General features: G+C 40.4%; 8 protein-coding genes across 8 annotated transcripts; 4 read left to right on the plus strand and 4 right to left on the minus strand.

Moving 5' to 3' along the window:
• Positions 1–15,937: 15,937 nt before the first annotated feature.
• Positions 15,938–98,208, minus strand: LOC139449954 (uncharacterized). The gene is made up of 11 exons (XM_071231568.1): positions 98,074–98,208; positions 97,752–97,869; positions 95,987–96,120; positions 95,330–95,479; positions 28,380–28,426; positions 25,473–25,498; positions 24,509–24,607; positions 23,334–23,467; positions 20,374–20,623; positions 18,599–18,851; positions 15,938–16,955 (listed from the first exon to the last, which is right to left on the minus strand). Exons 1-11 carry the CDS (start codon positions 98,128–98,130, stop codon positions 16,850–16,852), a joined length of 1,374 nt encoding a protein of 457 aa, XP_071087669.1. The 5' UTR covers positions 98,131–98,208; the 3' UTR covers positions 15,938–16,849.
• LOC139449582 (uncharacterized) lies at positions 35,171–37,528 on the plus strand. The gene is made up of 2 exons (XM_071231041.1): positions 35,171–37,094; positions 37,335–37,528. Exons 1-2 carry the CDS (start codon positions 35,171–35,173, stop codon positions 37,526–37,528), a joined length of 2,118 nt encoding a protein of 705 aa, XP_071087142.1.
• Positions 47,690–49,852, plus strand: LOC139450224 (probable serine/threonine-protein kinase clkA). The gene has a single exon (XM_071231894.1). The coding sequence runs from the start codon at positions 47,735–47,737 to the stop codon at positions 49,850–49,852; it is 2,118 nt and encodes a 705-aa protein (XP_071087995.1). The 5' UTR covers positions 47,690–47,734.
• On the minus strand, positions 55,445–57,559 carry LOC139449610 (fibroin heavy chain-like). Its single transcript, XM_071231084.1, has one exon. The coding sequence runs from the start codon at positions 57,557–57,559 to the stop codon at positions 55,445–55,447; it is 2,115 nt and encodes a 704-aa protein (XP_071087185.1).
• On the minus strand, positions 65,201–67,396 carry LOC139449581 (probable serine/threonine-protein kinase clkA). Its single transcript, XM_071231040.1, has 2 exons — positions 65,425–67,396; positions 65,201–65,373 (listed from the first exon to the last, which is right to left on the minus strand). The coding sequence occupies exons 1-2, from the start codon at positions 67,394–67,396 to the stop codon at positions 65,201–65,203; spliced, it is 2,145 nt and encodes a 714-aa protein (XP_071087141.1).
• Positions 76,273–79,487, plus strand: LOC139450228 (probable cyclin-dependent serine/threonine-protein kinase DDB_G0292550). The gene is made up of 2 exons (XM_071231903.1): positions 76,273–76,278; positions 77,361–79,487. Exons 1-2 carry the CDS (start codon positions 76,273–76,275, stop codon positions 79,485–79,487), a joined length of 2,133 nt encoding a protein of 710 aa, XP_071088004.1.
• On the minus strand, positions 87,352–90,582 carry LOC139450758 (probable cyclin-dependent serine/threonine-protein kinase DDB_G0292550). Its single transcript, XM_071232579.1, has 2 exons — positions 90,502–90,582; positions 87,352–89,478 (listed from the first exon to the last, which is right to left on the minus strand). The coding sequence occupies exons 1-2, from the start codon at positions 90,505–90,507 to the stop codon at positions 87,352–87,354; spliced, it is 2,133 nt and encodes a 710-aa protein (XP_071088680.1). The 5' UTR covers positions 90,508–90,582.
• An 11,736-nt stretch (positions 98,209–109,944) lies between the features above and the next one.
• On the plus strand, positions 109,945–117,481 carry LOC139450515 (beta-1,3-galactosyltransferase 1-like). Its single transcript, XM_071232247.1, has 2 exons — positions 109,945–110,010; positions 116,119–117,481. The coding sequence occupies exon 2, from the start codon at positions 116,167–116,169 to the stop codon at positions 117,199–117,201; it is 1,035 nt and encodes a 344-aa protein (XP_071088348.1). The 5' UTR covers positions 109,945–110,010; positions 116,119–116,166; the 3' UTR covers positions 117,202–117,481.
• The last annotated feature ends 20,302 nt before the right edge of the window (positions 117,482–137,783 follow it).

Below are 137,783 nucleotides of genomic sequence, written 5' to 3' on the forward strand. Positions count from 1 at the left end.
GCAACCCAGTAGAGCAGGCCGACTGTGGCAGTACAGCACCTTACTGGCTGGGTGCTTACCAGCTTGTGACGGGCAGTAGCTGTCCAATCCCTCCCCGCATTGGTAAGCAACCTTTAGTGCCATGTTCCATGCCAAACAAGATATAATTATTGTCGGTACACTGTTGCCTCCCGTGCTGTGCTGTGTAGTTCCAAGCCTGTGTAGTTCCAAGCCTTGGCAGCTTGTTGTGGAGCTTGAGGATGAGCTGTTTCAGATACAGCAGGTCACCGTCTCCACGTCGCTGATAGATCTAAGGGAAATGTGAACGCCAGTATAACTTCCTATTAGAGGCTACTAGACTGCCTTAGGGACCGATTTGCTGTGGGGGTTTACTCACTTAGTCTTTTCTAGGAATGGGTACAGCTACAAGGAAGCGAACGTTTAACAGGCTCAGCAGTTGTAAATAAAAATTCAGATGCTTTAATACATACCATCTGCAAGAAAAGGCCAGGCATATCTTATTTATCTTCAATAATCTCCCCCTCACCCGAAAATCAAATGATCGCCCCATTAAGAGATCGTACTTCTAGATTTCCTGCCTGGTGCTCAGCAATAACAGGACAAAACAAGGACTGGCTGGCTTGGAATCAGTGTAATGTGTGTAATAGTGGTAACAATGTTAAACTGCGTGATCATAAATGTATCTCAGTGGATTGACACCAATAAACCGTCTATACAATTACATGCAGCCACAGACACACATGAGCGTCACAATATACCAAAATAATCTGGAACACAACGCTAATCCAATTTCCCCTCAAGTTCTGACTGATGAGGATTGGGTGGTCGCACTCGACTATTAATCATGATCTAAAAAGAATACTGCTTGATAACGAAATGAGGCTTAATGAGTATATATTCCCAATTTGTAATATGGACGCCTCAGCATGTTGATAATTATTCATCTTTAAAAAAATGGTCTCCGAATTGTAACACTATTAACATCTCTTTCAAATTTAAAAACTTTTGGGCATATTTTTTAGCTGTTTTATTGAATGTATGTGTACATGTACTTGTAGTAATTCCGAGTCCAAACAATGTTCAAGAACGACATGTCACTTACCTCTACCCCTGCCTCATATATTGACCCATTAACGTAAGTCCTTTGCATGATGTTGATCATTATCTTTAAACTGTCGTCCACCTCCATCTCAACTTCATGGGGAACAGCACTGAAGGTAAAGCAAAGTCTGTTCCATCTCTTGCTTTCGCTCATGGATGATGACTTGTAAAACGAATTGAGATATATCAACTCGAACATGTCCTTGGCATTGTACGAAGCATCCCCCCAGAATTTCTTATAGTCCACCTGCTCTAGTTCCCTCCCATCCTCTCCGTTCCAGTCAACAGGCTCAAACATAAAATCCAGGGAACCTTTACTAAGAACATATTTCCGTTCAGCGGAAGTAAGGTTCCTTTTGGATATATCAAATCTATTCTTGTTGCATATAGTGATGCCAGGAAGTCTGAGCAGTTGTCTGCGCTCTCTTGTAATCTTTGTGGTAAAGTTGTAGCTGTAATACTTGCAGTATAGATTCGCCAACGTTACCAGTAGCAACCCTATCATTGTCAGCACCAACAGAAGCCATAGTATTCTGTAACAGTAATATATATTTTTCAAATTACGAATTGCATAACCTGGTGTGCATACATGTCTAATAGTAGTAGATTACATGGTAAAGTGTTAGAGTCATGAGAACTCCGCATCCACCATTAGCATCAAGTACATGTACTCCTACTCGTGGGATGTTAGCCCACTCAACCTAATAGTGCATGTGCAAGCTCTCGTATGCAGCAAACAAATTCGCCCCATATATGTTTTATTTGGTTCCAATTCTCCATTGACGGTCACCGGTCGACTAGAACATTGTGGTTTTGTACAAATGCTGCTGTTTCAGATTCTGTGTTCAGTCTAGCATTGTTATTAATTGTCATGAAGTTAACATGATTTATTATTCGTTAAGTTGCCTTGCACTTACATCAGGTTTATTTCTTCAAGTGTCAGTAATATCTGCCGACATAATTACCCTGGAAGTGGAAAATGTGTCGACCTATGGTATGCAGTTGGCGGCGAAATGTTGGTGATGGATATACCTCAGCTCTCCACCTGACTCGATGGCAGCATAATTCTTAACTCGTTCCTGAACCAAACCGCACTATCAAGTATCAACTGATGTAACCTAATGAAGAGGTTTTTTTACAGGTGTTGAAACATGGATTCACCCTGGCCCGTGTACCAAGGGTACAGAATCAAGTATTTATACATATGTACATAACTTTTAGTTAAGATGTATTCGTTTGTAGTAAGGTTATAAGACCTTGTTGCCATTTTAACTAATTAGTTTATTACGATATTTACATTATAAAGTAGTATAAGTAATGATGGTTCTGGCTCACTTCCACTGGAGCCAGATTTATATACCTATACTGCTACTACAGAGTGATTTTTTTATGCAAAAATGATGATGCACACAAACGATCGTCATGAGACTAAGTTAAGTTGTAATGAAAAGGGCTATAGCTCACCACTACTTGGAGCCATTTTCGAACCTATCAATGCTTCTATGATATAAATTTTTATAGGTAATGATGCTTCTGGACCACTTCCACTGGAGTAAGATTTATATACCTATAGTGCTACTACGGAGGGAATTTTGATGATGCGATTCAATGATCGTTATGAGACTAAACTAAATTGTAATGAAAATATCCTCTATTATTTTTACTCATATGCATACCATTATTTTGAACAAAGTGATATTCAATATTTTTACTAATTTCTTCATTCATTTAACTCGGAGACCAGACTATATACTCTTTTTTGAAATTGGAAAGAAACAATTATTGATGACCGTATTTGGTTGGTTTGACATCACTGATATAATATATACCCAGTGGTAATTCTCGCCATTTTATAATTTTGTCCCGGAGCATAAATGTTTTTGTTGACATTATTACATTACGTAAGCATTCGTTTAAATGTGATCCAACAACAGGAAACAATCTATTTTTAATCTCCAACCAGTTCTTTGGTTTTGGCACGGAATAATTGAGGCGATTGTTGTCTCCCCTGTTTTATGATCTTTTTTCTCGTCTTCACTAATAGAACTGTTCTTACGAGAATTTGGTGGAATCTCCTGCTTCATTACATTGTATTTGGTAAGTTCTGCCAACACTAAACGAAACTCATCCTCGGATATCTTACAATCAGCCAGTGCTGTTGAAATATGAACATCAATGCTATTCAACTCTGCTTCGGTGAGTATCCGAATATTATCATGTTTTAATGCTTTCCTTTGCAACTAACGAGAAATAAATTTTATTCCTGCCAGTCCTGAGACTCCGGCTGCTTCTTGCATACCAAGTACGATATCGATAGGCACGGCCATTATAGTTGATAATAAACCAACACCGGCTACACCGAGTCCCATGCCAGCTATTACAAGCACAGTGTCAACTCAGTCGACAGCATCCACAGCTCTGCGATACTTTTTATACAATCCAAGTCTCAACTCCCTCTCCTTCTCTATTCGATGTTTTATGTCACTTATTTCATGCATCAGAAATCCATCAACAGTATCCATCTTTTCAGATGCTTCATCGAGCACCGGATATAAACCCATAATGTATATTACTATATCATATAATAGTCTTTAAATGATCTTGCTTAAATGTTTTGAGTGTATACATCAACCTTATTAAATGTGGCATAAATATCTTAGTAAGAGAAATGCTTTCACTTTTATTAACTTGGACCCCCTCAAGAGCTGCAACAGGTGATAATCCCATATAAATAATACTGCAACGTTGACTTTCATGTTTCTTGAGCCATTTAATTGTTAGACCTGGTAATATCTCGAAGGCATCTTCTGGTGCATCTCCAAACAAGACTTCAATCATAAGTGTAGAAAAATCAGGTATAGCATTCAAGTTCTGTTTTATATCATTGAATTCAGTGACCAAATTTAAACCAAAATTTTTAAATTCAGGACGACTCATATAGTATAACATATGCTAATCAATAACATGTTTGATTAGCATATCTTTAGTAGCAATAGATAGGCCTACGTCTAGGATCATCATACCAATATCATAACCATTAAAATCTAGCTTGGGTGGTGGTGCTCTAGTAATCATTTTACCTATACGAGCATAGCCTATAGCTGAGCCACTAACAACTGCTGATAGATACACTGCATTTACCAACGGTTTACCATCTGTAATTGGAGTAGTCATGTTTTATAACATAACATGATGGTTTAACTCTAATTGAACGGTGTCCAATATGTGAACTGGTCGTGTGTTCTCTTCGTCATTAGATTTGCCAGTCTTTATAAACCATACTGCTGCTGTAACAATAACTCCTATTGCATAGGGAGCGTGAGTTTTAATCCGTCCAGCTGGTGTACTGTGTTCAGTGTATGAATTGTGTAGTTGTTTTGCCTTCCTTGCTAAAGCCTCCCTTTTACCTGTTGCTACTTTTGGGCGGTTCTTAGTCACTCTCACAACTTGTGGCGTTTCCTCATTCACTTGTGGTGTTTCCTCATTCACTTGTATTTCCACTTCCATTATTAATAGGTGGGCACTTGTGTTTAAATTGACAATACTTAGCTGTTATTATAGCGGCAGTAAATGGTGCTAAGAACATTCAGAATCTATGGTAAAACTCACTAGTGTTCATTTTACCATATTTTGTTTTTTTTGCTAAGCAGTTGCTAAAATTTGCTAAGCAGCTGCTAAAATTTGCTAAGCAATTGCATAAGCAGCTGGTAGGTCATATTTTATACGAGTTTAGAGTGCTTCGTTTCGGCCAACAGTTTTCAAACTCGCTCAAGCTTGGTAGAAATAACATCATTTTCGCGTAGACATTCCTCAAATGAGTATATGTCTTTGCAATGAAATAGTGCAATCCATGGTCTCTGCTCTCTGAGTTCTTTCAGGACAGAGTTGTATTTTTGAGTAAGTACTCAAACACTATGCTCCATATGTCTTCCGGAGACAGATAGATATGAAAGTATATCTTCTTTTTTTTGTAAGTTCTTTACTCCCACTGCAGTTGTCTATTATGAAAGGGTTGGTTCTCCTTTGTATTTTTCATGACATACTCGTCAACAGTCTTATAAACGATCACCCGGATCAACTTTGTGCACCTCAGGATCCTCCATTACCAAATATTAAAGTTTATAGTTGGGCACAGAATAATAATTTGTGCGACATATATAGAATAAAAGCTGTTTTTCAAACAGTCCATTTGCCCACAGATGATAGTGCAGTACAGTGGAGTTATCTAGGTGAAAGATTATTGATAGATCGCTTGCACGAATCTTCCATTTTGTATATTAAGTTTAGCATTATCTGTATTGTAACACCCTCACTAGCATTCTATATTCTCCGCCCACTATTGCAACCGGGTTAACCGCTGGGCTTTGTCTTATGGAAGGGAGTTTTTAATCTCATCCAACTGTTGATACGCTCGCATGCCTTGACCATATGGTTGATTAAGTACACCCTTGATAGTCAATTCTAATTTTGTAATCTTAGGGTTATAGAATGCCTTGGTATCTCTGGAAAATGGCTTAGAAGGGTCCTCGAACAACATTAAAATACCCTTCAATGATCTAGTGGGAACATTCAGATTGACATTCCACATCATGCCACGTTTATCACTAGTGATCAAGCGATGGCGAAGCACAACATCATACAAAATGATAAACTTCCTGCATACCGGTTATGAATTTGTCTCGCTTATTCAGGTCTGTTACCATAACATATCATAAGTTGTAAAAGAAAGCATTAAAACATGAGAATATTCGTGTGTTTGCTGAAGCAAAGTTAAATAGCATTGAGGATCATATCTCAACAGCACTAGTTGATTGCAAGATATCTGAGAAGGAGTTTCGTTTAGTATTGTCAGAACTCACCAAATACAATGCAATGAAGCAGGAGATTCGATCAAATTCTCGTAAGACCAGTGGCATTAGTGAAGAAGAAAAAAACAGTTTTTAGAACAGGGGAGGCAACAAGCGTGGCAAGCATTCCATACCAAAACCAAAGAACTGGTTGGAGATTAAGAATAAATGTTTTCCTTGATATGCATCTTGTTACATGACGATCATTTGATCGCATCGCATAATTTGCATAATTCGCATAAAAAAGACCCCCATAGAAGCATTGATAGGGTTCGGGCATGGTCTTAGTGGTAGTAGTCCAGAATCCCCATCATCTGTGCTACTAAAGACAGATCTTATACTTGGATCAATCTCCACTAAACAAAGATCTGAGGACATCCCATTTTGGGGCACGTCAGAATGACCTTTCATTGAACCAATCAGAGCGTCGCTTACCAGATCATGAAACTGACAGTCGGAATGTGTTTTCTAATCACGCAACCACGATATATTTAACACGGGTTATTCCGAACGACAGTTTCAGATTTTATGATTATATCCATACTATCTAGGCCATCTATAAGCCATTCCAGATTGTTCTTCTTATCAGTTTTAATATAGTTTTTAATCGAGAATACGTCAAAATATGTTTCGAAGCATAGTCGCCAGTTTGAAACTAGTGTCATAAAGCCCGAGAAAGCTGCCTTCTGATTTGCCAATGTCAATTTCTTGTCAGTCATTTCATTGGTCAGTCAAAATTCGCGAAAGGTCGTTCTGACATGGCCCGTAATGGGATGTCCTCAGATCTTTGTTTAGAGGTAGCGAAAACTAAGATCTGATTTAAATGAGATTGATACTCGGATAGATTTATTGCTGTATTAGTTTCTCATCATGTGAGGATTTGGATGTGAAGATATTTATTCATACTTAAGGTTAGTTGATTATGTATTTTATGATGTTGTGTATATGGATGGTTTCTAATTATTGTAATTATAAATAAGATATATTGTGGAATACATTCTTGATTTGATTTATTAGAAACATAATGTATCTTGTATATATTTATAGTTCTTGATGAACTTACAGTTCAGTGAGTCATTATTATATGTATAAGATAGTATTAAACTCAAAACCTAAATATATAAAAACTAAGTATTATATGTTAAACCTCTCTGTACAGTAATGGAAAGTAAATGAAGTGGTGTTCACACATCAACTCTGACAAAATAAGTCAATAAATAACAACAATTTGACATACTGAAGCAACTCGAGGTGCAAGAAAAGTCAGAGGTGGGTATCAACCGAAGTTTGGAGGGCGAGAATAGGGTGTTTTGTGCATCCCCGAGGCGTGAGACAAATAGACAAGATTCAACCGTGTATGGCGACAGGATACGGGCTACTTCTGTGCAGTTCTGTGCTTCTGTTTGTGGTGATTACAGGATCAAATACAGCAACAGAATCCAAGATCTGCGTCCATCATTAATTCCGCCACCATTCCACAGTTTCCTTCAGGTGAGATCTATGACTTATATTATCGACGAGAAACAATGTTTACATGTCGAAAACAGGACACTCCAATCATGACTCGGATACACCCGCTTGTACCCACGTTGTTACACAGATCCGGCGACATTGAACTAAACCGGTACCCTGAACCCTCTGGTAGTTAACTAGGCGGCCTCAAGAACGCTATAATTAATCAAATCAAGGAATCAGAGGACAGGTTATCTAAAGATATGAGTTCAATTAAGGATGAGATTAGATCCATGAAAAGAGATATATGTGATTTGAAGTCAGATGTCAGTTCAACTAAAGAACGCATGACATACTCCGGTTAGATGAAGATTCACTATTTGAGAAAAGCGAGCTGGTGGAAAGTTATTTTTATGATTTAAAATCCAAGATAGAAAACAAAGAACGCAGAAACAGGAGAAATAATATAATATTTTAAGGAGTCCCTGAATCACAACATGAATCACATATGGCGTGTAAGGAGAAAGTACTGGAAGTACTGAATAGTGCCAGAGTGGTAGAGAAGAAATGTCCCCCACTCAATTCCAAGGATGTAGAACGTGCACATCATTTTTCGACGAAGAACCCAAATAAACCTCGACCTCTTATCATGAAGATGTTACACTGGGACGACAAAATGCGAACTGTGTCAATGAGGAGTGTCCTTAAAGATAAAAGATATGACATCTCTAATTACGTGACTTTGAATCAGAGGCAGGAATTACTAAAATGCAGAACAGATGGTTCTACTACAAAGGAGGGAAGTTACACGCTCGATATCATAGAGGCCAGCAGTAGGGAGACAGAGATACGGGTGTGGCCAGGGCCTGAACACTGATTTTACTGTCCATCAAAAGAACCCATCAAGTGAGAGAAGCGACAGTAATAACATCTTCATTAACTTTCTCTTCTGGAATGTTTCAGGCATCAAATATAAGTTAACAGATAATGACATTGTCAACTATGTCAACAAATTTGATATAATTGGTGTTACCGAAACTTGGAGGGATAATGTAAAGGATGTGAAGGCCACTTTCTCAGACTTTACCCTTTATAGTAAAGATGCTTATAGACTGTCTAAGACAGGCAGACTTTCAGGTGGGATAACAGTACCTGTAAAGAAGCAAACTACAGTAATATATTGAATGGAATGGTGTAAAATAACGGGAAATTATATATATATTTAAGGTGATAATTCCTTGCTCGGCTGTCAGTCTGACCTCCTATATGCATGTGTATATATTCATCCTGAGGGATCTAGCTGGTATAACATTTTATCTTTTGATTGTAAAAATGGCATCACTAAAACAGTTTGTTGGACATTTTATCAGAATTAAGAGATGCTATTGTTAATTATGGTGGAGACTATAATGCCAGAACAGGAACGAAGTCGCATTTTGTAGAAGATGACATTACTGAATATGTCCAAGGGCTGGGGCAAGGTAACTCAAGCTGGGATTTTATGTGCGATTATTTTAGTTTAAATCGTTTCTCAAGTGATAAGAATGTAAACAACTTTGGTAAATGTTAGTTAGAGTTGTGCTCGTTATGCAACATTCATGTCATGAACGGAAGATCAGGAACTGACCCTGAAATTTGGGATTATACATTCATTGGGCAAAATGGGCAAGCGTAAAAGATTATATAATTGCATCTGCGGCAGTGTTTGAGCTTGCCAATGACTTTTCTATCCAATCACGTGCCGAGTCACCTCATCTCCCGCTCACCCTGATGCTAAAAGCTAGTGAAGCCTGCGAAAATGTATATAACACTGGTATCAACCTAGAATTGTTATTTAATGTGATGTTTGAAGAGGGATACTTCGCGGAAACATGGTCTATTGGTATTTTAATTCCGCTTCATAAAGCAGGTGTTTCAACAACTACAGAGAGATAACTCTCTTGTGTATCTTCAGTAAAATGTTTACTTTTATTATTAACAAGAGACTTGTGTGTTGGGCCAATACAATGGACAAAATTTCGGAATTGCAGGGTGGAATCAACCGCTCATAATGTCTTTATATTGCAATCCCTGATACAGCGCTATATCAACAAAAAAAGGGGGAGGTTTTAGGGATTATTTGTTGACTTCTCCAAAGCATTTGATTCTATACACAGGTGTAAACTATGGAGATTATTTACTGCACATGGACTCAGTTCCAAATTGTTGAAGTTATTATGTAGTATATATGAATATGTTTGAATGCAAATTTGGCGTCCGCCAAGGATGTATAATAAGTCCGTTTTCATTTTCATTTTCATTTTTCATAAATGAATTAGTATCGGAAATCCATAACAATTGTCCAAACGGCATTCAATTACATCCAGATGTTGTTCAACTCTTTCTTTTTTTATTTGCAGAGGATTTTAGCAAATTGATGTCTTAGAAAATTACTTTGATAAATGGAAACTAACTGTTAATAGAGTCAAAACCAAAACTATTGTATTCAAAAATGGTTGCAAACATGCCAAAAATGAAAAATGGTCCTTTAAAGGTGAAAGTTTGAATGTGACTACACACTATAAATAGTTGGGTGTTTATTTCAGTAACAATCTGAATTAGCCTATTCATGTTAGCGAAGCATCAGTTTAGGCCAAAATGGTTTTATTTGGTATAATAAAGAATATACATATCCTTGGTGATATAAGTTACAAGTCATTCTTTAAGATCTTTGATGTTAAAATTAACCCAACCTTACTTTAAGGTGCCGAAATATGGGGATTAAAACAATTTAATGATATCCATAAGGTCCACTTATTTGCATGTAAAAAAATCTAGGTGTAAAACCCAACACATCTAGCGCAATGGTTTATGGAGAATGTGGTAGATTTCCTCTATTCATATATTCACAGCTGAAAGTCATAAAGTACTGGCTGAAACTCCTTAAAATGAATTCATCGAAATACCCTAAGAAATGTTATAATATGATGGTGTTGTACGATACGAATGGAAAGACTAACTGAGCAACTTATTATCCCCCGCCCCAACGAAGTGGCGGGGGATGTAGAAATGGGTTCCGTCCGTGTGTGTGTGTGTGTGTGTGTGTGTGCGTGCGTGTTCGTGTGCGTGTGCGTGTGCGTGTGTGTGTGCGTGTGCGTGTGTGTGTGTGCGTGTGTGCGTCCCGAAATCGTTTCCGGAGCATAACTCAGAAACCGTTAAATATTTCTCTACGAAACTTTGCATGTCTATCAGACTCATGCTGAACTGGTGCCTTTTGCTATTTAGGAATTTTTATAAATTTTTATTTTTTATTTTTTTATTTTCCATGGCAACAAGTTGGACTTAGGTTCTATAAGGGTGCTGTTCGTTTCCGGAGCGTAACTCAAAAACCGTTAAATAATTTCTTACAAAACTTTGCAAGTTTACCAGACACACACTGAACTGGGAGATGAGACTATGGACCTATCTTTTGATTGTCTGGTGTGCGTGCGTGCGTGCGTGCGTGCGTGCGTGTGTGTGTGTGTGTGTGTGTGTGTGCGTCCCGATAAATAATTTCTTACATAACTTTGCATGTTTACCAGACACACACTGAACAGGTGCCTTTTGCTATTTAGGAATTTTATAAATTTTTATTTTTTACGTTTCCATTGCAACAAGTTGGACTTAGGTTCTTTAGGGTAGAGTTTGTTTCCGGAGCATAACTCAAAAACTATTCAATACCCACAAAAACTGTGCATGTTTACCAGACACATACTGGACTGGTGCCTCTTGCTATTTAGGAATTTTAGAAAAATTTATTTTCACTTTTCCATGGCAATAAGTTGGATTTAGGTTCTACAGGGGTGGTGTTCGTTTCCAGAGTGTAACTCAAAAACCGTTAAATACTTTCTTACAAAACTTTGCATGTCTACCAGGCACATACTAAACTGATGCCTTTTGATATATAGCACTTTTAGAAAATTTTATTGTTTATGTTTCCATGACAACAAGTTGGATTTAAGTTTAAATATAGGATTGGTTTACTTAAGTAGTATAACAAATAAACTGTTAAATATTTCCTTGCCAAACATTGCATGTCTATATATAAAGCGCATACTGAACTAGTGCCATTTGATATTAAGGAGTTTTAGAAATGTTTATTTTAGAATTTCCATTGCAGCTATTTTGACATGGGCTACGAGAAATGTTGGGTCAGTTACCTGGTTTGGGACCATAACGTGTTAAAATGGGCGGGGGATATAGATGACCTTGTCAACTATACGCTTGTTCAATAGTGGTTTTAGAAATATTTGGTATGATCAATTTGTACAATCTGAAAGTATATTTACCAATTCTTTTCTACAGAGGTTAAAAAATAATTATCTGAAATCGTGGTCATTTTCGTTGACATTATCGAATAATTTTTTATTTTATAGAATGCTGAACACTGAACAGTATCTCGTTTATGTAAATATAAAGAAATACCGCAATTCATTGGCAAGATTTCGATGTTCATCCCATGAATTATGCATCGAGAGTGGGAGATACACGAAAACTCCAAGGTCAGAACGATTATGTAAAATGTGTAATAGGCAAGATGTAGAGGATGAATATCACTTTTTACTTGTATGTCCATTGTACTCCACTGTGAGAAAAAATATATTCCTGTATACTACTTTAACGATCCAAATATTGTGAAATTCCGACAGTTGTTAAACAGTCTAGATAAATTGATAATGCAAAACTTAGCCATGTACATATTTCACGCGTTGTTATATAGAACCAAATCTGTAAATAATTGTCAAATTTGTTAGCAACATCTCTGTCACATGTACTATAGGCCTCTTAAGTACTTGAATAAAGATTGATTGATAATTTACCGGTATCACCCCTCGCCATTTTTTTCTGATATTTGCGAGATACGTTTCTGATAGTTTATAAGAGGGGATATCTCCCACGTTCACTGTACGAATTACAATAATTTGGTATTGTTAATCCAACATTTACAAACGTTTTACATGTCCATAAATGTATTTATTATTTTAGTTCAAAGTCCCATATTTTTACTCCATACACAATAGGCCGTATCTGCATTTCAAACTGTTTAAAATTCATATTAGGTGGTGTAGGTTCTAGGTTATAAGAACCTGAAATACACTTTTCAAAAAGAGAAACGCACAGGTAGATTTAGAAAATTTATTGTACCTAATATAGTCGATATATTTAATTTAATATCATAGATACAAATATTAAATTAAATATATCGACTTTATTAGGTACACTAAATTTACTAAAAATCTACCTTGGCGTTTCTTTTTTTAAGAGTATATATATATATGTACACATCGTTATTACCTTGTGGACACGTATGTCAGTAACACCAGTTAGGAATAAAGTACCTCACCTCACAATGACATGGCGCTTGTGACAAGGGATATATTTACAGCCTTGGAGGCTTGTATCCCGTAGAAAGTCCCGCCATAACTCCTTCCACTGAGAAAAGACTTCTTCTCTCAGTGTCATACCATCCTTCAGAGTGTCTACCGGCTCCACCTTCATCCTGCCAGTCTGCAGAGCGCCGTGTGCGGAGGATATGGGTCAAATATTGCAAATACTTTCCTAGTTTCCTGTCACCATTACAAATATGTACATTCAAACTGCGCGGATCTGATGTAAATACTATTGTTCACTGAAAGAAGTCGATAACAGCCATTTCAACACTTGAAAAGGATTATGTTAAAGGGGTAATGTTTGCGTCCAATATAATGTCTGGTAGTGTGATTGCATTGCTAACAGTGTCGGAGTATAATGGTCCCCTAAAAGGTAAAGCTGTAAGTTCATACCAGATATCAGGTTTTCAAAGTAATTTGAAAACGTGAAAAAATACCTGTCAATACAAAGATACATGTCCAAAAAATAAAATAGGGTGTCAACTTGCCGTCCGACTAACAGGGCATTATAATGATGTGGTTATGCTCTATTCGTCAAACTTGATAATCGTAAATGTTTCGGTGACACTAGCGATCGTTAGTGGCATTTCATATGACAGAAAACATTGACCAAGTCATGTTGTGATTAAAAGGTTGTCATCGATCGCTTCTTCCCAAAACGAGGCTTAATCTGAGCACTTCTTTTGATGCATGGATTTATTCACACATACATCTAAAACGGTTGTTATAATTCTGTTGTCCTGCACATACCGGCAATTACATTGTGTCGTAATGTATTTTCCATCCTTTGGATATTGCACGATGGCTGACTTTTAGTTATGATATATGAATATGTCATTTATATTAGAATATGTAATTCAATGAAGAATACATAAGTAAAAACATATATAGACAGCAATATCATCATGACATATTCATATTCTATTTTGTTTAAACAAGCAGTTAGTAATGCAGACACAAATTATTTAGCAGAGACATGTATTATTACAAAGTAGACGCAATTTATGGATAACAACTTCTTTCTTTACTGTAAAGGCGACGTTTTGGTATAGATCCTCATACCGTTGCTTGTTTACTCAGATACACGACTTCAACCTCCACCTGTGCAGTGTCGTTCTTACTGCTGGCGGACTGTTCCCAGGTGACTTTGTAATAATGTGGAGTGGCGACAATGCCAACAACCCGAGCTGCAACGACTGTTTCACATGTGTGAGGTGAACAAGTGTTTCACGTGTGTGAGGTGAGAGAGGTTAAATGGTGTTTAACGTCGCGTTCAAGATTATTGCACTCATATAGCGACGTGCATGCACGTGTTTGTCTGTGTGTGGCTGCTTGTACTCGTCCGATAATCAAGATCTATATGTGATAAAACGGGTCTTACATCGCAAAGTGCAGCAAATCACGTGAGCACATTGATTAAAAACATGAAAACATTAGGAAAATATCTGTTGACAACGAGTTGGCGGTGCACATGCTTTGCAAATCCTGCAATCGACCGAAATTACGAACCGGATTTCGATTTCATTGCACTATTTTGATTGGACTATGGACTCGTTAGTCCAGCCAAAATATAACTCCATAATACCAGCGAAGTTCGGCAAGGTGCAAAATGGACCCTGGTCTGTGTGACCTCCGTGTTTGCTGACACGGTGAAGGCGATGTGCCTGGTCCGTGTGACCTCCGTGTTTGCTGTCGCGGTGAAGACGATGTGCCTGGTCCGTGTGACCTCCGTGTTTGCTGTCGCGGTGAAGACGATGTGCCTGGTCCGTGTGACCTCCGTGTTTGCTGACGCGGTGAAGACGATGTGCCTGGTCCGTGTGACGTCCGTGTTTGCTGACGCGGTGAAGGCGATGTACCTGGTCCGTGTGACCTCCGTGTTTGCTGACGCGGTGTAGACGATGAGCCCGGTCCGTGTGACCTCCGTGTTTGCTGACGCAGTGAAGACGATGTTCCTGGTCCGTGTGACCTCCGTGTTTGCTGACGCGGTGAAGGCGATGTGCCTGGTCCGTGTGACCTCCGTGTTTGCTGACGCGGTGAATGCAGTGTGCTTTGCCTACCTCGTGCATTTTTACGAGGTGGAGGCGGAATGGGACGGGGGTCATGGACGTTGGTGTAGGGGAGAAACAATTCGGATCTCCCGGTCCACATTCCGCCAACATTTGTAAGAAGTTTCCGCCGTTTCTCATCCTCTTTCTTTCTAGCTTTGCAGAGGGGAATGGGCTTTTTGTATTGAAAAATAGGTTCAAACTGGACATTGACAATAGACATTACGGTAATCAGTGAAACAAAACATATAAGCTATGTGACTCGTCACCAGTTGTGCAATCGGACGATTCAAATGATATCTAGCCCTCTCTCAAGTGTGTGTACACCTGCACTTGTAACTCAGCATGACCCCTTGTGCTTAATGTGAGTCATTGTGTGTGCAACAGGATCGATACGTGAACACTAGGGAATGCATAACCAATTATATGATAAATAGTCTTATCGTGATTGCCGTTCCACGGAATCTTGCATGTCCTTTTACTGCACAGTTCTTGGTAAATTGAACAGGAAAACAGCGTCAGGCATTAAAAAACAAACATTTACTTTCTATGCGACTGGTGTGATTGGCGGGTGCTACCGATAGGGCAGGACGTGCTTCACCTTTTCGAGAAAACACATATAGAATTACTGCGAAAGTGTCTATCCTTTGACAATATACGCTCTTTCCTGAAATATTTTATTGTGTGATTGAATGTTATTAATGCCGCAGCCAGCACTATTCCAGCTAAACCAGTAGTACGGCTGTCTATAAACCAGTCTGAGGTAGGCACCCCTGTGGTTGATAGCATGAACAACAATCTACACGGCCAGGGTGTAACTGTTCGGATTAAAGAGGTTACATTATTTTGTGATTGAATAACAATGAAATGGAGACTGATCATATAACGGATAGTGCTATTGGTGCGACATACCTGTTCGTGAAGCTCAAATTAAACGTAAGACAGCGTTTCGTCCTACCAGAGGAATACCGCCACTCACACAAATAGTGTAAAAAAGAGTTTGCTTTTGTCTGGCATAGCACAGCAGCAGTCTGCCTCTAAACAACCAGACAAAAGGCCGATTTAAGAAGGTTTGGATAAGAGTTCTTTATTTATACTTGACAACGAGATCGGCCGATTTTCACTGTGGAGGTTTCTGTGAATACAGTACAAAACAATGACAACGAGTAAGACAACCACTAATGGGGCCTTTACACTGGATGGCGACCTTTGTGCCTCCCGTGTGCGACCATAAACTTTGCTAGGTCGTCGTTGGGGGCTCAAAGGAGGCAAAATGGTTGCCTAGGTCGTTCCAAGGTGGTACACAGGAGGTTCAGATATTGCCATTGACGCCATGGTCGCCGTGAACTTTTGAACATGTTCAAAACAGCCGCTCAAAGGTCGCCGAGGAGGTTTGTTGCTCAAAGGTGGCTCAAAGAAGGCAGAAGGGGAGCTCAAGCATTGCCGTTGTTGCAGAATGAAGGCACAGTGGTCGCCCAATGGTCGCCAGGTAATAGATGCGTTCTGTTGCAAATTTTCCCATCAATTTGGGCGATGCTTCTGCCTCCTGTGTGCCTTCTTTGGGCGACCAATAGCGTGCATTGAACGATGACTATGGAGACCGCCGTGCCTCCATTCGGTGACCACGGCAACCCTTGAGGCACCATGGCTATGCTTCTGCCTCTTTCCTGCCTCCTTTGACGTACCTCTAGTGCCTCCTCAGCCTGCCTATTTAAATAGAGGGCTTGTTGTACCTGCAGTGTTTCATTGTGGTTGCAGACGCTGAACAACTCGAGTCAAGAAAGCCTCAAGACTCAATAGACACAAGACATCATGGCTGGAGCAGTTGCATAGAAACAATGATTTTAAATGGCCTGGCCAGTTTTTGATCGCTCAAAGGTGGCACAAAGGTCGCAGCCCTGTGTAAAAGGGTCTTAACAATACCCACGTAGTCGACATGCTGTTGACGACGTATGTATATAAAAATGTCACATCCAGTGTGCTGGTAATATTCGAATCAAGATCTCGCGTGGCTGTTGAGGTATTCAGAGACTGCTGTGGCGTAGTAGAGAGGGTTGATGAAGAAACATTTCTTCTCTTTGATGGTTGTGAGATCATCGAGCCTGGGGAACAATGACAGCAATTCAAAGTTTCAGAACAAATGTAGAGCTATGTACAGTAGGCGACCAGTGGAAAAAACTATGTTACATTAATCTGACATTTGTAATGACACAAGGAAGAGAATATAGATGTCAACTTCTTTATTATGTGGAACAAAACGTTTCGGAGTATATGCTTACTCCTTCACATATTCGGAAACGTTGTGTCCCGCATAATAAAGAGGTTGACATCCATATATTCTCTTCCTTATGTGAATCATTTCTAAATGTCTTTCAGAGATGTGTAATGACGGTTAAATATACGCATTTGACGGGGGGATATGCTAACACCGTCCACGTCATTCTGCCAATGCTACCATACCAGAAACCTACTTATGGTTCCCTTCATCCCATTGGCTGACTTTCCAAGAAAATGTTATTATGACATGTCTCCATAGTACTGTCTGTGATCTAAAAGGGGACACTGTTCACAGATATATTCCTTAGATGCCAGTGGTAAGTACCTCCGTCAGCGTGGGTTTTTTCCTCATATCAAAAGAGACCACCGAGACTAACGTGCTGTCAAAATCGGAATGAAACCATCACATCATTCTGATTCATAGCTACATAGATTAATAAAAAAACGATATACCTAAACCACCGCGAGTTACCTCCCATATACTGCATGTCATTCTCACTTATAAATCTCATTTTTTGCAGTGTGCAGTCAACGCTGAATAGTATTGGGCGGGAATATTTGTTAGATATTACTTTGACTCCAAACATACAAATTCTTTCACCGAATGGAGGAGACAAACAATTGTTTTCTTTTCAAATAACAAATTTCAAGTGATTCCGTGGTATTTGTTGAGCCAAGCAATTGTTTTTGCGTGTATATTTACATAAACCGAACATATAGGCCACGCCCACTAAAGGATATTGTTTCCTGATTCGCTGATTATAAAATAGGCGGGGCTTGTGTGGTATTATTGTGATGAACGATGTCACTGGTTCCGTTGAGTTGTCCCCAGCCTTTAGAGTGTTAAAGATTAAAAAGCAATTTGTGAAGTTCTTATTGTTGACTTACTTATTTAAGAAATGACTTCAATATGGGTTTTTTCCTTTACGGAGGTATAAACGTAAAACTATTCATCAGTTTTGCTAAATACACTGTGTTGATACGGGGTAGAATAAATCTCCAGAATACTATTGCTTGTGCACAATCCAAACGTCAACGACAGAGAATGATCAGTCTCGATTATCTGATTCCATCAGGCAAATATTTTAGTGATGGAAATTATATGAATAGGAAATTGAAAATCAGTGAACCAGGTATTTGGGAAAATGTCCTGCTCTAAAGATAGTATCAACCACTCATACAATGTTTATTAAAAACTTAGTGCAAGTGAGGTGTGAAACTTCATGTATAGGTAACAGTATTGGATAGCATCGCATGATATTGATAAGTCGATCAGACTCGGTCAGACTCGGTGGCTTGTTTGATTGCGTGTCAGTACACACTAACTTCGTGTGAAGATGCTCATATGTTTAACCATTTGTTAGTTATCCCGGACTCTCACAAGGGGCCGTCGGATAGGCTAGCCTACATGAAGATGGGATATCGTTCACTGTGGCGTAAAACAAAAGAATCCGCACCCCATGCTTACCTTTGTGCGTGGATCATCTTGATGACAGCAGTGACTTCGTTGCGCTTCTCCACTACCACACCAGGCAGGTAACACAGGGAGTTCGCTTGCCCGTTAATCGCCACCGGTGCCAGGACGTGGTCGTTGACCCTTAGTCTCCGGAATGGTGTCAGGCCTCCGAACATGTGGATCGCGTCGACCACGCTTTCTGTATTGTTGAGCCAGGTGATGACGTATTTGGTCAAACTCCCACTAACCAACTCTTTTACTATGCCTGAGTGAAAAGAAATGTTAGCAATTGTTTAATTGTGTGTGGTTGCTTGGAGTGGAGTGGTGTCTGTGTGTGTGTGTGTGTGTGGGGGGGGGGGGGGGGGGGGGGGCTGATCATGGGTGATGTCTCATGATGATTTAAGATATATATGATAAATTGAACATGAATGATATCATACATTCAAAGCGATAGGTGTAAAAAATAAACCATAAACATATTCTTAAATTTAAAAGTTTCAAGTTTCTGATGATATGGACAACATAGATTTACTGTATAATCAGTCTTTTCATTTAAACGGCAACATAATGAAAATGATATAAATGGATCACTGAAAATCATTCATTACAATGAAAATCATTACACCAGGTGTTCGCGAAACGAGTAACCATGTCCTGCTCTAAGGGCAGCATCCGCCGCTCACACAATTTGGATAACAGAAGTACTCCAGCGATACGAATGCAGCCTGTAAACTTGTTTGTTTGTTTGTTGTTTAACGCCGCACTCAGCAATATTCTAGCCATATGACGGCGGTCTGTAAATAATCGAGTCTGGACCAGATGATCTAGAGATTGACATCATGCGCATCGATCCATACGATGACATGTATCAACCATGTCAGGAAGCCTGACCACCCGATCCCGTTAGTCGCCTCTTACAATAAGCATAGTCGCCTTTCAAGGCCAGCATGGGTTGCTCTTCACGGGTCTCACACACTTACTCATAAACTAAATGCATACAAGGCATCATGAAATACTATATAGAAATACTAACTGACTAAAGTCAGTTTAATCTTACACATCTTATACCTATAGAAAATTGCGTCATCACTTTTAGAATAAAACATAGTGCCTTTGTCACAACAAGCGTAGAGATATAAACCGTATTTTACGGCAAGCATGGGTTGCTGAAGACCTATTCTTCCCCGGATCTTAACGGGTCGCAGCCTGTAAACAGCCGAAACAAACTTCATCCGATAATCTTGTGACTCGACAGTGCGTTTACTGATTTTGTTGTAACAGAAAACAATATGTTCATTTTTAATGACTCTGGTACGTACAAATGCAAACCTACGTACAGTGTAGCAAAAATACCAAAACGATTAAACGAACCACTTTCGATGTGTTTGTTCATTCATCTGATGAGTGAGTGAGTGAGTATGGTTTTACACCGCTTTTAGCAATATTCCAGCAATATCACGGCGGGGGACACCAGAAATGGGCTTCAAACATTGTACCCATGTCGGGAATCGAACCCGGGTCTTCTGCGTGACGAGCGAACGCTTTAACCACTAGGCTACCCGACCGCCCCTCATCTGATGAAGGAATAAACATATACATGTACTCTGAAACGTTGTGTTCCTCGTAATAAACAGGTTAATATGCATGTATTCTCTCTCTTATCAGAGAATATATCAATACATCGAAACGCTTTTTATAAAATATATAGCCATTTAGAAAATTTCATATGAAAGAATTGAAAAAAAGGATACCTACACATGTCCATTTACACGAACTAACCGTATTACCTATGTGATATTCTCCGTTCTTGTGTTTAGCCAAAACGTCCATTTGTTCCCATTTCTTCGCTAAAGTATTGAGTACTTTCTCGTCATAGACACCCTTTTTCCAAGCTAAACAAGCGATGTAATCTTGTTCCTGGGACACCATCACAGGCTTGGTCATGCCGGGCAGGCGCACTCTCCATGTCTTGTCCTGGATCTCCAACACCGTTGCAGGACAGTAGCTGTTGGGGTACATCGGGTGCATCACGAGCACCTGCATGGAGAAAGCGGTCTTAATACATTGGCACCTGCACGGAGAAAATGCTCTTAATACATTTGCACCTGCACGGAGAAAGTAGTCTTAATACATGTTCACCTGCACGGAGAAAATGCTTTTAATACATTTGCACCTGCACGGAGAAAGTGGTCTTAATACATTTGCACCTGCACGGAGAAAGTGATCTTAATACATTAGCACCTTCACGGAGAAAGTGCTCTTAATACATTTGCACCTGCACGGAGAAAGTGGTCTTAATACATTTGCACCTGCATGGAGAAAGTAGTCTTAATACATTTGCACCTGCACGGAGAAAGTAGTCTTAATACTTTAGCACCTGCACGGAGAAAATGGTCTTAATAAATTGGCACCTGCATGGAGAAAGTGGTCTTAATACATTAGCACCTGCATGGAGAAAGTAGTCTTAATACATGTTCACCTGCACGGAGAAAGTGGTCTTAATACATCTGTACCTGCACAGAGAAAGTGGTCTTAATACATTAGCAACTGCACGGAAAAAATGCTTTAATTACATTAGCACCTGCACGGAGAAAGTGCTCTTAATACATTTGCACCTGCACGGAGGAAATGGTCTTAATATATTATCACCTGCACGGAGAAAGTGGTCTTAATATATTAGCACCTGCACGGAGAAAGTGGCCTTAATACATTTGCACCTGCACGGAGAAGGTGGTCTTAATACATTTGCACCTGCAAGGAGAATATGGTCTCAATACATTTGCACCTGCACGGAGAAAGTGGTTTCAATACATGTGCACCTGCACGGAGAAAGTGGTCTGAATACATGTGCACCTCCACGGAGAGAAAGTGGTCTTAATACATCTATACCTGGATGGATACTGTGCTCTAGACAGTGGCAGTTGTCTTAATAAATGTTCATCTAGACGAAGAATATACATGTAGTAATATACATGTAGTATCATTTAGAGTGGTCTTAATAAAATTATATTATTACCTAGACAGACACCTGCGGCAGATACAGTACAAATTTCATATACCACGCTGGGAAGTGACGAATTTAGTGCGAATTCATTGATACCGTTAATATACACATACGAAATGCAGGTGACCGAACTTAAACAGGCACATCCGATAGTAATGCAAGTAAAGTGTTTTCGTAATCTGCAAGCTGTCAGGATTTACGTGAACGGTTCGCCAGCAGCACAGACGAAGACATCACAGTAAATAAGGCAGGCAAGTCAACTGGTCCCTCGTGGTGTATGATGTGACGTTTCCTGTCTGCGAGCCTATGTACCCCTCGAGACCTCAACGACTAATGACATATTATAATTAGGTTGAGACAGTCGTCTTAACATATCATCAACTAGAGAGACGAGTGGTATTAATATATTTATCATCTAGACGGAGTAAGTGGTTTTAAAATATTATCAACTAGGGAGACGAGTGGTATTACTATATGATCGCCAAAACTAAGAAAGTGGCCGAAATATATTATTAACTGGATAGAAAGAGTGGTGTTAATATATTATCATCTAGACGGAGACACTTGCTTCAGTGCATTTATTTAGCATCAAGCCGGGGATCTAAATACATTACAACCATGACGGAACCGAAGATCTTTATGACTTAGTCAACGATAATTGAAACAATTAATTGCTTCACTTAATTTTCGGTTTGGCTGCAAAATATGGTAACAGTATAACAACGCCACATAAAAGTCACAACGTACTCTTAGGACAACATCAACGTTCAGAAGTGCACAACGTGGTTTTAGGACAACATCAGCGTTCAGAAGTGCACAACGTGGTTTTCGGACAACATCAGCGTTCAGAAGTGCACAACGTGGTTTTCGGACAACATCAGCGTTCAGAAGTGCACAACGTGGTTTTAGAGAACAACATCAGCGTTCAGAAGTGCACAACGTACTCTTAGGACAACATCAGCGTTCAGAAGTGCACAACGTGGTTTTAGGACAACATCAGCGTTCAGAAGTGCACAACGTGGTTTTCGGACAACATCAGCGTTCAGAAATGCACAACGTGGTTTTAGGACAACATCAGCGTTCAGAAGTGCACAACGTGGTTTTAGGACAGCATCAGCGTTCAGAAGTGCACGACGTGGTTTTCGGACAACACCACCGAGGTACACATCGTAGTCTTACTTCGGAAAACATTAACGCTCGGAAGTACACAACGAGGTCTTTCTTACGACAACATTAGTGCTCAGAAATACACAACGAGGGCTTTCTTAGGACAACATTAGTGCTCAGATGTACACAACGAGGTCTTTCTTACGAGAACATTAGTGCTCAGAAATACACAACGAGGGCTTTCTTAGGACAACATTAGTGCTCAGAAGTACACAACGAGGTCTTTCTTAGGACAACATTAGTGTTCAGAAGGACACAACGAAGTCTTTCTTAGGACAGCAGTAGTGCTCAGAAGTACACAACGAGGTCTTTCTTAGGACAACATTAGTGTTCAGAAGTACAAAACGAGGTCTTTCTTAGGACAGCATTAGTGCTCAGAAGTACACAACGAGGTCATTCTTAGGACAACATTAACACCTGGACAAGCCACGCAGTGATCTTCGTACAACATCAGCAATAGACAATAAGATGTTACAACAGCATCACACGCTAGACGTTTAATCGATGTACCTTGGCCATATGGACATCGCAATTAGTCAAGGCCGCGTTATTTGGGGAGAGACAATACATGCTCACCTTGCTGCGCTTCGTGATTGCATCAACGTGCCGGTCTGATTCACAGATTATGTCCTCCCGCCAGACCTTCTCCTGGAAGCCGTTACAGTCGGTGATGATGTAGCTGAAGTCACCGCAGTCCAAGGACACTTTGCCTAGTATATAGGTAAAGGTTACATGTGGAAAAGGGGCAGGCGAATGAGGGAGGGTATACATGATAAATACCTGATCGTTTTATATATACATATCTTCGGTTTCTTTGTACACCAGCTAAACATCGTGCAAGATCAAGTAGTAATTTATCAAAGTAGTTCTTCCATGGGAATTTCGGGTAGAAACTGGTCCCCAGCACCCACCCGTCCATGTGGTATGATGAGACTTATGGATCTGGAGGTCAGACTGGATGACGTGTTTGATAGCGTGCCAACGTTCGCAGACCGCTTTGTGCCCATAAAATGAAACATATGCAGCGAGGTGAGATAAAGCTATCTTGTTCCCTTGTGGTTGCTGTAACATTGTAGCTACTGATTTTTTTGTTTCTTGCTTGAAGCTGTACTCAGCAATATTCTTGAAAGCTTCGTGACGGCGGCCTGTAAATAATCGAGCCAGGGCTAGACAAACCAGTGATTGATATCATGAGCAACGTCCCACGCCGTCGGGACAAGTCACCGAGCCTAACCAACCGATCCATTTAATCGCCTTTCACGTCCACCATCGAATGCTGGGTACCTATTCTATCCCAGGATCCCCACGTTAGGGAGATGGGTTGGGCGCTACTTGCTGTGAGATGGTAATATGTTAAGGTATCTGCTCTACCTGCGGTACGGTCGTAATATGTTCACGTACCTGCACTACCTGATGTAAGATGGCAAAATATTAACGCACCCATGTAATCTGCGGTAAGATGACAAAATGTTAACCTACCTGTGCTACCTGCTGTAAAGTGACAAAATGTTAACCTACCTGTGCTATTTTGTGTAATATTGTAAAATCTTGACTTAACTACGATACCTGCTGTAAGATGGTAAACAGTTAACGTACCTGTGCGACCTCTATCAGATGATAAACATGTTAACGTACCTGCGATACCTGCTGTGAGATGGTAAAATGTTAAAGTGCCTGCTACCGACTGTCAGATGATAGCATGAAAAAAGTACCTGCGCTACCTGCTGAAGGATTGTGTGATTTTAATGTACCTGAATAGTACCATCCATCATCCAGGCTCTTGAATAGAACGTCCTCGCCAATCTTCGCGGTGGGTAACAGTCGCCTCAGCCGTATCAGGAGAAGTTCATCTTAAAAACGCGCAACGTCAAGTATACACAATGAGGGCTTGACTTTCATCAATACTTTGTACTTCGAACAGAACAATGGGACTCATACGTTCAAATCCAAGGTTCGTTATAGACGATTACCTGTAGCGGAGATTCTCTCAGTTAGACAAAGTGAAAAGGAAGTGAAAAGAACAGCGTACGCTTTTTGTGCTATAAAGATTACGTCAGCGACAAAATATTATATATATTATAAGTAATGTCCTGTCAATTAAATGGGCAAGTTTCTTTTTATATGTTATTCGTTGTCAGTGTTGTCGTAGCGCAGTTTCAACATTTAACACATAAATATCCACATCAACATTACATAAGAACTGCTGTTTAAGACACATGTACCATTTGTACACGGGAGAGTGTTGGAGGTAAATTTCACTTTATGCACATGCATGTATATGTAACAATTATTGTGAATTAATAAAATGTATATTCCTAGGAAATATACAAACTATATATATCCCTATATCTATTTTATATACAAAAAGCTGCTGGATATAGCAAATTATTATAACAGGCTCTGTTAAAAAGGATATATACCCATATCTTATGACAAACCGTAAAATTTGTACAGTGGGCCTGTGGTCTACAAGTTCCACCAATACGCTTATTATCTACACTTATAGTCTATTTGAATGCACTGGGTGAATTATCTATGAAAAATATTAAATTCACAAAGCCCATGTCCAAGACGAATTCGCAGGATGTTTAACGATCCTTTGCCACAGTCAGAATAATAAAGAACTTATTGTTGTAACTGACAACCCTTGACATACCACCAGGGAGAATCTCTAATCTTCCTGGGTTATAGCTTATGGTCGAAGGAGTGACCTACCTTTTGAGATTTCGCCCTGCTTCTTCCTGAAATTAAGTTATTGTGAACTATAAATCTAAATATGCTTTCAATCACGACTACTTCACATGGATTTAAGTTGCAAGTCAAGGGCCCAGATAACTTTCAATGTACAAAGGGATAACAAGGGGAAATAATTTATCTTATCTTAATACACTGTATATTATAGTAAACGCCATGTCACCCTATCATTATACACTGTATAATATAGTAAACGCCATTTCACCCTATCATTATACACTGTATACTATAGTAAACGCCATGTCACACTATCATTATACACTGTATACTATAGTAAACGCCATGTCACACTATCATTATACACTGTATACTATGGTAAACGCCATGTCACCCTATCATTATACACTGTATACTATAGTAAACGCCATGTCACACTATCATTATACACTGTATACTATAGTAAACGCCATGTCACACTATCATTATACACTGTATACTATAGTAAACGCCATGTCACACTATCATTATACACTGTATACTATAGTAAACGCCATGTCACCCTATCATTATCCTAAACATTATACTGTTCAATGCTATACCATTCAGTGAATGTGCTTAATATTAGTTTGTTAAACTTCGTATCACATATGTCATTCCTAAACTTTTTAATTATAGATTTAATAAATCCCGTACCATTACATATGTGAAGTGGATAACCACGCGCCACAACACTACTATCTTAAACAGTATGTTGTTAAATCTCATGTCACTAAACCATTATTCTATTTTACTGTACACTGTAAAATCTCATGTCACTAAACTACTATTCTAAAATGAAAACTGTTAAACCCCTACGTCTCTTATTTCTATTCTAAACATTAAACTGTTTAATCTCATGTCACTAATCTAATTTATTGCGTTGGAGTCATCAATTTTTTAATAAACATACAGCTGTATTTTACATCGCATAATAACATCACGTGCACACTATCTGAAATCATCAGCTGGTTATTGCATCTGTACACAACGTTTACTCTGCTGTCAGGCGGATAATCTTCTCCTGAGAGACACTACAAACTTTCACAAAACTCCTGAGAGGTATAGACAAAATAAGTATGCATCTTAAAACTCGCTGGAACATATTTGAGCTTTTGCAATACACTCGTTGAAATAAATACGATATCTAACATACTGTTAAGTCATCTATACATTCAAAACCATATACTGTTAATTTCCATGTCACTAAAATACTATCCTAAACTGTAAACTGTTAAACTCTGCGCCAGTCAGTCATTATCCGAAACACTATACTGAAACATCCCATGCCACTACACTACTACCCTAAACTGTATACTGTTAAACTGTGTACTAGTCAATCATTATCCCAAACACTATACTGAAACATCCCATACCACTACACAACTATCCTAAACTGTATACTGTTAAACTCTGTTCCAGTCAATCATTATCTGAAACATCCCATACAACTACACTACTATCCTAAACTGTATAATGTTAAACTCTGTTCCAGGAAATCATTATCCGAAACATCCCATACCACTACACAACTATCCTAAACTGTATACTTTTAAACCTCAGCCCTCTCAATCCAAAGCATAGAAATGTTTAACATTTGTCTTCTTAATTCGATCAATCATTCTACTAAAGAGAGACCGAATGTTTAATATTCTCGGGGAACTGGGGTTTCTTTCTAAAAAGACAACTCAGAAAGAGATAACCCAGAAAACTTGGGAATAATAGGTTGTTAAAAAAAATTAATTGGACATGCTGGATGTCTTAAAAAAAGGGGTTGTAAAAAACAGTTAACTTATTTGCATACGTTTCAAGCAAGGAACGAAAAGGCCAAAATCTCAGGTCCCAGTAGAATATTTAATGGTCGGTCCACAATAGATATCATCTATAAGTATATATGGAGAAACAACAGTTTGTGATAAACAGTATTCAGTGTCTTGTCGGTATATTACCATATACATTCAGCAACCTGAATAAATGGCAGCCTCTGCACCAAGCAGCACGACAAAAGGGATCATTTCGATTTTGTAATCGTAAATTTCCCTCATGTCGAGCAATATGTATAGCAGAAACTATTTCTACTAGGGATTACCAGCGATTGTAAACCCTGACATGAGGCGACATACCGCCGTCATGTACTGGAATGTTGCTGAGTGCAGCGTACGTAAAACAACAAACTGAACCCGAACTACAATATATAAGAACCGTTTAAAGGGCAAGTTCACACGGAAATGAACCTTTTTTTCTTGTACTTTTTCCACATTAAAAGTGTTAACATAGAAGTGTCATAGACAAAAATATAAAAACATCATATTTAATTCACATATTTTTTGCACTAAAACAATTTATATTTTTCACATTTACAAAGTGTTCTATTTCCATAACAAAAACACCATGGCTTATGTCCCTTGCAATATGACGTCATTGGTGCCAATTGATAAACATTATGACGTCATCATGCTTTGTTAGAGCCGCTTCACGTGGTGTAGGTACAGTTTTGTGATTCTAGCATCTCAGATGCCATCCAGAATTGTGTTATGCTGAGTCACCACTGCGCCGGAGTGTGTCGTAGACCATGTTGTTTTACCGCAAACTGGTCCTTGATATCTTTTGCGTTGAGATTAGACAGGGACCCAGTTGAATTGGCACCAATTACGTCATAATCTAAGGGGGATAACTCAGGCCTATTTCGCTCGTAAAACGAAGGCCTCATAACGGCATATCACTTTCACACTGTTGTGAGCTTCCTACTTTCACTGTGAAAAAAATGAGTGTATATTTTCAAACACAGATACTAACTAATTCTAAAATTGCGTTTTGTTTAGAAAAAGAAAGAAAGTGATTTTTGCGTGTACACTTCCCCTTTAACAACCGAAATTGTATAAATCTACGTACTCTTCATGCCCTGGCCATGGATACAAGTCAATCCGTTTGACCTCTCTCTGAAATAAATAAAACAAAACATTGACTATAATTTAACCAATTTCTCCATATTTTACAAAAGAATATTTTTACGGGGAAAACGCAAACAAAATGTTTTTTTTATTTTTTTCTATCAGACGCTTTGACATTCGAATTCTGAATCTCAAATGTCTCATGCCACACAACAGACAAGATTCATTAAGATATACGCTGCTGTGAAAATTGACCACAAAAGGTCAATAAAGTTTATAACCCTCTTTTCATGGGGGATGAAGCTTCAAGCCACATGCTAATCAAGGGGGTGAATTCGAAATTTGAACCACTTAATAACCGTAGTAATAACTTGACGCAAATGAACCACGACATGCGTGGAGAAACCGGCTTTCTTCTCCCTAGGGTAAGGAGGGTCTAACGGTTTCATTAGTGCCCCGGGCACCTGTCGGGCACACGTATACAATACACACAGTAAACTGCAATAGGTCGTTTACATTTGCAACAATAACGAGGAAATTATTTGAATATAATTCAACTATCTTACAGTCATGTATTCTGAATAAAGGACTTGAAGAGGTAATATCCCATGGTAGCAATGAGTAATAAAAAAATTATGTTCAGTAAAAAAAAACATATATGCAGTACATAGAAAGAACATAGTTGTTGTAGCGCACGAACAGTTTTAATGAGATAAAAGTGACTGGTAGTAAGCTAGAGTGTGCGTGTATGTTTTTATCCAAATGATGTATTACATTATATGCAACCAAAAACTAAATAACGAAAAAAATCAAACACAGCGAAACGAACACCATTGGTCCGGAGACTTTGTATTATAATTAACGGGACATTACCGTGTTCCCATGGTTCGTTATTCTGGTTTGCTTAGCTCGAATCGGAACAGTCCGAATTAACAGAGTGCATAAAATTAACATTATATGGACGATAGTCTTCAAAGTTCGCATTTTTACATCCGACACATGATCTTATTATATTCGGTTAATATGTCATATATAGTTAATGAGACAAAAAAGACTGGCGATTTGTGTGTGATTTTAACCAAATGAAGAGTGGCGAGGAGCTAAAGTATTATTTATGTGTCTGAAAGTACGCAGCTTCTATCAAACAAAAAGTACCTCGATGGACGTATATTTTCAGAAAGAGGTTTGTTCTTTTCATCATGTCTATCAAAACGAAACATTGACATTAATCATAAATTGTTAATTTCAAATGCGCCATCAAGACATTTACGGGTGACGTAGAATCCAAAGTCCAAATAATATAAAGCAGCTTTATGTATAAAGTAGATCTTCAACCTTCTGTAATACCTACATTCACAATACTGTAACATGGAATTCAAGTGTCATATTCTGTACAGTTCGGATTAAAGAGGTTTATGTTTTCATAGTCAGTCATGAGGTAACATTCAACATGTAGCATCCTTGTCTACCTCTGTTAATAATGTTTCTTGTTGTTGCACTATTTTGTGAGCATACTCGTGTGAACATAGATGAATACTAAGCCATAACACCAACAAAAAAACAAATTGAAAAAGACTTTTTTTTGGTCTTCATCTTCAGCAATGGGCGATTGGTTACTTCATCACAGTCTTTATGTAACAATGCATTGCCAACACATGCATATTTATGTCTTATATCGCCAAGCCTCTTCATTACAGTATTATTAATAATTTATGTCCATCGTATTTATATGACACGTTACCACCCAAAGTATTAACTATAAGTAGATATGAGATACGTAATAAGAACAATATGAATAAGCCACATGCACGAACAGCTACATACCAGCAATCATTTAACACCTTCTTCAATCTAACTATGGAATGAATTACCCCCTGAATACAGAAGTGCAACATCATTGTCAAATTTTAAACAGATGATTAAAACAACTATTGCAGCTCCACCATACTTCTCATCTGGCAACCGAAGAGCTTACAGTTTACATACACGTCCAATACACTCTTGCTGTTCCCTAAACGTAGATCTCTACAAAGTAAATTTATCTGATACTTTGCCCGGCTCTTGTGGAAAACCATGTGAAAACAACATACACTTCTTTCTTGAATGTCCCAGTTACACTATTCCCAGAAATATCATGTTGGCTAACATTATAACAGCTGGAACTACATGTACAATACAAAATCTTTTTATACGGTGATGTATCTCTAGCGGAAGGTCACAATAATCTCATTTTCAACAACGTTCCAAAATGAATACTGTCGACTAACCGATTCGAGTTAATCGTTTTCATTAATATAGAATATCGCTCTGCGACCACTTATTATTAATTACGACATTAGTGTATAAACTGCATGCATATATATGAATACAGGGGTATGTCGGCCTCTGTAAGCATAATGCATATGGGTATGTATATGGCTGTATGTTAATATATGTGTGTAAATTTGTTTATGTGTTATATGTATGTGTGAATATGTGGGTGTATGTATGTGCATGTGCTTGTGTATATGTGTGTGTGTGTTTATATATATATGGATACATATGTATGTGTGTACATGTATGTATATGTGTAGGTATGTACTGTGTGTACAGCTGTATGTGTGCATGTTTTTAGATGTATATGTGTATGTATGTGTAATTATATATGTAGGCTTGCATGTGTGTTTGTGCTTATGTATTTTTGTATGTATGTATATATACAAGTAAAATGTGTTCATATGTTCGTGAATGTTCTTGTTGCAAACATTATGTTAAAAAAACATGTTTATGTTTTTCAGGTGAATATATTTCTCTTTGTAACTTTGTAATATAATAATAATTTATAATAATATATTACAAAGTTACAAAGAGAAATATATTCACCTGAAGTAACATAAACATGTTTTTTTTAACATAATGTTTGCAAGGAGAACATTAACGAACATATGAACATATGAACACATTTTACTTGTATATCATCAGTGTCTGTACATATACATTAGGGAAAGGGCCACCTACATGTAAGTTGGATAACTTTTGCCCAATCCCGTTGACCATATATGTCAATAAAATATGTTTAAAACAAACAAACAATTAATTATTCTGGAGACAACATTGTATTTTGTTGTAAAAGGATGGTTGTTTTGCTTTACATAACATCGTGTAACATATCATCATCAAGAAAAATAGGAATAATGCAAATTAGAAAGAGGCAACTAGAAGACCATTATTTGTTGTTGTAGTGACTCTAAGTTACGAAATAGTTATTGCTTATACCATCTGGTCAGGGAAAAATATAACTAGTTTTGTATTCAAACACAGTTCCACCGCGCCATCACGATGCATAGGCCGAATAGTTATTACATAAATTGCTGGTTAGATTAATAAGAACCGATACACCATGATGCGTCATAGTCAGAGAAGAAAACAACTTTCATCAAAATACATTTTAAAGAAAAATGATGTTGCCAGTTTTTTCCAAGAACGTTTGTGGCGGTCATCTTGGATTTCAATATCGGTCATATTTTAAAATATAACTGTCTTTGATATTGTGACACATGGGCTTCATACATATCAAACGAAAGCTCCTTTTTGGCCGATATTTTCTTACATTAACTTCTTTCATATAATATAAGTATAACATTTATCAACGACGGATGTCTACTTCAAAAAAAGCCTTACAAATATGACGACATTTACGACAAAATGTACGACATATACGAATCATATATAAAAATTATGCATATGAAAACTTTCAAAGCAATATTTGTTATTTTACGGCATATACATATTATGTTTCTAATACTGCTATGAACACGTACACGAAATATATGTGTAAAAACGCGTTCAACGTTTATTAAGAGTGACATTGCGGGTATGTTGAGTTTTGATTGAGTGGTTTCAATGCCACGTCCTTCAGTAAAGCGTTGTTGCTTTAATCGTAATTAAATATTTTCTCCTTAAAACTCAGTATAAAGAAATATACAGGCCTCCGATCCCCTGCTAACGCCCATTCCCTGCTGGGTGTGAGGTAACTATATTATCAGACTCAACCACTTTCATGGAAGCTGATTTCATGACGGGGCAGCCATTGTCTCTTTAACGACACCGGTGATGGCATGGCGCCTCGTTAAGCTACAGTTAAACTTTACGACATTAACTGGCCGGGTATATAAGCCTGGCAACACAGAGACCAGGCACATCATCTCAGACAACATGAAGGTAAGAGAAACATGCCTAAATCACTTTTATCAATATCCTCTCTTTGCTTAGTATATGCTCAGGTGATTCTGGTGATATACATTGGTGATTCACGAATATTTGTCAGAAGAATATAGTCTTATACCGTGGTTTTTAGCAATATACAGTTGTATTACGTTCACACTTTCCTTATTATTTCACCAATGTTGAGAAAGGAAAGAAAATATTTCTGGTTCCAGTCTCGTATGCCTCATTTCCAGGTTTTAATACTCAAGGTGGGTAACTTTAGAAAGACTACTATGTAACGGCCATCATGATTGATGAAACTATAAATCATAATATGCATTTTTCTTTAACTTGTCATGTAAGGGATAGTCACGATCCGATAAATAAGTCATAAGCATGTAAGTGCCAGGCGAATTCTGCAAATCCGCGATCGCTGAAAGTTTTGCAGAAAATGTAACTTCCCGTAGAATTGCAGTACAATCGCGGAATTTGCCTTTTTTATCGATCAATACTCTGTTTCATTATTTTCAAGCTTTTGAATAGAATTTGGCAATCGAATGATGCCCAAACATTTAATATGCGATTCAAACATACACAATCTGAATCCTACAATAAAACAAAATTTGAAATAAATAATTCTCACTTTTAACGTTCTTGCGGTATTGTGACAACATAAACTATGATTATATGTAGCAATAACTATCAGCGGCACTATTCATATCTATTTGCATAATTATATGTGTAAATCCTGTATAAATGTTTAACCTAGTAATTACCAACCAATTTACCCGATTGTTACATTGGAAGGTGTTTACATACACTACTCAAAGAAGTCAAAGAAGACCCGATTCTTCCATATGCATAGCATGACAGATTAACTATAGCACTATGAACGAATCACGTGTTCTATAACAGTCTCTTCTTTGAAGTAGAATAGATACACCTGGAAAGCACCACTAACTACATACTTCAATATAAAACTGACGACATACATGTTTATGCTTACATAATTATCTAACGATATGTTTTGTTAGTGTTCCGTTACAATAGATGTTTGACAACCCTTTTATTTGCTGCTTGTGTCGCTTTGCATCATTTGACTGAACTAAAGTCTTAGAAATTGCACTTGAGAAACTGGCGACATATTTGTCTTCTTTCGCTAATGTTTCAGTATAAGTGATATGAGACATTTATCTTGTGAGACATGAAGATATTCCCAATGATAAATGGCAGTGTCGGAATTTATGATAATAGAGAAGGGCTGGTGATTTGTAGGTGTATAATAATTGTATATAATGATATGCTATTTCTCAGTGAAACTTTCATTAAGTCACGCTTAAAGAGAATGATCTCACAACTCTCTATCTTAACAACCTCGGTAAGAGATCTACAAACATATTGCACACTAGATTGAGACACAATAGTAGCACACTAAATTCCGACCTGTTTCGTGTTAATTTATCTGATACTATTTCCTGTAAATCCGAAGCTCCTTGTGAAAATTCATTCCAATTCTTCTTCGAATGTACCTTATATGATGATTTTAGGGAGACATTACTGACAGCTATCATTAATCTTTGAGGACAAAAAACTCTACATAGTATTCTTTTGGTGATCCAAACTTAGATGTATTCCTGAATACAAAAATATTCTTGTCTGTACACAAATTTATGGAAACGACAAACAGATTCATTAGCTAGCATATTATTGTTTCCAAACTGTTAATCATTAATATTGTTAAATCTATATTCAACACTAAAATGTAGAATATTAGCATTTGTATGAGATACACACTGTCATCACTTTCCAGCACATTGTACATATCCTTCATATGAGCACTGTGTATATATATTGCACTCTATGTTTCCACAATGTGAAGCTTCAACTGTAAATTGTTCATTTTCATTATGCAATATTGTGTATAACTGTATATAGGGAGAAGGCGATAATAAGTGCTGCACTTGTGCCCAATCCCTTTGTCTTTTTGGACAATAAAATATGTTTAATAATAATAAAACCTCGAATTAGTTATATCGCATAAAGTCTCCACATCAGAGACAAATATTAAACATGTAAGCTCATGCTATGGAAAAAACACTTTTTAGCATTTAACACTGAGCGTTTAAGTAACACGAAAAACAATGGAGCTATAAGAATATGGGCGAAACCGCATTATCAGTGGTTCATATTGGGAAAGGGAGGTCACTCTAATTTCAAACGGGAGCTATCTCCGTTGTTTTCGTATTTGCGAGTAATGGCGTCACCCACGCTGTACGTTGTTGGTCCAGCTATTAGAATGCCCATCATTTGTTTACGTAGTATATATTCTCAACAACAAGTGCGTTTAGTTTCGAATGTGGGCCCACCTCGAACTTTCGATTAGGCAAACGGAGTTAGCTTCCTTCTCGAACCACCGATAATGCGGTTTCGCCAGAATATGAACCATGTTAGGCTGCACTGATGATTTCCAAACAGTTTTCCAAATTTCCGTGTATGAGTAAATTCTTAACAACATGCTTTAAACGACGTCAGCTTCATTATCCTTTTTGTATTTTTCAGTGTCTCCCCGTCGCCGTCGTCGCTCTGTGCGTCGTTGCTGTCTCCAGCATGTCCTACAACAACAACTTTGGCTCTGTCGGACAGGTCGGCCATGTTGCCTCGGGTCTCAACGACTACGGCAAGGGGCAATATGGAGGCGCCGAGGGTCTTCGTCGTTACGGAAGCAAAAACAGCGCTGCCAATGCCAACAACAAAGCCGCCAACAACTACGCCGCCCACGGTAACAACTACCACAAGGCTGCTGATCAGGCCAGCGCTAAGGGGGACACCGCCTCCAACTACTACGGCCACAAGAACGCTGCTCACGCTGACAAAGCCTCCGGTGCTGCCGCTCAGGCCAACAAAGCCAATTATCACGATGCTGCCGCCGCAAACTACGCCAGGAAGGACGACGCCTCCAAAGCTTCTGCCAACAACGACTACGCCAACAAAAACTACTACCGAAAGGGGAACGTCTACAACACCGGAGTCCACTACGGCTTCGACAAGAAGTACAACAAGAACGCCGATGAGGACGGTGACTACGAAATTCTTGATGACAGCAGTGCCCACAACCTCGACGAATACCGTGATAAGAACAAGGCTTACAGCACCGCCAACAGTGACCACGCCGCCAAAAAATATGCTGCTGATCGCTCCCGTGCTCTGAAAGACAGCAAGTACAGTAAAGACGCTTACAAGGCCAAATACGGTAACGGTAAATACGGCTCTGCTGCTAGTCAAGCTGCCAAGAACGGTGCTGCCAACCACGGTTATGACAGTAAACTGAACGAGGCAGCCGGAAGCAACAAGTACTATACCGACGCCCACGATGCTGCCATCAACAAACATGACGACTTCACCGGCAAGAACGCCTACTACGATAGAAAGAACGCCGCTAATGCCGCTGCACAGGCTGCCCACAACGTTGCCGGATATGGAGGACTCGCTCATGGTGTCGCTGGTGTCGCTGGTTCTCTGGGTGTATCTGGAGTAGGATACGGCAAGGGCTACGGTAAGCAGTACGGTCAAGGATACAACAATGGCTACCTCGGACATGACGCACACAACAACAAATACTACGATGCTGGCGCCCACGGTAAACACGCAAACTACTATGACGGTGCCTCCAATGCCGCTCTCGCCAAAACCGGAGGATACGGATCCAAACTGGGTGAATCCAGCCGAAACAAGGACGACGCTGCCTATAAGAGAACCGGCTACAACAACGCACAAGCCAACGACTACTACAAGTCTGGAGCTGCTGTTGCCAACAACAACGCCTACAGAGTCAACAAGGATGGTGCCGCTGCCAACAACCACGGTTTCAGTCACGCCGGTGCCGACGCTGCCAGTCTCTATGACAACAAAGCCGCAGCTCACGACAATGCCAACTCTGCTTACGCCAAGGACAACTTCAGACGTAAGTACAACGAGGGTGCCAAGAAACACCATCTGGTCAAGAAGTTCCACCACCATTCTAAAGCCGACGGCAATAACTACGAGCGTCTCAACTACGACAAGAAGGACTACAAAGACAACTTCGGCCAGAACGCCGATGCCGCTCATGCCAACGCAAAGAAATACACTCAAAAACTGTACAAGAACGCCGCCAATGCTGCCGCCTCTAACAATGATAAGTATGCTGCCAACCACGCCAACAAAGCCTCCAACTACTACGATGCTGCTAATGCTGCCAACGGCAACGCCGCTAAGAAATCCAACTACTACAACAAAAACTCCGCTGCCTCTGCTGGTGCTGCCAACGCTGCTGCCAAGTCTTATTATGACAACCACAACAACGCTGCTGCTTCTAATGCCAAGAGTCTCAACGACTACTCACACAACCAGTACGGTAACAACGGCCACGCCTTCAACGCCGCCCACGGTGGTGCTGCTCACCATGCCGGTGCCGCCCACCACGACGCTCCCAGCTACGGTTACGGCGTCGGACAAGGAATTGGAGGAGCTGGAGTTGTCGGCCTTGGTCACGGTGTTGGAAGCTTCGGTAACGGCAATGGCGTCGGCGTCGGTAGAGGAGTTGTTGGCCTTGGTCACGGTGTTGGTGGATACGGTAATGGGATCGGCGTCGGTAGAGGAGTTGTCGGCCTTGGTCACGGTGTTGGTGGATACGGTAATGGAGTCGGACACGGAATAGGAGGAGCTGGACATGGAGTTGTCGGCCTTGGTCACGGTGTTGGTGGATACGGTAATGGGATCGGCGTCGGTAGAGGAGTTGCCGGCCTTGGAAACAGTGTTGGTGGATACGGCAATGGAGTCGGACACGGAATTGGAGCAGCTGGACATGGAGTTGTCGGCCTTGGACATGGCGTTGGTGGATTCGGTAACGGAGGTGTCGGCCTTGGGAGAGGCTTTGGTGTTGGTCAAGGTTACGGAGGTTACAACAAGTACCCATACTACGGGTAAACGGTCACATGTGGTTGACTATATTGAACACCATCCTCACCTCACAAATCATGTGGCCAGTGTGCTTGATATGAATGAAGAAGTTTGAATGCTTTTTTACCTCAAGTTTTATGTGTGTGTACCGTGTGTTTAATTGTTTTTTGTAACCAGAAAGGTACTACCACCAGATCTGATCAGAAAAAAAGAACCAATTAGATTTTCAAAACAAAATTACATTATATTGATATGAATAAGGGTCATTCGGAACCTGTTAAGTTTTTTTCTATATTGATTGCCGAAATAATTGTTCAAACAAGGCGGTATTTAAACACATTTCAGAAGACGTAAGCCATTTCCATGTATACATGTACAATGCCTTTCGAATAGGTTGTTTTGTTACTTTGTACTTTGTACCTCGTTTTTCTGTTGTATTGTGATTTATGTCTTACTTTTACCCAATCGTAAGAATAAATGTTGTCTGATAAATATGCTCTTCGTGTATTATATACAAATCATGAGAAACGGAGATACAATGCCGTGACTGAATGGAGTCTTACACCGCGGTCAGCACATGTCAGGGTGCTCTCAATCAGTTCCTGACCACCTTCGTGGTCTAGTGGTAGAGCGTCCACCCGGAGAGCGGAAAGTCCGGGGTTCGATACCCGGCCTCGTCATTCCAAAAGACGTTAAAAGATGGTACTTGTTGCTACCCTGTCTGGCGCTCGCCATTATGGGGCTTAAACATGGACTGGCCTGGTCGGCTCGGAGTCAGTATACTGTGTCAGAGTGGGGTATTCAAGTTAAACTGCGGCATGTCATCTCAGTAGGCTGGCACTAAAAATCGGTATTAGTCCGGATAGTACAAGCCGACACACACACATGCATGCACGTCGCAATATAAGTACAACAATCTTGGACGCGATGTTAAACCCCATTTCACCGCACCTCACCTCAATCAGTCCCTGAACAGACATCCGTTAAGAAGTTTGCGTGCGACACATTGTGTAAGCCAGGATATACCTCAGCATGTTCTTAAGTGAACATCCTGTCCGGGCCATTTTGGTCACCTGGTTCCCTTCGAGATCGTCTTTTGCGTCTAACGGGGTATTAGGAACTCGCTCTGTCTCTCCATTTATCACGGCATCAGAAACTAGTGTCTGTCACAAAGACAGGGACTACATGTTACTGCTCATCTGTTAGATCAGAGCAAAATTATTATTTCGGATTCTCCGTATTGTCGTTTCTGATCAGGAACAGACTACTTCATTGCAATTATATGTCTGCCAAATACATATGTATCCCTAGGATCAACTCTGCTAAAGGGGGACACGGGTGGCCCAGTCGTCTAAGGCGCCGCGATTCGATGTGCAGAGTTGCGTCCCTTGGGCACGCCGGAAACCTATGATTGTTGGTTCGAATCCCGGTTCTCCCCGATTATGTTTCTAGGTTTGTCAGCACGATACTGGTGTCAGCTCATGGGTTTCACCGAAGTGGTAAATGTCTAAGACCTGCATCACTTCGGGCTTTCCTCCCACATTAAGCTGACACGCCGTGATATAACTGGAATACTGTTAAAAGCGGCGTTAAGCCCAACTCACACTCACTCACTCTGCTAAAGACCATTAATATGTGACAATTATTCACTTTGATTTGAACACCCGGTGTCTAATCGACTAGGTGCAAGGATCCTATGCCATCAATCGCACGTGACACGTGTTCCCTGAGCCAGTCGTGCATACACTTTATTCCTTGGACCAATTCTGGTATGTTTGTCAATCATCGAAATATCACTAGTCATCAGAGTGAGTGAGTGAGTGAGTATGGTTTGACGCCCTTTTATCAATATTCAAGCAATATCACTGCGGGGAACAGCAGAAATGGGCTTCACACATTGTACCCATGTCGGGAATCGAACCCGGGGCTTTGGCGTGACGACCGAACGCTTTAACCGCAAGGCTCCAGGCCCACTAGGTCATAAGACCTATTGTGAGCTAACATGGTCCTAGTCTAGGAATAATACCTGTTCCTTTCATTCACTTTTTGCCAAATTATTCAAAACGCTAACAGGTCACGTAAATGTGTGTAATATAATAATCTAAACGTGTTTAGAATTTAAATTTTAAACCTGTTTCAATAAAGTGCATATGAGTGGACATTAAGTCAAATATTGATCAGAAGTATGCCACACAGTAAACTGCGTTTTTAACGAACATGCTTAAAACATCTTAACGGACATAACGAACCTTTTTTGGGTCTCGTCCATTTGCTGAATATATGCATATAACGAACTACGGTTATAACGAACTAAATTTAGAGGTCCCTTTGTGTTCGTTATGACCGTAGTTTATTGAAATTAGATGTGCAAATCAGATTCACAGGCACTTGTATAACGCATGCACCACCAGCACAGGAAATTGGTACATTAACATAAAAATGTACAAATACACTAAGCTAACTTAATGGTCTCTAGGAAAAATTGACATTTGTAGCACAGGTGGTAGGGTGACGAACTACAAACCAAGAGGTTACAAGTTATTATCCGGCTGAGTTTTTAAAATTGACGTGTTTATAAATATGTTTTTGCTGTATGACTAAACGTATTTCTGTTTTACAAGAAACGGAAGCTGACAATGAAAGTATATCTGAGTACTATATATGATAGACCCATAACTTGTTTTCAGTTACCCTTATACATATATCTCCATAAAACGCTAAAACACATACAAAGAGCAAGTCTTTTTTCAAATTAGCTACAATGAATTTCAAGAAGGGAATAGGGGTCTTTCCCACTTTTAGACCCTAAACATGTTCATATCCTTGAAAATGTTTGGACCTAAAAAAGGCTTGTTCAGGTTTGTTTTTTACAGAATGGTTTAAAAAAATAGAAATTAAGACAGAAAAAAAGTTGATACAACATTGCCAAGCGTACATTTAGTGAAGTAAATAAAAAGATCCAGGGTATATGAGATATTAACGCCTGCCAACTTTCTTTTAATTACATTTCTTTTTTAAATCGACAGAGCGATGCAGCATGTGTTAGATCAAAAATGACTCTGTTTCTTATCCACATTATTCAGGATACGAGGCCTATTAAACAATCCGGTATAATTAACTGAAGGGATGGACATGCTTCTTATTGTACAGATTAAGTCCATGGCAAATGTACAAAAAAGTTTCTCAGCATCATAGATAGCATACAAATATTTCAGCGCGATCAGTTATAATTTTGTCCTAATTAGTTTTCTGCCTACTGAGATATAAGGAGGGAAAATGAGACTAGTAACTTGTACTTTGGAAATTGACTCATGATGAGAATATTTTATGCCCACTAACTATTTTTGTGTAAATATATTGCCGTTATGGTTACACTATATCAAGCGATCCAAAATTTATTCTGCATCGTCCTGTTCAGTACCTGATCGGTCTGTTCCTGTTTGATACCAAATTTCATAAAAGCTTATAATAAACATACATTCAGGCCGGCGGGAGATAGTATTATATATTTCAAAAACAAAAAAATTAATCTAATCTTTGTGTCAGTCTATATGTAGTAGTTCATTATCAATGAGTATAGATATGTATTATACGTTGTACTATAGTCTTCAGTGTAGGCATTGTCCTCAGGGGATTTAGTTTTGGGATAAATGGTGCAAAGTCTGTCGTATAATTAAATCATTTATACAAGAATGGTAACCATGTTATCATAGTTTACAAAAAGATTATACCATCTTGATAAAAAAAAGAAACATTTAAGATTTAATAGAAACATTTAAGTAGAAGCAGTTGATGTACAGTGAGCGAGTGAGTTTGGTTTAACGCTGCTTTGAACAGTATTCCAGTTACATCACGGCATATCAGCTTAATATGGGAAGAAAACCCGAAGTGATGCAGGTCTCAAACGTTTACCACTTTAGTGAAACCCACGGTGCTGATAAAAAAGAAACAGCCGGGACGAACCGGGATTCGAACCCACAATCATAGGGTTCCAGCTTATCCAAGGGACGCAACTCTGCTTAATATGGGAAGAAAGCCTGAAGTGATGCAGGTCTCAGACGTTTACCACTTTGGTGAAACTAACGGTGCTCACACACCTGAAACATTCGGGGCGAACCGGGATTCGAACCCCCAATCATAGGATTCCAGCCTATCCAAGTTACGAAACTCTGCACAGAGAATTGCGCGACTTACACAACTGTGCCACCCGTGCCTCCGATGATGTATAACATAAATAGTCAGCACAATATTACTGAACACAAGGACAAAAACAGATACTAGTACATAAGTATATGACATACATGAAGCACCGAAGAAAATACTTATATCTGAAGTAATCCTATCATAACTTTCATCAATATTTTCATTTCTGTAAACATGGTAAAGGCTTAAAGTTACTCAGAAGCAAAAATAACTACAAGGTAATACTAGACGAAATAACGAATGCCGGGAAACCCATCCTTCCAGATAAAGACTATGAGGAACATCTATACACAAATGGTCAGGGGTCAGGGGTCAGGGGTCCGTTGCATAAAGCACTTACGATGCTTCGCAAGGCTTCGACGTGGCTTTCTTTTTGATGTGTGGTATCTGCAACGGTCGCATCCTAACTTAGATTAGAGCTGCCAGGCATTCCAAAACAACATCGCACACGCCAATTCCCGTGTTGTTTATTCAATAAATATAAGCTATAAAACCAGTTCCATATTCATAAGAAATCTCTGAGACCATCTATGACAATATCATGAGCATGTGTCAAATAGTGATAATACCCGGTTTTTCTGATATTTCACGTAAATATGAGTACTCCATTAAAAAAACCGTGTGGTTGTTCTCTGAGTACTGGCTAAGTGACAGTACGATTCAATATTTGGATATTTAAGATATTTTCAACTGGAAATCACACATACAATATAATCAACTGAGAGATACAATTTTATATGATGCAATGTGAGCTTTAACGATGTTTATGTTAACGTAATACAATTTCTTTTAATGAGAACTAAGAAACAGATGGCCATTGTTATGTGTCGATTCCAAAATTGAAGCACTATGTTAACCCAGAAATATGTGAATTTAGTGTAAAACCAACAGACAAGCAAACACACGCTATGTATACATTGGTATATACAATTGTATTACAAATGTAATTAGGTTTACAAATAAATAATACTGCACAGGAATCCCAATGGCAGTACATAATAGAGTGGTAATACGCTATCCAGTGGCAGTATAGAATGTGAGAGCAGTGGAAATTACAATGGCAAGAATAATAATCACCTCGACGCAACAGTGGTCAAGCTTCCCAGATAGGCCAAGTCTAGGAATCCAGGGTGAAATGTGATCTTCACACGAAAGCTGGCCTTGATGTAATGTGAGATGAAATGTGAGGTAAGACAGGGACGCGCCCACTCCACTTATACAGTTTTACCAGCTTTTAGCACTTGTTTCAGTGTCACCTTAACATCACAGAATACTCCACATGTTTCTATAATGCTTGACATCCCCCCATGCTATTCCTGACGTTTACCGATATTTCCAGCATCTAAATATAACTAACTTACCATTACTTACATTAAATAGTACTACATTCCTGACAACTAGTCATTGTCCATATACAATCCAATGAACTTCTACTGAATCTCATCAGAAACAGTGTAAAACAGTAACTGTTACAATCATTATTTAACAAAAAATACACTGCAATATACACCATATATATCAGTACCCGGCCAGCACAGCGTTGTGGATAAGTTGTTGGGATGTTACGTTGTGTCATAACTTTCAGTAACGTCATGAAAACGTTGCAGTACAACTACGAGTATCATATACTAGAACATGGTGGTTTGAAGACATGTTCTTTAACATGAACAAGTTGCTCAAACACAAAGTGCTTCGCGGAATAAACGACGACAAGACATGATACGTGCTGTCCAAGCCGAGCAAACCAGACCAATCTCACATTTTAGCTTTGAAATCCAGTCCGAGGTATGAAATTATACTTTTCAAACCTAAAACATATCTATGAATGAAAAAAAAGAGAAATTAATTGGGATATTCGAAAAAGAGGTCAGCGACATGTTGTCTCTATTCTTAAAGGACAGAGTGAGTGGGTATTGTTTTACGCCTCTTTTAGCAACATTCCAGCAATATCGTCGCGGAGGACACCAGAAATGGGCTTCACACATTGTACCAAGCGCAATCCCCAACTTAACGCCTTCGTGACACGTGAAGATCCGGGGTAGAATAGGTCTTCAGCAACCCATGCTTAACGTAAAAGGCGACTATGCTTGTGGTAAGAGGAAACTAACGGGATCGGGTGGTCAGGCTCGCTGACTTGGTTGAAGCATGTCACCGATCCCAATTGCGTGGATCAATGCTCATAATGTCAATCATTGGAATGTCTGGCCCAGACTCGATTATTTACAGACCGCCGTCATATAGCTGGAATATTGCTGAGTGCGACGTTAAACAACAAATAAATAAACAAACAAACAAACTTAACGTCTTTGCGCTATACAGTGACATCTCTGATAGATATCTTCTTACAGATGCATCTTTTCGTACCAATGTAGATGCACATTCCCGACTTACATAGAATCATCGTTATATCTGTCTGACAGTAAGAAAACCGTCATCAATTACATCATACGAAAACAGCTAGGTATTATATAAAACTGTTCAGAAATACGCGTCACAATATTTGCACTGGTTGGCTGATGTGCCTGATCGGACCTTAATGGCTCAACTTTTCATTGAGTCATTCAATACGTCTAACTAAATAAACGTTATTTAGATGGATTCACTATATGAAACGGGACGTGCATTTATCTTTCTATAAATATCACAAATGCCGTATTATCTAAAGCTCAGTTGATATATATTTTGCATATATTAAAGGTTGTATATGGGAGATCTCTTCAACAAAAGATACACAACCTGCATGGTTCGTTTGTCAAACGTCCAATTCGCTGCATATACAGCTGTATAGAGGGTATTAAATTTAAGATTGTTAGAAATTCTAACTGAAAATCTCCTCTTTAAAAGTCAGTGTGATGGACTATACTTGAATTGAAAGGCCGTTCACTGAACCATGGTATAGGCGAGATTGTAGCATCAGAGGAAAGAGGCCTCAGGCTAAAATCTTTATTCATCAAACAAAACATCACAGAAACTGAGATTGATAGACAAATTAAACAAAGACTATGAAAATGCATTAGCATTTCCATATTCTAATTACAGAATATGTTGTCACCATTAAAATGTATTAAGTCCTTTTAGAACGAAGTATGATAATGTGGTTCCAATAAGTACTGACAGTCTTTTTAAAATTATTTCAAAACGCTTAATAATTTGAAAACATCTTCTCTTATGTTTCACCTTTAGAAACCAGTAAATAAATTATTCATTGTTTTTTGTGATGAAATAGAACCAGTCATATACTCTCTTGAAAATAAAAAGACAAATAACGGTACATACATGTTGCATGTGCGTAGTTTATTACAGGATTTTAAACAAATAAAGTTACAGAAAATAGCGCCTTTTCTGTGATTAAGATGTGCCAGTAAACTGTCGGATAAAAGATATTTTCGGTGGTGATGTACAGTAAACTACGGTTATAACGAACTCAAAGGGACCACTTATTTTAGTCCGTTATAACCGTAGTTCGTTATAAGCTTATATACAGCATATAGACAACAAATGGCCGGGACTAATAAGCAAGTTCGTTATATCAGTCAGTTCGATATGAGTGTGTTCGTTATAACCGTAGTTTACTGTATTTGATACGGGTTCAATAGGCGTGTTATGGACATTAAGTTTGCAGTGTTTCGGCGATTTTTTCAGCCTAGTAACATTTTCATATCGTTTGTAATTTTTGGGTCAAATACAAGTTTCAAGTGTATACTTTATTTTGCTCGGCAGTTAATAATATAAGTTTATATTTGATATTTTGCTAAAACATTTGATAAGATCTGAAGGTAGGATTAAGGAGCAAGCAGATGATGAAATAGATTTAAGAGTCATACCTCAATAAATAAAGGCTCTTGTTCATCCGATGTTTAAACCTATCCCGAGTGAGTGAGTGAGTGAGTTTGGTTTAACGCTGCTTTACATACTTTTAGTATTTCATTTATATTACTGTTTATCAGCTTCATGCGCGAACACCCTAAATATATTAATTTCTATTTTTTCATATGTTCCCCTTTTTATAGATGAACAGTTGACTTGCCTTAGCATGTGTTTGTGACGGGTACCACAGGTGGGGTAGGATACGCTCACCTCTTCGCGAAGACCCGGTATAATCTTTATTTGAGAATCATTAACAAATGCTCACGCAACTGTGAACATCTAATTATGGCGCTTTAGATGATAGGGCCACCCGTCTTACAAATATACTGACATATGTGATATACCTGAATAAGGCATAAGGTTTCGAAAAATGGTAAGGAGAAATTAAACAAATCCATATATAATTCCTGAGACAGTGTCTATACATCATGTTCTTCCACTTTTCTGTTATAAGATCAGATACTTCATGGTGTCACCCACAAATCGTATAATTATCATTGTCCAATTTAATCGTTGAAAAATAATTGAACCATTTGTTTTCTGTATATATATATCTTCGTCCTGAATAAGTTTTATTGTTTCCATATGGAAATGGTATTCTCAGGGGAACTAGCATATTGTATAGATGACTCTTGACAGTTTTCAACTTTCTGGCACTGGAATACCATTGTTTGTAATTAAATTATACATGTCTCCATATTTCATTTCAATCACTGGCATTAAAATCTCACTAACATAAAGCAAAACTGATACATATATACTGGAAAATTGATTGAAATATTTTCGTTAGTTTGTCATCGTTTACCGATTAAGATACGGAAATGTGAACAGAATAAAGATTATGTACACAATGCTGTAATAATGATTGAAGATGGACTATTAAAATCATATATCCATGTGTCCAATATTTTACTACTGACAGAAAAAATGTTCATATCACAACATTTCTATAATTTTAGAACGTTTTAAAAGTTTTGTTTTAATAAGAGTAGCATCTTACATAGGAGACTCTTAATACAGATATTTTCCACTTGAATCCAGCCATCCTATAATATATTCACTTCTTTTGTGCTTTACAATCACATGCCGACGTTCTCGACCTGACGGAACTAAAGTTATGTTAAGTTCTGTCCCCGCTAACGCCCTCCCCTGCTGGGTATGAGGTAACGCTATTATCTGACTCAACCACTTTCATGGAAGCTGATTTCATGACGGGGCAGCCATTGTCTCTTTGAAGACACCGGTGATGGCGTGACCCCTCGTTAAGCTACAGTTAAACTTTACGACGTTGACTACGGAGGGATATAAGCCTGGCGACACAGAGCCAAGGCACAACACCCTCTCAGTCAACATGAAGGTAAGAGTGAACCGACTTCCATCACTTGTCTCTATTTCCTCTCTTCATTTCAGCTTCTGGTTGCAAGTTATTCCAGAGTCTCATGATCATGTGTCTGATCCGTATTAGAATTCGCCTTCAGCAACCCATGGTTGTTGTAAAAGGCGACTAACGGTATGGGGTGGTCAGGCTAGCTGACTTGGTTAATGCATGTCATCGTATCACAATTTCGTAGATCAATGCTCATGATGTCAATCACTAGATTGTTTGGGCCAGATTCGTTAAACAACAAACAAAACAAATTATTGTTGTTGTTGTTTTGTTTTGTTGTTGTTGTTGTCATCATTATTATTATTATTATTATTATTCAGTTAAAGACTTTGTATAACCTAAGGCATTGTTTTATCATCTCTCCTTTGTGAGGAAAGAATTCACCTAGGATTACTTTCAAGGGTCACCTGTGTCTTAACTCGTTTAGTGAACGACAAGGGCGAGTAACTCAAACGCTATTCTTTATCGGCTTCGTTTTTAATGAAATAGAGCCTTTCTTTCTGTTTATGATTTATTCAATGCTTATCTAGGTCGTGGAGTCAAGGCTTATCTAGGTCGGGGAGTCAAGGCTTATCTAGGTCGGGGATGCCAATAAGGGGACTCGATTTCGTCTTTTCATGACGACACTGTACCTCTACCCCATCACCCTCAGATTAAAACATTGAAATGATGATTTTGTATTGGTGCTTATGAACTAGGCAACTATTCCCATGTTGTATGTTTTTCAGTGTCTCCCCGTCGCCGTCGTCGCTTTGTGCGTCGTTGTCGTCTCCAGCATGACCTACAACGACAACTTTGGCTCTGTCGGACAGGTCGGATACGTTGCCTCGGGTCTCAACGACTACGGCAAAGGACAATATGAAGGTGCCGATGGTCTTCGTCGTTACGGAAGCAAAAACAGCGCCGCCAATGCCAACAACAAAGCCGCCAACAACTACGCCGCCCACGGTAACAACTACCACAAGGCTGCTGATCAGGCCAGCGCAAAGGGGGACACCGCCTCCAACTACTACGGCCACAAGAACGCTGCTCACGCTGACAAAGCCTCCGGTGCTGCCGCTCAGGCCAACAAAGCCAACTATCACGATGCTGCCGCCACAAAGTACGCCAGGAAGGACGACGCCTCCAAAGCTGCTGCCAATAACGACTACGCCAACAACAACTACTACCGAAAGGGGAACGTCTACAACACCGGAGTCCACTACGGCTTCGACAAGAAGTACAACAAGAACGCCGATGAGGGCGGTGACTACGAAATTCTTGATGACAGCAGTGCCCACAACCTCGACGAATACCGTGATAAGAACAAGGCTTACAGCACCGCCAACAGTGACCACGCCGCCAACAAATATGCTGCTGATCGCTCCCATGCTCTGAAAGACAGCAAGTACGGTAAAGATGCTAACAAGGCACAATACGGTAACGGTAAATACGGCTCTGCTGCTAGTCACGCTGCCAAGAACGGTGCTGCCAACAATGGGTATGCCAGTAAACTGAACGAAGCTGCTGGAAGTAACAAATACGACGACAACGCTCACAATGCCGCTATCAACAAATATGACGAGTTCACCGGCAAGAACGCCCACTACGACAGAAGGAACGCCGCTAATGCCGCTGCACAGGCTGCCCACAACGTTGCCGGATATGGAGGTCTCGCTCATGGTGTCGCTGGTTTCGCTGGCTCTCAAGGTCTTCTTGGCAAGGGAGTAGGATACGGCAAGGGCTACGGTAAGCAGTACGGTCAGGGATACAACAATGGTTACCTCGGACATGACGCACACAACAATAAATACTACGATGCTGGCGCCCACGGTCAACACGCAAACTACTATGACGGTGCTTCCAATGCCGCTCTCGCCAAAACCGGAGGATACGGATCCAAACTGGCTGACTCTGGCAAAAGCAAGGCCGGTGCTGCCTATAAGAGAAACGGCTACAACAACGCTCAAGCCAACGACTACTACAAGTCTGGAGCTGCTGCTGCCAACAACAACGCCTACAGAGTCAACAAGGATGGTGCCGCTGCCAACAACCACGGCTTCAGTCACGCCGGTGCCGACGCTGCCAGTCTCTATGACAACAAAGCCGCAGCTCACGACAATGCCAACTCTGCTTACGCCAAGGACAACTTCAGACGTAAGTACAACGATGCTGCCAAGAAACACCATCTGGTCAAGAAGTTCCACCACCATTCCAACGCCGGCGGCAACAACTACGAGCGTCTCAACTACGACAAGAAGGACTACCAGGACAACTTCGGCCAGAACGCCAATGCCGCTAATGCCAACGCAAAGAAATACACTCAAAAACTGTACAAGAACGCCGCCAATGCAGCCGCCTCTAACAATGATAAGTCTGCTGCCAACCACGCCAACAAAGCCTCCAACTACTACGATGCTGCCAATGCTGCCAACGGCAACGGTGCTAAGAAATCAAACTACTACAACAAAAACGCCGCTGCCTCTACTGGTGCTGCCAACGCTGCTGCCAAATCGAATTATGGTAACTACAACAACGCTGCTGCTGCCAACTTCAAGAGTCTCAACAACTACGCCCACAGCCAGTACGGTAACAACGGCCACGCCTACAACGCCGCTCACGGTGGTGCTGCTCATCATGCCGGTGCCGCCCACCACGACGCTCCCAGCTACGGTTACGGCGTCGGACACGGAATTGGAGGAGCTGGACATGGAGTTGTCGGCCTTGGTCACGGTGTTGGTGGATACGGTAATGGGATCGGCGTCGGTAAAGGAGTTGTCGGCCTTGGAAAAGGCGTTGGTAGCTTCGGTAATGCTGCAGGCGTTATAAAGGGAGTTTCTAACCTAGGAAATGGATTTGGTGTTGTGGGAGGGTTCGGCGTCAACACCGGTATGGGGCACTATCCCTACTACTAGAGGCATATAGCCAGTGTGAATGGTTGAAGTTTGAATGATTTTTACCTGATTTATTATTTGTTGTGTGTTCCGTGTCTTATACGTATAATGTGTTTTTACGAGCACAATTAACCTTGACAAGTGGGTATTTTGTAATGTGCGTCACGGTTACACGCCCTCTATCTACTTCATGTAATAAAAGGCGTAATTTGAGTATAAACCAAATGCATAATTGATAACGGGGTGGTTGGGTAGCCTAGTGGTTAAAGCATTCGCTAGTCACGCCGAAGACCCAGGTTCGATTCCCCACATGGGTACAATGTGTAAAGCCCATTTCTGTTGTCCCAAGCCGTTATATTGCTGGTAAACGGCGTAAAACCATACTCACTATATTAATAACGATTAAAAAAGATATTATTAAGAGTCACCAAGCTGCTTTTGCATTTAAATTCACGAAATTATGTCGACAGTCCCATGTGTACCTTTCCTTTCTACTAGAATACAGTGTTGTCTTGTTTGTTGCATTGTGATTCATGTCTCACCCTATTCCAATCGTAAGAATAAATATTGTTTCAAAAACATTTTCGTGTGTATTATTCAATTTCACGGATTTACACTGCCACATGGGGGCACGGGTGGCCCAGTCGTCTAAGGCGCCGCGATTCGCTGTGCAGAGTTTCGTCCCTTGGGCATGCCAGGAACCTATTATTGTGGGTTCGAATCCCGGTTCGCCCCGACTGTGTTTTTAGGTTTGTCAGCACCATACCCGTGCCGAAGGGTTTCACCGAAGTGGTAAACGTCTGGGAGTTAGGATCACCTTAGCGCTTTATGGAGCGTGATCCAGGTGCCAAGTTTTACAGTCAGTGAATGGGCGGAGCTTTGTCTGATACATCAATAAATCATGGCTATCAAACATTAATCAGGGGCGGTCCGGTAGCCGAGTGCTAAAAGTGTTCGCTCGTCACGCCGACGACCCTGGTTCAATTCCCGACATGGGTACAATGTGTGAAGCCCATTTCTGGTGTCCCCCGCCGTGATATTGCTAGAATATTGCTAGCGGCGTAAAACCAAACTTACTCACTCACTTTAATCAGTTTCTGTGTGCTAGTCCTTCAATATGACTGCGGAATATCTCGATATAAATTAGTCAAATCCAGTATAGATAAGATGAATATGCAACTGTATATCAAGCTGAATCCCATATACATGTATGAAATAATGAGAATTATTTTATATAAATAAGAAAAAAATATTAATATCATAGATTACATGTATATGTTAGTCTCCAGGTAAGCAGTCAGCATACAATGATATGTGTGTTGTCTAATGGCACAAATAGATACAAGGTTACCATTGAGTACGTCATGATCGTTGGCATATCGACTACGGGCAAGATGTCAAGCTCATCTTGTGGTACCAAGAAGTAATTAACGTCGACATCAGAGATTTTTAAAACTTTGTTAGACGTCATTTCTTTCTAATAATCCGGGCGAAAGTAGAAGTTGGACCCAATAAAAGTCGATACTGCCCTACTTAGGTATATGCCATATGCGGGGAAAAAGACAAAATCTTTTGTCGACTCACTTATTAGAAATATGTTAAGGCCACGATAAATTAAATCTTGCATCCTCACCGGCTCTCAACTAAAGACACCGCTCACATCATGTCCACCAATGTTTTCTTCTAGAATTATTACGTCCCTTGGGCATGCCAGGAACTGATAAATGTGGGATCGAATCCCGGTTCGCCCCGATCATGTTTCTAGGTTTGTCAGCACCATACCCGTGCCCTAGGGTTTCACCGAAGTGGTAAACGTCTGAGACCTGCATCACTTCAAGCTTTCCTCCCACATTAAGCTCACACGCCGTGAGATTACTGGAATACCGCTCAAGCGGCTTTAAACCCAACTCACTCACGTACTTCTGTACTGTAAATGGGTGAAAATCTAATCATTTATTTATTGTGGCCGTAGGTGTTGAACCGTACTGAGTCTTATCATATGCATTTTTTAATGGGCGGCGTGCAATATTTATGTTTTACATAGTCATATTGCAGGTAGTTTAAGAAGTTGACAAATTGATAATGTTTCGATAAGAGCTGCAATTACACGTCACGAGATAAGGTCCGGATTGACACGAATAATCTGAATAATCAGTCCTAAAAAGGTGCATTTAACGTATAAAAGTAAACTACCGGGCAAAAGAAAGTTTACACCCATGTTTGATGGTGGCTTAAAATGTTAAAATGAAACAAACAAGAAATTTGATGATACATTAATAATATATTTGATACGGGTATCATGGTTGTGTTTTGGAAGGAAAGTTTGCAACTTTTCGGCGACTGTTTTCAGCATAGTAACGTTTTGTTAACGTTTGAAATGTTTTGGGAAAATCCATTTTTCAAGTGTTTACTTTCTGAAAGCCATTATCCACACAGGTAGAATGTGAATTTAACAATGTATCAGTTTAATTCTTTAAACATTAAACAAATGTACACTCTTCAGGATGCTGCATATAATGACATCAACACGCTGTAAATTTTTAAAGATAAAACATCACAAAATGATGATTATAGCAAGAACCGAACTTGTTTTCGCTGGCAAGTGAGTGAGTGAGTGAGTATGTTTTACTCCGCTCTTAGCAATATTCCAGCAATATGGCGGCGAGGGCAAAAGAGGTGGGGAAACGTGAAATGGGATTTAACGTCAAAATACGTGAAATGGGATTTAACGTCAAATCAATGTTACTGCACTTCTACATCTTTCTACAGATGAGTGTCGCTATTGAGTGACTAGTCCAGAATAATGCTAGTTTTATAGTGCTAACCCCCGAGATACCATGCCGCAGTTTAACATGGATACCCCATTCACACACACATTATGCTGTTTCCGAGCAGGCTCTACCTTGTTTTCTCACCTTAATGGCGAACGTTAGGCAGGGTAACAACAAGTACCATCTTGGACATCGTATACTGTACCAAATGTGGTGAATCTACTTTGGTCCTTGGTGTCAGTTAACGGCGTTAACCACAAGACCACCCCAACGCTATGTTTCCGGTCTTAAGTTGCAGGACATATTAAGCTCAAACTCTTTCATTTTGTCTTTCATATATCATTTATAATTTTTCACTAAATGACTCGAATTGTTTTCAACGTATTGTTTACTGTTTTGGTTATTAATGCGTTTTTGTGTGCGGGTGTATTTAGGAAAAGTGGATTCGCAATAAAAACAGTGAACCATTATCATTATTATTATCATCATCATCATCATCATTATTATAATTATAGACCATTTATATTGTGCACATTTCAACACAGGGGCATATGCTCAAAGCGCTATTATTACCCCGGTCACTGAATTAGCCTGCACTCAAGAATCGTTATCAGCTCCCTGGGAAAATAGAGGATAGAAAGTTAACAACCACATTGCAATCTCATCCTACCGGGTACCCATTCACTGCTAGGTGAACAGAGGCACATTTCGAACACAGACGCTTGCCCAAGGAGACGCCAAATGTGTTACACTTGCTTCAGTGCTGGGCAGGACCGAAGCCCTAGAAACTTTCAGGCGCCAAGCTGCCGAAATGCGGTCACCCATCCAAGGTCTGGACCGATGTTGTTTAACTTCACCTGATTTTGTGACCTGTGCGCTGTGCACAGGACCGCGTGTCACCACATATGAAAACAGTGTGCTCAGTAAAGTTCACATATCTCACTGCAATTGTATACCACTTCACGTAAGGGTTGGGACTCAAATGTGTGGAACCAAGAAAAGACTAGATATATCTGATCTGAGGTACAGCATTCAAGGCCTTCCAACAGCTTTCAAAAAGTGGTATGGTAGAGACATGTGGGCGACATTTCCAAATTTGACGCATCGGTGACCAAATTGATGTGCGATACTATTCCCTATTCCATATATCAAAATGTTATTTTAAAGGTACACGCTTAACTTGCCCTTGCATGTGTTTGTGACTGGTGACACTATTTGATAATGTTCCATAAAACACATGCTCATGATATAGTCGAAATTGTACAGTGGAGATTTTTTATGCTAATGGAAATGTTGATTTTAGTAACTTTAATGAAACTTTATACGAACATTTCGAGGCCAGTGCATGTTGTTTGGGACATGTGCCCACGGCGGGGCAGGATACGCTGACTTTTACGCGAAAGATTTGGTATCGTCACTATTGATAATAATTAATAAAAACATGCTCAAGATATATAGTCGGATTTACGATCATGCAAATGTTTTTTTCGCTTTAATATATGTCCATGTTTGAATCGTAACTGTGTACTCCAGCACTGTGCAAGGTAAACAGGCATATAACGATCGGTAACATGTCTCAATGACACTTCGCAATCTGAGAACGTGAAGTGCATTTATATTTCGAGGAATGTGTTCTTTTCGTGAAAATGCGATTCTAAGCTATCCGTTAACTCCTCTTAGTCTGAGGAAATGAGTGTGTGAGTATGGTATATACGCCTTTTTTTATTAATAATCCAACTTTAGGACACAAGAAATGGGCTTCAGGCAGTGTACCCATGTGGGGAATCGAACCTGGACCTTAGGCGTGATGAGTGAATAGTTTAACCACTAGGCTACCCACCGCCCCCTAAGGCTCGGTTCCCTATCCTATTGCAAATAGCTCATGAATCATCCTTCAATTGGCCATCTGTAGTCCCTTTGTATGCTCAAAATATAAACGATTCTTTGACAAATTTACGGACGGGTGAAACCATAATGAAAGACGGTTGTTATATGAAAAGTAAGAAGGTTACTTTTTCTCTATTCCAATGGACTTTGAAGAACCCGGGAAGAAAATCTGTTTTCAAAATCTGAATTGGGCAGGCGGATCCGTGAATCAATTAAGCACAAAGAACGATTTTTCACATTCGGGTGAACATGTTGACACGATCATACAATCAGCTACGGACGTATTTGAGTCTTCAACAGATTGTTCCAATTGGTAATTATGGATGTATTGGTTTCCAGTATTCAACCAAACTACTGTTCACAAAACAATTAAATTTATATATTAACTTGGTTTCTTTGAAAATAGAACAATACATTCATCCTTCTGTTAAGAAAGTATTTATTGGAAATAGTAAAAAAGGACACTTCTACACAAAGAAATGCACAAGGATCTGGAGTTGTCATGAAGTAAGCAGAGTTGGTTATGTATGTTAACATCATGCGATTTAGTCGATTATCAATACATATAAATGGACATCTAGTAAACGGATTGATAAAAAATCAAGACTCTTTTCATGTTATCGTTAAGACATTATTCATCATGACGTTTCTATGGTCAAATACCAGCTAGGAGACCATCAATTTTACATGCCCTAAAAACAATTTTCAAAAGAAATAATTTTCATCATTACAAGAAAACAGCAATTTACTTTGTTGGATCAGTATGCAATCGCTACAAATACATTTTTGTGAAATGAAATCTTCTTATCGACTATAAAAAATAAAAAGAGCACATATTTCAGTTATTTTTACTTCATGACATCTTCAGGTTCAAACACATATCTTTACACACAACGTTGATCATTTACACTTTCAATATCAAAGTCTCTCTCACACAGTAACCCATTTATAACCTTTACCCGTAGTAAGAGTACTGGTTATAACCTCCAAAGCCTTGACCAACACCAAAGCCTCTTCCAAGGCCGACAACTCCTCTACCGACGCCGACGCCATTACCGTTACCGAAGCCGCCAACACCGTGACCAAGACCGACAACTCCTTTACCGACGCCATTACCGTATCCACCAACACCGTGACCAAGACCGACAACTCCATGTCCAACTCCTCCAATTCCGTGTCCGACGCCGTAACCGTAGCTAGGAGCGCCGTGGTGGGCGGCACCGGCATGGTGAGCAGCACCACCGTGAGCGGCGTTGTAGGCGTGGCCGGTGTTACCGTACTGTTTGTTGGAGTAGTCGTTGAGACTCTTGGCATTTGTAGCAGCAGCGTTGTTGTGGTTGTCATAATAAGATTTGGCAGCAGCGTTGGCAGCACCAGCAGAGGCAGCGGCGTTTTTGTTGTAGTAGTTGGATTTCTTAGCACCGTTGCCGTTGGCAGCATTAGCAGCATCGTAGTAGTTGGAGGCTTTGTTGGCGTGGTTGGCAGCATATTTGTCATTGTCATGGGCAGCAGCATTGGCGGCGTTCTGGTAGAGATTCTGGGTTGTTTTCTTGGTGTTGGCATGAGCGGCATTGGCGTTCTGTCCGAAGTTGTCCTGGTAGTCCTTCTTGTCGTAGTTGAGACGCTCGTAGTTGTTGCCGCCGGCGTTGGAATGATGGTGGAACTTCTTGACCAGATGGTGTTTCTTGGCAGCATCGTTGTACTTACGTCTGAAGTTGTCCTTGGCGAAAGCAGAGTTGGCATTGTCGTGAGCTGCGGCTTTGTTGTCATAGAGACTGGCAGCGTCAGCACCGGCGTGACTGAAGCCGTGGTTGTTGGCAGCGGCACCGTCCTTGTTGACTCTGTAGGCGTTGTTGTTGGCAGCAGCAGCTCCAGACTTGTAGTAGTCGTTGGCATGAGCGTTGTTGTAGCCGTTTCTCTTATAGGCAGCGTCGGCCTTGTTTCTGCTAGACTCACCCAGTTTGGATCCGTATCCTCCGGTTTTGGCGAGAGCGGCATTGGCAGCACCGTCATAGTAGTTTGCATGTTGACCTTGGGCGCCAGCATCGTAGTATTTGTTGTTGTGTGCGTCATGTCCGAGGTAACCATTGTTGTATCCCTGGCCATACTGCTTACCGTAGCCCTTACCGTATCCTACTCCAGATACACCCAGAGAACCAGCGACACCACCGACACCGTGGCCACCATGAGCGAGACCTCCATATCCGGCAACGTTGTGGGCAGCCTGTGCAGCGGCATTAGCAGCGTTCCTGCTGTCGTAGTAGGCGTTCCTGCCGGCGAACTCATCATGTTTGTTGATGGCAGCATCGTGAGCGTTGGCGGAGTATTTGTTGCTTCCGGCTGCTTCGTTCAGTTTGCTGTCGTAGCCGTGGTTGGCAGCACCGTTCTTGGCAGCTTGACTAACAGCAGAGCCGTATTTACCGTTACCGTATTGAGCCTTGTAAGCGCCTTTACCGTACTTGCTGTCTTTCAGAGCATGGGAGCGATCAGCAGCATACTTGTTGGCGGCGTGGTCACTGTTGGCGGTGCTGTAAGCCTTGTTCTTATCTTCATATTCGTCGAGGTTGTGGGCGCTGCTGTCATCAAGAATTTCGTAGTCCCCGCCCTCATCGGCGTTCTTGTTGTACTTCTTGTCGAAGCCGTAGTGGACTCCGGTGTTGAAGACGTTCCCCTTTCGGTAGTAGTTGTTGTTGGCGTAGTCGTTGTTGGCAGCAGCTTTGGAGGCGGCGTCCTTTCTGGCGTAGTTTGCGGCGGCAGCATCGTGGTAGTTGGCTTTGTTGGCCTGAGCGGCTGCACCGGTAGCTTTGTCAGCGTGAGCAGCGTTCTTGTGGCCGTAGTAGTTGGAGGCGGTGTCCCCCTTAGCGCTGGCCTGATCAGCAGCTTTGTGGTAGTTGTTACCGTGGGCGGCGTAGTTGTTGGCGGCTTTGTTGTTGGCATTGGCGGCGCTGTTTTTGCTGCCGTAACGACGAAGACCCTCGGCGCCTTCATATTGCCCTTTGCCGTAGTCGTTGAGACCCGAGGCAACGTGGCCGACCTGTCCGACAGAGCCAAAGTTGTTGTTGAAGGACATGCTGGAGACGACAACGACGCACAAAGCGACGACGGCGACGGGGAGACACTGAAAAAACACAGATTGTTTATGTTGTAGTAGCAGTAGTAGTAGTAGTAGTAGTAGTAGTAGTAGTAGTAGTAGTAGTAGTAGTAGTAGTAGTAGTAGTAGTAGTAGTAATATTTTTTTAATTGATGTTTTACTCGACCCCACCTCAAAATAACTGCAAACATATGTCTATTGACTTTCTAATGCTTGCTTTTATTTCATAACATTAATTTCGTCAACTTTTTATTTCATAAATGTCCCTTAATTCACTTAAATATTGTTATCGTTAACACCTTAAAGCTATATATATATATATACATACACAAAGTTACGCTTCAGTCGCCACGGACATTGCACTGATGACATAAACGTCCTATTTTAATTCTATAACATTATTCCAACATATTTTCCTTTACTTATTACATGTAACTTGATACGGGTTTTATTTATCCACTTCATGAAGAATTGCATTGCTAAATCGTTCAACATTTCGTTAACTGTTTTTCATGTTCATCAAACGCATTTTTGTCAAATTTGTCAGAGTTTCTTCAATATATCAACTTTAAACAAGCTCATTCGTGTCAAATTATTTTCCGTTTCTAACTTAAACATACAAAGCAAATGCAAAAACTCTTTCGTTTCTTACTTAAAACCACAAATCATGCAATCACGCAAAATCCTATTTCGCTTCTTACTTCAAGACAGATGTAAAAGTGTCTTACCTGCATACTGACTGTTGCCTGTCTGTGTCCGTGTCTGATGAAGAGCCGACTGTTCTGCTGTCTCGCTGTATCAACCCTGCTTATAAACCATCGTCTTCATCGCCATAAAATTTAACTGGGTCATAACAAGGGATCACACCGCGACCAGCTTCTTTAATCAAACAGTGGCGGCTCCGTCGTTAAACCTAGACCGTGTGGGGACGGTGGGGGTAGATAGTCGCGTTACCTCACTCTCCCCGGGGGTAGGGACACTAAGAGGGACATGGTATACATATTCATACACATTGGCTTTTAATGACAGATTAGTAATAACCATTAACTGTTTCAATATATATCCGTATATCGGATTCGATTTACGATTCCGACTATAAAAGTTTATTCCACAATTATAGCCTTTTTTAATCAACCAATATCCACGTACTCCATCAGTTATGGTATTGCAGTAACTATTATTTTGTATATGTATACTATATGTACTATATATATATACATACATATATATCATTATATGCTCTACTTTGTATTGAGCACTCTCTTCTGCAATTGGATCATACTTGTGTATGTATGTATGTATGTATGTATGTATGTATGTATGTATGTATGTATGTATGTATGTATGTATGTATGTATGTATGTCCTTTCGTCTGTCTGTCTGTCTGTCTGTCTGAATGTATGTATGTATGTATGTATGTATGTCTGTCTGTCTGTCTGTCTGTCTGTCTGTATGTATGTATGTATGTATGTATGTATGTATGTATGTATGTATGTATGTATGTATGTATGTATGTATGTATGTATGTATGTATGTATGTATGTATGTATGTATGTCCTTTCGTCTGTCTGTCTGTCTGTCTGTCTGAATGTATGTATGTATGTATGTATGTCTGTCTGTCTGTCTGTCTGTCTGTCTGTCTGTCTGTATGTATGTATGTATGTATGTATGTATGTATGTATGTATGTATGTATGTATGTATGTGTGTATGTATGTATGTATTGTGTAGTATCGGAATAGTTTCCTGACAAGTAGTTTGTTCAAGTCGATGTGGGTTATCAGTATTTTGATTGTTTGTTGTTTAACGCCGCATTTAGCAATATTGCAGCTATATGAAGGCGGTCTGTAAAAAAATCGAATCTGGACCAGACAATCCAAGGACTGACATCATGATCCACGCAATTGGGATACGATGACATGCATCAATCAAGTCAGCAAGCCTGACCACCCGATCCCGTTAGTAACCTTTTTCGACAAGCATAGTCGTCTTTTACGTTAAGTAAGGGTTGCTGAAGACCTATTCTACCCCGGAATCTTCACGGGTCGGGGTTCTCAATAACTTTCAGTCGAAGATTACATGCTGAAATGACATTTTGTCTGTACGAAAATGAATATGTGCCTTGTGGAATGTCTGTAGCACGGAGTGTGGAAGTCTAGGTTATAACAGGACCTGGTTAGCGGTATAACCGGACACCTTGTGCCCATGTACCCAATGTAACACTGGTATATTACACTTGGTCAGGCTTATATAAAATACTATATATTACTAATCATGGTGATATTAGCCGAAGAGACGCTCTTCCTATTTAAATCATCCGTGTAAATAATAAAGAATTTATTAAAGAATTAAAGGAAAAATGATGGGTTAAATCAGTCCCACTATGAAATGAGGGTGGCCAGACGAGAACGGATAGGGGATAATAGACCACGGGGAGGAAACTCTAGATTATACAAATCCTATAAAAATGCAAAAAGCGAATTTAGACGTTTACACCAAAAATCAAAACGTAAACAGCGCAAAGAAATAAGTACAGAAGTAGAAAAGACATGTGAAACCGATATAAATACATTCTATAAACATGTTCGTAAGTTGAGACCGGTTATTGATAAATTAGTTTACAATGGACGTAGTGCTCTTTCTTCAGCTGATATATGTAAACTGTGGGGTGACTATTATTCAGACTTGGCAAAACCTCACCAGTCTGATGATTTTGACGAAAGCTATAAACTCACCATTGCATCAAAACTTCATTATATCATGGAACAAAATCGTCATAATCATGATCCACTAGATGATATCCTGTATACAGAAATCCCAGTCCCAGAAATCAGATCACATATACACAACCTTAAAAGAAACAAATCTCCAGGACCTGATGGTATCACAAATGAACACCTGATATTTGGAGGAGAGATGCGTGTAGTAACCCTCAAACACCTATTCAATCAAATACTTGCAACCAGTATTATCCATGTGCCTTCAGAAAAGGTATGATAATACTTATTTATAAAGACAAAAACGACAAACATGATCCACGTAACTATAGGGGCATAACTCTTACATCGTGTCTATCTAAACTCCTAGAGAAAATCATTATAAGTAGAATAGAAAAATATACACCCAGTAATCTCCAATCATTCCCCGATGCTTTACAATTTGGTTTCTGAAAGGAACATGGAGCAATCATGTCTGTATTCGCCGTTTTAGAATGTGTTAATTTTTACCTAGAAAGAGAATCACAAGTGTTTGCTGCATTTTTAGATCATGAAGAAGCTTTCGATCGTATTTGGCACGACGGTCTGTTTGTTAAATTACATGACTTTGGTGTGAAGGGTAAATTATGGAACTTGCTTCACCACAGCTACACAGACAGTTGTGCTTTTATATCCTACAACGGAGAAAGATCTGATGAGTTTCACATTAAACAAGGTGTTGGGCAAGGTCGAGTTATGCCAGCATGGTTCTTTCTCGTTTTCATGAATGACCTTATATGTGAACTAAGGAAAGCAAACGATGGCCTCCATGTTTATGGCATCTACATACCCTGTGTGTTATTGGCCGATGACACAACGCTCTTGTCTACAACCCCACGGGGCTTACAGTCTTCCCTTGATTCAGTTCGTTTATATGCCAACAAATGGAGACTCACCTATAATGCCTCCAAGAGTAAATCACTTGTATTCTGCAAAACACGTCAGCGTCATAATAAAGTAACCTACACGTTTGACGATGCAATAATTGACACCTCCGACTCCGTCAAATATGGCGGAACAAACATAAACAGTAATTCATCCTGTATAGAAAGAATCATGACATGTTGCTCGAAAGCAAGAAAATGTGTTAATTCACTACGATCACTCGGCCTCAACGATTCCGACCTCCACCCAGTTACATGTGTCAATATATGGAAAAGAATGATTTTATCTACAAGCTTTTATGGATGTGAATTGTTACCAGCCTTATACGGTTAAGAACTTGAAATGATTGAATGTACACAACGTTACTTTGCTCGTCATATACAAGGATTTGGTAAAAGACATCCAACCGATTCGTCTATTTCTAACTTGGGAATGTGGTCAATGAATGGCTACATTGATAAATGTAGACTACAATTATTAGGAAGGCTCTGCAATAACGATTGTAACTAAATAACAAAAGACCTATTTTGTGCTCACATTGCTACCAACGCGATTGTCAATATTAGTCGCCCAGTAAGCATATGCAACATCCTTCTATATACTGCTAAAATACCATTTAGATAACTTTATAAAGGAATATACTGATAGCGGTTCATTCCCAACTAAATCGGTTTGGCGAGCTCTTGTAATCAGACGTCTATCAGAGAATGAACATTACATCTGGAGAGAGAGAGAGAGAGAGAGAGAGAGAGAGAGAGAGAGAGAGAGAGAGAGAGAGAGAGAGAGAGTTAGAGAGAGACTAGCATTTAAGACACCCCCTGCAACTTTGTATTAAAATCGGATCAAGAGCAAAAGTGTCGAAAGAATGTAACCATAATTGTAATAGACATTGCTATGACTATGACTGCCTTATTATTTTGCACTGTGAAATGTTTATGCCTGACAGAAATGATTTCTTCTCATGCCTGATTGATAAACTTGATGCAGATGTATACGTGAAAATAGATATGCTTGACGATGATGATATGTTTTCATTCTTTCTCGGTGCAGACTCATGACTTGATTAACGAACTTGATTACGATACTTGGCAAAGCATCATAATGTCTTTCTGCCACTTCATATGGAATTTAAAGAAACACCTTATGTATATCTACTAGATACCTTACTGCTTTCAAAATGAAAATTGTAAATTATTTATTCATAGCAGTGTATAACATGATGTCATTGTATATAGTCATGTAATTTCATTGATGTATTGTAAATAATGTATTTGCCCATGTAAAATCAGTGTATAACATGATTTCATTGTATATAGTCAAGTAATTTCATTGATGTATTGTAAATAATGTATTTGCCCATGTAAAATCTTCGGATTCAACTCTGGAGGAAATAAAGAAATTCATTCATTCATTCATCATTCGAAACAAATGAGAAATAATATAGCGTCATACTGACTTGTATTCAAATACACACATATTAAATACAGACACTAAATATTGGCACTAGTACCAACACATGCCCATTATAAATACTAGTACGAGGGTAGACAGATATAAAGCCACACAAACACATATATACCCATGCAGATATATATCTCTCTCTCTATCTCGTTAGTTATATGTTTGTGGGAATATATGTGGGTATGTATGTGTGTATATTAAAAAAACATGTTTATGTATTGCATGTTAATATATTTCTCCTTGTTACTTTGAAATGTAATATACAGTTAACCACGTTTAATACGAACACGCTTGTAACGAACTGACGGATATGACGAACTTTTTTTGTCGCGGACACTGCTGTATCTATGCTGTGCTTATGCTTATAACGTACTGCGGTTATAACAAACTAAACTTAGTGGCTCTTATACACACATATAAATAAAATATATGTAATATACACACATATATATATATAATCAATGTATAATCATACAGTAAACTACGGTTATAACGAACACGCTTATAACGAACTGACGGATATAACGAACGTACTTTTAGGTCCCGACTATTTGCTGTAGTTATGCTGTATATATGCTTATAACGAACTACGGTTATAACGAGCTAAAATTAGTAGTCCCTTTGAGTTCGTTATAACCGTAGTTTACTGTACATACATAAGGGTCAGGGCCACCAAAGAGGGATAGCCTCGTTGACCATATACGTCAATAAAATACGTTTAAAACAAACCAAAACACACACGCACGCACGCACGCACGCACGCACGCACGCACGCACGCAAGCACGCACGTATACACACATGGATATATCTGAGTAGAAACGAAAATGATTATGAAGCAGCACGTACAAACGTATACATTCGGGTCTGTAAAAGCAAGCAATATATGGTGTGTGTAATGTACATGTTTAGTATGCTGTTTAAATTAAAGGTTCCAATATGATTCACTTATCAATTAAGTTGGTAACGATGCTAAACCACACTTTATAGTGAGCTTCAAGACAATACATCTCTTAAACGTAGTGGGATTTACACTGTCAATGTTTCCTATTTGAATCAGTACGTCAGTACATTTCGAGGAATGTATTCTTCACGTTCTCATGTGAAAAACGCGATTCTTACTTTCACTTAACCCTTCATTGTCTAAGAAAGTGAGTGTGTGAGTATGTTATATACGCCGTTTTCAGCAATATTCCAACAATAGGACACCATCGACGTCATATAATTTCGTGAATTTAAATACAAAAGCTGCTTGGTGACGCTTAATTATATTTTTTAGAATCGTTATCAATATGAGTGTGTGAGTGGTCGAGTATTGTTTTACACTGTTTTTAGCAATATTCCAGCGATATCAATGCGGGGGACACCAGAAATGGGCTTCACACATTGTATCCATGTGGGAAATCGAACCTGGGCCTTAGGCGTGATGTGTGAGCGCTTTAACCACTTGGCTACCCCCACCGTCCAATGTCTTGGAAAGTGCTACCTCTATTACTCAATAAGGCTCTGTTCCCTTTCCGTTACAATGACTTGCAAATAGCTCAAGAATCTTCCTTCAATTATCCATCTGAAGTCCCTTTGTTGTTTTATGCTCAAAACAAAAACGATTCTTTGACAGATTTACGGGCGGGTGAAGCATTATGAAAGACGGTTGTTATATGAAAAGTAAGTTGATTATTTGTGCTCTATTCCAATGGACTTTGAAATAGCCGGGAAGAAAAAGTGTTCTCAAAATTTATCTTTGGGTAGGCGGATCCATGAATCAATTTAGTGCAAAAAAACCGCTTTTACACATTCGGTTGAACATTTTGAACATTTTGACACGTCATGTCACAATTTGTAATTGTAGATGTATTGGGTTCCAGAATTCAACCAAACTGCTGTACACAAAACGATTAAATTATATATAATAACTTGGTTTCTTTGAAAATATAACAATACGTTCATCTTTCTGTGAAGAAAGTATTTATTGGAGATAGTAAAAAAGGACACCTTTACACAAAGAAATGCACAAGGACCAGAAGTTGTCATGAAGTAAACACAGTTGGTTATGTGGTTAAGATCATGCGATCTAGTAGATTATCATTACACATAAATGTCGCTCTAGTAAACAGATTGACAAAGAAAAATGTTGCAGCACAAAAATCAGCAATTCAAGACAACTCTTTAAGACATTATTCATCATGACGTTTCTATGGTCAAATACCAGCTGGGAGACAATCAATTTTACATGTCATATTATAGTTTTTAAAAGAAATAATTTCCATCACTACGAGAAAACAACTTTTTACTTTGTTGGACCAATATGCAATCGCTACAAATACATTTTTGTGAAATTAAATCTGGTTATCGACTATAAAAGATAAAACGTGTTTAAACAATTGCCCAAAGAGCACATATTTCAGTTATTTTTACTTCATGACATCCTCAGGTTCAAACACATAATATCTTGTCACACAACGCTGATCATTTACACTTTCAATATCAAAGTCTCTCTCACACAGTAACACATTTATAACCGTTTACCCGTAGTAAGAGTACTGGTTATAACCTCCAAAGCCTTGACCAACACCAAAGCCTCTACCAAGGCCGACAACTCCGTTACCGACGCCGACGCCATTGCCGTTACCGAAGCCACCAACACCGTGACCAAGACCGACAACTCCATGTCCAGCTCCTCCAATTCCGTGTCCGACTCCATTACCGTATCCACCAACACCGTTTCCAAGGCCGACAACTCCTTTACCGACGCCGATCCCATTACCGTATCCACCAACACCGTGACCAAGACCGACAACTCCACGTCCAACTCCTCCAATTCCGTGTCCGACGCCGTAACCGTAGCTGGGAGCGTCGTGGTGGGCGGCACCGGCATGGTGAGCAGCACCACCGAGAGCGGCGTTGTAGGCGTGGCCGTTGTTACCGTACTGGTTGTGTGAGTAGTCGTTGAGACTCTTGGCATTAGAAGCAGCAGCGTTGTTGTGGTTGTCATAATAAGACTTGGCAGCAGCGTTGGCAGCACCAGCAGAGGCAGCGGCGTTTTTGTTGTAGTAGTTGGATTTCTTAGCGGCGTTGCCGTTGGCAGCATTAGCAGCATCGTAGTAGTTGGAGGCTTTGTTGGCGTGGTTGGCAGCATATTTGTCGTTGTCATGGGCGGCAGCATTGGCGGCGTTCTGGTAGAGGTTCTGGGTTATTTTCTTAGTGTTGGCATGAGCGGCATTGGCGTTCTGTCCGAAGTTGTCCTTGTAGTCCTTCTTGTCGTAGTTGAGACGCTCGTAGTTGTTGCCGCCGGCGTTGGAATGATGGTGGAACTTCTTGACCAGATGGTGTTTCTTGGCAGCATCGTTGTACTTACGTCTGAAGTTGTCCTTGGCGTAAGCAGAGTTGGCATTGTCGTGAGCTGCGGCTTTGTTGTCATAGAGACTGGCGGCGTCAGCACCGGCGTGACTGAAGCCGTGGTTGTTGGCAGCGGCACCATCCTTGTTGTATCTGTAGGCGTTGTTGTTGGCAGCAGCAGCTCCAGACTTGTAGTAGTCGTTGGCATGTGCGTTGTTGTAGCCGTTTCTCTTATAGGTAGCGTCGGCCTTGTTTCTGCTAGACTCACCCAGTTTGGATCCGTATCCTCCGGTTTTGGCGAGAGCGGCATTGGCAGCACCGTCATAGTAGTTTGCATGTTGACCTTGGGCGCCAGCATCGTAGTATTTGTTGTTGTGTGCGTCATGTCCGAGGTAGCCATTGTTGTATCCCTGGCCATACTGCTTACCGTAGCCCTTGCCGTATCCTACTCCAGATACACCCAGAGAACCAGCGACACCACCGACACCGTGGCCACCATGAGCGAGACCTCCATATCCGGCAACGTTGTGGGCAGCCTGTGCAGCGGCATTAGCGGCGTTCCTTCTGTCGTAGTAGGCGTTCCTGCCGGTGAAGTCGTCATGTTTGTTGATGGCAGCATCGTGAGCGTTGGCGGAGTATTTGTTGCTTCCGGCTGCTTCGTTCAGTTTACTGTCGTAGCCGTGGTTGGCAGCACCGTTCTTGGCAGCTTGACTAGCAGCAGAGCCGTATTTCCCGTTACCGTATTGAGCCTTGTAAGCGCCTTTACCGTACTTGCTGTCTTTCAGAGCATGGGAGCGATCAGCAGCATACTTGTTGGCGGCGTGGTCACTGTTGGCGGTGCTGTAAGCCTTGTTCTTATCTTCATATTCGTCGAGGTTGTGGGCACTGCTGTCATCAAGAATTTCGTAGTCCCCGTCCTCATCGGCGTTCTTGTTGTACTTCTTATCGAAGCCGTAGTGGACTCCGGTGTTGAAGACGTTCCCCTTTCGGTAGTAGTTGTTGTTGGCGTAGTCGTTGTTGGCAGCAGATTTGGAGGCGGCGTCCTTTCTGGCGTAGTTTGCGGCGGCAGCATCGTGGTAGTTGGCTTTATTGGCCTGAGCGGCAGCACCAGAAGCTTTGTCAGCGTGAGCAGCGTTCTTGTGGCCGTAGGAGTTGGAGGCAGTGTCCCCCTTAGCGCTGGCCTGATCAGCAGCTTTGTGGTAGTTGTTACCGTGGGCGGCGTAGTTGTTGGCGGCTTTGTTGTAGGCATTGACAGCGCTGTTTTTGCTGCCGTAACGACGAAGACCCTCTGCGCCTCCATATTGCCCTTTGCCGTAGTCGTTGAGACCCGAGGCAACGTGGCCGACCTGTCCGACAGAGCCAAAGTTGTTGTTGTAGGTCATGCTGGAGACGACAACGACGCACAAAGCGACGACGGCGACGGGGAGACACTGAAAAAACACAGATTGTTTATGTAGTAGCAGTAGTAGTAGTATTTATTAGTTAATATTTTACTCGACTCCAACTCAAAATAACTGTAAACATATACTCGATGATCTCAAACTCTTGTCTGTTGACTGTCTGATGCTTGCTTTTGTTTCATGACATTAATTTCTTCAACTTTCTATTTCATAAATGTCCCTTAATTCACTTAAATATTGTTATCGTTAACACCTTAAAGCTATATATATACGTACACAAAGTTACGCTTCAGTCGCCACGGACATTGCACTGATGACATAAACGAACTATTTTAATTCTATTACAAAACCCCTTTAAATACAAGTATACATGTACATAATTATTGGTTTATTCCAACATATTTTCCTTTACTTATTACATGTAGCTTGATACGGGTTTTATTTATCTTTTGCATAAAGAATTGCATTGTTGTTAAATATTTCATTAACTGTTTTTCATGTTCATCAAACGCATTTTTTGTCAAATTTCTCAGAATTACTTCAATATATCAAGCAGGCCCATTCATGTCAAATTATTTTCCGTTTCGAACTTAAACAGACAAAGCAAATGCAAAAACTCTTTCGTTTCTTACTTAAAACCACAAATCATGCAATCACGCAACATCCTATTTCGCTTCTTACTTCAAGACAGATGTAAAAGTGTCTTACCTGCATACTGACTGTTGCCTGTCTGTGTCCGTGTCTGATGAAGAGCCGACTGTTCTGCTGTCTCGCTGTATCGACCCTGCTTATAAACCATCGTCTTCATCGCCATAAAATTTAACGGGATCATAACGAGGGATCACACCGCGACCAGCTTCTTTAATCAAACAGTGGCAGCTCCGTCGTTAAACCAAGACCGTCTAGAGACGGTGGGGGTAGACAGACGCGTTACCTCACCCTCCCCGGGGGTAAGGGACACTTAGAGGGACAGTGCATACATATTCATACACATTGGCCTTTAATGACAGGTTAGTAATAACCATTAACTGTTTCAGTATATCGCCGTATGTCATTAGAGTCGATAAGGTAGAGTTGATGGCGTTATCCACACAGGTACAAATTACGTTATAACATTATTCTGATTCTTGTGTGAAATCATTTTCTTTTTTTGATAGGTATTCGACGAAATATGCACTGTAACATTAAGAAACTATATAACATGTTCAATTTTTATTGCACGGTAGGTTTGCTTTCTTTGAATTGGTATTTTTTCTTCAAAATAGAGAGTGAATAAATACAATACTCTTTTCATATTCAAAAACATCTGCTAAAAGCAGATTTTATTGTACCATTCCGACCATTTTATGAGCTAGCTCTTTGTCGATATAAAAGTTATTTCACAGTTATGACATTTTTGTAATAACTGAAACCCACCAATATCAATGTATTATATCAGTTTAAACAATTTCGGTAACAATCTATTTATATACGTGCATTATATCGATTGTGTAGTATCGCCTTATTTCCTGTCAAATAGTTTGTTCAAATCGATATCGGTTATCAGTAACTATCAGTAGAACTTTACACGTTGAAATGACATTTTGTCTGAAATGAATATGTGCCTTGTGGAATGGGTGTACCATGGAGTGTCATAACAGGAGTTGGTTTTACACCGATATTGACGAACACGTTGGGAAGTATCGGCACACGACATTTACCCCATGTAACACTGGTATGTTACCCTTAGTCAGGTTTATATACTCATTACTCACCGACAAAAGAAACGCGAATTACAAAAACATATATAATATGTATACATATAAGTATGTACGTTGAGAAGAGATGTTTCCAATGCGTACCAATTAATGACAAAACAAACGACTAGTAAAGTGTAACCACAGTGTCTTCATTCTTATCACGATATGCTGCACGTGATTTCCAAAGTCTACATGCTAATCATGCATGAGACAAATGGTGCATCTCGAGTCATAGATCTATGACGTCACATGTGATGCGTTCATGAGCGTCGGTTCACACAACATAACAATATGTTCGTTTGTGTATCGAACCAATCTAATATCTCTTGAAAATGAGTAATTCTTCATATGTTAACCAACATGTAAGGTATTCGTCAAATAGTATTTGTCGGTGAGTATTTAAAATAGTAAAAATTACTAATCAGGGTGATATTAGCCGAAGAGACGCTCTTCCTACTTACATCATTCACGTAAATAATATAGAATAATATAAAAGACTTATATATGTAAATATATATATGATTTCTTCTGCTTATTTTCACAGTTTGAAACGTTTTACATAATTAGAAACAAATGTGAAAAACATAGAGTCATACTGACTTGTTTTCAAGTACACACATATTGAATACTGATACTAAATATTGGCACTAGTACCAACACATGCCCATTATAAATACTAGTACGAGGGTAGATAGACACAAAGCCTCACTAATACACATATATGTACCCACGCATATATCATTTTCTCTTTAGTTATATATGTTTGTGTGTACGTGTGTGTGTGTGCGTGCGTACGTGCGTGCGTGCGTGCGTGCGTGTGTGTGTGTGTGTGTGTGTGCGTGCGTGCGTGTGTGTGTGCGTGTGTGTGTGCGTGTGTGTGTGTGTGTGTGTGTGAATATGTATGTGTTTATTAAAAAAACATGTTTATGGTTTTCATGTAAATATATTTCTCCTTGTTACTTTGGAATGAATATATATATAAGTAACAAGGAGAAATATATATACATGAAAAACACACATATACATAAAACAAATATATACTATACGTAGAGTCCATTGTACAATTCCGACAATATAAGCATGTGTAAATGAAGCACTATCAAATAATAATGATGCCAGGTGTTCGCGAAAAGATGAGCATATCCTAGCACCCTCACAAACACATGCAAAGGCAAGACAAATTTTCACCCGACAAAACACGAGAACTCATTGTTCCAGTCAAAAGAAATTGCATCGGACATATCTTTATCAATGAAGCATCAAATTTTGAAATTTCCTCCACATATCTACTATAAAACCTTTTGGAAGCTTATGAGGCATTGTGGTGTAAAACTAAACTCACTCATTCACTGTAACCCTGATCAAACAACTTTAGAGAAAGTCATATTACACTCTTTGAAATCTTCGTAGAAAGATTGTACCAGCATTTGTGAAATGTAGACACTAAAGGCTGGATACGCCGGAATATGTTTCTTCATAAAGCGATATCAGATCATGGCTATACCTGAAGATGAATAAGTTAAACTTTTTGGCCAATTGCAAATTCCCGAGTTTTGATTTTTCCAATGCGAGCAGAAACTCCTATGTAAATACATAAAGAAACAAATCAGCAAGAAGTGGAGCACAACTGGTGCGCATTGGGATACCTACTTCCTTCTGTTTTACCCTAAATGTTACATGGATGTCATCATTTTTGTAGAAAGTCCAGCTTTTGAAATAGTGTTCGCTCAGTAAACTTCAGATGACAGTTGCGTTCATTATTGACAAATTGTACAGAATCTTTAACGATAGAGATGTAACTGTACAGTATATGTAGTCACCACGGTTAGAGACAAATTCCCTAGGGATCAAGGAATGATGCTTTTTTCTCAAGTGTTTTGTTAGGAACAGTGGTGTACAAAGGTGAAAAACAATTGTTTTGACATTCTGGTAATTTGTAGTAATTCAATCAAATCGTTTGAGTTTTTAAGAAACCCCTTTGTTTTAATTCCACTTCTCTCAAATACTTTCTGTGAAATATTGTAATGTACTGTATTGTATTGTATTGTATTTACCCATAAATTTTTCATTTATGCAAATGTATTAGTAAGTAGGTTAGTTTAAGCTTAGCGTTTTGATTGGTATTTTAGACGTGTTTAATGGCGAATGAAATCCCAAAGTGAATCAGGTCATAGACCTTTGGTTGGCAAGGGCATGACGATGAAACCAAGGAACATTATCAGGGATTCGAACACACGATAAGCGGTTCCTAGCCCGGATAAGGGCCGCAAGTCTGCATAGTGAATAACGACAACTTCTATATTGATGCCCTTTTTAATCAATTACATCAAACGGATGTGTCAGCCAGTAGGAGTAGCGAAAGAAATGCGCATCTGGGTTTACTTACAACCCGACACAAAATATATCTATGGGAAATATATCCAACTAGTGACATATTTGTTTTATTGTGTACAGTGAAACCTTGTTAATCCGGACGGCACCGTTCCCAGTGAAATCCTCCTTAGGATACACAATTTACGTATTAACAAATCATGGCTACGAAATACTGCTTTTATATGTAGACATTCAAAACAGGATTTCTCTGGAAGTCGGGGTTTCCGGATTAAAAGGGTCCCAACTATTGGGGTTTCACCCAAAAGAAGGTAATTAAAATTTCAACTTAACCAAAACTGTTCCTAGTTGCTTAAATGTGTCTCATTCTGATACAAACTCAGTTAAATTATATACAGCCTACATACTTACTCATAAACGTAAATATGCATACAAAGCATCATGAAATACTTTATTTTAGTAGTATTCAAGTCAGTTTGATCTTACACATTTATACCTACAGAAAATGGCGTAATCATTTTTTTTTTAAATATAACATATTGTCCTTGTCAAATAAAGTATAAACCGTCTGTATCTGTAAATGTCTTGACCATGTGTATAATACAATTAGTCAAATTAATTAGTGTCTAATTATTCTATTTGCGTTATTCCTGTAAATGCTGCCATTTTTTACATACTGAAAATTGTATAATATCATTGTATCCCATGTGCCACTGTGCATGGTTTTTCGAAACATTAATGAATTGAGTTGATATTGCAGTACTTATTCACAAAACGAACACAGACCCTTTGTTCTCCGGGCGGACGCTCTATCCACTACACCACGGAGGCGACCAAGGGCATGTTTCCCTGCCCTGAGGGGCTTGGCCGTGTCATGGTTGAAGAGTTTAGGCAGCTGGGGGCCTTTAAACCTTGTAAATTAAACACTAAACCTAAGACATGCTTAACACATCTCACCACGCAACACACAAAGATTGATAAGAAACAGCAGTGTCATCCCGATCGGTCGAATATATAGTTAAGAATAAGAAAATAATGGTTGACCGATCAGCACTGAATATTCAAGCACATTCGAAGTATCAGTACCTGGAGATTAACAATCTCAAAACAGAGCAATCCAATATTTATCAAGTAGTGGCGAAAAGTTAAAAAATGATAATGTATGGATGTCATAACTGTTTTATTTAAGTCACAACGTGCTTTGCTGGGCTATAGGTATTTCGTCAAACTGAGTCTTCGTTATGAAAGACAATTGTGAATATATTAACTTGGTCTTGTCGCTCTATGGCTGAAATCATGCCGACGCGACGTTCAAATTTAACTCACTCACTCGTTATGAAAGAAAGAAACATTCAATGGCAGTTGTTTCGTGTTTGACCAACAATGGTTGTTCCGACTTGAATCCCTAACGACACAATCGAGCCTATTTCAATTGTTTATTCGTTCGAATTTGTTTGCCGAAAGTTTTTCTTTTATCACCACTAACTTATAGATTTGATCTACGACAAATAAACATCTGATATCAAATGATTACAAAAAGGTAAATCAAAATACGTAGTAGATGTCACCGTGACCTACATGAAACACACAACAAGACAAATATATTTTGAAAATTCACTTTTTCTCAACAGAAAACTTCACGACTTTGGAAATTCCCATATGCGTGAAAAATTAATGCAATTCTCATAATCCAGCGTAGAAACACCGCTTGTATTTTTCGATTTACGATTTTTAATCTTAAGAAGGTATAAGCAATCTTTAAAAACAGCGTAATAGATAGCGTGTGGAGTTTTCATTATCGTATAAACGGTCAGGCATACCAAGCAGGTTTGTTTATTGCAGTTAACCCATAAACGTCACTGTCAGAGATTTAGGGAGCTATACTTTAATAGAGAGGTACGTGTTTTCATAAGCTCAACGTCGACTGTTACGCGAAATCTGTCAAAAACGAAATAGTGACATATTAAATATATACAGTAAACTACGGTTATAACGAACTCAAAGGGAGCACTAATTCTAGTTCGTTATAGGCATGCATACCGCATGTATACAGCAATTCCCGGGACCAAATAAAAACAGTTCGTTAAAACCGTTAGATCGTTATAAACGTAGTTTCATTTTAGTTCGTTATAAGCATGCGTACCGCATATATACAGCAATTCCCAGGAACAAATAAAAACAGTTCGTTAAAACCGTCAGTTCGTTATAACCGTCAGATCGTTATAAACGTAGTTTAATTTTAGTTCGTTATAAGCATGAGTACCGCATATATACAGCAATTCCCGGGACCAAATAAAAACAGTTCGTTATAACCGTCAGTTCGTTATAACCGTCAGATCGTTATAAACGTAGTTTAATTTTTGTTCGTTATAAGCATGCATACCGCATATATACAGCAATTCCCGGGACCAAATAAAAACAGTTCGTTATAACCGTCAGTTCGTTATAACCGTCAGATCGTTATAAACGTAGTTTAATTTTTGTTCGTTATAAGCATGCATACCGCATATATACAGCTATTCCCGGGACCAAATAAAAACAGTTCGTTATAACCGTCAGTTCGTTATTACCGTCAGATCGTTATAAACGTAGTTTAATTTTAGTGATACCTCGTTTATTAGGACCCCGTTAGTCTGAAAACCTCTCCTTCCGCAAGGTCTGTTTGAGAACGCAATGTAGCATTAAAGAGGTACTGCTCGAAAGCAATATTCGTTCATACCGTATGCAACATCATTCTTTTATATGTACTGGAATTGTTATGCAAACACATGAGTTTGAATGTGGACTTGATCACACATATGAAATAAATATTACTTCAGTTTAATCAGCGTTACATGTATGCATGTGTCTGACTTGACTTCAAAACGACAAGCACTCAGCTTGCAAAATCGATGTATATCCACAAGAAAACAGCGACAAAACAATATGAAACGTTGATACCTCTACTATACTACTATATCGTTACTTCAATTCTTCTTCTGTTACTGTTACTGCTATGCTACTGCTACTATTGTTCATTTGACTGTGTTTGTTTGTTTGTTTGTTTGTTTGTTAGTTTGTTTAACGCCGCACTCAGCAAAATGCCAGCTATATGACGGCGGTCTGTAAATAATCGCGTCTGGACCACACAATCAATTGATTGACATCGTGAGCATCGATCCAAGCAATTGGGATACGATCACATGCATCAACCAAGTCAGCGAGCCTGACCACCCGATCCTGTTAGTCGCCTCTTACGACAAGCATAGTCGCCTTTTACCTCTTATACCCCGGATCTTCACGGGTCTCATGTTGCTAATCTAGACCTTTCATTTTTCAGTGATTTAGTTACGGATTTCTCTAAACACAGGATGGGTGATCGATATAAAAGTGAAAATGACCAGTTTTTCAACCACTGGGACTTTCAGGAACCTGTAGGCCAAGGCAGTAACAATGACAGACATACTTTGTTTTGTAATCAGTTCCGTCCATGCCTCGAAAATGGGCCTATGCACCCGATACTACAAATTCTCTAAGCAAAATATTTTTACAGACTCGGAGAGAATATAATAAATACATATTTCATTTTATTTCATATTTAAGAAATGTAGGCTAAAATAGAACACAAACGCCATAAGGCCTGCTCCTAATACTACCTCTACCGGTCATCTGCTAGTTGTTCGAATCCCAAATACGCCCTGATATGGATTCTTTGTTTGGCAAGACCACACCCGAGCTCTTGCTTTTCACAAAAGTGGTTAAAGTCGTCATCAATTTGGACTTTTCTCCCCAAAGCTGGTATGTAGTGATACGGCTGGAATAAAGTTCAAACTGTCCAAAATCCAACACACTAACTCACTCACTTACTCGTACAGTTTGGTCACCTGCGTGCTGACATGTAATATTTACAATCTGTAACCGGTTTGCATAAAACTAATTTGCAAATAAGTTTTGTCTGTTTGTTTAATAAATCAATCTGCTTTATATCACAACTAGGTATTTTCCGAGGTACGACTTGTACTTATTTGATATTTTAAAGTGGAAACCTGAATCTTTATATGGACACTTTCGTCCACGTTACATTAATTACTTAATAAATATATATATTTATCCTCTCCCAGTCTGCAAATACATTTCGCTTAAATACAAAATAATGTCGCCTGCACAGGCCTCTTTTCGAAAAATGGACATAACTGGTATAAATAATATTGAAAACGTTTGTTGGCGGTTGCCAACTGGTTCCGTAATGTTTTGCATCAGTACTTTCAAAACTAGTAATTTATAGTTTTATTTCGATCACCGACCAAAAGTTTGAAGAAATCCGTAAATAAATCGCTATAAATTGGAAGGTATAGAGAAGCAACATGAAAATAGTGGCATTGGCATTAACACGAGCAGCAGTAACATTAGCGTTAGCAGCAGTAACAATCATGGCAGTCGTGATACTAGAAGTATCGGCTTTTCTTCTTGTTTTCTCGTGGGCACACATCAACTGTCAAACTGAGTGTTTTTCGTTTTAAAGTCTGGTTCTATACATGCATACATTAAATGCTGGCAAAAGCGAGTTAATATTAATTTAATATTTGTGACCAAGACCACATTCAGAGGCAGGTGTATGCTGTTGATGAATAATTATAAGTTTAAAGAGACCGGCCATGAATGTCCAGTGTAGCGGATCGCTCAGTAACCGTGTAATTAGCGGCTCGTGAAGTTTAACGGGAATCAGTTTGGGCTTTAAAAGACGGACACTGCCGATGAGTCTTCACATTCGGATCTCATCTCCAGACAGAAACACTTGTGGGAGTCAAGATGAAGGTAAGATGCAGTTGAACTGTCTTGCTTCTTATTTCAGTTGTTCGTGTAGTGTCTAGGTTATCAGGACTCAATTGTAACTATTTCCAATACATACTTTAGGAAACTGCCGTAGTATGAAGTTGGCTTCTGCTGTTTAATGTCGCAGATTCATTGTATCAAGGTTTTCCTATTCTAAACATAGAGCCGTTACGCTACATACATGTAAAAAGGCTAAATTAACTCGTTCGTTCATATGTTCAACTACCTTCGTTTTTCCGTAAAAAAAAAACTACAACCCCTTTTCCACAAATCCATCTTGTGAGTTAAGTGTGTTTGTTTAAACAATGTACTCTCTCTTAACCAGTATTTGTGTCATCCGATGATTTGTTAATTCTAAAACCTTTCTTCCTTTGTAAGCATACACCTTCACTACTTCGGATTAAACCAACTTCAATACTGACAATCATTATATAATATCGTATTTTATTATATACTTCAGTGTGAAATACTGACTTTTCCGAAGTTGAGAAAAGTGATATTTTCATTGTAGTGAACATAATACTTGATATTTCACTGCTGTTAACAAAGCACTTTGACGAAACCATTGTCATACAAAAGTTACCTCCCCTCAAATTGTATCCCTTTAGCGTGAGGGCGGTGAACCGTCCCTGTGTGTTAGGTAGGGAGAATTAACGTTTCAAGGTTATACATTCGTAATGAAAAAATAATAATTATCCGATAGATAACTACAAAAAAGCATATTATAAATAGGATATTCCATGTGTCTCGTGAAATATCATATTTCCTCTCATCTCGTGACGGGGAAAAAGGAGAAATTTTAACTCGCTGAAATATCCTCATTTTATTTAACCAAAACTTTCGAATTTTTAAAACGTTTATTTCAATATCGGACGCTGTTCCCATATGTTCTAGCCTTGTCAACGTTCTCTTGATGTAAGTGATGACGAAATAGGCATAGGCATGTTTTGTGAACGTTATACCTGAATGTCAAAATTGTAGTTTAACGTTTTGAACCTTTGAGAAGCCGCTTAACAGATATCCAGAGTTGTCGTGTGTGTATCCTCATTATTTACTGTTTTCAGTGTCTCTCTCTTGCCGTCATCGCCATCTGTGTGGCTGCTGCCACATGCGACTACTTCGACAACTATGGCGCCGCCGCCAACAACGGCCACCTGTCAGCCGGCGTGAACAACTACGGGAAGGGACAGTACGCCAACCAGAACACTGACCACAAATACAACAGATACGACAACGCCGCTAACACCTACAACAAAGCCGCCAACAACTACGCCAACCACGGCAACCACTACTACAAAGCAGCTGATCAGGCCGGCGTCAAGGGAGACGCTGCCTCCAACTACTACGGCAACAAGGCTGCCGCCCACGCCAATAACGCTTACGGCGATGCCGCCCACAACAACAAAGCCAACTACCACGACGCCGCCGCCAAACACTACGCCAGGAAAGACAACGCCGCCAGAGCTGCTGCTAACAACAACCACGCCAATAACAACTACTACAACAAGGGTGACGTCTTCAACACCGGCGTCAACTACGGCTTCGACAAGAAATACAACAAGAACTCAAACGAGGATGGCGACTATGAAGTCCTTGACACAAGCAGCGCTCACAACCTCGCCGACTACCGTGACCACAGTGGAGCCGCCAACTACGCCAACCGCGAGCACGCCAACAAGAAATACGCCGCCGATGCCGCACACGCTCTGAAGGACAGTAAGTACGGACATGGCGCTGCCGCAAATCAATACGGAAACGGTAAATATGGCGCCGCCACCAGCCACGCTGCCAACAACGGTGCTGCCAACCACGCCACCGCTGCCAAATTAAACGAAGCTGCTGGAAGCAACAAATACTATGACAACGCTCATGACGCTTCTAAAGATCAGTACGACAACTTCGCTAACAAGAATGCCTTCTACGACAGAAAAAACGCTGCTAACGCCGCCGCACAGGCCGCTCACAACCTCGCCGGCCACGGCACCCACGGAGTCTACGGAACTCACGGATTCTCAGGAGTCGGAGGCGTCGGAGGCGTCGGTAAAGGAAACGGCTACGGTAACGGCTACGGTCATGGTAACGGCTACGGTCAGCAATACGGTCAGCAATATGGTCAGCATGGTCAACAATACGGTCAGCAGGGACATGGTCTGTACGATAACGCCGCTCAAGGTCAGCACTCCAACCATTATGATTCAGCCGCCAATGCTGCCAATGTTAGAAATGGTAAATATGGATCTCACCTGAATGACTACCAGAGAAACAATGCCGGAGCTGCCTACCACAAGAACGGCTACAACAACGCCCAGGCCAACGACTACTACAAATCCGGTGCTGCTGCTGACAAGAACAACGCCTACAGGTCCAACACCGACGCTGCAGCTTCCGACAGACACGGATACGACCACGCCGGTGCCGATGCTGCCAGCCTTTATAATGCCAAAGCTGCTGCAACCGACAGTGTCAACTCTGCCTACGCCAAGGACAACTTCAGACGTAATTACAACGATGCTGCCAAGAAACACCATCTGGTCAAGAAGTTCCACCACCACAACAACGCCGGCGGCAACAACTACGAACGCCTCAACTACAACAGAAAGGACTACAAGGATAACTTCGCCCAGAACGCCAACGCTGCACACTCTAATGCCAACAAGTACTCTCAGAACTATTACAACGACGCTGCCAACGCAGCAGCCCACAACAACGACAAATATGCCGCCAACAACGCTGACAACGCCTACAAATACAATGACGTCGCTCAGGCCGCCAACGGCAACGCTGCTAAGAAATCGAACTACTACAACCAGAATGCTGCCAATGCTGCCGGAGCTAACAATAATGCCGCTGCTTCTAAATACAACGACTACAACAATGCTGCTGCTGCTCGCGCCAACGTCCTCAACGACTATGCCCACAACAATTACGGATCCAATGCCCGTGCCCACAGTAACTCTCACGGCGCTGCTACCAACAACGCCGCCGCCGCTCAACACGGTACCCCCTATAGCAACGGCTACGGTGTCGGACATGGAGTTGGTGTCGGTCACGGAGTTGGTGTCGGACATGGAGTTGGTGTCGGAAACGGTGTCGGAGGGTTCGGAGTTGGAAATGGCGTCGTGGGCGTTGGATTCGGCCGTGGCCTTGCTGGTGGTTTCGGAGGCGCCAAGGGCGGCTACCAGTACTATTAGACACTATCATAAGCCACAGGTTTATGGGATTCGTTGGGTTTATAGCTTTTTTACTATTTTATACTGTTTGACACCGAAACTTGCATATCCAGAAAACTGTGTGTTGTCTATCTATTTCTTTGTAAATATACTTTCACAAAAATTGGATTTATGTTTCAAGAATTAGAAATTCGAGCTGAGCAAATCCATTAATATTGTTTCATCACCGTATCTCCTACAGTTTGCCAATCAGATATTTCGACCCTTTAGACAAAGCGACTGCCACGTTGCATCTTTCGTGTATTTGTTGAGATTGGCTTATTTCAAGGAGTGCTGCTGATCACTCTGCCAGGTGTCGTCTTGTTTGTCCGAATAAATGATTCTTGAATATACTCATATTTTTCTGTTTTATGTCACTTTATTTACAATCCCATAGATTTTTGTTGGTGGAACTTCGATCAAAACCGGCTTATCTATGATAAGTAATTTCTTGGATTTTCGTCACCACCAGGGGGCGCCGCAGAATGGATTTAAAGCATATACATCACTGTTGCAATTAACTCTGAATTGATGTCTGAATTTGATCAAAACCGGCTATATCTAAAATAAGTAATTTGGGCGGCCATCTTGGATTTTCGTCACCACCAGGGGGCGCCGCAGAATGGATTTGAATCATATACAGCACTGTTGCAATTTACCCTGAATTGATTTCTGAATTTGACCAGATATTTATCATTTACTGAGCAAAGATTGACACCAGTAGAGACTTCAGCCAAATTGACGGCCATCTTGGATTTTCTGCCACCGGGGGCCTCTGGTGCGCTAGATCCATATCCAGAAATGTTCCGATGTTTGGTGCTTTCTCAATATTCTCATACTTTTCTGTTTTATGTCACTTTACTTACAAGCCAATTGCTTTTTGTTGCTTGATCTTCAATAACAACAATCTATTAATATTTAGCCGAGATTCTACAGTTGATTCGGCGAGTTAAGAAATGCTGATCATACGATCTTCTTTCGCCCTGAGCCAGGATGTATTTTCGATACTATTTTACTGGATCAAAAACTCAAAGGCAAAAATAATTGTCAGTATATGAATCCTATAAATATATTAACAATTGGATATTGATAATAAGAAATATTTTAGGGGTAGGTTTCTCGGCAGGATAAAGCCAAAGGATGAAAACGGTATCCGTTGGGGTTGGAATGTGATGAATATTCAAATTAAAAAGGTCAGGTAGGTAATACTTTCATTGTTTACAAACAAACATGGCGTTGCCCTTGTATTCCGGCGACTGAGTAAGAATTGATTCGGAAATATTAAACAAATTACTTGAATAACAGATCACATTTCAATTAAGAAATATTTTGTGTAAAACAAGTTTCAGATGGAACTGTATTGAGTGAATGAGTGAGTGAGTATGATTTTACGCCGCTTGTTGCAATATTCCAGCAATATCACGGCGGGGGACACCAGAAATGGGCTTCACACATTGTACCCATGTCGGGAATCGAACGAGCGAACGCTTTAACCACTAGGCCACTAGGCTACCCGACCGCCCCTGGAACTGTATTGAAGTGATATATTTATGCGCACATTCCAGGTGAATGTACCGTTTGTGTACCGTTTATGTACCATTTTTGTATCCTTTTGTACCGTTGTTTCGTCGATAGACTTTACGAATGACATTATATAACAAAGAGGTTATCATGCATGTAAATTTCAAAGTATCTTTTATTAGGAATAAACACCATGCAATGGTTAATGGCTAATGGAGACTCGTCGTCGATAAATACAACGTATATCCTGAATACAGGCTGTGTTCCATCCCCTTGTTTTAACGTCATTATTATCAACGCTTTTAACGAGATTTTGATCACACTCTTAAAGATCACCGGTCACTACAACTGACATTAGAACTGGACGAATGTAGATTTCATTAGACATCGGTCAACGTTCAAAGGTGGAATTCTCATATAAGTGGCAACGGCCATGCAATATTACGTGCATGTAAGTTTCAAGGGTGAAAGGTCTGGTGTTTGAGTGGTTGCTGGAGACGAGTTTGCCAATCAGATATTTCAACCCTTTAGACAAAGCGACTGCCACTTTGCATCTTTCGTGTATTTGTTGAGATTGGCTTATTTCAAGGAGTTGTTCAGATCACTCTGTCAGGCGTTGTCCTGCTTGTCCAAATAAATAATTCTTGAATATTCTCATATTTTTCTGTTTTATGTCACTTTACTTACAAGCCCATTGATTTTTTGTTGGTTAAATTTCGCCCAACACCGACTATCTAAAATAAGTAATTTTGGCGGCCATCTTGGATTTTCGTCACCACCAGGGGGCGCCGCATACAAGACTTGAAACATATACAGCATTGTTGCAATTAACCCTGAATAGATTACTGAATTTGACCAGATATTTATCACATACTGAGCACAGGTTGACATCTGTTGAGACTTCAGCCAAAGTGACGGCCATCTTGGATTCTCTGCCACCAGGTGCCACTGGTGAGTTAGATCCATATCCAGAAATGTCCGGAATGGTTCATTGTATAAGAGTTTCAATTAAGCGTACATAATTTTGACGAATTCCAGCCTTAACCGCCCCACTATAAATACATACTAACGCAATAATTAGCCGAGATTCCACAGATGTAATATTCCATTAGTTAGACAGACATTAGTGAAACCGTCAGTTATCAGACAGTGAGTTTGGGGTTTAATTAGAATAATACCCACAGCTGCAATGGTACAGTCCTAACTACTCAGATGTACTGTGATTAAGGTTTATGTGTAGATATCCAATCACATTACGGTTTCAAGCACAATTGGAGTGCTACAAAACTGGGGGTGTTTATGTACTACGCTAGCTGTTCTGATTACCGCATATGTAGACAAAACCTAGTGCCTGTGATTATGTAGCCGATAGGGGAAAATAGCGTTCGGAGAGACTCGTGTAGCGCATTCTTCATATCGAATCTCATTTTCGAACTTTGGGTTTGGAAAAAAATGTTTGAACCGTTCCTTGCCTTTCCGCCATCGACCTATCTATCAAACTCATTATGCTGACACGTCGCGATATAACTGAAATACTGTTAAAAGCGGCGTTAAACCCAACTCACTCACTCTAATTCAAGTGATTAAAAAACCGAATCGTTGAAAGTGCCAGCCTTGTGCAGCTGAACTTTGGAGCTGCACCACCAAAACGCAAAGTAATGTACAGAGAAATTGAAAACGGCCTTGCTCGACTAAAGAACCAACTTCAACAGGCAAAGAAGAAACCACTCGAGTACATGGATGCTGTTGGCCACCTACTTAGCCTTGTTACTAGACTCACATGTAGAATGTTTGCATCCATGTTTATAAATCATGCAACTTTGTAAAATCCAATTTATAAAATCCTTTACAGAAAAGGTGCATAGCATTAAAATAAATAACGTTAATATTCAACCCTGTCTTTGTTTATCATCAACTTGAATATCCCATTATCATCCTGAGGTAACAGTATGTTGAGTTGCTGTTCACTCAACCATAAATTGTGTTGTTTAAGCTGCCTAACTATTACGGGTGTCTAACCGATGAGAGGTTACCTCTCAGGCGAGTGTATATTGTTAGCCTTCAATAGTATATATAAAAAACTATATCTGTCTATATTTCCATACTGCCTACCCGTTTAGTACACACTTACTTCTGATCCAGTGATTTCACCACATATTCCCCCTAATATGTAATTGGTAGGATGCGGTGGGCAGTATAAGTAGTGAGTTGAGTCTAACCGCATTTAGAACTATTCCAGTTATATCACGGCGTGTTAGTTTATTGTGGGAGGAAAGCCCGTCTTATGCATGTCTCGGAAGTATACCACTTTGTTGAAGCCAACGAACACGGTTTATGATGCTGACAAACCTAGAAACATAATCGGGGCGAACCGGGATTCCAACCCACAATTAAAGGTTTCTGGCGTGGCCAAGGGACGCAACTCTGCCCCCTCAGTGTAAATTGAAAGAAGAAATGTTTTATATTACCGAAGTACAAAACAAGATGGGTACAATGTGTGAAGCCCATTTCTGGTGTTCCCCGCCGTGATATTGCTGGAATATTACTAAATGCGGCGTAAAATCATATTCACTTACCCACATTACTATAAAAAACACATAACGTTTATGTATGCTTCATATGTCCTTCATATGAACCTCACTCTATTAATATCAGGCACAATGACTTGGTTGATGCATGTTATCGTAGATCGATGCTCATGATATCAATCACTGGATTGTCTTGTCCAGACTCGATTAATTACATACAGCCGCCATATAGCTGGAATATTGCTGAGTGCAAAGATAAACAACAGATACAAACAAACAAAAATAAAACATTGTGACTGATAAAACTGACAAACATTCTTTATGTGTTTCATCATTCGTTCTCGTTCAATCTGCTATACCCATAATTAAAATAACTGTTAAAGACCTAGTTATGAAATGCAAACAGGAACGTTGTGGCATTAATGATAGAGTCAAAATACATTTTATGAATAGCGAAACACATTCAATACTTAATCATATATCATGATCGATTTTACTGACGTCCAGGGACCGGGAAACTTATTAGCCGAATGAAAGGAAGTATTTGTTGCGCAAATATCCGCGGATAATCCTTAGTAGTTCCGTGTAGTCCTTGCGTAGATACGCAGACCATTTACAAAAATGTGTACGTAGTCACCGCATAGATACGCAGACCACATGCAAAAATGTGTGCGTAGTCACCGCATAGATACGCAGACCATTTACAAAAATGTGTGCGTATTTCCCGCATAGATACGAAGAACACTTACAGACATGTGTGCGTAGTCACCGCATAGATACGCAGACCACATGCAAAAATGTGTGCGTAGTCACCGCATAGATACGCAGACCATTTACAAAAATGTGTGCGTATTTCCCGCATAGATACGAAGAACACTTACAGACATGTGTGCGTAGTCACCGCATAGATACGCAGACCATTTACAAAAATGTGTGCGTAGTCAGCACATAGATACGCAGAACATTTACAGACATGTGTGCGTAGTTACCGCATAGATACGCAGACCATTTACAAAAATGTGTGCGTAGTCACCGCATAGATACGCAGAACATTTACAAAAATGTGTGCATAGTCACCGCATAGATACGCCGAATTTTACAAAATGTCCGCGGAGTTTCTGCGCGGGATACACAGTATTATTTTGCGAAATAAAGTAAAAGATGTTTGCGCTGTAGTCACTTTGTATTTATCAACAGATCGAAGGTTCGAATCCCAGATACGCCATGATGACAATCCTTGCCAGCACCGTTTCCGAGCTCTTGGGGTTCACCACAGATATGTATCAATTCAAGCATTCCTCCCACAAGCTGGTATGTCGTGACGTAACTGGGATAGTGTTCAAGGCGGCGTAAAACCCTTACTCACTCACTAAATCACATTATTTTTCACGTAGTTACGGCTTTGAAATACTATTACTAGTATGTTGTTTGCGGACACACACGTGTAGACATTATGTGTGTAGGTTCTACAGGTCATGATCCTGGTGTCTCCAGCAACCACTCAAACACCAGACCTTTCACCCTTGAAATTTACATGTACGTAATATTGCAAGGCCGTTGTCACAAGGCCGTTATATGAGAATTCCACCTTTGAACGTTGACCGATGTCTAATGCAATCTACATTCGTCCAGTTCTAATGTCAGTTGTAGTGACCGGTGATCTTTAAGAGTGTGATCAAAATCTCATTAAAAGCATTTAATGACGGTAAAACTTACACGGGGGTGGAACATAGCCTGTATTCAGGATATATGATGTATTTATCGAGTTTCCATTAGCTAAATGCATGGTGTTTCTTCCTAATAAAAGGACTGCCTCCGTGGTCTAGTGGTAAAGCGTCCGCCCGGCGAGCGGAAAGTCCGGGGTTCGATCCCGGCCGCGTCATACCAAAAGACGTTAAAAGATCATGGTTCTTGTTGTTACCCTGTCTGGCGCTCGGTACATGCACGTTGCTATATAAGTGCAATAATCTTGAAACCCCATTTCACCTCAACTCACCTAATAAAAGAAATTTTGAAATGTGCATGCATGATAGCCTCTTTATTATATAATGTCATTCTTAAAGTTTATCGACGAAAAAAGGTACAAAACGGTACGAAAATGGAACATAAACGGTACACAAACGGTACATTCACCTTGAAGTGAGTGAGTGAGTATGGTTTTACGCCGCTTTTAGCAATATTCCAGCAATATCACGGCGGGGGACACCAGAAATGGGCTTCACACATTGTACCATGTCGGGAATCGAACCCGGGTCTTCGGCGTGACGAGCGAACGCTTAAACCACTAGGCTACCCGACCGCCCCCTTCACCTTGAATGTACGGCTAAATATTTCACTTCAATACAGTTCCAGGGGCGGTCGGGTAGTCTAGTCGCCTAGTGGTTAAAGCGTTCGCTCGTCACGCGTTCGATTCCCGACATTGGTACAATGTGTGAAGCCCATTTCTGGTGTCCCCCGCCGTGATATTGCTGGAATATTGCAACAAGCGGCGTAAAACCATACTCACTCACTCACTCACTCAATACAGTTCCAACTGAAACTTGTTTTACACAAATTATTTCTTAATTGAAATGTGATCTGTCATTCCAGTAATTTGTTTAATATTTCCGAATCAATTCTAACTCAGTCGCCGGAACACAAGGGCAACGCCATGTTTGTTTGTAAACAATGAAAGTAGTATCTACCTGACCTTTTTAATTTGAATATTCATCACATTCCAACCCCAACGGATACCGTTTTCATCCTTTGGCTTTATCCTGCCGAGAAGAGAAACCTACCCCTAAAATATCTTTTTATGATCAATATCCAATTATCAATGTATTTATAGGATTCATATACTGACAATTATTTTTGCCTTTGAGTTTTTGATTCAGATAAAAATAGTATCGAAAATACATCCTTGTCCAGGGCGAAAGAGGATCGTATGATCAGCATTTCTTAACTCGCTGAATCAACTGTAGAATCTCGCCTAATTATTAATAGATGGTTGTTACTGAAGATCAAGCAACAAAAAGCAATTGGCTTGTAAGTAAAGTGGCACAAAACAGAAAACTATGAGAATATTGAGAAAGCGCCAAACTTATCTATTGAACCATTCGGAACATTTCTGGATAAGGATCCAGCGCACCAGAGGCCCTTGGTGGCAGAGAATCCAAGATGGCCGTCAATTTGGCTGAAGTCTCAACAGGTGTCAATCTTTGCCCAGTAAATGATAAATATCTGGTCAAATTCAGACATCAATTCAGGGTTAATTGCAACAGTGCTGTATATGATTCAAATCCATTATGCGGCGCCCCCTGGTGGTGACGAAAATCCAAGATGGCCGCCCAAATTACTTATTATAGATATAGCCGGTTTTGATCGAAGTTCCACCAACAAAAATCAATGGGATTGTAAATAAAGTGACATAAAACAGAAAAATATGAGAATATTCAAGAATCATTTATTCGGACAAACAAGACGACACCTGGCAGAGTGATCAGCAGCACTCCTTGAAATAAGCCAATCTCAACAAATACACGAAAGATGCAACGTGGCAGTCGCTTTGTCTAAAGGGTCGAAATATCTGATTGGCAAACTGTAGGAGATACGGTGATGAAACAATATTAATGGATTTGCTCAGCTCGAATTTCTAATTCTTGAAACATAAATCCAATTTTTGTGAAAGTATATTTACAAAGAAATAGATAGACAACACACAGTTTTCTGGATATGCAAGTTTCGGTGACAAACAGTACAAAATAGTAAAAAAGCTATAAACCCAACGAATCCCATAAACCTGTGGCTTATGATAGTGTCTAATAGTACTGGTAGCCGCCCTTGGCGCCTCCGAAACCACCAGCAAGGCCACGGCCGAATCCAACGCCCACGACGCCATTTCCAACTCCGAACCCTCCGACACCGTTTCCGACACCAACTCCATGTCCGACACCAACTCCGTGACCGACACCAACTCCATGTCCGACACCGTAGCCGTTGCTATAGGGGGTACCGTGTTGAGCGGCGGCGGCGTGGTTGGTAGCAGCGCCGTGAGAGTTACTGTGGGCACGGGCATTGGATCCGTAATTGTTGTGGGCATAGTCGTTGAGGACGTTGGCGCGAGCAGCAGCAGCATTGTTGTAGTCGTTGTATTTAGAAGCAGCGGCATTATTGTTAGCTCCGGCAGCATTGGCAGCATTCTGGTTGTAGTAGTTCGATTTCTTAGCAGCGTTGCCGTTGGCGGCCTGAGCGACGTCATTGTATTTGTAGGCGTTGTCAGCGTTGTTGGCGGCATATTTGTCGTTGTTGTGGGCTGCTGCGTTGGCAGCGTCGTTGTAATAGTTCTGAGAGTACTTGTTGGCATTAGAGTGTGCAGCGTTGGCGTTCTGGGCGAAGTTATCCTTGTAGTCCTTTCTGTTGTAGTTGAGGCGTTCGTAGTTGTTGCCGCCGGCGTTGTTGTGGTGGTGGAACTTCTTGACCAGATGGTGTTTCTTGGCAGCATCGTTGTAATTACGTCTGAAGTTGTCCTTGGCGTAGGCAGAGTTGACACTGTCGGTTGCAGCAGCTTTGGTATTGTAAAGGCTGGCAGCATCGGCACCGGCGTGGTCGTACCCGTGTCTGTCGGAAGCTGCAGCGTCGGTGTTGGACCTGTAGGCGTTGTTCTTGTCAGCAGCAGCACCGGATTTGTAGTAGTCGTTGCCTTGGGCGTTGTTGTAGCCGTTCTTGTGGTAGGCAGCGCCGGCATTGTTTCTCTGGTAGTCATTCAGGTGAGATCCGTATTTACCATTTCTAACATTGGCAGCATTGGCGGCTGAATCATAATGGTTGGAGTGCTGACCATGGGCGGCGTTATCGTACAGACCATGTCCCTGCTGACCGTATTGTTGACCATGCTGACCATATTGCTGACCGTATTGCTGACCGTGGCCGTTACCGTAGCCGTAGTTGTTTCCGTAGCCGTTTCCTTTACCGACGCCTCCAACGCCTCCGACTCCTGAGAATCCGTGAGTTCCGTAGACGCCGTGGGTGCCGTGGCCGGCGAGGTTGTAAGCGGCCTGTGCGGCGGCGTTAGCAGCGTTTTTTCTGTCGTAGAAGGCGTTCTTGTTGGCGAAGTTGTCGTACTGACTTTTAGAAGCGTCATGAGCGTTGTCATAGTATTTGTTGCTTCCAGCAGCTTCGTTTAATTTGGCAGCGGTGGCGTGGTTGGCAGCACCGTTGTTGGCAGCGTGGCTGGTGGCGGCGCCATATTTACCGTTTCCGTATTGATTTGCGGCAGCGCCATGTCCGTACTTACTGTCCTTCAGAGCGTGTGCGGCATCGGCGGCGTATTTCTTGTTGGCGTGCTCGCGGTTGGCGTAGTTGGCGGCTCCACTGTGGTCACGGTAGTCGGCGAGGTTGTGAGCGCTGCTTGTGTCAAGGACTTCATAGTCGCCATCCTCGTTTGAGTTCTTGTTGTATTTCTTGTCGAAGCCGTAGTTGACGCCGGTGTTGAAGACGTCACCCTTGTTGTAGTAGTTGTTATTAGCGTGGTTGTTGTTAGCAGCAGCTCTGGCGGCGTTGTCTTTCCTGGCGTAGTGTTTGGCGGCGGCGTCGTGGTAGTTGGCTTTGTTGTCGTGGGCGGCGTCGCCGTAAGCGTTATTGGCGTGGGCGGCGGCCTTGTTGCCGTAGTAGTTGGCGGCAGCGTCTCCCTTGACGCCGGCCTGATCAGCTGCTTTGTAGTAGTGGTTGCCGTGGTTGGCGTAGTTGTTGGCGGCTTTGTTGTAGGTGTTAGCGGCGTTGTCGTATCTGTTGTATTTGTGGTCAGTGTTCTGGTTGGCGTACTGTCCCTTCCCGTAGTTGTTCACGCCGGCTGACAGGTGGCCGTTGTTGGCGGCGGCACCATTGTTGTCGAAGTAGTCGCATGTGGCAGCAGCCACACAGATGGCGATGACGGTAAGAGAGAGACACTGAAAACAGTAAGTAATGAGGATACACACACCTGCTTCACCTACATTGCATTAAACTACGATATCGAAATTCAGCTACCATGTTTACGAAACGTACCAATGCTTATTTCGTCATCCTTACGTCATTAATGTTGACAAAACTAGAACGTATGGAAACAGCGTCCAATATTGAAATACACGTTTTTAAAATTCCAATTATTTTGTTTTATAAAATATGACATTTTACGGTGATTTTAAATATTGAAGTTGGCTTAAGCTGTATATCACATTCAAACAAACTCGTTATTTTGAGATACGTGGTGGGTTTTAGATCTATGTGTATCTCAAGACTTGGAATAGATTTCTGTTTACAAAGATGCAGTTATTGGGGGGATAGGATTCTAACACGGAGGTGGGAGAGTATGTTGGGTTACAGAGAGGTCGTTGTAGAAAGAGAGTGTGGTTCCACAGAGGCGGTTGTAGAGAGCGTGTTGTTTAATACAGGGGTTGTCGAAGAGAGAGTAACGGGTTGCACAGTGGGGGTCACAGGGGGTCACAGGGGTCACAGACCGGTGTAAAGAGGGGCGTATTATAGACAGTAACGGATTACAGAGAGGTCGTTGTACAGAGAGTGACGGGTTAATCCGGCGTAGAGAGGGTGTATTCTTTCAGAGAAGCCGGTTTAGAGAGTGTTTATCATTTACTAATGACTGGATGACACAAACAGTGGTTAAGAGCAAGTACATTGTTTAAACCGACACATTTGTCAACTCAGTAGACAAGATTGGTTTATGGAAAAAATGTGTTACTTCCGTTTTAACAAAAACCCGATTGTGGTCAGATGTTATAAGCTAGTATGTATTGAATACGAATTTCTTGATACAACGAATCTACAATATTTCACAGGAGAAGCGAACTCAAGATATATTAGAGCAGTTTCCTGTGATATTTAGAAATGGTTACAATTGAGTCCTGATACCCTAAACATTGTGACACAAAACGGAATACTGAAATAAGAAGCAAGACATTTCAACTGCATCTTACCTTCATCTTGACTCCCACAACGGTTCCTGTCTGGAGATGAGATCCGAATGTGAAGACTCACCGGCAGTGTCCGTCTTTTAAAGCACAAACCGATTCCCGTTAAACTTAAAGAGCACGGCTACTGGGCGATCCGCGATATAGGAAATTCGAGGCTTCTCTCTTTAAATTTATAATTATTCAACAACAACAAAAGAAATGAACGGCTGGTCAGAATTAGGAGGGTCAAGGGACCCAACCCAAAGGGTCAGTAAATGATTTAAGAGAAATGGTCTCTATCAACGACCCAGAGCATGGGCGATGAAAAGTGTCAATTTTATGCCATTATTTGATTCAATACAAGTGTAAACCCTTTCTTAATCCGTGCGCCTCGAGATGGGTGAATGATAAGTGAACCAGGAATAAACCCCCTATTTACCCAGCATGCACCAGTCACGGGGAGTCTCGCCGATATGGATCAAGATAAATTGTGTTGTGCAACTTGAATCTATTACTTCAGCTTGACCGTATGTAGAAGCATATATTGTATATAATTACTTGAACTTGACGAAGCAAAAAAGAAAACAAACAAATATAACAAAGGCTGAAAATACCAGATACATCTGTAATTAAGAACTTCAGTTCAGGAAATCATGTGGTTGATCAAATAGATTTGTTCACAGTTTTCCGTTTGTCGTTTTCCTATCATCATGTTGTACTATGGAATACTAGAAGGGACATTGTCGCGCTTTGAAAAATCTGTTTTATTATACCAAAGCGCGACAACGACAACACGACAATGCGACTGATGGCCAGAATGGCGCGTTGTCGCGCTTTGGTTAATTTTGACAATTTTAGCTTGTTTTTTTAAAGGGCGACAATGCGACAACGCAACAATGTCTCTTCTAGTATTCCATGTTGTACGGAAAACAAATATGTCAATGTTTAAGACCTAACAACATTTCCCTTACGGCTTTTAATAATAAACAGCTTGAGTTGTTTGATAGGCATTACTTAGCAGTTGACGGATGACAAAGTAGACAGTTTATGGATAACTGCTTTAATTACTGTATAGTGACGTTTCGGTAGAGATCCTGATACCGGCGTTTGCCTTGCTCGACAACTGTATAAGGATCTGTACCGAAACGTCCCATTTACAGTAATTACAAAAGTTGTTATACATAGATTGTGTCTACTTTGTAACAAACAGCTTTACAAAAATTAAGTTTCTCGTTATTATATTTCTCAAACTTGTTTTGCCTTTGCATGTGTTTGTGATGGGTTCCTACGGTGGGGCTTAAGACCTTTTCTAACCCGGATCTTCACGGGTATGTAAGAGGGTTGGTACCGGCAAGGAGGTGGAGGAGTGAGTGGATATTTATATCACGCCACAGGAACACGTATACCACGTCGGGTTGTAAATACACGATTCTGGAGTCCCTTTGAGGTCGACAGTAAGTTGTGTCAGTGAGAGATTTGTTTGTTTGTTGTTTAAGGCGCACTCAGCAATATTCCAGCTATATGACGGTGGTCTGTAAATAATCGAGTCTGGACCATACAATCCAGTGATTGACATTATGAGCATCGATCCACGAAATTGGTATCAGTGACATGCATCAACCAAGTCAGCGAGCCTGACCACCCGATCCCGTTTGTCGCCTCTTCCGACAAGCATAGTCGTTTTGTACAGCAAGCGTGGGTTGCTGAAGACCTATTCCACCCCGGATCTTCAGGGGTCGGTATCATTACTATTTGATAGTGTTTCATAAACACATGCTCATGATACAGTCATAATCGCACAATCGACTATGGTTCAAGTCCGGTGCCTATGTTTAAACGTTGTGATGTGTCGGTAGTGATAACGTATCACTTACAAAAAAAAACTGCCGGGCAAAAGAAAATATAAACTTGAAAATTGGATTTGACCCAAAAAATTCTAAACGTTATCAAAACTCTGGTGACATACTTTTTTGCTGTTTTAGTCATATATTACATACCAACATAGAGAGCATTAGGTTACCAACATTTTGAGTGGTCATACTTCACCATATGACTATTGCTTGTAAAGTTATTCCACTTTCTAGTTTCCCCTACCCTGAAATCTAGTCCCGTGGATTCGACACTGGGGTCCCCCTTTATGTGGTGATTACTACCACTAAGCTGTGCGTCCCGGACTGCTTTCAAAGGTTTTTTTCATCTATGGATACATGACTTTCAAAAAATCATACTGAGATTTTGCCACCCCACGTGGTACCAGTATCTGGTCGGGCTCATGGATTAAACGTTACTAGTCTGAAAACAGTCGCCGAAACACTGCAAACATTAATTCCAAAACACAACTATGATACACGTATTAAATACATCCCGATCGAGTAACCATTTCGTGTTTGTTTCATATTTAGCCATTATCAAACATGGGCGTATACTTTCTTCTGCCCTGCAGTTTAGACCGGTAGTAGACAGAACATGTACACTAGATCATGTAGCATTGCCTTCGTAAGGTCGTTAGTTCCTTCAAATTTCGCTATTGATCGGGGTACCGTTGTACAAAGCGATCTTAGCGCTAAGGTGGTCTTAACTCCTATACCTTAACATGGAATTACGACAGGCGTAGCGGTAAGCTTGTTTTCTAAAACGGCACCATGGACAATAAAGTTATCGTTGGCTTCTTCTCATAATTCGCCCCGATTATGTTTCTAGGTTTGTCAGCACCATACCCGTGCTCGTGGGTTTCACCGAAGTGGTAAACGTCTGAGACCTGCATCACTTCGGGCTTTCCTCCCACATTAAGCTGACACGCCTCGATATGACTGGAATACTGTTAAAAGCGGCGTTAAACCTAAGTCACTCACTCACTTATTCCCTCTAGTTCATAAGCGGTATTTCGCTATATCTTAACTTGTATCAATATCAAATACCTTACTATTGGTCACTGAGGCGCTAAGGCGCGACAGGTCGTGTCGGTGTCATGCGTGAAGCAGTTCAGGTCCACCACGCTGGTTATTGACTCTAGGTTATCTAAGACATGGTGTAAAGACCACTCCTCGGACGCATCAGTAAGAGAAAGATCTAGAAACCTCTGGAGATGACGTACATGAAGATACAATGTCCGCTGCATAGCAAAAGGTGCCAATCCCTTATTATATCTCGGAGTCCCGGTACCGTCAATAAGAATGTGCCAGTTACGTGTTTCCAACAGCGATGCTTTCTTAACGACCAGCATAGTTCTCTCATGACAGATTCACTGTAGTAATATGAAAGAATCGGGAGCTGTTAACTTCTTTTGAGTAGTATTGATGCTAAGTAAAACGTTTTTCGACTAACACAATATGCCTTTACGCGATTAACATTCACTTCACCAAGTTTCATGATTTTTGAAGTACTACAGGTCTCCATCGAACTGGCCATGTTATTGTGTTGTCAAATAAATTAATTTTATAATCGTGCCCTTTGACTGGATTCTGTGGAGCGATGCTGTTTCTTAAACGAGATTGTCTGCTTATTTCCTAACATTTGAAAATTACTGAAGAAAGCAACACAAACATGTATTTCATAGTAACGTCGAGGTTGTGCATGGACGATTAATTTCTTTCAATCTGTTTGAAATAAAAGTATATGTTTTAGCATTTTCTACTTCAGTATACTGTATGTTCAGTAGACCACAGTGAATGAGTGAGTGAATGTCTTGGGTATACGCCACTTTAGTTATATTTCAACACTATCACGGTACCAGAAATGGGCTTCACGCATTGTTCCCATCGAACCTGGGCTTTCGGCGTGACGAGCGAACGCTTTAACCACTGGGCTAGCCCTCCATCCATTAATGTAAATGATCACCAAAACTGTGTACTTTTCAGATGTCCATAATGATGATAATTATGCTGTCAACTATGATCAAGAGAATAATGTTCATAAGGAACGTACTCCGTGGGGAACATAGGTCCCCAGCGCTTCATTGCTTGTCATGAGAGACAACTACATTGATCGGTTGGTCATGCTCGTTGACTTGATTGACGACGTGTCCTCGTACCCCGACGCGAGGGGCGTTGCACATAATGTCTATCACTGGTTTGTTTGGTCCAGACTCGATTATTTGCAGGTCATCGAGTATTGCTTGCGTGCCACCGCGGTGGAAATAGTTTTCTGTATTTTCATTTTAGTTTTTGACATTTTCGCTTTTTTTTGACATTTTCATTTTAGTTTTTGACTTTTTCGTTTTTGTTTTTGACATTTTCATTTTAGTTTTTGACATTTTGGCTTCACTTTTCAGCGATTCAGTATCTTCTTTGTACATGATTTTGTATGGCAAATCGTGTATATTTGCAAAAGGTTACAATAACATGAGTGAGTGAAATATCAAAATATTGAAAAACAGACTCCATGTCCCTTATGGGCCACCGTAACTTGAACGTACATTTTCCATGTTTTCGGGTGTTTTTATACACGATTATAACATATTTGGATGGCAAATTGTGTTAATTTGCAGAGGGTTACGATAAAAGTAAGTGAAATATCAAAATATTGAAAAACAGACTCCATGTCCCTTATGGGCCATCGTACCTTAGGCGTGCCAGAAACCTATGATTACGGGTTCAATTCCCAGATTTGCCATGATAATGTGTTAGATTTAGGTTTGCCTAAAGTGGGTTTCACCAAAGTGGTGAACGTCTCAGACCCGAGGCCTGTGCATTGCCTTCAGCCTAAAGTTGACACGCCGTGATATTAATTAATAAAATAATGTTCTAAGTAACATTGAATATTATTCGCTTAATGTTCACCAACACTACAAACAACAACAGTGGTGTGGTCTTAACGACGGTAGAGAGTTTCTGATATTACATAGGATCCTTACCTCTAAATCTGTTGGGTCGACGTCGAGACTGACTTTAAAAAAAGCGTCCTTAGACATCGGACGCGGCGGAAGGGCCTTCACCGTTGCTGGCCGAAATAACTCCTTGGACGTTTCAGTATGGAACTGACGTACTCTAACTTTATCACCAACCTGAAACAAACGCGCACCATGATACACAACGCAGTGTAGATTTCACTTATTATTAGATCATCTGTATCTTGTTTTTCATATCTTGTTGATCCTAAAATCTTTTCGTTTCAAAACTGTTTTTTATATCATCCCATTCGTCCGTCTGAACAAACATCATCCGAGGTTGGTACAAAATAACAAATTTACAATTTCATTAAAAAAAAGTCGAAGAAGGGAAAATAACTCTGGGTAGTTTTTGCGTCATTTAGTCCTAAGATTTCTGTCCCTGGTAAGCAAGCGTTGTAATTTTGGGTAAAGAAGATGGTAGTGCCACAAAAGCGCCACCTGTTTTTGTTGTAGAATTGGAATCGATAGTGGTGCGTATACATGTTGTGGTCGTATTTCATCTAGGTGTGTATTTTGTTTCTGTGGAGATGGGCGTTTGATCATATACGAAAACAGATAAGTGGAATCAGAATTTCGGAGTTTTGATGCATAACTGAGAAGACCGCAGACTGAGGTACGTACGTGGAGGGAAGGGTACGGAATAGCCCCATTTACTGGCAGGTGCTGTTTTTCTGGGACACACTTCCGACGGTCACCCGTCATAGACATCCCCTCGACTACCTCAACAGGAGTGGTTCTGTATCCGGGGGCACGCCCTGAAATAACACATGAACACTTAAACAGACAAGAGAGAGGGAGAGAGAGAGACACACACAGAGAGAGAGAGAGAGAGAGAGAGAGAGAGAGAGAGAGAAACGGAGGGTAGCAGAGGGAGAGAGAGAGAGGAGGGTGTATTAAGGTGCCACTTTAAAAACATATAAAAATCAACAAGAGCCCCCCTGTGGGTTACGAGGAACCATAAACACATACTACCAAGGTAAACTTAAAATATATGATAACAGGCAACTTCTTCAATAAACATACATTACAAATATAAACTCTAATACATGAACATATAACGAATGTATTCCTTATGCTGCTAACTGGGACGGCGTACAACAATACTTCTTCGCTTTGATTCAAACGAACGTGAAGCTTTGTTATGTTTTCTACACGTCTACCTGTCAGCCTACACGTTTACTTGTCAGCCTTCACGCCTGCCTGTCTATCTACACGTCTACTTGTCTATCTACATGACTACCTGTGTATCTACATGTCTACCTGTGTCTCTACACGACTACATGTGTATCCACATGACTACTTGTGTATCTGCATGTCTACCTGTGTATCTACATGTCTACTTGTCTATCTACATGACTACCTGTGTATCTACATGTCTACCTCTGTCTCTACATGTCTACCTGTGTATCTACATGTCTACCTGTGTATCTACATGTCTACCTGTGTATCTACATGTCTACCTGTACATCTACATGTCTACCTGTGCTTCTACATGTCTACCTGTGTATCTACATGTCTACCTCTGTCTCTACATGACTACATGTGCATCTTTATGTCTACCTGTGTCTCTTTATGTTTACATGTGTATCTACATGTCTACCTGTGTCTCTACATGTCTACCTGTGTATCTACATGACTACCTGTGCATCTACATGTCTACCTGTGTATCTACATGTCTACCTGTACATCTACATGTCTACCTGTGCGCATCTACATGTCTACCTGTGTATCTACATGTCTACCTGTACATCTACATGTCTACCTGTGCATCTACATGTCTACCTGTGTATCTACATGTCTACCTGTGCATCTACATGACTTCTTGTGTCTCTACATGTCTACCTGTGTCTCTACATGTCTACCTGTGTATCTACATGTCTACCTGTGTATCTACATGTCTACCTGTGTATCTACATGACTACTTGTCTCTCTACATGTCTACCTGTGTATCTACATGTCTACCTGTGTATCTACATGTTTACCTGTTTCTCTACACGACTACATGTGTATCTACATGACTACCTGTGTATCTACATGTCTACCTGTGTATCTACATGTCTACCTGTACATCTACACGTCTACCTGTGTATCTACACGTCTACTTGTCCGTCTACGCGCCTGCTTGTCTATCTTCACGCCTGCTTGTCTATCTACACGCCTACTTGTCCTTCAACACGCCTTCTTGTCTATCTACACGCCTGCTTGTCCATCTACACGCCTGCTTGTCCATCTACACTTCTACTTGTCCGTCTACACGACTGCTTGTCCGTCTACACGCCTGCTTGTCTATCTACACGCCTGCTTGTCCATCTACACGCCTGCTTGTCTACCTTCATGCCTGCTTGTCTATCTACACGCCTACTTTACCAATCCCATCTGAGCTTACCTCTCTCCCACGTATCTGGATCCTGGTAGTTCATGATGACCTGCTGACCTACAGCGGACTTTATGAAGAATTCTTCTGGTTCATCTAGCTCTGGTTGATCTACATGTAGGCCGGGCCTCTGCAGATGATGTATAAGGACACCGTATAAAACAGAGACGCAACAAGTAATGGTTATGTTGAGTAGTGTTTTACTTAAGAACAGTGAGCAGCAGCAAAATTGATCCGAGCATGTATTGTGTAAAGTTCATTTTAGCTTAGCATGAACATGTAATATGGCTATGATTTTACACGCGTCAAGAAAATATACATCTGGAGATTTTACCCGTGGGGATCTGCACGGCACGGTTTGGGGGCTGAGTGGTTGTTTGCTGGACGACATGGCTGATCGCTGCCGGTGCGCTGATTACGTTGTTGTACTTGTGGTGGTAAGTCAATAACGCTACCACGTCACGACAAGACAGTGACAACGCCGATAACCCGAATTATGCTTCCCCAACTTGAACACGTTCAGCTGCAAGGTCCGTTTTATAGAAGGGTAGACTTACTCTCGTCGCATACATTGTACTCTCTTCAACGTGGACACCAATTCACAAATTACAATGACAGTGGCAGAAGCGATATTTTATAACGTGGACTAAAATAGCAGACGAATTACACAACACTTTGCACTACCGTCATACCTCGAACAAATAGTGAGGTGTCTCCGAAGAAAGCCCTCATCATTTCAAAGCCTAGTGGGTTCCGGGGAAGAGTGAATATGGTTTTACGCCGCTTTTAGTAATATCCTAGCGATATCACTGCGGGGCACACCAGAAATTGGCTTCACACATTTCCCATGTCGGGAATCAAACCCTGGTGTTCGGAATGACGAGCAAACGGTTTAACCACTAGGCTACCCCACCGCCCCGATTCCGGTGGAGAGTAAGTGTCCCATGTTTGCGTATGGACTGACTGAAGAAGAATGGCCGAGGGTGGTGATTTGTCTGAATGTATCACCTTCCCCGATGGTGTGGATTGTGCCTTAGTATCAGTCACTTGTGCTTGTGGTCCCAACTCGGTTTTTTGTGAGTCAGTGAGTGAGTTGTGTTTAACGCCGCTTTTAACAGTATTCCAGTTATATCGCGGCGTGTCAGCTTATGGTGGGAGGAAAGCCCCAAGTGATGCAGGTCTCAGACGTTTACCACTTCGATGAAACCCACGAGCACGGGTATGGTGCTGACAAACCTAGAAACATAATCGGGGTGAACCGGGATTCGAACCCACAATCATAGGTTTCTGGCGTGCCCAAGGGACGCAACTCTGCACAGCAAATCGCGGCGCCTTAGACGACTGGGCCACCCGTGCCCCCAACTCGGTTTTTAAGACAAGCCTTTGTGTTATACATGTAGCTGGAATACTGCTGACTGCGGCTTCAAACTAAATTCACCCACATTTCAGAAATGGCATAACTGTAGATATGCAACTTGTTGGTGAGTAAATATGGTTTTATGCCGGCTTTAACAATATTCCGGCAATGTCTGCGGCGTTTAACAACATTTACACACACCCTCACTAAATAGTAATTGTCAATGAAAGAGAAGAACCAGTCACGAAATAGATTCCATTTGGCGTAAAGGGCAAAATAACTTTGAAAATTATATGCATGAACCACTGAAAATAGCGAAACGAGTAAGCATTCTCTGCTCTGCCTGTAGCATCTGCCATTCACACAATGTGCATAACAATATACTAAGTATGTATTGCGTAAACGCTTGCATTTTATCACGGGTGGCCCAGTCGTCTAAGGCGCCGCGATTCGCTGTGCAGAGTTGCGTCCCTTGGGCACGCCAGAAACCTATGATTGTGGGTTCGAATCACGGTTCGCCCCGATTATGTTTCTAGGTTTGTCAGCACCATACCCGTGCTCGTGGGTTTCACCGAAGTGGTAAACGTCTGAGACCTGCATCACTTCGGGCTTTCCTCCCACATTAAGCTGACACGCCACGATATAACTGGAATACTGTTAAAAAAGCGGCGTTAAACCCAACTCACTCACTCACTCACTGTTCACTGATAAGAGTGTTATTGTGTTATTTACGGTAGCTACACATTCCTTCAATGTCAGAACGCGCACCCGGAGACAGTTCCAGGAAATAAGATCTCTGTTTTATAAATAGTATTCTTTACAAATGGTTTTGTAAGCGTAGTGTGTTCAGCCATTGGCCGTCTTCTTATCATAACAGAGGGTTGTATTAGAGCACGTAACAGGTGAGAGGTGAACATTATGACACGCAGATACGTCCCACTGAATAGGGATTCCATACAACTGTCTGTCACTGCTATTGTGATTGTACATTGATTAGTTTTGCTAAAATATGTAAACAAAGGTTTTCTTTTATAAAACCTAATTCGGCGACAAAGAAGACCCAATTTATAGACAACTTCTTTAGTTACTGTAAAAAAGCTATGTTTCGGTAAAGATCCTAATACCGTTGTCAAGCAGGACTGGAGAAATGGAGAAATATTTGGGTGAATGGTGTGTTGGTGTTTGGGTATATAATGGAGAGGGGCAAACTGTTCTCGTTGCGCATTCGTTTTAGCAGTTGCTGTCAGAGATAGTTTTATAGCAGAGACAGGCGGGTGTTCTGTCAGAGCGGAGCCCAGGCGCGTGCAACAGGCTCTGTTGGTGTTTTATAAGGCTGGTTTCAATGTGTGAATAGGTATTTCTTAGGGCCATTTGAATTTCGGAGATTATGCTATAGCAGGGGCCAGTAGATGTTGGGATATGTGTTGTGTAACAGGGTCAGTGGGCGTGGTGCCCTACGGCTTTCGGTGGTCAATTTAAAACAGGGGCCAATTTGTATGTGGTATAGCAGGTTACAAGGGTTGTCGGGTATATGTAATAGCAGGGGACAATGTGCGGGGTATTTGTGTGTTATAATAAGGCCCAATGACTGTCTGGATGAAAGTTATAACATATGGAGGGGCCTTCGCTCGTCACACTGAAGACCCGGGTTCGATTCCCAACATGGGTACAATGTTTGGAGCCCATTTCGTGTGTCCGATAGTGCTAGAATATTGGTAAAAGCGGCATAAAACCATACTCAATCACTCGTTATTGCAGGTGGCTGATTGATGTTGGGATATATATGTTATTGCAGGGGCGAAAGGGAGTAGGGGTAACATTGGGATAATAAGGGTGTCAGGCTATATATTACAGTGGGGTATACAGGGTGACGGGGTACATATAACAGTGGGGTATACAGGGTGACGGGGTATATGTAACAGTGAGGTACCCAGGATGTCAGGCTATATAATACAGTGGGGTATACAGGGTGAGGGGGTATATATAACAGTGGGGTATACAGGGTGACGGGGTATCTGTAACAATGGGGTATACAGGGTGTCGGGGTATATATTACAGTGGGGTATACAGGGTGACGGGGTATATGTAACAGTGGGGTATACAGGGTGACGGGGTATATGTAACAGTGGGGTATATAGGGTGACGGGGTATATGTAACAGTGGGGTATACAGGGTGACGGGGTATCTGTAACAATGGGGTATATGGGTGTCGGGGTATATGTAACAGTAGGGTATATAGGGTGACGGGGTATATGTACCAGTGTGGTATACAGGGTGACGGGGTATCTGTAACAATGGGGTATATGGGTGTCGGGGTATATGTAACAGTAGGGTATATAGGGTGACGGGGTATATGTACCAGTGTGGTATACAGGGTGACGCGGTATCTGTAACAGTGGAGTATACAGGGTGTCAGGATATATATTACAGTGGGGTATACAGGGTGACGGGGTATCTGTAACAATGGGGTATATGGGTGACGGGGTATATGTTACAGTGGGGTATACAGGGTGACGGGGTATATGTAAACAGTGGGGTTTACAGGGTGACGGGGTATCTGTAACAATGGGGTATATGGGTGACGGGGTATATGTAACAGTGGGGTATACAGGGTGACTGGGTATATGTAACAGTGGGGTATACAGGGTGACGGTGTATATATTACAATGGGGTATACAGGGTGACGGGGTATATGTAACAGTGGGGTATACAGGGTGACGGTGTATATATTACAATGGGGTATACAGGGTGACGGGGTATATGTAACAGTGGGGTATATAGGGTGACGGGGTATATGTAACAGTGGGGTATACAGGGTGTCGGGATATATATTACAGTGGGGTATACAGGGTAACGGGGTATCTGTAACAATGGGGTATATAGGGTGACGGGGTATATGTCACAGTGGGGTATATAGGGTGACGGGGTATATGTAACAGTGGGGTATACAGGGTGACAGGGTATCTATAACAATGAGGTATATAGGGTGACGGGGTATATGTAATAGTGGGGTATACAGGGTGTCGGGGTATATATTACAGTGGGGTATACAGGGTGACGGGGTATCTGTAACAGTGGGGTATACAGGGTGACGGGGTATATGTAACAGTGGGGTATACAGGGTGACGGGGTATCTGTAACAATGGGGTATACAGGGTGTCGGGGTATATATTACAGTGGGGTATACAGGGTGACGGGGTCCCTACCCGAAGTGATATATGCAGATGCTCCTGTCCGAAAACCTCGACTTCTTGACACGGACATACTGTAATAAATGTGACTGTAATGTTGATAAAGCTCAATGCGCAATAACATACGGCTTTTGTATAAGATTAGCTTCGTCGTTGGCATAAAAAAATGTTTATTTGAAAAAAGCAATGGGCATATTGAAGCGAACGTAAAAGAAACACTATTTGGGATGCCGATATAAGGACAGCGAGGAGTCCATTTGCCTTATCACTGTTCAACCAACCTCATAAGGGAGACTGCAACGTCTGGTTAAGTCTTTCGTTTTCATTTTCAATTTTGATCATGGAACAAGAAATTAGAAAGGCTTGAGGAGTTCCCGTCTTCCATAATTTATATGTGCAGAGTTGCGTCCCTTGGGCCCGCCAGAAACCGATGATTGTTGGTTCAAATCCAGATTCGCCCCAGTTATGTTTCCAGGTTTGTCAGCACCATGCCCGTTATTGGTTTCACCAAAGTGGTAAATGTCTGAGACCTGCAATATTTCGGGCTTTCCTCCTACATTAAGCTGGCACGCCGTGATCTAACTGAATACTGATAAAAGCAGCGTCAAACCCAACTCACTCACTCATTCCATATTTCATGTTCAAAACAGTACGAATGTTAGCCACGATGTCAACAGCTTCATTTCGATTTCGGGGGAAACAAAGTCACTAGTACCCCACTCTTGCTGTAAGCAGTGATCAGCTGCTTCGTTACAACCTGACTTTAACAAGAGCCGACTGATATAGGGATCGGGTGGTCAGGTTCAGTGACTTGACCGCATGTGCGTCATCGTAACCCGATGGTGTGGTGGGTGCTCGTGTTATCGATCACTTGTTTGTCTGATGAGTCGTAAGTTACATACCACCATGGCTGTCTTCAGTTTTGCTGCATTAGCTCATTCAGAGCGGAACGAAAGTTTCCTTTTTCCATATCCAAGAAATAAACGACTGGGGGTCGTTGTTTATTGTCCAATAAAACACTGCAAGGAGAATACACCACGAGGGGTGCAGCGAGATTTATTCTCCCTGCAGTGTTTTATTGTACGATAAACAACGACCCAGAGTCGTTTATTTCTTATATGAGATATCAACGTTATTTACAACCTCAAATTACAAACATTACAACATTAAACATACTGACCCTTATTTACATACTGATGACTCCCTAAATACAATCCGATCTCGGCAATGTTGGACGAGACCATTCTATTAACAGAGCGGTTAAGATTTTTCTAACTTTTCTCACGTCAATTATCTGTAACCTTCTCCCAAAACTGACTGCCCACTTTTGGATGCGATCGTTCGACCATTGTGTTTATCTGCGTTGTCCAGCTACATCGAAGGGAAACAACTCACCACAACTCATAACGTCGTCCAATTTACGACGTCATCAAGTTGCGAGCGTATGTTCGAATCTCCAGAAACGACCTGACAGAACAATGTTTCATCGTTAAAAAAAACATGTCTCGTTGTTCTTTGCGATTTGTCGCGCAGCTATCTTACATTTCCTATTACAGATGTGAGAAACATTCCAGTAAGCGTACAGATACGAAACAGCATTCACATCTGAGACTTGCACATTCGTATCATTTTGGGGTCAATCGACAGCACAGCCTTAAAGGGAGGCTTCGCTCGGTCAAATTGGCAGTCCCAGCAAAATTGAGTCAAGTCGTCAAACATCACCTTGTAGTCTGCTATATCACAGCGTATGATGTATAGGTTACATAGATACATGGTGTTATTTTCCACATGGCTCTTATTACAACGTCTTGGCCTGGACGTAAGTTGAGCTCAAGAAGCTGAGTCTCGGGTCGGGTTAAGAGGACATTTATTGCCTCATCTATTGCCATGAGATAAGCGATCACCGGCGATGTAAACTGACACCTCGGCGCCCGCTTACCGCCTTACTCAACTCTCACATGGGATTATGTTTACACGTATATGCTGTATTATCCCTCCTATATACACTATGTAAGTTAATAAAATCAATCGGACCGCCTCCGTGGTCTAGGGGTAGAGCGTCTGCCCGGAGAGCGGAAGGTCCGAGGTTCGATCCCCGGCCGCGTCATATCAAAAGACGTTAAAAGATGGTACTTGTTGTTACCCTGTCTGGCGCTCGGCATTAAGGGGCTAAAACAAGGACTGGTCGACTCGGAGTCAGTATACTGTGTCTAAGTGGGGTATTCATGTTAAACTGCGGCATGGTATCTCAGTGTGCTAGCACTATAAATCGGCATCAGTCCGGACTCAGTCCACACACATACACACGTGCATGCACGTCGCTATATGAATGCAATAATCTTGGACGCGACCTTAAACCCAATTTCACCTCACCTAATAAAATCAATCCAAATGCGTTATTCTATAAGTCTTTAGAGCGTGCTTACAATATTATTTGTCACATGGGATCACTGGCAGGAAACATCACCTTCTCAAACTTGGTTGTAATTTTACATGTACATTTACGTGAATGTATGTACGTTTAAACTGTTTACTTAAATGTATACGAAGGTATGTAAATATACATAATAATGTACTTAATGTAAAGTTACTTAGATATACGTGAAGGTACATTATGTACATTTAAACACAAAAGTATATCTCTACGAGGAACAATATTTAAGGGTACCCTGTCATTTCAGCAAGAATGAAATGACCTGCTCACACGAGACGGTTACTGAACGCGGATAGCAAAGTCGCTCAAACTTTGCACATTGCACATATGAACTATGCTTTCCACGGTGACACATCCTGGCTACTAGAATGTACCCATTAACGTCACAACCACATGGTTATTTGATAGGGAACAACGAAGGAAAATGACCAAAACGCGTACATGAAAATGACTAACTTGCGGACAATAGGCATGATTGAGCAGAATCACAGAATGCAAATGCCAGACAATTTGGCGGTTTGTACTCGTATATAATCGAGTCTGGACCAGACAATCTAGTGATTGACATCTTGAGCATCGATCTATGCAGTTGGCGTAAGATTAAATGCGTCAACCAAGTCAGCGAGCCTGACCGCTCGATCCCGTTAATCGCCTCTTACGACAAGCATAGTCGCCTTTTACGACAAGCATGGGTTTCTGAAGACCGATTCTAACCCAAATCTTCACGGGGTATAACCTTTTGGGCAAATTGTAGAAAGAAAATGTTTTTTGTTCTGCAACCGTTGTGTTAACGGAAGAGGGAAGACTGTTAAGTTGAAGTCATCCCTTTTGTTATACAGTCTTGTGGATATTGTTTTGTCACTCTAAATCTTTATGCATAGATCTAAATACGAAACAGATGTATCGGTTTCACTGTTCTCTATATACCTAAAGTTAAACTTCTTGGCCCAATTCCTTTGCCTTGATTTTGCCTTGATCGGAAATTCCGATAAATGTTTAAAAGAAAACAGATCAGCAAGAAAGGGAGCCCAATTTATGTCATATGTAAAATGTATTCGAGGCTAAATGGCTATGGTCATTTACACTGTTATATGTATGGTTTATTGAGTATTCTCCTAAGTTAGATACCTATTGTGACATTTTGACATCACTTCGGGATTTACTGGCTCTTATGCCTTGACAAACAAGTACAGTTCAACATACAGTTCAAAGCAGCGTTAAATCCAGGTAACTAACCCACTCCGTCAAAGAGATGACAGACGTATCAAGCGAGAGTCTATATTGCGATTTACACAGTACAAAAGGGCCTACTTCAGTAACTGCCTGACTGAGTTTGGTAAAGGTCACCATCAATTATTTGAGAAGGTTGAAATTCTCGAAAAGCTTTTCAAAAAGCTTTTCAATGAGCTTTGTCATTGGGCTTGAATCATTTATCAACAAGCAAGCATCGCATTGATGTCATCCAAATAAAGGAATGTACAACTGTGAAAAGGTATACAGTGCAACCCAAGCTAAGCCGGATGGCCCGGGAAAACCTGACTTCTGGACAGTCAGTACCACAAGGAAACATTGCGTTCGTCCGAATCTTGGTTAATCCAGACGATATCACGATAAAAGTCCAGATTAACAAGGTTTCACAGAAATATGCTCTTCAAACGTAACTGTTTAAATGTGGGGATAAAAATCTAGAGTCTGAGTTTTAATTTTCCCGGACCCTGTGGGGATTCTGAGGTACAATAGGTCACACAAAGATGCGATTAAAATGAGATTGGCCATTATGTGGGATCACCTGATCGTGTGTCATCCTACCCGACGATGCCCGCCTTGGTATAGGGCTGGAATATCCTTGGCTGTGCCATAAACCAACGCTTACTTGTCCTGTCGTGCTTGAAGGTCGAATTTTCTATATTAGTAGTTTAAAATTATTGATATCTATTTTGGGATGTGACCATAATAAATTTTTCAGATCGATTTTTCTCTCAAACGTTTGCATGTAGTTTTGATGTCATGAATTGCTTTTTGGAGAGGATGAATATCAAGAGTAACTTGGCGTCACGGCCATGTTGGATTCAAGATTTTCAGAGTGCATTTTACTCGGGTGGGGGGGGGGGGGGGGGGGGGGGGAGAGGACAATCCCTAATCCTTTGAACTGTTCTCTAGCAGTTTCCCGATATCCCCTTTGATTGTGATCATATGGGATTCTACTTCTGATCAATTGTTCCAATTATGTTTTCAATAATCATTTTTTCAAAGGTTCTGCAAAGAAAACATTAAAATTTGGCGTTATGTATCAACGTCATGAGTTACGTTTTTTCGGTGAAAGTCAAAAGTCATCTCAAACGGCAAAATTGTTGCAATGATCTAAAATAGAGACAACATAAGAACATGACAGGGTCATGCTAATAACGCCGCCTCAATAGTATCTCGGTTATATCGCGGCTTGTATGCAAAATATGAGAGGACAGCCCGAAGTAACGCTGATCTTAAATTCTGTAACAGAGGTTAGGTACTGACATACAAAGAACCATGATCCTGACGAACCATGGATTCGAACCCACAATCACTAAATCCTGTCATTCAACACCGGCGAATTGGTGCGCCTTAGACCACTGAGCTACCCTATGCCGCCTTTAAAGGAGATATATTGAATGAAAACTTCTTAATATAAATTGTCAATGCAAAAGAATAACCAGTCTAGATTATCCGCCCAAACAGATCGAAATATATTGAAGAAACTGTATGAAAGGACCACTGAAAATCATTGATGACACCAGGTGTTCGTGAAAAAACATGTTAAATAGTTATTCAAAGCACACACACACACACACACACACACACACACACACACACACACACACACACACACACACACACACACACACACACACACACACACACACACACACACACACACACACACACACACACACACACACACACACACAAAAGGTCGTATATGTCAGTTTTTGGAAAATACTAATGGAGTGCATGTAAGACGCTGAACGGTTCATTAGCAGGACGGTGACCAACTTATTTTTCACTAATGACCTCCTGGGACGTCGTTCGATTTCCTATGTATGTATGTATGTATGTATGTATGTATGTATGTATGTATGTATGTATGTATGTATGTATGTATGTATGTATGTATGTATCTATGTATCTATGTATCTATGTAGTTCGTCCGTCGTGGGAGAGACTCTCTGAGCAAATATAAATGTTAATACACATCCAGCCTTTGAATGGCATTTAAAAGTGATACACATGAGAGAGAGAGAGAGAGAGAGAGAGAGAGAGAGAGAGAGAAGAGAGAGAGAGAGAGCGCAGTTATGGTAGACTAACATTTAATCTCTGAAATCTTATTACACAATATCCTTCTTGACTCTAAAAATTAAAAGAAATCCCTATGCTGATTTCAGAGACTAAACAGAGACTAAAGGGTAAAGCAGTGGGCCAGCACTAGAAAACGTACTTTCGTCCGGACTAGTTCAATAAGCTACACACGCAAACGCATGCATGTTGCTGTATAAGAGACGTGACCTTGAAAGGACATAAGAACCCACTTCGCGTCACCTTTCATCTCGCCAGAAATCAGTTCAGATAGGCCTGTGTAACAAGGACGTTTGGCAAGGCAAACACAGAGGTCATAATAGTGTAGGGTGTCCAGTGCATGCGTGAGAGAGCACGTAGTTTCACTCTTGATCTTTACTTCAAATATTCCATGATATCAGAGTATATGTGAAATACATATTTGTTGAAGGTAATATGAAAAGACTATCACTCGGGTTCCTTAATATATTAATGAAAGAGTAAACACAAAAGTGTGGAATGGTTTTTATAGCTTGAAAAGTAGGGTCTTTCTCCGAATGAAAGATTGAGCTTTGATTTTAATATGAAGAAAAGAAAGTCTTTTATCGTGACCTCGTTGAAGTTCGGACGAACGAGACGCTATTGTAAAGCCAAACGTATCCGATAGTGTGATTTGTTGATTCGTTCAGTGGGTGAGTATTGTTTACATCGCTTATAGCAATATTCCAGCAATATCATGGCGGGGAACACCAGGACTTCACCCATTGTACGTATGTGCATAGTCGAACCCAGGTCTAGGAACACTTTAATCAATAGACTAGCCCACCACCCCTCTGATTGGTTGGGGGGTGGGGGGCACAAGAAATGGGTTTTACGCATTGCCTCCATATGGGTAGTCGAATCCTGACCTTCTGTGTGACGCATTGGGCTAGCAATCGCCGTCAATTAAATGGCAGTGAAATGTTGTGACTGCACAACCCAGAGCCAATGTAATGTAGATGTTATTAGGAATAATCATCTACCCACTAGGCTCTAACAGTAACCACACTCATATTGACAACAGTAACGACATCCACACCTACTCACAGTAACCAGATCTACTTACACCCACAGTAACGACCCACATCCCACAGTACATCTATCCACTCTGACCGCCATCAACACTAACGACATCCACACAACTAACCACCCAGACCGCCACACCGCCACCGCCACCGCCACTCACAGCCACAGCATCTACACACGCACCAGCGCGCGCGCACGAACACACACACACATGCACGCTCATGTTGACTTCACACCCCTCCAACCACCCACAACCCCACCACCCCACCCCACCCCACCCCCACCCCCACCCCCCAGCCGACCCCACCCCTCCACCCACACACACACACACTCCCACCGACTCACATCACACAAAATCATCACACCCCACTCCCACACAAGCCACATTCTCCGTCATTTCGGATGTTTCAGGATCTAGGACGGACGAATTTAAACAGCAACTGAATAACCAACTTGCATGTAAAAGGTTTTGGACATTAAACCCTAGAGAAAAAGTACATCTAAATAAGGTACTGTCATATATCAACAGAATGACAATTCATGGCAACTAAAAAAGGTATGTTTTTCATTCACGCATATACACTTGTGTATTACCTCATCTTTTATCGTACATTTACGTTGAAATCATTTTTGCGACATGTCCTAAAGAAATATTTTTTCTTTCTGGTTTGTGTGTCTTAAAAGCGAAAGAAAACAAAAAAGAATATAATAAGCCGTCAGTTTGATAGCTCAAACTGCAAATAATTTCATTCTCATTTACTATTGAGACGGTCCCTGGTCAGTGATAAGGAAACCCTATCTCGGTAGTGCGCATGCCCGACTTAGTCACACCTGTATCATATAGGTTCACAAGAGATACCTTACGCCCTGGGAATATGTGACAACAAAACAGACATGTGGACCTTAAACTAACTGGTATGTAAACCCACATTTATACGATTTATACGATTTATATATTACAAGTATACAACTTTTGATGTCACAAAATAATGAATAATTTGTGTCAGCTTGTCTCCCGAAACGGCAAACGTAATTGCCGAACTGTTGTAGATGGGTGGTACAGAAGCGCGATGTCTAACTTCACCGTTGATATTAATGGTTGAACTATTGAACTTACTTGAGCGATTCAATATGTCGTCATCACAAATGTTTGGTTTTTTTTAAATTAATGCAGCTTTACAGGGTCGACAGGATCAGATACGATGACATGGGGGTGTTGTAAATTCAAGATAAGAGGTGACTTTATAATCCACGCCGGTTTGTGCATCTAAACAAACAACTTCAGACACGGTGAAATGATGTCGGATGACACTCGTTGAGTGTGGGATTTTTTAATTTCAGACGTAACTTATAAATTATTATACATTTAATTTCGTTCACGTTTAAATAGCTTGGGGTGTTTTTAAACAAATAGACGAGTATTTCAGTTCAGATTAAAATATATTATTATGTTTCTGGACAAATATACGAGTAATTGTTTAATAAAATATCTTATGATGTTTTTGAACAAACAGACGAAGGGTTTCGTTCTGGTGAGGACGTTTTTTGGTTGCTAAAACATACTATAGTAGTTGATTGGTGGATCTGTGTTTTTTATGTGTCGTAAGGTCATTGTTTTCAGGTAATGTTAATTTTGTTTAAAACGACGATAAAATTATTACAACAGTACTGACATGTGGTCATGCTGCTTCATGGGATAATACTTCTTGGTACAATGTTTCGGTAAATGGTTTCTCGAAGGTTTTGACACAAATAACTTAAAACACCAATGAGTTCAGGAACTAGGGCATAAAATTTACGTACATGTTATCATCATGACAACACATTACTGGACAATCAAAATGTGGGTTGGACTGTTGCACGCAATGACACACATATCAAAATATGAAATAGAGTCAAATGGAATTAAACATTGTTAAAGCAATTATTGAAGTTATTGAAGTTAGTTAACATGGTATCAATAAAGTCAGAAATAAGAAAAGAAATATGTAAAGCATTTCCTTGTTGAACATGTGGATCACAGTACTGAGTAATTCGTCAATCACAATTAATATTATTAGAAGTTACCAATTATACTTTAATAATTATAACCGAGCTGAAAAGTATTGGTGTAGCATTTTAATGATGCAAGAAACAAGATAAGTTAAAAAGTAATAGAAGGTGGGTTTCTACAATTCAGCATATGTTACTGTTTACTGGCTTTAGCAACAGATTGGCAATGTTACTTTCTCAGATTGGAATCTTGTTGTGGACAGGATTGGCATACCTGCCTGAAAGAAAGTTATAAACTGCGTATATATTCTTTCGATATTGAGCAACACTTGAATGTTATCAAGATTTCCTTATTTAGAGTTGCTCTTGCACAATTTCGACATGGGTCACATTCAATATCAATCAATCTTTAGTCAAGTGGTTAAGAGGTCGGCCCATAGTACATATCACAGACGTGTCGCACACATATTTAACTTCTTTACAAATTCGGTTCAATATTACGTGTTCTACGTTGTTTTGTATCTTGCCAATGAATTACAATATTTATTTATATTTGCATCAAACAGATGCTGTTCACAGTATGTATGAGTTTTCAACATTCTATAATATAAACAAACATGTTGGATAATGTCAACGAAAATGACCCCGATTGCAGCTAAATATCTTTTATCCTCTGTAGAAAAGATTTGAAAATATGCTATCAGATTGTACATACAAACCCTTTCCAAAACCCATATTACATAACATTTTTTCACATAAGTTATGTAGTTATGTATTTCCATTCGTATCATATAACATCATTGTGTTCCCACATTTCTTGGGGTATCGCGATGAATTAACATTAACTGTTGTGTATCAGTATGGTTGAAATGTCCTACAGTGAAGCTAAGGCGGTGTCTGGTGACCTCGTCGTATCCTTATATACACATAGATAACGCCGCGCCATGGACACAGGACACAACACTATATGCTAATCTCTTGTTGATGTTGTTTGTCAAGCAGGATCTAATATCGGGACTGTGTGAAATGTTATATTCGGGCAATTCGCTGTGCAGAGTTCCTTTGGCAGACAAGAAACCTATGATTGTGGGTTCGAATCCCGGTTCGCCCCGATTATATTTCTAGGTTTGTCAGCACCATACACGTGCTCGTGGGTTTCACCAAAGTGGTAAACGTCTAAGACATGCATCACTTTGGACTTTCCTCCCGCATTAAGCTGACACGCCGTGATATTACTGGAATACTGTTAAAAGTGGCGTCAAATGTTTCTGGAAACCCATTTGACCAGACAATGTCCCCTGTGGTCGGTGGCATTAACACATTTCAACATGTAGTTTCCATGGGTGCATTTTTCTAATAGCGTCGACCGAGATGGTTCGCAACTAGGAGAGTTTCGAGACGAATGAGGTTTTCTTTCCAGAATTAAAGTGGCACGTGTTGATAGTATTGCGATAGCATGATAGCCGCCTTATTTTCCAACAGTCCAGATTTCGTAAAATGTCCATTTTCTGGGTTCAGTAGATTTCATGTCGTCTCCTGCCCCACCGGTGGCACTCGTTACAAACACATGCAAAGGAAAGGCAACTGATCACCTGAAAAGAAAACGGGAACATATGGTAAAAATCAAAATATGGAATTGCATTGGACATCATTTTCATCACTGATGCGTCACACTTGGAAATGTCCTCCATACCATCTACTATGAAGCTTTTGAAAGCTTGACTGAGGCCTTGAATGTTGTAAATCTGATCAACCATCTTTTGAGCAAGAGTAGTATGACGCTCTTTGAAATCTTGGTAGAAAGAGCATCCTCGATTGTTCCTTGGAATGTAAACACCAAAGGCTAGAGCAACTTGAATATTGCTCGTCATAAAGGGAATGTTGACTGTTGGGAAGTTGAAGTCATCCTTCTTGTCATACAGACTTGTGGTAAAACCAGAAGCCTCAGTTAAACTTCTTGGTCAAATTGCCCTGGTTTGATTTTGTCAATCCAAAAAGTTCCTATTTATATTTATAAAGAAGCAGATCAGCAAGCTTAAGCACCATTGGTGCCAATTGGAATGCCATTTTTTCCCTAAATGTCTTACCCCATAATTCCAGAGATGTTTTTAATTAGGATTAATTTTCACAACTACTTTACCCTTTACGCCAAATGAAATCTGTTTCAGCGGATAATCAAGACTGGTTATTCTCTTGCATGTACGTTTCATATTTTCAGTACACTTCTGATGGTATTTTCCTCAATCTTTTACAAATTGTCCTGAACCTTTGAAAATAGAGATGTAATATGTCTGTGGTCATCACGTTTAGTGACACATGCCCCATGGTTCAAGGAATGAAGTTTTCCTTAAGTGTGTCGTGTGGGATAGTGGTTTACAAATTTGAAAAAAATCATCACATTATTGAACTGGGTTCTTTTCTGAGGTTGCAAAACTTCAAGCAAATCCTTTGAATTTTGGAGAATCTCCATGATATTAATTCCATTTGTTTATACACAAAGACAGACACAAAAAAAAACCGTGGACACACTCAAGCTGACTACCCAAATTGTCTCTGGGGTTAAATGAACAAACATGCAATATAGGGATGCAATGCGTTGAATCGTTCTTATAAACGTCGGTACTATATTTATGTTCTTGTTGTTAAAGCTATTAACAAGATACAGCGTGTAGGGAGACCTGGCTCGTTGGCAGTTGGCAATCCAGCAATGTTGATTAAAGTCAATGAAAATCTAATTTTATTGTGTATCATTATCTATATAGCAATTAATGAATACGCTGATTACATACGGACACTCTTAGACGCAAACTTAGGCCACTCATTACAACGTCTAGACAGACTAGACCGCAATTTGTTGAGCAGCAGGCTCCCTTCAGTGATATGGTCACATTACAGTAACAAACTCAAAGGGACCACTAATTTTAGTTCGTAATAACCGTAGTTCGTTATAAGCATATTTACAGCATATATACAACAAATGTCCGGGACAAAAAAATAATTTCGTTATATAGGTCAGTTCGATATAAGCGTGTTCGTTATAAACGTAGTTAACTGTAATTTTCTTGTGTATATGGCTGTTACGGATATGGAAAGTAAACAAGGATAAAACAAAATAATTCATCTATTAATGTTCGGTTATCAATGTGCGCATTTACTTATTATTATTATTATGATTCTAGGTACATATGACCATGTACTGGTATGACAAATAATGCACAATATTGCGCAAAGTGTTTCATTTCATTCTTTTTCTTAGAGACCGCCTCCGTGGTCTAGTGGTAGAGCGTCCGCCCGGAGAGCGGGGTTCGGCATTAAAGGGCTAAAACAAGAACTGGTCGGCTGGGAGTCAGTATACTGTGTCTGAGTGGGGTATTCATGTTAAACTGCGGCATGGTATCTCAGTGTGCTAGCACTATAAATCGGCATCAGTCCGGACTAGTACAAGCAGCCACAAACACACGTGCATGTACGTCGCTATATAAGTGCAATAATCTTGGACGCGACGTTAAACCCAATTTTACCTCACCTCACCTCACCTCACCTCACCTCACCTCACCTCACCTCACCTCACCTCTTTTTCTTAGAAGTGATCGGACTTCGATCTTCAGTGAGATTACGGTCAATACCCTATACAGCGGCGACATTCTCAAAGGAGACTATTTTTATGACAGGGGAGAAATTATTACTCTCCTAAACGTGTCTGATTTACTCTATTTGTGTCATGCAGACTGTAAAGCATTCCCTCGGCCCCTGACCCCCCTCCCGCTCCAACCCTACCTACCCCCTAACCCAACACCCCAAGCTTTGAAGACAATGTATATTTCAAAAGTGACTGGTCATTATATACGCTCGTGACTAGTGTTATGTTGCCAAGCACCACCAATACACACCAATACACATCCGGCTTCTTATCAGACACTAGGTCAGAGGGTTCGTGATAGACATAATGAACCTTTGCTAGTCGCAAGGTTGAGAATGTCACAAGTCGGAATACGGATCCCACAGGAACCCTATGTTTGAGATTTGCTGCCCTAAACAACTATGTAAACAATGCGTAATCAAGTTTAGTTTTTTAACGCACAAGCCACGCTCGGTGTTGATTTACGATAAGAGACAAGTAATTCACATTTGGTTTCATAATAACCTCCCAAGCCAACCTTGCGTCTAAGGCTCGCTTTGACCAAAAGAAGTGAGTATACTTCTATTTTAAATATTATTATTAAATAATGTTCCAACAATATCCAATGGAACACCGAGAACGTTCTTCACTCAATATATGTATGTGTGGAATCTAATCAAATCAAAGAGCAAACGAAATAGAAACATGAAACGTCAGCGCCAAATATTAATCAGTTTCGATAAATGCTGTAAGAATGAGTGAGTGAGTGAGTTTGGTTTTACGCCGCTTTTAGCAAAGTTCCAGCAATATCACGGCTACCCGACCGCCCCTAAATGCTGTAAGAGATTCCATTGGGAGAAAATAGCAAAATGACCGCGAAAAATATAATGGGTCATTGAATATCAGTGATGACACCTGGTGTTCGCAAAAAGTTTTATTCGGTAAATATTCCCAGCGTAGGAGGAACCTGACTTGTAAATTTACAATCTACAAGGATAATAAGCACGCATTTTATTTGTAGACAATAAATCGAAATATTTATGAAATATTAAAATTGGTTTCTGTATTATCGAAACGCAACCCAAGTTCAAACAGAGTTTTTTCGAACACACCGATTTACAAATATTTGATTTACAGAATCAAAGTATTACAGAAAGTTAGTGTTGACGTCATCATTTCGAAGGTACGTAATTCCCATACTCCTTTTAACCAGAGCTGCTGAGAAATTGAGTCAGTGAAATAATAAAAATAATATATCAGAGAGACAACCTCCGTCATACAGTTGAGAACGTGGTGATTCTATACATTCTGTATTTATAAAAATGAGACCTGTGATATATATCATTGTATGTTACACGTGTACGAATGCATCCCAACAGGCAACAGTATAAACACATCCTTGTTTCTTTCAGATCTGGCAGAACTAGGATATCCAAGCTACCAATGTGGCCAATCAGCTGATGGCTTACATTCAGAGTAGCATCCTACCCGTGGTATGTATCCATGTTATGGGCCGAATGGTGCGATGGACTCCTCGGCAGGTGCTGGGGACCGTGGGTCTGACGTTGTTCATGACGTGGTTTCTGCTGGCAATTACAGTGAAGAACACAACACCAACAGCCACGTACCATCCAGGAACACCCACTAAAGACATTGTGGAGTTCTTCCATATACAAAGAGACCAATACTTTAATCTTCATCAGTATTCCTTTTCGATAAACAGTCGCCAATGCGAACGCGATGACACTGATGTTTTGATAATCGTCCATTCCAAGCCGGACTTCTTCGCGAAAAGAATGGTCATCCGGGAAACGTTCGGCTCAGCGAATCGTGTAGATGACACACCGCTTTCTATAGTGTTTATGTTAGGAAGGGTAACTAACCACACCCTACAAGAGCAACTCCAGAAAGAAGCCTACGACTTTGGCGACATGGTCCAAGGGAACTTCATCGACCACTACAAGAATATGACCCACAAACACGTGATGGCGATGCACTGGGTGGGAGGACACTGCAACCGCGCCAAGGTCATTGTGAAGATAGACGATGACGTCATCGTCAACCCATACAATCTCGTCCACTACATCAAGAGGACATCAAAACATCATAATACTATTCATGGTATTGTCTTAAACAGCGAACAACCTTTCAGAAACCCCCAAGCAAAGTATTACATCCCGTATGCGCAGTACCCATTTGACACACTTCCGGAATACTGCCCGGGGTTTGCTTATATCACAACGCCTGATGTGTACCGGAAGTTACACGAGGTATCACGTGACGTTCGGTATCTCAATATGGACGACGTGTATGTAACAGGTGTTCTTGCTCTGAAAGCAGGTGTGAACAAAATTGGCATTGAGAAGATGATGTTTGATTGTGGGCGTTCGAAACGGAAGTTGTATTCGCTAAGTGCCTATATATTTGTGCTTAACGAGGATGGTGCCTGCAAACTGGATCCCCACGTGCTATGGAGTGACGTCAAAGAGAAGTGATTGTTACTCGTGTTATTTGACTGATTTAAATTGTGTCAATTGACCGAGAAGTTCTCGCGATGACTCAGTTTAAACTCATGTTGAAAGGTTAACTGCAATCTCTTCTGTGTTCATATATCGTACTGTATGTGTTCTATCGTCTTGTCGTTTGTATAATTTATCATTTGTGTGTTTTCATATGTATGGTATATTTTCTGTCGAGTGTTTCTTTCTGTTTTGTGATTTGACATCAAGTAAACAATGGCAACTGAGGTTTCAAGAACGCCACAGTAGATCTCGGAAACTAGGTCCACATGAATTGTAAAATATATGTATCATTATGTTCAGGAGATACGTGTTCAACACTCTTGCCAATTTACGTGGGTAATTTCAATTTAACAAAGGACTGACCCTGACACGAGGAGATTTGAGTTCGTATCTTTTGTATGCTTCATTATTTCTCCTGTCTCAAGGGTGTAGGAATTACCATATGTTGATGATCTGCTCTTAAGCGAGAGCTCTGAGCGTAAACCTCTTGTAAATGCATGGAAGCCCCTCTGTGTCACAACAAATTAAGTACGTCCTCTCCGTAAAAACCTGTCTCAAATCCTTAACAAGATATTTATTTGTGTTTCTCAGAACGGGAACAATTTAAAATTATATATAATTTGAAACCGCTGTTTGAGCCATAGTTCCATCAGAAAATGTTAATTTGATTCTATGAACGGGAACAATTTAAAATTATATATAATTTGAAACCGCTGTTTGAGCCATTGTTCCATCAGAAAATGTTAATTTGACACTAGCAAGAAAATATGTCGTCTTTTTTTTATTTAAGCTTCCATATCCCACACCCATCCGTCAAGAAAGGGGGTAATTCGCGGTCGTCATCCGACTAATCTTTTTTATCTCACAATATCATTCACAGAAAAGAACATTATTTTTGTTGTGGCCTTTGTTATATTTTATATGCCGTCACTGGCTATGATGAATATTGTTTCATTATTAGTAGTATTTAAAGACTTAGGAAGTATAGGTTTCAAATCTCTAGCTATAACGTAGCAGTATCGTGACTGACGTGAATTATTCAAGGGGGTCGTAATCAATTACTATCAAACAGACGTTCATACATACAGATAAAAATGATCCTATCCCTGTCAACTTGTAGATATAGGTAGAACTTCCTCGTGTCGAGGATCTCCACGACAGGTAGGCCACGACAAGTAGATATTTGTTTCCGGATTTTCATCCATTTGATTACAAATCAGTAAATTACTTTTTATTGTATTTTTTTCTAATGACAGGGTTTACACTGTTGCCCATTATAAAAGAATCTCTGCTAAAAGCAGACGTCATGCCTTTGTGTAAAATTAATACATTATTTCTAAAAGCAATAGTCATACCTTGTAAATTAATACATAACTTCTAAATGCAAAAGTGATACCTTTGTAAATTAATACATAACTTCTAAAAGCAAAAGTCATACCTTTGTAAATTAATACACAACTTCTCAAAGAAAAAGTCATACCTTTGTAAATTAATACAGAACTTCTCAAAGCAAAAGTCATACCTTTGTAAATTAATACAGAACTTCTCAAAGAAAAAGTCATACCTTTGTAAATTAATACAGAACTTCTCAAAGCAAAAGTCATACCTTTGTAAATCAATACATAACTTCTAAAAGCAAAAGTCATACCTTTGTGTAATTAATACTTTATTCCTGTCATTTTTATATTGATCACTAAACGTAAGTTACAGACGGGTAAAGCCTTGTTTGTATGGTCGAATTCAACCTCGCTAAGACTGCCCATTGAATCCAGCCACAAACGTACAGTCGCGTTGTCTTTGGCAGAAAATCGCAACCCCAAAACATGCATAAAATTAAGAAGAAGAAATAATACATTTGTGGTGGCCTTACCCGATTTTCATTGGTCCTAGTTGATAAATACACACGACATAGGCGGGATTGAAAATGCAATCTGTTGTATTTAGCCTGTTATCAGTTAGCTCTGTCCATGTCATGAGGGCTAGACGCCGTGTGCGGGGGGCTTCAGTCACATAATCCATAACCTACTGCTAGCATTCCTGTTTCGTCAGTCTTATAATTTACTTTTGGGAAGGAAATAAATTATTCCCAAAAAGTTGAGAATGCAACTAAAAAATATGCTCTCCGAGGAATTAGCACTCATTTGATGATTGGATAAGTGGCGATTTGTACCATGTCTTGGAAATTATGGAAATTATATACTTCTTGGGGAATAAATTTATATCTTGATAAATAATTTACATGCTTTTCTTACAGAGTAATATAATTTGAGTAGACGGTGTACTTGGGGGTAGGATGTTCTGGCAATGATATAGTTCTTGTGGTATAATGTATGGGAGAATGGTGTACTTCTATGATGTTATGGAGACAATGAAGACTTCGAGAAGAACGTGCAAGTTCGACATTGACGAGTCTGTTTCCACTATGTCGAAGTAAACGGTGTTATATACAAGAACGTACCAAAGACCTATTTCAGTAGTCGAATTCTTATGATTGAAATTAATAGTTCAAACTGTGAAATAGAAATAGAAAATTTAAAAGAAATCCCATATGTAAGCGGCGATTATTCTCCTACACAAAAAGGGCGGTTCCGTCATTCTGCAATAGGTACGAATAAGATAGTAAAATAACGCTGGCCTTGATCAAATGTATACTACTAGCTATGCCATTTTCTATGTAGCCTATTGGTTATATAAGTGCCCATTCTGGCCTACTTTTTGGGTGATTGTCCATTTGGGGTATTGATTATTGTGTTCTTGTCCATGTGGCATACTGATTTCCATATGGGCGTCATATAAACTGTCAACGTGTTCTACTGGTTATATGATTGTCCATGTGGCCTACTGGTAAGTTGACTGTCCACGTGGCCTACTGGTTTATATGATTATCCACGTGGCCTACTGGTTATATGATTGTCAGTGTGACATACTGGTTATATAACTGTCCATGTGGCCTACTGGATAGATGATTGTCCATGTGGCCTACTGGTTAGTTGACTGTCCATGTGGCCTACCGATGATGAGATTGTCCATGTGGCCTACTGGTTATATTATTGCCCATGTGATCTACTTGTGATGAGATTTTCTATCTGACCTATTGTTTATATGATTGTCCTACTGTTTTTCATAACTGTCCATGTAATCTACTGGTTATATGATTGTCCGTATGGCCTACTGGGGATGAAATTGTCCATGTGGCCTACTGGATATATTATTGCCCATGTGATCTACTTGTGATGAGATTTTCTATCTGACCTATTGGTTATATGATTGTCCGACTGTTTTCATAACTGTCCATGTAATCTACTGATTATATAATTGTCCGCGTGCCCTACTGGTTATATAAGTGTCCATGTGGCCTACTGGTTGTATGATTGTCCATGTGGCCTACTGGTTATATAAGTGTCCATGTGGCCTACTGGTTATATGATTGTCCAAGTGGCCTACTGGTGATGAGATTGTCCATGTGGCCTACAGGTTATATAATTGTCCGCGTGGCCCACTGGTTATATGACTTTCCATGTGGCCTAATGGATATGAGATTGTCCAAATAGCCTACTAGTGATGAGATTGACCATGTGGCCTTCTGGTGATGAGATTGACCATGTGACCTACTGGTTATATGACTTTCCAAGTGGCCTAATGGTGATGGGATTGTCCAAATAGGCTACTGGTGATGAGATTGACCATGTGGCCTACTGGTTATATGACCGTCTATGTGGCCTACTGGTTATATGACTTTCCAAGTGACTTACTGGTTATATGATTGTCCATGTGGCCCACTGGTTATATGATTGTATATGAGGCCTACCTGTGATGAGATAGACCATGTGGCCAACTGGTGATGTTATTGACCATGTGGCCTACTTGTTATATAACTGTCCAAGTGGCCTACTGGTTATATAACTGTCCAAGTGGCCTACTGGTGATGAGACTGCCCATGTGGCCTACTGGTTATATGACTTTCCAAGTGGCCAACTGGTGATGAGATTGTCCATATGGCCTACTGGTGATGAGATTGACCATGTGGCCTACTGGTTATATGACCGTCTATGTGGCCTACTTGTTATATAACTGTCCAAGTGGCCTACTGGTTATATTACTGTCCAAGTGGCCCACTGGAGATGAGATTGCCCATGTGGCCTACTGGTTATATGACTTTCCAAGTGGCCAACTGGTGATGAGATTGTCCATATGACCTACTGGTGATGAGATTGACCATGTGGCACAATGTTTATATGGTTGCCCATGTGGCCTACAGGTTATATAACTGTCTTGGTGGCCTACTGGTGATGAGATTGACCATGTGGCCTACTGGGTATATGAATGTCCAGGTGGCCTACTGGTTATATGATTGTCCATGTGGCATACTAGTTATATCATTGTCCATATGGCATACCAGTTATATCACTTCCCAACTGGCATACTAGTTATCTAACTATCCAAATGACCTTCTGGTTATAGAATTGCCCATGTTGCACATCGATTATGTTATAATCCATGTGGCATGCTGGTAATGTAAGGAGTGGTGGGGTAGCCTATTGGTTAAAGCGTTGCTCGTCACGCCGAAGACCCGGGTTCGATTCCCCCATTTGGGTACAATGTGTGAAGGCAATTTCTGGTGTCCCCCGCCGTGATATTGCTAGAATATCTCTAAAAGCGGCGTCAAACCAAACTCACTTACTCATTCACTGGTTATATAAATGCCCATGAGGCGTCCTGCTAATAATGTTATTGTCCATGTGGAATACAGGTTATAAAATTGTCCACGTGGCTTGCAGGTTATTATATTGTCCGTCCGTATGGCCAAAGACTGCGGACAATCATACTGGTTATGTAATTGTTGCCAATTGGGGATCTAACGGGACTACTGTTGTTTTCGGGCTCATGTCTTGCTACAAGTATGATCCCACGAGAAATTGCACATGACCTTTAGTTATGTTTAGATGATGAAATATATTTCCTATTTGGGATACGGGGATTTCTAGGGGAACGCTGTTGGTCGGGGTTCAGACACATTCAATCGAAACATAATCGGTTCGTTTTTTTTGGCTTTCGTAAAAGGTATTCCATTTCATTTTAAAGAGTAAAAGATGCGTTGCATCCATGTAATTTGTCTTAAGAATTTTATTATAATCAATTTGTCCAAATCACTCCATTTTTATTGGATTCTTCTTGGACAAATAGACGACCGGACAACCTTGAATTGTACCAACCAAGAGCACATTGTATCAACGCATTTTTATACGTAGTTTTTCCGTTTTCACAGTGATGTGTATTGTACACCTGTCATTTAAAACCGAGATTATACAGAGAAATAAAATTGATATCTTAACAAATTGTAACAGTTATTATCATTTTTATTTTATATAAATTTACCTCACGGGATGAAACTACACAGCAATGGAAGGACGTCTTTTGAAGAGTTTCCAGGATTTATATCGTTTTGTAAAAATAAAAGAGTATTTAATCGACCACTTGTCAATAGGACTGCTCTGTTGGCGTTATAACTAATTTGGCGTTATAATGAGGTGAAAAAGTTCAATAGTTATATGAGGCAAGGTAAATACAGCCTCCGTGTCTTTTAATATCAAATATATCAGGATGAGTCGATAAAAGTTTGTATTGAGCCTTGGCGAGGACTTAATATCTTTTATCGACGCGTAACAATTATATATTCATTATCAAAAGGCGCAACAAGATTATATTTATCAATATTAAATAGTAATAGTAATTAAATAATATTAATATTTATGAATATCAAACTGTTGAGCAGGTTTTTTTTGGAACATAATATTTTATGGCATCCAGGTCCATTGAACAGGTGGCTGAGGTGAAATGGGGGTTAACGTCGCGTCCAAGATTATTGCACTTATATAGCGACGTGTGTGTGTGTGTGTGTGTGTGTGTCCGGACTGATGCCGATTTATAGTGCTAGCTCACTGAGATACCATGCCGCAGTTTAACATGAATACCCCACTCAGACACAGTATACTGACTCCTAGCCGACCAGTCCTTGTTTTAGCCCCTTAATGCCGAGCGCCAGACAGGGTAACAACAAGTACCATCTTTTAACGTCTTTTGGCATGACGCGGTCGGGGATCGAACCCCGGACCTTCCGCTCTCCGGGCGGACGCTCTACCACTAGACCACGGAGGCGGTTGAAAATCAATGAACACAGACGAGAAACACATTGATGTTGAGCTTAATATGTAACATGAACAGTTCATGTTTGTTCAAGACTATTACACTTCTTGTGGTGTTCTAAGATTAACTGCATAATTAAAATTTCAAAATTCAACAAGTTATTTACTGCAACTGATCATGACTGACGAAAGGAGTCCCCAATGTGATCCATCTGTTCAACCAATCAGAAGCTTGCATTTTACCTGGTCGCCATCAAAGTTGGGAGAAAAACATCCTGCGAAGAATTTTTCCCGTGGAAATCAATATTGGGTGATTAAGCCAAATATCAACACTGTATAATCAAATGTTATTCAACACAAACAGGTGTTTGTTTGTTTGTTGTTTAATGCCGTACTCAGCAACAGTCCAGCTATATGACGACGGTCTGTAAATAATCGAGTCTGGACTAGACAATCCGGTGATTGACATCACGAGCATCGATCTAAGCAATTGGGTTACAATGACATGCACCAACCAAGACCAATTCTAACCCGGATCTTCACGGGTCACAATGACGTATGCATATATACTAACCAAGATGTTAAGAAATATTTTATCTTGAAAACAATTAACTGTATCATATTTCTCTTTTATTCCAGTCTATTAAAGAAGTTGTTATCTATATATTCGTCAACCTCTAAGAATTTCTAAAAATACGCACTTTTGTTTTTGAAAATAGAGTGAGACTTTGCAGTATATTTACTCCATGATACGGAAGCCTTTTAGGGACACTTATTTTATTTTCCTATTTTTCTGGAAATTTCAAGATAGTAAGTTGAAATTACAAGATACATACGTTTCAAGTAAAAAATGAACTTATAATCTTTATATTTCAAAATAATTACTTTGAATTTTCAACTTTGTATGTATCTTGAAATTTCAACTTAGCATCTTGAAATTTCAACCTACTATAACTTTCAACTTAGCATCTTGAAATTTCAAGAAAGATATTTTAAAAATGGCCCTAAAAGGCTTCCGTACTGTGAGCCCCATAACAATGATATATCCTCACGTCGACTCGGACAAGTCTGCGCCCTAATATAACCCTGCTACACAAATTAACACCAATAGGACAGAATACTCTCATTTTCTCGCGAACACCTAGTATCATTACTTTTTTTATAGTGATTCATAAACACATACGTATGATATCACAATGGACTTAGCTTTCAGTGGAGATTTCTTATGATTATAGAAATGTTTCTTGTGCTTTTTTCATTTCGGGAAAAGTGACGACAACATAAAGGTGTACAACTCAAACACGAAATATACTGAAGAAAACAATTACGGATTGTGAATATTTTTTGGAATATTTGTTTGTAGTGAAGACTGAGAACACAATTTCAAAACAAAAAACAATTTATTCAAACCAATTATCATGATCCCTAACCTTTTCGATCGGCATATGTTGAAGATCGAGTAGGTGGATATGACAGATGTCCATTGTTCGCTAGATGCTCTTATCAGTATCAGTAACAAAGGTTGTTAAATTAAGCCAGAGCAACGTGAAGCGTACACGGGTCAAGTGGCGTTACATTCTTGAGTATGGCGTGTCGTTTCGCTTATCTCTGGTTAAATGTAAGTGGTAAATGGCCGTAGTTTATTAAGTGGTTTGTCATTAGCATATCAAGTAAACACGCCACGGTTAAAACACGTTTACTTTCACAACGAACACGGGGATTTGACCAACATTCTCTTGTGGAAACGTCGCCCTTCCCGAGGTCAGGAGTCTTCATGTGATAATTAGGAGCTGGCTGTCGTGTGAGGCAGGTATGTACGCTTGTATTTCCCTGCAATCATCTCCATAGTGAATACTTGAGCTATACGCGCGCCCATAGCCCATTGGTTAAAAAAACAAAGGGTTATTTCAGTATATTCGCTTTAAGGCTAAAGGCCATCCATATTCATGTGTGTTTCTTTTTTCGCAAATTGTGTTTATAGGGCTACCGGTAGGGCAGGACATGCTTACCCTTTTCGCGAACACCTGGTGTCATCACTGATTTTCAGTGATCCATTCATATAATTTCCACCATTATTTTGTCTTTTACGCCCTATGGAATCGGTTTCATCACAGTCATTGGCGTTTTATATTTTCTCATCACGGAACGGACAGAAGAGAATTTAATAGTCCTGCTTTACGTTGTAAATATAACTGATACCTTGTATATTGTTAAACTGATATATTTAAGATATGTGCAAATATGTTTTCTGTGCTATATTCAAAGTACACCCATAGTGTTTCGGCGTTGACAATGGAGGGTTTATACGGCGAAAATATCGCAAGTAATGTTGATAACGTTTCTTCCATTTTCCAAATATGTAAGAGTGCGGATTTTCTTGATGAAAGGCCAAATTTGTTAATTTCATTTATGCAAAATGATATATAATCAATATTTAATATTTAATTGGTGGATACTGATTTATATATCTTCTTTTTAGTTTTCGGAAACGGTAATTTATAACCTTCGAGAGATGAGAAACATACAGCAAAATTGCCTGATACATTGGCATGTTACAAGTTACATCTCAGTATCGCGATAAAATATGTATAGTTGTAGCGACGCTCTAGACTGAAAATAAGCTGTTTATCACATCATTGTAAGTAGATATGTGATAGACAGTGTCCTCTATTTAGGAAACAGGTAATAACCACTACATATACACAGTGTCCTCAGGATACACAGTGTCCTCAGGATACACAGTGTCCTCCTGGGAACTGGGGGGAGGGTTCAGGTAAGAATTACTCCCCAGCAACGTGCGCCATTAGTCAGTCACTCGCAGAGCTTGATCAGCCAATCTAGCTTTGGACGGCTCTTGCCACAAGCATGTTGTACCTGTGACCTACTCTAGATTTCATCCTAAGAGGGCACTAAGTAGAGAGGTGGGGTGAAATGGGGTTTAACGTCGCGTTGAAGATTATTATCGCGACGTGCATGCAGTGTGTGTGAGGCTGTCTAGTCCAGACTGATGTCGGTTTTATAGTGCTAACCCACTGAGATGCCATGCCGCAGTATAACATGGATACCCCACTTAGACACAGTATACTGACTCCGAGCCGACTTGTGTTAGCCCCTTAGCCGAGCGACATGCAGGGCAGCAACAAATACCATGTTTAACGTCTTTTGGTATAATGCGCCCAGGGCCCCGTTGCACAAAGCGATCTTAACGCTGCGATTATCGTAAGTCTATGTTAAAAGTATTGGAGTTATGACAGTCTTAGTGCTAAGACTGCTTTGTGCAACGGGGCCCATGATCGAACCACCGCACTCCAGGCGGAATTAACAAGACCACGGAAGCGGTACTCAGTGAGTGAGTGGATTAGTGAGTGTGTGAGAGAGTAAGTGAGTGAGGAATATCGCTATGGATATCACCAGTCATCGATAGAAACGAATGGATACTGTAAAATGAGTGTATGCTACAATCTGCTTGAAAAATGTTATTAACTGTGATTGCATCTTTCGGACTCTTGATAACAATCGGTTTTCTCTCAATCCAAAATTAGAAAAGTACGTGCCATTCAGCTTGGCGAGATGGATATCACTTCACAAGTTGGATCGATATTCATCAAAACAGCTTTGTTCTCATTTTACTAACCAGGTGGATTCAGTTGCCACAGTCATTGTATCGTGACGTCCTAGCATCCCAGCGTGACGTCATGTATGTCGCACAACTTTGAGAGTTTCTGAGGGGGTGCTCCTGTTAACCTTTCTATTTCAACGTGTTAATGAACACTTACGCCGTTGGTTCCGAATGAAATTTCCGGGCATCAAATGCTTATGGTAGCCGAGAGGGGACATCGCTTTCGCGCTTTCTCAATTCTCGCATTCTCGCTCTATCGCTTTCTCGCATTCTTGCTTTCCCGCCTTTCTCGCGGTAAGGCAATATCCCCTGTTGACCACAATAAGGGTCGCATGTGTTATCTGTTTCAATTGGGAGGGGATATTAAACTTTTCTCACAATTTACTGGCAAATCTTTTAACTGTACAGACGTAGGTGATATTAAAACAGAAAGAAATAGTGTATGTATGCGTCACGCTTTACATAAGCTGTATCTATACAGAAAAATGACATATAATTGAGATACCATAGAAAGCCTATTTGTTTCGTAAAAACGAGAATGTGTGTTGTTTTCTCAATGTCCCCTCTCGGCCACCATCAATATTCAATAACACCCGCAAATCTGAAGACACATACTGTTTACCCCCGAAATCGTGACTGAAAGTCAGGCATTGGCACTCGACGGGTCACGATCTGTACACAAAACCCTTTTAAGTTGTCCTCGGTAAATGTCAGAAGACGAGCGGGGGCATGGGTGGCCCAGTCGTCTAAGCCGCCGCGATTCGCTGTGCAGAGTTGCGTCCCTTGGGCACGCCAGAAACCTATGATTGTGGGTTTGAATCCCGGTTCTCCCCGATTATGTTTCTAGGTTTGTCAGCACCATACCCGTGCGCGTGGGTTTCACCGAAGTGGTAAACGTGTGAGACCTGCATCACTTCTGGCTTTCCTCCCACATTAAGCTGACACGCCGCGATATAACTGGAATACTGTTAAAAGCGGCGTTAAACCCAACTCACTCACACACACTCAGAAGACGAGCACATACCACGTGATCTCACCTAACACACGACTGTCAAAGAAAGTCACCTTAATGGCCTTAAATATAGTGCCGATTACAAGTGGTTGTCCCTCCCTGTTGGTCGGTGTAAGTGCACATGTCGACGGATCAATTGTCACATTCAGACACCTCATACATTACCTAGGTCATTCTATATAGTACATATGTATTCTCCCTACAATCTATGGTGGTCGGGAACATCGCTTTCTCGTCTCATGTTATAGCTTTCTCGTCTCATGTTATCGCTTTCTCGTCTTGAGTTATCTCTTTCTCGTCTTGAGTTATCTCTTTCTCGTCTCGTGTTATCGCTTTCTCGTCTCATGTTATCGCTTTCTCGTCTCATGTTATCGCTTTTTCGTCTTGAGTTATCTCTTTCTCGTCTTGAGTTATCTCTTTCTCGTCTCGTGTTATCGCTTTTTCGTCTCATGTTATCGCTTTCTCGTCTCATGTTGTCGCTTTCTCGTCTCATTATATCGCTTTCTCGTCTCATGTTATCCCTTTTTCGTCTCATGTTATCCCTTTCTCGTCTCATGTTATATCACTTTCTCGTCTGGTACTATTGCTTTCTCGTCTTGAGTTATCTCTTTCTCGTCTCGTGTTATCGCTTTTTCGTCTCATGTTATCGCTTTCTCGTCTCATGTTATCGCTTTCTCGTCTCATGTTATCCCTTTTTCGTCTCATGTTATCCCTTTCTCGTCTCATGTTATATCGCTTTCTCGTCTGGTACTATCGCTTTCTCGTCTCATGTTATCCATTTATCGCTTTATCGCGGCCGTAATTGAAGGCGAGAAAGCATTGTCCCCTCTCGGCAGCCATAATAATCCCCTTAACGTATGTGACTAGAGGATAGAATACTGACAGGGTACTGCCCTATGCAGGACATCGTTGACAGACTGTTCTTGCAGACACGGCCCTCGTACCTCCAATAATTCTACAAGTGAGTGTCGGATCTACGAGTGACTCGTGCTGAACGCCGCTTTGAACGGCATTTCAGTTATACCACGGTCTATCAGAGCTGTGTCTGAGAAAAGCCCGAAGTGATAAATGTCTTTGATGTATATTACTTTGGGAACCCGTGAAGAGCCGGGTTAGAATTGCTCATCAGCAACCCATGCTTGTCGTAAGAGGCGACAAACGGGATCGGGTGGTCAGGCTCGCTGACTTGCTCGATGACTGTCTTCGTATTCCAATTGCTTAGATCAATGCTCATTATATCAATCACTGGATTGTCTGGCCCAGACTCCATTATTTAGAGACGGCCGTCATATAACTGGAATATTGCTCAGTGCGGCATTAAACAACATACAAACAAAAACACAGTTATTAGTTTCGATTAACCGGCTCTGTGGTGTAGTCGACAGAGTGTTTGCCCAGTGGATGATTAGATCCCCCGCCCGCGTCACACCGAAAGATCTTTAAAAGATGGTACTTGTTGTTACTCTGCCTGCCGTTCGGCACTAAGGAGATATAACAATGTCTTAACGGCTCGGGGTCAGTATAAAGTGTCCGAGTAGGTTATAAAACTGCGCCGTTGTATGTCAGTGAGCTTTAAAACTGACATTGAACCGGACTAGCAGACAAGATAACAAACACAAGTGCCTGCACGTCTCAATATGGGTGCGTGACCGCCCCCGTGATCTAGTGGTAGAGCGTCCGCCCGGAGAGCGGAAGGTCCGGGCTTCGATCCCCGGCCGCGTCATACCAAAAGACGTTAAAAGAGGGCACTTGTTGTTACCCTGTCTTGCGCTCGGCATTAAGGGGCTAAAACGAGGACTGGTCGTCTCGGAGTCAGTATAATGCGGCATGGTATCTCAGTGGGCTATCACTATAAAATCGGCATCTGTCCGGACAAGCACACACACACACACGCACGCACGCACGCACACACACACATACACACGTGTATTAGTGCAATAATCTTGGACACGACGTTTAACCTCATTTCACCCAACTTACCTGAAAACCTCGAGCAATAATTGGACAATCATAGGTTTTGGGCACGCCTAAGCTACACAGCTCTGTACAGCTAATTGCGGAGCCTCCTACTTGAACAAGGACTTGTCCACGGTGAACATGGAGAGGAGTCAGTTGCATGACGTAAAGTCAACGGTAGGAACAATGTAGGGTTTTCACCCTTTGTGACCCAACAGACATATCGTAACAGTATAAGCTTTATAAAGATACGCGCTGCAACGTTGATTAGACCGCCCATTTGATATTCGGAGGGGGTTGTTGGGTGGGTGTGAGGTTGTTGTTGGCGGGGGGAGCGTGGATTTTGTAACAATGTCATTTTGTGATAGGGAATCTTCAAGAATATGAAGCATAATTATCTTTAACAAATTTATATTTTTCGATAAAATCCCATCACCTTACCCTCATCCCCTACCCCCCACAATGGTTAAGTGTCATTAGGAAAATATCCCAAAACGTGAAAAACTATTTCCATTTGATATGTATCCTTTGTTTGTACGGCTCCATGTGCTATCGTCGAAGCCCAATGAAGAGCTTTAGGGTCACTTTAACGTATAAAGATAGAATTGTCATGCTCCTCACTGATGCAGTTGCAGAAGCATATGCATATTATTAAGCTAAACAATATCTAAAACCCATTGAAAGGTGTCCATTTGGCCGGCCAGCTCTCTGTTTCAGAATGAACGCGTTTATTGACAAACGAGACAAAAGTCCGGTCACGATAAATACAAATCAGCTTGTCGCAGTGATGAAATGCCAAGTCATCATTGCGCAGGAGTGTTAACTGACCAGAGTTACCTCCCCTCCCCAAATTACTTCGCAGCATATTAAGTCATAAACAATGCATACTGTCTTTATTCAAATATATTGTATCATTACTGCCAAAATACACACCCTTCACACCCCTCACCCCCGTTCCACTATGTCTATAACAAGAATATAACAATGGGACAATAAAGTAGGGTTCGGTATTTAGGTTGATTTGACCTCCATTGTGTCTCTACAATGAGGCCTATCAGCATATGTTTTACCCTGATAGTGCAGTTTGTACAGGAGTACAATCACAACGAGTTGTTGCTCAGGCTTCAGGTTACACACAACCAAATGTTTACCATTAGACTACTATAGTCACTTTATAAAAAAAACATAACTAAGCATTCAACAGTTATTACATGTGCTGTGTGCGCAGTATGGCCTCAAAGCTGCAATAAAAACAAAAACAATGACTAGCTTAGCCAGCTTCTTTTCCAGGAAAAGTACAGGAAGCTAAACACTCCAGCTATAGTTCCGCATCAAATGTCACTTGCTTGAAAATATCTGTGGCCACATTCAGTAAGAGTCATCATGTAAAAAAAGACAGCCCTAAATAGAGAAAAACAAAGTCAGTTTTAATTACTAGATAGTTAGAACGCATAATAATCTTTCAATCACAGTTGCCAGATGATTCAATCTGCACTGAAGACTACGAAAACATGCTCTACGAAAACTGCTTGTTGAAGGACCGACTTGTGAGTTTGGGTGTATAGTGTTTCGGGTGATATTTCAGCAAAATCATTTAATTAACGGTCTCTAAGGAGCTTGTGACTTTGGGTGTATGTTGTCTTCATTGATATTACAGCAATATCGGGACAGGTGACACATATTTAACCTATTTAGATTATCAGCGTGGTAACTAAGGCCGGCCCCTATATCGAGTCAGCAATGTCAATTGTCCTACTTTACAGTGGTAGCAGTCAATGTTCACGTATAGATTGAGAACGGGTGACCCAACGATCCAAGCCACCGACATTTGTTGTGCGGTCCCTTAAAGGTGGACATCTTCCCAAGGCAAGGGAGTTACCTAACTAGAAAAATCCATCTTCCACCCTTGCCGAACTAGGCTGGAACTTCTGGGCTCACTTTGTAGCGCCACAAGTGGCTATTACGAGTTATGTCCCTTCTACGACCCTTCTATCACTTGCATTTGCTTCAAGCATAATGGCGGCCCCCAGTCAAGACGATTTCATCGATAATAAAGATCTTTATTGTAAGTAAACGTGTTTTACCTCGCGAAGTGCATCATGTCACTTGAGCACCCTGATTAAAAACCTTAAAAGATTTGCAAAATATGTAGTGACGCCCAATTGACGGTATACATGTGGCCAAGTCATGTTTTAAGTATTTGTACATATAAGTTAGATATTTTAGATGTTTCATTTTAGCTTTAAACTTTACATACAGTACCCTACAAACAAACCTTTAGAGTTATACAAGCCCTCAATACAATAAGCCTATCCCTGCACCCTGCATTTAACAATAGCCACCTTACTGGGTCAGGCCAGGTTCTGACCCATGCGTATGCACACTGCACAAGTTTCTTTTGTCTGTCTGCTTTAGTTTCTGTGGTCAGCTTACTATCTATTGTGTATGTAGATTTAAAGGTTTCTGTCCGGCATATCCTGTTGGCAGTTGTACACAATTATTCAAGGAGGTCACTTAGATTTGTATTAGATCGTTTTCCTTCATATCAGCCCCTTGCTGATTGTGGATGTTGAACATTGTACATTCAGGGAACTCGATGTTTGTGTATTGAGGATTTCATTATCCAGGTTAGTTTCTATGGGCTTAGTATTTCATCTATTGTATATATGGTCTTGTACATATTGTATTACTTAAGAGGTGTTAAATTAATGCATCAGTGTATAAGTAAACCTAGCTGGTAGTTAAAGTAAAGTAGGTATTTCAACTATCATTACAGTTGGTTGTATGTAGAATTTATTTAATTTCAATCTAAAATGTATCATATTGCATCTTTACAGTATGTTATCTTCTTAAATACTGCATTACTAGTATACACTTTACTAAACTAAATTATTATTTAAACATGTTCTTAAACCTATAACTGTCTGAACGTGGTATGAAATAAGAACGTATGTATGGGAGATCGGTTGTTTTTATATCTTATTTTATATGGCCATTATTAGTATTGTCAAGGTTGTATTTCAACTTGTTATAGAATGATGTGACCGTAAACAACATTGAACGTGACTGCGAACCACTGAGATAAGCTCATTGCCACACAGTGGTAAGTAGGGAGCATAATTATATATATATGGTTCAAACTAATAACTAGTATATGGTTATTCTTCTAAATTAATGTTTTGTGTGAATTTAATGTATTCTCAAAGTATTTACAAATGGAAATTTTATATAGTTATTCAGAAATAGTTTACAACCTGCTATTTATATTTAAGGATTTATTCATGCTAGTGCTAATGTGCTAGCTGATAAGATGAAGTCTTGTAATTGTGTTTAATCTCCATGTTCTGCTACAAAAATACTTATGATGTTTGCATTATATTTTCAGGGTTTAATATGATTAGTATCTACTCTCGGAATAAAGATGGTTGTCATGTGAACTGACGAGTAGCGTCGTGTTGTGTGTGCCCCACCAACATCCACCCCTTACCCGCTACTACATTTTATCATAAAAACGCATATGAACGCAGAATCTGCAGAGAGGGATGAGGAATCTACCCAAGAAGTTCTTGGTCGTCACCAGTCTTTGCTTGGGTAGATTCCTCATCCCTCTCTGCAGATTCTGCGTTCATCACTGTGGAGCCATGAACGTCTGCTGTATCTTGGGACGTCTGAACAGGCACTGTAAATGTTCCTATCTCCATGATATCTTCATTTCCAGTAGACATCTCTGATGTCGCGTCTTGAGTGTATGCTGGGGATAACACAGTTGATGTCCTTCGTCTAGGAGCTGGAGTTGGCCTCTGCTTGACCTTGGCATCCTTTGACTGTGAAATGGCTCCAATGGGCAGGAGATGGTTCCGGTGCAAGGTCCTCTTCCGTCCTTCACCAAATTCCTTCTGGACCACAAACACAGGAATGTCTAAATTTGGCTGTTCCAGAACTACATTAACATCCTCTTCCCATCGGTCTGCTAGTTTATGTCGTCCATCGAAAGCCAAAGCTTTGACCAGCACTCTGTCTCCGACCTCTATGGTTCCGCCTCTAACCTTCAGGTCATAACCTGCCTTCTGTCGACCTTGAGCATCTTGTGTGGTCTTGGCTGCCTGCTCATAAGCACTCCGGAGTCGTTCCCTAAGGGCCTTGGTGTACTGAAACACTGATTTCTTCTCTCTGTTGAGCTCCAGTCCAAAAGCAAGGTCGATTGGTAATCTGGGTTCACGTCCAAACATAAGGAAGAAGGGTGTCTGGCCAGTGGTCTCGTGGCGGATGCAGTTATAAGCATGAACTAAAGGTCCCACATAATTCTTCCAGTCCCGTTTCTTGTCAGGCGATAGGGTGCCAAGCATGTCACAGAGGGTCCTATTAAATCTCTCACACATGCCGTTGCCCATAGGGTGGTATGGAGTGGTCCTTGACTTCTTGATGTTCAGTAAGTCCTTCTTCTTGAGATCAGCTACTTCACCTGAAAGTTTTCTGATCATCCCCTTGATCTCTGCCAATTCCTTGTTCTCCTTGGAGACAGCCGCCATACCAGGAATAGGATTCTTCTTAGTAACAGTAGAATTGGGAGTAAAAGACAGGGGCCCTTCACGTGTCTTTAATTCCTGTTCTATTCTTCTGAGGCTGATTAGAAGATCGCTGAAGGTGAGGCTCTGGTCGTACTTGTGGCCGGAAATGTCCTTTAAGTCAGGCAGAAGTCCTGTCCATAGCATGGATTTAAGCATTCGGTCTTGCTTGTTAGCTTCCACTTCTCCGGCATCTATGGCCTGTCCCAAGAGGTCTTCTAGACGCACAGCCCAGGTAGCTACTGACTCAGTCTTGGTCTGTTTGGCGGAATAGAACTTTGCTAAAAGTGTCTCCGTCGCATCCACATCGCCAAAGACGCTGTCCATTTTGGCTAAAATAGAGCTTCCATCAACGTGTGGGCCTAACCTAAGTAATACTCTGGCAGCAGGTCCCTTCAGTGATCTCCTGATGGCTTGCTTGATGTTGTCCTCCGAGTGTAACTTATCCTGATATAGACACTTCACTTCATATCGCCAAATGTCATAACTGGCATCCTTGTTACCTTCCCCAGAAAAAAATGGTAGGCGAGGTACCTCTGCCACCTTTAGAACCGTCTCTGTACCAGTGAGAACTCCAGGGGTCTCATGAGTGCCTGTCTCAAATGGTAATTCTGAATGCTTAGATTCGGTCTTTACCTGTGAAGTACCAGAACACTCACGCATCCAGGCCATAAAGTCTTCTGGGGAACCCAACTTGGGGCGCATCTTGAGTGTATTGAGAGTAGACACAAGCTGGTCTATCTCCTCTTCAGTCATACCATCTGGCTCCATAATGAATAAGTAAACAAACTAGTAGATAGAAAATGAAAAATGGTAACACTTCTCACCAAATGTACTATCTGATGATGACTCAGCAAAGTCAAACACAAAATTGTGCCCTAAGTAATATACATGTTGGCGGAAGAATAAGCAGTAAACTTGTTTAGGAAGACATACTTGTTGTTGACTGGTAAAAAGCACAAAAATTGAGTAGTAACACAACTAAGAAGGAACACAAAAACAGCTAGAGTATATACTGCAGGTATGTATACTATCTACTTGAGTCAGGTATGTTGTATACTTCAGGCGAGTATACAAGTATAATATATACTTCAGGTAAATATACTGGGTACACTATACAGTGTATACATTGATATTTGCAATAGGATACTGGGGAATTTATGTATGATCAATTATGTGTAGGCTAAGTGCTCAGGTTAGTACAAATTTCATGCTTAACTTATGCAGGTGCAACGCAAGCGCAAATGATAGGTGAAACAGGAGAACACTGAAGAAATCCAACTGCAATAAAGACAAACTACTTAAACCAATTAACCGAAGAAAGGATCAACACACTAAAACCTAGTCGAACGAGATATCAACCCCTTTAAACTAAATGCTAAGTACTAACAACTAAATACTAATATCTATATTTATGATAATAAAGCATTAGACTATGCACCTTAACACGTAATTGAAATTATCTACTGGACGTAAATCCTACATTACTAAAATTTATTTAATAGTAAGTAATTATATACTTTATTGATTCCCTGTTTATTAATAAACACAAACTCACACCATGCAAACTCAATCACATGATATCAATCAATCAAAATCAAATGAAGTGACAAAAAAAACACTTCAAGATGAACGCTTGGTTACATAATAAATTACCGCGACAATAGCGAGTCGTGGCAGTACTGCGACAATATAAGGCTAAACAGTCGCGACAAAATCTGGAAAACCAAAGGCCTGCAACAATATTATCGCAACATCAGCGCGACAACAAATCATGGCAACGGCGCGAAATGAAAACAGGTCAAATATGTATTTATGGCAATGATCTAGTTATCAAAATAGTTATCAAAATATAAATTACATGAACATATGAAGCCTATAAATCACACGAAAGTCTGTAGCACAAAGACTCTGGCCCAAAGTCACTTGGGCTAATGCATGGTAGTCCCACTTGTAGTCTTGCAGATCAGAGTCACTGAATGGCACAAGCACCAATATACTCCCACTTATATCATAGTCAGTGGCACTAGCACCGAATACAGTCAGATGTCACAAAAATCATATAGTCACTGGCTCACATATCACCACATAACATGGTGTCTCTCACGGTGTCTGTCTCCAGGGGACGGGTGTCACTCTCTGGTTGTCACTCCTCACTGGGGGCTCCAAAATGTAGTAGCGGGTAAGGGGTGGATGTTGGTGGGGCACACACAACACGACGCTACTCGTCAGTTCACATGACAACCATCTTTATTCCGAGAGTAGATACTAATCATATTAAACCCTGAAAATATAATGCAAACATCATAAGTATTTTTGTAGCAGAACATGGAGATTAAACACAATTACAAGACTTCATCTTATCAGCTAGCACATTAGCACTAGCATGAATAAATCCTTAAATATAAATAGCAGGTTGTAAACTATTTCTGAATAACTATATAAAATTTCCATTTGTAAATACTTTGAGAATACATTAAATTCACACAAAACATTAATTTAGAAGAATAACCATATACTAGTTATTAGTTTGAACCATATATATATAATTATGCTCCCTACTTACCACTGTGTGGCAATGAGCTTATCTCAGTGGTTCGCAGTCACGTTCAATGTTGTTTACGGTCACATCATTCTATAACAAGTTGAAATACAACCTTGACAATACTAATAATGGCCATATAAAATAAGATATAAAAACAACCGATCTCCCATACATACGTTCTTATTTCATACCACGTTCAGACAGTTATAGGTTTAAGAACATGTTTAAATAATAATTTAGTTTAGTAAAGTGTATACTAGTAATGCAGTATTTAAGAAGATAACATACTGTAAAGATGCAATATGATACATTTTAGATTGAAATTAAATAAATTCTACATACAACCAACTGTAATGATAGTTGAAATACCTACTTTACTTTAACTACCAGCTAGGTTTACTTATACACTGATGCATTAATTTAACACCTCTTAAGTAATACAATATGTACAAGACCATATATACAATAGATGAAATACTAAGCCCATAGAAACTAACCTGGATAATGAAATCCTCAATACACAAACATCGAGTTCCCTGAATGTACAATGTTCAACATCCACAATCAGCAAGGGGCTGATATGAAGGAAAACGATCTAATACAAATCTAAGTGACCTCCTTGAATAATTGTGTACAACTGCCAACAGGATATGCCGGACAGAAACCTTTAAATCTACATACACAATAGATAGTAAGCTGACCACAGAAACTAAAG

The sequence above is a fragment of the Haliotis cracherodii genome, unplaced genomic scaffold (genome assembly GCF_022045235.1).
Source record: "Haliotis cracherodii isolate W230 unplaced genomic scaffold, xgHalCrac1.p SCAF_8, whole genome shotgun sequence".
Lineage (NCBI taxonomy): Eukaryota > Metazoa > Mollusca > Gastropoda > Lepetellida > Haliotidae > Haliotis > Haliotis cracherodii.

Bases quoted from the DNA above. Each gene is read 5' to 3' on its own strand.
- LOC139449582 (XM_071231041.1), top strand. From the start codon at position 35,171: ATGTCCTACAACAACAACTTTGGCTCTGTCGGACAGGTCGGCCATGTT. The intron at 37,095-37,334 runs GTGTTGGAAGCT...GCGTCGGTAGAG, and splicing joins AGTTGTCGGCCTTGGTCACG to GAGTTGCCGGCCTTGGAAAC.
- LOC139450224 (XM_071231894.1), top strand. From the start codon at position 47,735: ATGACCTACAACGACAACTTTGGCTCTGTCGGACAGGTCGGATACGTT.
- LOC139449610 (XM_071231084.1), bottom strand. From the start codon at position 57,559: ATGTCCTTCAACAACAACTTTGGCTCTGTCGGACAGGTCGGCCACGTT.
- LOC139449581 (XM_071231040.1), bottom strand. From the start codon at position 67,396: ATGACCTACAACAACAACTTTGGCTCTGTCGGACAGGTCGGCCACGTT. The intron at 65,374-65,424 runs GTAAAGGAGTTG...ACGGTAATGGAG, and splicing joins CGGTAATGGGATCGGCGTCG to TCGGACACGGAATTGGAGGA.
- LOC139449954 (XM_071231568.1), bottom strand. From the start codon at position 98,130: ATGTCGTCCAGCAAACAACCACTCAGCCCCCAAACCGTGCCGTGCAGA. The intron at 95,480-95,986 runs GTACGTACCTCA...CGTTTGTTTCAG, and splicing joins TTCCGTACCCTTCCCTCCAC to GTTGGTGATAAAGTTAGAGT. The intron at 16,956-18,598 runs GTAAGCATGGGG...ATTGTTCCCCAG, and splicing joins AAGATGATCCACGCACAAAG to GCTCGATGATCTCACAACCA.
- LOC139450515 (XM_071232247.1), top strand. From the start codon at position 116,167: ATGGCTTACATTCAGAGTAGCATCCTACCCGTGGTATGTATCCATGTT.